Genomic DNA, 143,324 nt, shown 5'->3' on the forward strand with positions numbered 1-143,324 from the left:
ACAATGTGTATGTGTGTGTGTGTATGTGTGTATTGGAGTTTGGGATCATTAATCAAATCATCGGTAGCTAAGTTGCCGAAACGACTTCTATGCCGCGCGACCAGCGGTTTCGTCCGCCTTTAGCACAGGGTCCCCAGCTCATCTCATCTGCATCTGATGATTGCATGGCGATGGACTACGATGGGTACGGTTTGGTTTATGATCCCGAGCCAACGAACCCGACAAATTATGAGACGTCCCAACAAAAAAATCCCATTAAAAATGCCTAACCACAGAACCATCAAAACACCGGCCACCACACAGAAGCCAATAACGATTGCCCAGAAAGTGGAGGATTTTTTTTCTCCCTCCGTGTGTTTATATATTCCAAGACCTTTTCCAGCCAAGACACGGCAAATTACTAATAACAATAAATTTAGCGGCAACCCAATACCGAACACACGCCAGTGGCTGGACGGGTGAACTTTTCCACTTCATCACAAGCTCGTCAATAGTTTCGGATGATGCCAATTCACCAGGCAGCTCTCGCCACAGTCGGTGTTTTGAGAACACCGAAAAACACCGGCTACGGCGATATTAACGGTGAAAACATTTTAGTTTTACGATTTTTTTCGGATGGATTGAAACCTTATCTTGATATGCCGTGGTTTGAAGGGGTAGTATTCTCTATCTTTTTCCCCCTGACCATGTACAACCATGATCCGCGATTTAAAGACATCCGTCTAGGCTAGTGTTCGAATAGCTGCAGGATGAAAGGGAGGGATCCTCTCAGGTGGGGATTAGTATTAGATAGCAGGAATGAAAAGCACACACCCCGACACCCCAGCCGCCAGAGCTTCGTGCACAATAGAGATGTATAAACTCATTTTCTTCAGCTTCCGAATGCTCGTTATCGTGATAGCACCGTTTACAGTTTTGTTCGGCGGAACGTTTGTGTTGCTATCAAGGTCAGCATCGTAAATTTCCAAATCCCCGTGTTACGGCCTCGCCAGATTATGGCAGCGTGGAAAGCAAAATATGTTCTCAAAAAAAAACCAATGACGACACACAATGGAGCCGGTTGGTGGCCAATTTTTAAACCCCCATTTTTACACCTTATTAACATGAAATGTCAGTCAATCCTCATTAAACTCATTTAACCTATCCGATCAATTGCAAGCTACTTGAGTAGAAGTTTTTTTTTTAAATAAATTACAACCACTCGACACGATGCAAGCAGAAAAGAAAAATAAACTTAATTTAACATCGAATCGAATTTCACCACCTTTTAACCTCGCTAGTTTGCACCCATACCATTATTCGCATGTTCAATTATCAAAACGATACGTGCTAAAATCACATAAAGCATATTATGCTAATGCACCGCCATGTTTCGATGTTTCACCGCCCGCCGTCCATGAGTAACTGGCGCTTTCATTCTATAAATGTAACAAAATATTCATTTGCTTCATTAAGCTAATTTATATGTTTGCCTAACTACCAGTTTAGGCGTATGTGTGAGATAGTTGTTCACCCTCTCCCCAATTCAACCATTGTATACATATTTATCCTTCAACCACAACAACAAAACAACGCAACGAATACAACTAACGCCAACTGGTTTAGTACAGCTCCAGAACAGGGTACATAAACTCCCGAAACGGTTGCATTAGTTTAACCCAACAAAAAAAAAAACAAAAACGAGCCTATTATTATACGCTTCGTAGGCAGCCGTTGGTAGTCCGGAAGAAGTAGCACCGCGGCGCGCTAAGCAATCTTATTTTAATTTCCAACTAGAATGTACAATTCATTTGATTAAGAACATGCCATTAGCGCACCGGCAGTGATTCGTATCTCAATTTTTTCTTGCATTTTGGTTTTCTTTATTTTCAAACCAAAATAAAAGAAACCCCCGCCTCAACAGCAGGTCGGTTACTAATCTCGCACGACCCGAAAGCTCACGCATTTCTATGCAAAGTGTTCGAGGGCAAACTGGGGCAGCAAAAGGTTTTCTGTTTGCGCATCTCGTGCCACACTGCTTACTCACTTGCCTTGTTTTTTGTTTTTTTTTCTTCGTCCTGCTAGGTTCATTATGCTGTGGCGGAACGCGAAATTACCATCAAGTCGTATATTTTCTATTTTACTTACAATGTTTCATGTTTTCTATTTCCTATAAATTCAGCATTACTTGGACGGAGTGAAGTGTAGCAGAATCTTTCAAAAACTAATTTATGTTGCCACTAGTACTCATGCCGCTGAATATTATTGTAAATTTGATTCAAACTAGTTTCTGTACATTTTGGATTGTGTAAAAGTTTATTTTGAAATGATTGTAAAATAGCCTTCAAGTTAGTTAAATTGTCTCGTAATCATTTCACTATCGTTGCTTTAAGTGTCCAAACACGTTGGCTACCGATGTTAAACGATGTCTGCGACGAAACAGAAGAGGATTCCACGTTTACGCCATAAATCGTGTTACGCAAAACTATGATTCCCGTAAAAATAAACAAACAAGCACTGTTAAAGCGTTTCAAGCGTTTCTTCCATTGCACCTTTCAGTTTGCTTCTCCTCGTCTCCCGTACTCTCCTTCTCTTTTTTACCCATTACTCCAAACAGAAACGCTCCTCCCCTTTTTCGAGACGCTTTACCTACCTAGTAGCGCCATCTGTTGCTCGGGAACTAAACTGAAAGCCACTAACGGTGACGTCATTACAGTGCGAGGGAAAATGTTCAAAGCGTGATTATAGATGGGAAACTTTTGCTTTAGACCGTGATTAGTTATCATTACGGTTGGATGACTACTACCATGAAGTATTGATGTTGTATTATTTGAGATACCAAATGAAGATAAGTTATTGAACTGAAAGACTCAAATTATGGTATCCGAACAAATCTTCCCCAACTGTTATCCTTTAAATGTCATGGACAAAAACTACATCAATTGTCCAAATTGCCTTCCAATTATGATTGCTACTCACCCACACAGTCACACACACACCATCGTTAGCAAAAGTAGACGCGGCAGGGACGATTCTGATCGTTAAATCAAAACGGGAGGAAACACGGACGGGTTCTTAATTAACAGAGCTTGGGGTGAACCCCGCTTGGGCTCAACAATAACAACAGCAACAACACATACCGCCACATTTGTCATTTACGCGGAACGCAAAGGGTGTACTTTCGCGACTGCTCGCTACTAAACTCGCGGGCAGATTCTAAAACCTACCACATCCTAGAGAGAAAAACATATTTTCATAAGCACTTAGAGCTGTTAACATTATTTATGCTTGTGCTGTTCTCCCTTCTACACGACCCTGCTTGACTGCTGCTCTTACCGTTCTCACCCGAGCTAGAAGATAATTAAATTTTGCCATTCAATTTAGCCAAACCTCGACCCGAACATCAGCGTACGCGATTATCCGCCAACGACACTATCGACACTGGCTTCGATACAATCCCGCCAATCGCTGCGCTCCGTGGATAAAGTAGCCTACAGCCCTAGCAGTACGAGTAAATGTGCATGAAATTCGCGACCAAACCGCGAAAGGTCGCGCGAAATTATCGGAAACGCTCCTATCGTGAGCGTTTGGTGCGTGAAAAAGTCGTCATTTCGCTTGTGGTGGGTCGTTTTTCAAGTGATCTATTGTTCCATCTCGGACTGGACAGGGCTAGATCAGCAGGCCACAAACGACAACGACGGCAACGACCAAGCGTGTAGCAGTTTAATTAGTTCAATTGGTGTGGCGATTAAGACCGTCAGCCAGTATCGATTAAATGATTTACGACAACGGAAGGGTAGCAGAACGTATTATTATATGTTATAGAACATATTTTATATTAAAAGATAAATTATAAGATACGCTAATTGCAATTTCAAAACGAATACTGTTGCTCTCCAGCAAGAATCATTTAGCTCGATTAGCTTCCCGACAAATGCTCCTTTCCTACCAACATCAATCGCATGTTTACCGACCACAAAAATCAATTGCTTCTAGCGCAATGCCGATAGCCCGACCGTGTCCATGGCCCGATGACAAGGCATAAAACGTGTCAACTTCATCCAGCTACCAACTGCAACTAACATCCAACAAATAACAGTGTCGCGCTTGCATCATCAGTTGTCGTTAACGTGGAAAAATCGGCCAACTTCCCTGCACCACTTTTACCAACGCTCAACGATCCACCCTAATCTCGCTACCCAACGCAGCACCCCAAGATGACACGAATGTCAGCGCCACGTGACTGTAGGACGAATTGACGTATTTATAAACATGCTTTTGGGTTGCCCGCACCGTCCATTCCGATTCCATTTTAATTTCGATGCCCAATTTCGCATAACTTCGTGTCATCCTTTTTGACGGAATTATGAACGCGCCCGAGATGAGAAGTGACGTCGAGTGAATGCACTGTAAGGGTGGAGGGTGAGAATTAAGGAAAACAGCTCAACATCGGGAAGAAAAAACAATGCCAAACCCATCTATCACGTTGCTATCGGCAGGTTGGCATATTTGAGGCATTCCTTCCGTAGTTCCTAGCCATTGCATAATCCACCTTGCCGTGCGTTTGCTGCCGTACGCACAAGATTATCAAACCACCCTTCCCTTGCTCCAGAAAGACGATTGACCTCTTGAATGTGAACTGGGAGTCGGGTTTGATTTGCTCGACGTATTCATTAGTGTCATGATCTGCTTTTTATCGTAAAGTGACTCCTCGCCCAAGCATTAGCCCTCCGAAGCCAATGTGTACATATGTACGTGCGCTCGCACATCCGTACGCGACACGTGTAGCGACTTAACTATCGAGAAATTAGACATTGCTGCCCTTGCTAGTCCTTTCATTTCCCCTTGGCATTTCCTGCACCCGAATCCCGCAGTGATGATTGTGTGATTGTACGGTCACACGACAGCATTCTCAAATTGACTTCAACGCCTGCTTAAAATAACACTGGCGATGCCAGCGATGACTAGAACATGATCAAATAGTGACGTTCACAGATGTCAAAAGTTCGACCCTGTCATGAATACATGCAAAAATGTAATCATATAAGGTTGCAGATAACCCATCATATTGATTGATGAGAACTTGAGTAGTATATGTGTAGGTCACATCCAATTTCATTTGCCTTAAATCCTGCCGCAGGCTGATAAATATCGGACACCGCTTAACTTTAACCGACCAATTTTCCAATCAATTTTCAAGACCATTCAGTTTTTTTTATTATGAAATCACGCTTCAAAAAACTCCAACAAAATTGTTTCTGTGAGTGCCACCTGCAAAAATGCAACGTGCCAAAAGCTAGAATTGGGAAATTTAGGTTTAATATTTTGTAACTGACATCAAATTTGGATTAGTTGAATGATAAAATAATATTTTCTCAGCGAGGTCCATGGAAAATAATAAATGGAAATAACTGCAAAAAATCGCTACAATGATATAAATAGCTCACCGCAAACCTTCTATCGCTTTTGTTCGAAGGACATCCCGAGGAAATAGTCTTACAGAACTATTACCATAATTATGCTCACAGGCTGGACTTTGCCGATGCCTGGGTAATAAAACTATCTAACTAAGGCAGGGGTCGCCAAACTACGGCCCGCGGGCCGCATGCGGCCCTCAAGAGCTTATAATGCGGCCCACGATGACTTTGCCCGAATTAATATAAATATTACGTTATTATGACTTATTCAAATATAAATGTATTTTTTACTTTTCTTAGACAAAAATCAAGCTTTAGTAACACGAAACTGTATTAGTATCGTTAGTATTTTGTTGTAAAAACGAGATTTAAACGTTCACTCATCATTTAAAGGTAGCGTCAAATGGCCCTCAATATAGTTATTTTTGAAGCAATGCGGCCCGCGAGCTGAAAAGTTTAGAGGCCCCTGTACTAAGGCATTGGTCATTGTTACTGAATGTATGTATGAATGTATGAATTGGACAGCTAGTGCAACTTGATTGCTGACCAAATTCAAACCAATTTGGTTTTTTTTTCAACAACATTTTATATTTACATTGGTCGTGGTTGTGAAGCGTAAGAAACGACACATCAGTAGTGTGCGTATTGTTGACCTCTACTTAATTTCGAATTTAAATATTAGTAGTAAAATTCTTGTTTTTTTATTTTTTAAACGCTGTATTAAGCAAGTAGTTAAAAAAGTAAACTCGGTGCTGTTAATTTCCCTACTTTTTGACGCTATGCAATGTTAAATCTAAATGTTACCAGCAACATTCATAGACCACCCTCAGCGATATGTTTCCGAGCAACAATGTTGCGCGCAACAACATTAGACAAATAATGCTTAAGTATGCAGTTGTGTACTGTTTGCTCCCAAAATACGCGGATAATGAATTTGATATAATCTAAAGCTTCTTCTTCTTCTTCTTCTGCGGACATGCCGGCACATACAGGCTCTAGAGACTTAATCCATTACCACGTAGCCGGATAGTCAATTCTTGCTACGGGAGGACGGTTCATTCTAGGCTTGAACCCACGATGGACATGTTATTGAGTCGTTTGAACATCAGCATAACACCAATAACCCCATTAGTTATTAAAAGAATCTTATGTTTTAACTTATTAATGGGTCTCAAAAATAATAAATCCAAACAAACTAGTTTTGAAGCGTTTCAAAAAGAGTTTAAAAAGACGTGATTTTTAAGATATGGAGAATGAGTGCCACTCGTATGGGCACATAGGCAACATGCACTCATTCAAATAGAGGTGGCTCATTTGCTACAAAATATATTTATTTATTTATTTATTTATTTATTTATTTATTTATTTATATATTTAACCCAATCTAAAAGGGGTTTTAGTAACAAAAAATATTGTACAACATATCTCACTGTTTCTCAACTTTTTTTCAATAAAACTAGTATTTGCTCCTAAGTTATTTTGCTTAATTTTGATACATAACTTCAAATAGTTGAAAATAATGAGAAAAATCAGTTACTCTATATGAAATACGTCACAGTTTACCTAGTCATTAGAACCATCTGTACACTCAATTGATCGTTCAACTACAAAAATATTGTAAAAATACTTTTACCCCAAATTTAAATAATGAAATATCGCAGTTTAAGGCCAAAATACGTATGAAGCATGATTTTTTTTGGCCAATTTTAGTATTTATTTATTTTTTATTTTTATTGTTTCGGAAAGGTAGTGATTTTTTATACTAAATTAAATATTTAGTTATATTGCTCCTGAAAATGGGTCGTTTTTTTCAATTCTTCAATTATTTTATCACGTCAGTTATTATCAACCTAACAAAACCTAATATTTTTTCCCATCCAATCATTCACGTATCAAATCAAAAGAGCTATCATAAAAAGTTATCTAATATTGAAACAAAAAAGTATAATAAAAAAGTCTGGCACAGGCTGTAATTTCAGATTTCTACCATAAACATTCAAATGAGTCAATAATTGTAAGAAATGTAGAACGATTCCGCCCTAAAAAAGGTAAATTCCACATATATGACTAATATGAAAATATAATAGACCGATAACAGAAACGTGCTCATATAGTTTTTGTTTTAGTAAATTATATTAAAGAGATTTTTTAACATAAGCATTAGGTACTTTGTGTTGCTGCGCTTCGCTTATTCTTCGTATCATATAGAAATAAGGTAATAAATTGGTTAAGCAAACAAATAAACAAGTTTATAATATGAAAACAGCGAAAGCAAGACATTTTTGCACTTTCGATTTTCAATCGCTACGACCCTTTCTAAGCGAGTCGCCCAGTGAATTGCTTCTGAAAGGTAAAGCGGGGATCGCGAAAATTGCTACCGTTATCTGACAGTAACAAACGGAGCAACATCTTTATATTGTAAGCCGTCAACCTTTTCCGCTAAGAAGTGCCAACCGTTAAGTGGTGCGATACTTGCACCCGATTCACCGTCTCCGCCACGATAAAACCGAAAACCCTTCCAAGGTAGTTCCCCCGTCAACTCTGGAAATCTAGCACGCGCTCGCTCGCTTGCTTACTCGCTCGTTCGAACAGTCACACGGGACAGGCTGGGAAAAGTTTTAAGCACCATTTGAGTAGCTGCAGCATATGGTTAAATTTAAATTAAAATCACAATAATACCAACTGACACCCCACATAACAAATTAGCGAATCGAAAGACTCGCTTGTTTACAGAACAGCGCAACGAATACACGAACAGCGACAGCGACGACTAGACCCCGCTTTTTGCTTTCGCTAGGGACCGAGCCTGCGGCAGGCAGGAGAATCGACTTACTTAACGCGTCTAGGTGCCGCTAGGTGTTGATGCTTCCTTCCCGGCGGAAGTTGCTTGCGACCCCCTGCACACGCTGTTAGCGCTGTTTAGCGCGCGCGACAAGGTGGCGCAGTTTGCGTGCGAATCGCTGCCGTACCAAATTGGCTGCTCGTCCACGGTGCACACCCGCGACGGCGGAGTGGCAGTGGCTTGGGGTAATATTTATAAAATTTAATTCGATTTCGTTGTACACTTCAACCCTTTCGGTTTCCTTTTCGCTCGTTCCATTTCGTCTCTACCTTCTTTCCGCCGCACGCGACCACTGCCGATCGCTATTAAACAGGGCGCAAGCAAGAATCGCGCGGCAAGGAGCAATGTCGCGACGAAATTCACAGTTATAAAAGACACTTGTTTCCAGCGTTAAACAAGAAAACGATACAAGCACTAACACCTCCGCCACCCGGTGTCGGGCGCAAGATCTGTCCTATGTGTTTGTGCAAGAGCAGCGACTCCGAATCCTGCTTAGACTAGGGGCGAAGTGGTCGCGAATGTGTTACCACTGCCACCGTTCGACACTGGGGGCCGAGGGTGTAAAATTGAAAATTCTACCAACAGCATCCTCCTCCACACCGGGCACAACAACTCTTTCATCGTTACCCCTTTCCCCTAATCGATCATCCTCTCCATCTGCGCACCGCACCGTCGCGAATCTTAAGGACGCCTTGACTACAACTGAAACAAGTACACGATTTTTACAGCAGACAAAAATGGATCGAAATATCATGGAATACAATTCCCTTTGCAGCAAAAAAGAAATACTAAACACACTCCAACACGTCTTGGCCGACGACCAAATTCGGCGCATATTAGCTTTATTGTATGATGGCGAAGAAATTGAAAACCAGCAACCGGCTTGCTTGTAATATGTTTGCTGATGCTGTTTTGGCAAAGTGTTCAATATTGCGCCAGCCGGTGACAACGACAACGATGACAACGTGCCAATCGGCTGGCGGGTGGTGAATGATTTCTAGCCAAACATACTGGATGGTGCTGGCAAGCGATCGTAAAGGGTTTTGAAAATTCTATTACATATAACGACGGCTATCAAACGCATACATACACACAAACATTTGATTCAAATGCAGGTTTGCTTACAAGCGACTCATGTTGCTAAAGCGAATGCAATGAAATTGAAATTTTCACCGGTGAAAGTATGCCACAGAGCTATAAACATACTGGCTATAAAATTGACATCTGTTGATGTTGTTAGGTTTTGCATGGATGGAGCTTTCATTAATATTATTGATAGAAAAACAACACTTACTGGAACTGGTGAATTTAAAACAAGGCATTTCCACTTTTTTTAGCACGTTTTGCATGTTATTCTACTTTGAATATAAATCAGATTGTGTATTGAATTAACTAACCAACTCAACTCGCTCACTCAACTTTATGTACTATTAGGATCATTAAGATTTTATTCTATAACATTAATTTCTCTTTTTAATAAAAAAATAAATAGAGGAATATTCAACCCAAAGAGATAAAAAACTATTCCAAAAATGTTATTGCAAGGTTTCGTTTGTTCTTGTCTGGCGTAGTAACCGTAGATGGACAAGATTGGCCGTAGCTACTAATTTTTCTGGATATCAATAGGTCTATTGGTTTACCCATATCGCAGGATAAACAATCTTGAGTATCAGGGACTCGACCCATCCAAGATTTGAGCCTATGACAGGCATTCTTTTGATGAAATAATTCAAGATGTACCATATTTTAGCGTATATAACGACCTCCCCTGATGAAGTATTAATTTATTTTTTTTAGATTTTGTTTTTTTACATTCAATTTTACAAAATTCAAAACCATCTTTGTCCATGTCTCCAATTTTTTCCCTTACAGAGTTTTCCAGGGGTTTATATAGTTGTATGACACTTCCTTGGCTTTTCTTATGGGAAGCGAACTTGTTATGATGGAAATCGGACTCTATAGCACCTTTTTTGGGCAGGCTCTTTGGAAATTTTTATTGGATTTGTTGGATTTGGATTGGATTTGGATTTACACTAAGTTGATCACGAAAGAAAGAGTCGATAAAGTGTCCCACAGCTATGGGAACTCCTTGAAAACCCTGTAACGTGCCCATCTTTACATACCTTCCCCTACTAGAATAAGCAAGGTGTTGCTAAGGAAATGCGTAAGGTAAAAGAAAGAGATTTGGAAACTGAGAAGTTAATTGATCTCATTGGTTCTTTAAATAGATGATTCATAAAAAGTTCTTATAAAGCAACCACTTAAGCATGACGTCAAAAGCTAAAGCTAAAAAAATATCACAATAACCCTAAGGTGTTTGTACTAGAAGCTTAACAAAACAAATTTGGCATGAAGCAAATTGAAGACTTCTTTTGGCTCAACAAGGCCGTTATCGGTCAAGGCCTGCCTGTTCCATTTATGAGCTTGGCTTTCTGTCACTTATCGATTTCCCCATAGAAGGATCCATAGAAGGATAGTCTGTCCTACGTATGGCAGCACGGTCCATTCCGGGCTTGAACCCATGACGGGCATGTTGTTAAGTCGTACGAGTTGACGACTGTACCACGAGACCGGCTAATTTTAAAATTACTCTCCAATATACTACCTTAAATTCAACATGTGTTTGAAAACAAATTTTAATTCAAAACTGCTATAGGGGTTTAGAATATTATAAAAATCTTCGTGGTTATGATTAAAGACAAATATATTCATGAAAGCAGCTGTCCCAAGGACCGTACAATGAAGGTTACATCAGGGGTCCTACTCTACATTACCTTAAATTACAAATAAACGAGAGACAAAAGCCCCGTTTTTTGTCTTCATGTTAATGTGACATTAGGTAACAAAACTAAATGAAGCTAGCCTATGAGTTGAAAGAAATCAGAGTGTTAAACAAAAATGAAACTCAAATTTGTTTTCTGTAGTTGATAACCAGAACCCAATAGTTCAATAATTTGAAAGATAGGTTTATTTACCTATTGTTAGACAGAGGTGGCAATCTTTTGGATTGATATAAAATGACTAAATTCATTTGAAATTTAAAAGTATATCGAAGTTATCGTGTCGAGTCGCTTCTCTTCGGAGGTTGCTGTAGACTGAGTTTATTCTACGAAAATATTCATTACATATGTAGTTCACGCATACTTATAATTAAACCTAACACTATAGCCGGTCTCGTAGTACAGTCGTCAACTCGTACGACTTAACAACATGCCCGTCATGGGTTCAATCCCCAAATAGACCGCGCCGCCATACGTAGGACTGCCTATCCTGCTATGGGGGGGAATCAATTAGTCACTGAAAGCCAAGCCTACAAGTGGGTACAGGCAGGCCTTGACCGACATCGGTTGTTGAGCCAAAGAAGAAGAAGAAGAACACTAACGCAATACTACTTAACACTATATCTAATAAACTATACAAAAACTAATAAGATATTTACAGTGTGGTTACTTCGATATTAGTCTTTTTTTCTTCAACCTATTGCCTTCTGGCGGAATGATTACGGACATTAATATTAACCGAAGTACTAAAACTCAGAGTCCATAACAAAATAATAACGATGTAAAATTCATTTAAACGCAAGGCATGATGGAATATGCACGATTAGGCTAAAATTGAATAAATTAAAAATAATTCATTAATTATGTCACTACTGTGCTTTACTTTATGTTTAAATCTAAAAAAAAAAAGGTAGAACAATTTAAAACTAAGTTCAATGCTTCAATGCTCAAACAATTCAAACAATTCCATTCGCGAGTCGCATGCATCGCATATAACGGTGTTGAGGGCAATTTTTTTAATTGTTTTTAATTCTTTTCGCTAATGCAAACGTTTAAATCTTGTTTTTATAAGAAAGTACTAACAAAATGTCCATAATTTTTTTAGCTTGGTCTACGTCCCGAAAAAGCAATAATTACGTTTTTCTTGTATAGTCACCATAACTAACTGTTTATTTAAACCTTTACTAAGTCATTGAGGCTATTGATCATAATAGGCTATTGATGGCCCGTTATGTGGCCCACTATCATGACAACTTCACTTTGTAAGCAAAGAACAAATTTTCAAAGAATAAATTTTTTATACATACTATTTTGTAAATTAAACAAAATAATCATTTTCTTCTCGCTGTTGACCACCGGCTCTAGAGTAGAATAAATCATGCTCGTCACAAATTAGTCGTCCTACCCATTTTCATTGCATTACATGGCACGTTTGGATTAACATATAATCCAGGTGCAGCAACAATACTCACCAACATCGTTAAGAGCTATCCTCGAATAAGCGCACCAGCAATCCACCATCCCTTTCTGTCCCATCGACCCCAACAATCCTTATTTGAACACGGAAGTAAAATCCAACCCATCAGCAGACACAAAAAAAGGATCTCACAGCAACCGACAGTCCCGTGATCGTGAGGGTGGCCCTGAGCGGTAAGCGAACACAACGCAACAAAACAAAAGGCATAATATAAAAACGGCATTAATGAAGTGTAAAATGTGTTTATCTCTGAATCGCCATCAATCCAATTTAGAAAATATTTTAATTGAAAACCCTCTTGCGCGTTTTCCCTCTTTTGTCTTTTTTTTTTGTGTTGTTCCTGCTGTACCTTTGAATCATTTTGCTTCTACGTTGCTTCTACGTATTTTCGCAATACACATTTAACGATTCCCAAACAGCAACACCCATTAGTCAGACCTCAGTGTCGGTGTGCGTGTGTGTATGTGTGTGCCTCAAGGGACAACCGTCCGCAAGCTGACGACAATGTCGAAGAACATCTAACGAGAGGCACACAAACAAATACGGTGTGAGAGAGCAAAGGCTTTGTAACCGAAATCAGCAGCGGACGGCTTCGCTGCTACTTCCGCTAAAAGAGCAGCGCTGGAAGGCATTTACACACTGTCTGATAAGAGTGTCTGACCCCGAAACACTTGCTGGGGAAGCAGAATTCATGCTGCACTCTCAGTATGTAAAGGCAGAACGCGCACGGTGTACAATCTACTCACACAATCTCAAATACCCACACCGCGTAAAGATGGCATAATTACAAGTGCCATTTCACAAGCGCCATCAACTTCCGGTGACCAAAAGCGACCCGCGTTTTTAACCGCCACTGTGCCAGCGGGGATCCACCGTAAGTTGTAATAAAAATCACGCCACCACACACACACACCCTCATCATCTCCGGTGTTCCGGAGCGTCTCTCGCCCGTGGAAAGGTCGCCGATTTATCTGCAACACCCTCGCGGATGATAAATGGGCAAAACAGGCACATACCATGACAAATTTGCTCCAGGGTCCTACTGAACAACAACATCAGCTACTACAACAACAGCAACAACAACCACATCAACGATGACGACGGCAGCCGAACGAGAGCGTACATAAAAGAGGGAAACGGGGAAACCCTTCAATCTGGCGGTGGTTGTGCCCTAGCCAACCCTTCCCGTATCCATGCTTTTCACACTCAACCTTATCCGGATCGGCGCAAACACACAAAAACCTCGGGTGCCAAACGAGGAAATTGAGCTAATTTTAATTTTATTTATATAAATTAATCCAAAAATCATTCATTAAAAATCTCCCCGTATTCTTTTTTCCAACCTCCGGGGGACGTCGCGCACGACACACACCAACACAAAGGGTTCCGCTGCGGAAGGGGAACTCCTTTGGCATTGCCTTTTCCGGTTTCCCTGTCGCCTTGCATCGTCGTCATTCGTTCCTCTTCATGAGAGGAAGAGAGGGTGTTTTTGGTTTATACTCCTTCTTTCTCTCTCATTCGCGATATGGAAAACCTTTTGTTACCACTGCGCTACATGCGCTTATTGCGGGCGAAAACTCCGGAAATATATCCCTCATACAAACACGCACACACGCTGATACATACACCCACCCACACGTGCTCTCAAGATGGAAAACGACGTTCGACGGTTGGGATAATGTTTTTCCCTTTTATTTTTTGCCATGCTTCAGCTACTTGCTACAGAATTCATCATCCACTGGCTGGGCTGAGATGCACTTACAACCGTTCTTGGTAATGTGTGGGTGGAAGGTAAATAACATAAATCCAATGATAAAGTGTGAGAAACAAGCATATCATATACTTTTTAACAACAACATAATTTAATGTATTATTAACGAAAGAGTACTTGTGGGTTGAGTAAAAATTGATTTTGATATTGGATGGATGTATTTGGAAATGAATAGAATATTGCTAAGGTAAATGTTTAGAACCTGTTAAGCAATCAACGAACGCGTAGTCGACGACGATGTTTGTTTTTTAAACATTACATACCAAAAATGCCTTCAGTTTCCATATTTCGAAAGATTACATTTCATTTCATTTCATTTCATTTCATTTATTAATACAATATCCGCCATCAAGGCTAAATAAGGCAGACTTAAAACTAAATAAACCCTAACAAATAAACAAAATAATTCATGAAAAACTAAGCCTAACTAAACTAGTCTAGACCTAGCAAAAAAATTAAAGAAAAAAAACAAAGGTAGAGCGTAGAGACTATCAAAACTTAATGAAACTTAGAAGAATAATTAAAGAGAATTAGAAGAAAAAATACGGTTACGGAAAGAGTTGAGAGAGGAGTCGAAATCAAAGAGATAGTAAAAGTGGTTAAACAACCTGAAACAGGATAGAATAGGATCATTGAAAGTATAGAGAGTATGACGTGTTTCAATTGACAGAGGATCACGAGGACGAAGGGAACGAGAGGGAACATACAACGAGATGGACGAGAGTAAATCAGGAGCATCAGTATCAGAAAGTAATAAGCCACCAATAAAACATGCCTGCGACACTTGGCGGCGGAAGCTTAAAGAGTGAAGATTGAATAACTGCAATCGCGTTTCATAGGGAGGTAGTGAGGCAGCACCGAACAAACGACGAAAAGCAACCCTGGTAAAAAGGCGCTGAATGCTTTCAATTCTCGAACAGCCATCAATAGTAGGAGGATTCCAGATGATGCTAGCATATTCAAGAAGAGGCCTTACCAGAGCACAATAAAGGTTTCTTAAGAAGCTTTGATCTCTAAAAATAGAGGTAAAACGTAAAATAAACCCAAGAGTTCGATTAGCTTTTAGTAGAACCTCATCAAGCTGCAGTTTAAAGTTAAGACGACTGTCGAGTATAATACCAAGGTCACGGATGGACAAAACACGAGAGAGAGACGAGTTAGAGAGAGTATAGTTAAATGAAATAGGAGAAAGAGAGTGAGAGAAAGAAATAACAGAACATTTATCAGGGCACAAGCGAAGTAAGTTGGATGAACACCAATGAACAAATGCATTAAGGTAATGCTGAAGACTCATACAATCAGAAGAAGAGGACACAGGTAAAAAGATTTTGATATCATCCGCATAAAGGAGATGACCATCAGGAGGTAAAACATTACAGACATCATTGATGAACAAAGAAAACAGAAGTGGACTTAGCACACAACCCTGAGGGACACCTGACGTACAAAAAAACTCCTCAGATAAGTACGACCCGGTTTTAACCCTGCAAGATCGATTACTTAAGTATGAGGACAGCCAGCTAATAATGCCATCACCAAAACCAAGTTTAGATAGTTTAGCTAATAGTAAAGAGTGGGGCAAACTATCAAATGCAGCATGAAAGTCAGTGTATATTGCATCAAGTTGGGTACCTGCCTCAAAAGATCTGAAAATATTGGTAACAAAAGACATGAGATTAGTAGAAGTAGACCTACCAGGCATAAACCCATGCTGTTTAGGGCTAATAGCGGAACTACAACTATGAAGTATGGTTGGAAAGATACATAGCTCAAAAGTTTTGGCTGTGGCACATGTTTGAGTTATCCCACGATAATTAGAGACAATGCTACGGCATCCCTTTTTGTGTACCGGAAAAAGCCAACAGGATTTCCAAAGAGCAGGAAAGACCCCGAGAGAAAGTGAAAGGTTGAAAATTTTAGCAAGGTGTGGAGCAAGCACGTCCTTACAGTTTATTAAAACTGAGGCAGGAATGCCATCTGGACCAGGAGTAAAAGAACGTTTCAACCCAAATAACACCTGTACAACTGTTTCAGAGCTAACCGAAATATCGGAGAGATTAATTAAGTTCTCTGGCGTGTAGAGTAGCCCACCCTCAATAAGGTTAGGGTCACTAACCGGTGGCTCAAACATTTGGGAAAAATGTGCAGAGAATAGCTCACAGATCTCAACAGGCGTAGAGGCAGTTCGAGAATCAAGTACCATTTCATTAGGTAACGTATTGCACCCTCTTCGAATCCTAACAAATTGCCAGAAGGATGCTGGATCAGAACGGAAACGCGATTGCAGTCTACTCCAATAGGCCTCAAAACGAGCCCTGTTGTATAGTCGATGCGCAGAGGCAGCGTACTTAAATAAACGAAAGTTGAAAGCAGATCGGTTCAGACGATACCTCCTAAGATATTTCATTCTATCCTTTTTCAGGTTGCGAAGAGTACGATTGGACCAGGGAGGATTAGGAGGGGAACGAAAAATAGGTGTACATGAAAGGAGTGCAGAGGTTAACAAAGCATTAAACGATTGGACAGCCTCGTCGACCGATGTACATTGATAAAAAAAAGACCAGTCGGCACGAGATAGAATAGAATTAAGTTTACGATAGTCTGTAAGACGAAAATTATAACGAACACTCAATGAATTAGGAGCAGAAGGCAATTCATTCCTAACCCTACTAGCCCTAAATAAAGAAGACGGTAACGCAATTTCCAGAGCAGGATGATGGGCATCCTGGGGCAGGAGCAGTGACGAAGCAGGATACACAGAAGAACAAGCAGCAGCAGCAGAGTTAGAGAGCACCAGGTCCAGATAATGATTTGAATGGTTATGCACCCCGTTCAGCTGATAGAGTTCATGCAAATTTAACACATCCAAAAAGCAGGAACTGGATGAATTCAAAGAGATATGAGGCACATAATGTCTCATAGGTAAAGATGAATCTGACCTTACTGCGGCTGCAGGCGACCACCCTAACGCCGGTTGATTGAAGTCGCCAAGAAGGATAAGATGATCATTCGGTTTCATATGCATGTATGCATCGCTGATGAAAGCAGAAAGGGATTCGAAATAGTTGCGGTCGCTGCTCAAATACGGTGGCACATAAACAATCCCCACATAAAGACGAAACTTAGGAAAAGAAACACGAATACATAAAGCTTCAAGCGTAGGTTGATTCATGTTAAGTGCCACAGACGGATAACGACTGGAACATGCAAGCAGCACACCACCCCCACGCGATCGTTCATTGTTTAACCTGCTGCGATCGCAACGGTATATATTGTAAGAATCACTATCCAGGACCATATTGGATGGAATCGATTCATTTAACCAGGTTTCAGTAAGGGCAAGCATTTCAAACCCTGATTCATTCGCAGAAAGGCGCAATTCATTATATTTGGTGCGAAGGCCTCGAACATTTTGGTAATAGATCACGAAGGGGTCTATTAATTGTGAGCTATCCGTTTGGCAAACGGGCTGATCTGTGGTGAGCGATTCGTGTTGCTGAGATTGTTCTGTGATTGAAGCCCCACCCCCGGTGATAACTGAGGGGGTGTGGGAGGAAACTCCGGTTGGATAGCCTCTAGGATCTCGGTCATCTGGGATAGTGATTGATTCCCGCGCTGTGGGGATGGCGATCGATGATCCAAAAAATGATCCGGATGAGCGGTGCTTTTTGGCGCAGCAGAAGAGCAATTTGCACTGCTTGAACGATGCGAAGTAAGCGCAGAAGGGTCAAATCGGGCCCTTTCATGTATACGTTGCTTTGGTAGGCCACGATCAACAAACTCACGAACAGTAAGTGAAACTGGCCAAATAGTAGATTGAAGCGCCAGATCCTTGAGTGATTTGGGAATACTCACTTTAAACGATATAAAGGACATCAAATCAAGGTTTGCGCCCTTTTTCGTGAGACGGTAAACATCTATGTTGTCGGTTGGCAGCACAGCTTTAAGCCACACACGCATATCATCAGCGGAGACATGCGATTTGATGTTCGTGAAGTATAACCATACTTTTTCTGCTATGCCAGTGTTCGTGGTATCATGGTTCAAAACAGGATCAGAAGATGATTTTGTATTTGTACGGCAGTGCCCAGCACTAATATCACTAGTCACCTTAGTACGATGAGTGTAGTGGTTGCAGCTATCAGAAGCTTCCACAGTGTTGGTATCGTTCGCTGCTTGTTGGATATCTGCAGTGAGCTCCATTGAGTTGGTAAATGTACGGCGAGTGGATGCTGTTTTAGTCGTTCTGGTATTAGTGGCGTTGAGTGACGATGCATTAGTGGAAGTGTGCGTTCGCGATGCGTGAGAAACAGACGGCTTAGCTAATACGGGTGTTAGCTTATCAGCGAGAGCGAGGATCTCAGCAAGCAAATCGCTCTTGATAGCCGATCTAAGAGAAGAGAGAGATGAGTCAATCGTGGTGAGAATTTCTGCTTTCACCAACTCGAGTAGGGCTGCTATCTCACTTGTGAGAAGTGAGTTTGTGCCATTGCGAAACTCGTTACAATTTTTGCACAACCACAACAATTGATTATTCCGCCCAAGCTCACGAGTAGAATCGCGGGACAAACCCGTGCAATGGGTATGATGCTTGGAGCCACACACACCGGCGCAGGACACCGAATTTGCACTATCGGTGGGTGCATTGCAGGTTGAGCACTGCATAACGAATGACACAGCACAAACTGACGAGTGACAGGAGCAGGAACGAAGCCAAACAATATCTCGGCAAAACTGACGAAATAACAGGAGACTAGGTGCAAGAATTCAAGTGCAACTTGATAACAATCGAAGGCACGCACTAGCCAGTACAAGCAACTCAGCAGCACCAATGTTGCAAATGTTGAAAATCAGGCAGTAACACGGCAAAACAGCATCAAAAATCAGGAGCACAAGGAAGGCACAACCACTCGGTTTGACAGTCGATCTCTCTCTTGATCTACGGTATCTTCTGTATTCAATGTTAATCATCGGTATCAGCCGACATGTCTGCGTAGGACGTTACACCAAGCAGTAGAAAAAGTTCTTGATATGCAAAATACCGTCAGAGATATGCAATTGCGCTTGATAAAGCGACTAAATACAGGTTTTAAAACAAATTCTACATCAGGGGTCTCTAAACTACCGCATGCGCCTAGCCTATATTGTATCCCACGATTACTTTATAAAGATTAAAATAAATTGTTTATTAACTATTTCAACCAAATTCATAGTTTTTCCTTTCTCCAGAAAAATCAAGTGTTAATAATTGAAAGCTGTTGAAATTGTATAAATGTTATGAGTATTTTCATAAAAAAGGACAATTAAACGTTCATCTACTAGCTAAAGTAAACTTCAAAATGACCCTCAACAACGTTATTTGTGAAGCAATGAGACCCAAAAATTGAAACATTTGGAGACGCCTGGACTGGGGTTTAGATAACTGTTTAAATGTGCGAACCTCCCTTACTAGATTGTTTTCATTTATAAACACATACTACGTTCATTTCAAACCATAAACGTTCATAGCAAGATAATCTGTCTTCCGTTTGGAAGCCTCGTTACATACGAGGATTGAATCTACGAAACGACTGCTTAGGTCTTGAACGACTTTAGTTCGAACGAATATATTACTTTACTAACTTTTGCAGACCTGAGCGCTTTTGCATAAAAATAATTATTTTTACACAATTTTCGTACTGATTATAACAGCAGTCATGTATGCCATGTTAAAATTTTAGAAACAGCATAATTGATGAAAGATATTAAGCAATGCCATTGCTTATATTGTCGTTTTTTTGTGCTTATATCATCCAAGCATGATTCAAATTCTAAGATTCCTATTGTTTTATTACTATTACTAAAATTAATTGTTTGAATAAAGATTCCACAATTATAGATCGGCAACATGATGCTTGAAAATGTTTTAAATTTCAAAACAACAAAGAGAAATATCGTTTATTAATGAACCTCTCCCCTCATGGTGCAAAAATTATTGATGATATTCTGGGGATGGTACAAAAGTCTTAACGGTTGAAAAATTATCGAAATAAACGTATACTCTGTAACTATTTTAATGCTTTGCAAACAATGAATGGCATGTGAGACAAATTGATAACTGATAACTGATAACTTAAAAAACTCCTTGACAATCGTGTTACTTTTAAAAATAAATAGTGTGTAACCGTCTTCTTCTTCTTCTTCTTTGTGGGCTTGGCTTTCAGTGACTAATTGATTTCCCCCCATAGCAGGATAGTCAATCCTACGTATGGCGGCACGGTCTATTTGGGGATTGAACCCATGACGGGCATGTTGCTAAGTCGTACGAGTTGACGACTATACTACGAGACCGGCTCACGAGACCGGGTGTAACCGTCATGCTCATAAAAACTACAATCTCGTTTTTTAAATACTCGTTTTTAGGTTCCAGGTTTTCAAATCAAGATGAACATTGTCATGTAGAAGCAATGTTAGCGTTAAATAAGCGATATATAACCTCGAGCCCGACCATATTGATTATCCCATCAATCCATGTTACAATAATCAAATTTGGAATGGTTCGATGGTATGAAATGTCATACTAAACGATATTCAGTAATTTGTTTAAGAATATGTTCTTTCTTTCTTTGAAAATCGCGCAAATCTTTTCGCGGGAAGAATTTAATGTTATGGCACATTTTACCGCATTTAGCCTTCACACCGGACTTTACCGACCACTGGTTTAGAACGTTCTTTTGCACATAACGGCGTTGCAGATACTCAAACACAGACTTTAATACACTTTCTCTTTTGAAATTACGTATATTGTCATTTATTGAGAGCACTGTGAAACAGATATATTATACTAATAACAATAAAATAACGTATTATCACTTAAAAATTTGTTCGAATTTGTTTTAGTCAACCGGCTGGAATTCCTAAAAAGTGTATTCCCAAATAGGTAAGCAATATGCATACTTCATTTGATATATCTACAAGTTTTGGACATCAGTACAATCTTGTAATCTCTAGTCTCTAAACAGTGTTCACACACGCTCACAAAAGAATCAATTGCCGTCTTCAAATCAATTTGCCACAGCCAGCCAACGTCATCGGCAAATATACTTACGCTGCAATTATTCGATTCCTGCGCAAAGAACCGCAAATGACGCAACACTTCCGTACTGCCAATTTCCTTGCGCCATTAAACCACCACCAAAAAGCCGCCCATAGACAGTGTGGGACAATTTATGTATTTCCCGGTACACCCTCACAGCATTCAGTGTCCCTAGACGTTGTCAAACCATTTGAAATTAGACGTGCGGTCAAAATTTACAACAACAAACCATTATCGCCCGATAAATCATATCACACGCTGACAGGGCGGGAATGAACCACTCAGCCCGCGTGCCAGATTGGTCAGGGTGGCGGGATCAGGAAACCCTTCGAAACCCTTCGGTCAGCTACTTCTTTCCGGTGTCCATTTGTTGTCCGGCCTGTACAACCGCGCTAGCGATGACGATGTTGTGTTACTGTAAAAAGCATCCCGCCACACCACTCACGCTCGTGTACGCATTTAGCCAAAAGCTGTTCTCTGCACTGCAAAGTGATAGCGACCAAATTGGCACCCTCCCAGCGTGAAGGGGGTGCTACAGAAGCATTTGCTCGATTTGTTTCATGAAGATTACAACAAAGGGCGCTTATGAAATGTCTAACCCAGTCAAATCCCTCCCGGCCATAGACTGGCCTCACTTTTCGAAATAGGTGACATATGAATTGATTGTAAGCAATATTACTGCCATCGGTCTCGGCCACAGAACATTGCAAAACATTGTCACCAAAGCGTGACCATCTTTACAGCAACCCATTGGAGAGGAACCATTTTCCATGCAAACTGTTAATGCTTTCGTCCCTGGATGCGGTGGAATGGGTGCACAGGACGGAATTAGTACTCGCGCGGGATCAATTCCCACACCAGTCCGGGACAGCTTGTCAATCCCTTTTAACCCTCTTCTGCGTGCGATGTTCAAATTACGCGACAAGCGCATACAACATCTGTTCGCTTCTGGTATGATACTGTTTTTACAAATTCTTTTTTCCAACCCACGAATGAAACACAGTAGTCAGCAAACAGAAAATATTCACAACAGCGAGCGCTCGGGCCCTTCGCAAGATGATGCTATTATCCACCGAAGAAGAGAGCACAACGGTGTGCTAGGAGAAATATGACAGTTGACTGACGTGCCAAACCGTGTGCGCCGTTGCGCCAACGAGCTGTTTGGCACTGATTGTGCGAAGGATCCAAAAGTCCACTTGCTTCTGCCCATGTGATTCACAAACACATTCTGTACTGGATCGAATGGAGTCAATTAATACATTTTATCGAAGCTGTCTGCTGACGTAATTGACAACCGGTGCGATTTAGCTACTATGAGCTTACAACTGCTACCTAACACATGTCACTACGGCAATTCGATGGGTACGATTACCCAAGTCCAGCAGGTTCAAGTTGTTGGATAATGGTTTATCATGTCAAGTGTGATAAGAAACTGCATATAATACCGTAGCAGGGAAGCAAAAATGAGACCTTCTCATTTCAAATTACGTCTATTGTCATTTATTAAGCGCACTATGAAGCAGACAACTTATACTGTTAAGAATAAAATAGCGCCTTATCACCTAAAAAATATATGAAGCGTAAGAGAATCTATTTGTTTCACTCAGCATACTAAAAACACAATTTATAATTCTTTTCCAGATCATCAACTTCCTCCAATTTCCTGCCCCCATTGCGATTCCGAAGTTTCGCTCGGTCAATTTGAATGCAACTATTAATTTATAACAGCTTAAAAATACAAAACCTACGCAACCCATCCCAAAAACGCAGCCCCGAAAACGTGCTGCGTGTTTTATTTATTGTTAAAACAATCACACGTTATGCTCGCTGCTCGATGGCACGAGTCTCTGCTGGAGAAACAATTATTTACTACTGTTTCATATTTGGCAATAGTTTTGTTTTTCCTCAGCTCGCCTACCACACCACCTTGCGTCGAACGAGTCCAGCACGTTGGTTCGTTGCAAAGTTAGTTAGCAAAAGTGTATGAAACGCCAGTTTCCTGAGCATTGCGTGTCAGTTCGTTCAGTTCTACTTGTCTAACGACACACAAACGTGTGTGTGTGTGTTTGTGTGTGTGTGTGTGTGTGTTTTTTTTTTTTTTTTGTACGGCCATGAAATATGCCAAACCTTTGCGAAACATTTTGTTTGGCAGGACATACAATACCATTTTGGAATTGTTTTTATTCAACAAAATACAAACCCCTACGACTACCCACAATCATAGCGTTGTTTTTACTTCTTAGTTAATCGTGGCACATGCGAAAGAAAATAGAGCAACACAACGTAAAATAAAATTCTCTATATTTCGGGCATGAGCCAAATGAACATGAATAAAAATTCGAAAACAACACAAAAAAAACGGAGTAGCTGCTAATAGAAAATTGATCCACGCCGTATTTGCTTCAATCATGCGCTTGTATGTTTGTCTTTCACCCTTTTCGCTATTTATAATTTGGCACGAAAATAATAGATCACCCCAGAAAGGGGTACCCCGCATTTGGCCAACCGCCCTTAGCACAAACACTAAGCGGAACTGTGTGGCTTGTTGTGACTAATAAACGGTCACGAGCCTCCAGCATAAACACCTTGCACATGCAGGGAAAGAAAGCAAGCAACAAAAACCCCCAAGCACACACTCACACAAAATGCAAAAACAAGGCAGGGTTTAAACGCGTTTCTTCCACCCAATCGTTTCCATTTCCACCTGATAATCGTTGCACCACTTGTGCCTGTGCCTTGTGTAACACGATAATTGGCTCATATAAATCAATAAACAACATGCACCCAAAAACCCGTCGTGTTCGGCTGTCCGTCAACGGGTATGATTTTTATCAATAAAAATACATCTACCAAAACGTTCGCTGCACGCCCATTGCCACCTAAACCAGGAAGCTTCGCACAAGGATATTGGGATTATTAATTGAATGTTCCTAATCCATCAGTCAGGACGAAGGCTTGCAGATCGTCCCGTTCGCTTTACTCTCGTTTTATTCCACCAGCATTAACCTTAAACAACAAGCTGCCGTGTTTCGTTTCGTGTCGGGAGCTGGTGCAAAACCGACCAGGATGCCGCAGAACTATGTGCAAAACATTCAACATAAATCAAATTAAGATGGTTGGAGCGGCTGACCGAGGGTAATGCAACACTATCGGGCTGCACAACACCGCCTGGCAGTTGCAGGACAGTGGATCGCCACTACAGAACGGCCCCAATACGTTAGGTTAGGATCGTATTTCCATTCCCTGTGTGTGTGCGTAACGGAGAGCCTTTTCCGCCTGTTGTCTACACACCTTGAACGATCGCAAAAGTTGCGTGCGATCGTCGAATACAACCAACTGCACGCACGGGGCTTGTTCAATGTGCACCCGTTTCGAGCGGCTTTACGATGGCAGTGCGTGACGAAACGGGGTGAAACGAACTTTAATTCGGCTCTGGCCGGCCGAAGGGAATAAAATGTACCAAGACGACAACTTACATTTATTTAATCCTCACATTTTTTTTGCCCACGTTTCGGTCGTTTAATTTGAGAAAAGGTTCACGCGGCAACTAAACTCGTTCGCGAGATGGAAAAAACAACCGTTGGCCGTTTTTTTTCTTTCTTCGTTTTTGTTGACTTAAGGCTCACTTCTGCTCTAAATTCGCACATTTTAATTGTCACCCGTTTGCCAGCGGTCTTACCCGTACAAAACACAGGGCGATAAAACAAAACAAGCTACAGAAAACGGCTCGCAAAAAAAAACCCTTGATCACGATCGTCGAGAAAAATAACGAAACAATTATAAGCCGATGCTAATTTGCTACAACATGTGGGCCCTATAATTTCGCAAAACACCCCTAAGCTTTAGCCGAAACCGCACTTTGGCATCAACCGCGAGGGCTCAGGCGTTTAAGCGGAGAGCAAATTCTACGAGCGAGAGATCATCGCAAAAAAAGGTGCTTGATTATTGTAGATCTTTAAGTTGTTTATTCCAGCGCCTTCGCCGAGTGGTAGCGACGGATGCCGCAATCTTTCGAGTGCGTTCCTGTTTTTTATAAGAAAACACCTTGTTCTTGTTTGGCAATGTGCTATTTTTGCATTTGTCTTGCTGTTTGTTCGTTGCATTTCTTTTGCCACGGCGTTGCGGCAAGATCGGTGCTTACTCCTTTTCATTATCTGAGCGGGGTTCTGTTTTATTTCGTTTCGGAACGAGCACTGGATGAAAGGTGTACCCTGTTCACACAATGCTGTTACCATTTCGCTGCAGTTTGTCGACATTCACTCGCGAAAGCGGTTCGTTGAAGACACGGGAATGTGGAATAGCCATGGGTGTAGTGTTGTACTGTAACAGTGAACTAATAGAATGAGCCTGTTTGTGTAGTGTAGTGCAGTTTGTTTATCAATGAATATGTAATAGTGTACTTCATTTTATTATTGTAGCTGATTTTAAGAGAAATTTTGTAGCAAGTGTATTAAAAACCGCCATTATCCTTTCTTACTAATATGAAACGTGCGAAAGGTTATTATTTTAAATCAATAAAAGCCATAGGTGTAATAATACTATAAGAAATTGAATCGAAACACATGCAAAACTGTGGAAAGATAGCGTGCAATAGATCGCAAAGAGTAAAAAAGTATTTTAAGTGGAAGATGAAACATTCCACGGTAATGAAAGATAGACGCTGCAAGACAAATCGGAATAAAACGCGAGTTCATAATACCAATGGTATGAGTATGCACGAAACGTTTTAAGGTATGTTTTAGTTTAATTTAGAAACACGCTGAATGCTTCATTTTCTAATCCAAATCCAAATTTAGTTAGCAGATGGTCAAGAACTGCCTAAGCCACGTATGTGTTGACTGTGTTATGTAGCTAATTAATTGTGTCGATGTGACGCGTACTTAATGGTCTCTTTCAGCGGCATATAAATTCACATTCTCAAGTAGATATGGAATTCATTTTTTTTTACTCTTGAGGAACGGTCAAAAATGACATATTGCTTGAAATTAAAATTACTATATTTTTTTAATATACAGACGACTAGGAAATTTTGATTTTAGTCGTCATTAATAACACCATACATGTGTGATCTTTATAATTTCTCGGATCTATCAGAATATCTCCTTCTAACACCAATGCGGATACTCTTAGGCTATGCTAATGCATTGAGTATGGCAAATATAACATCATTGTCGCAAATTATTAGATGTCCATTGTTATTCATTGTAAAGATAATTAAACATTTATGTGTTTTTGTACTATAAGCAGAGGCGGATATATCCATCTCGGGGCCCTAAGCGGCAGATCAAAATGGAGTCCCTAGTTCCCTTTAAATTCCTTAAATTATTTCATTATCAACAACTATTAAACTGTTTGCATTTTTTATCAAAATCTTTTTACTAATCTTCTTCTTCTTCTTCTTTGGCACAACAATCGCTGTCGGCCAAGGACTGCCTGTACCACAAGTGGGCTTGGCTTTTAGTGACTAATATCGAAGAGAAAGTATGTCGAGATTGTGTAGGCCTTCAACAATTAATTTAGTAACAATTTTGATTGCCCACAATCAGCACACTTACTTGTAAGAATGTACTACTATGAAATTTATTTAGTTTTCCGTTGATATGTGCATTAATCACTTTTAAGTGTTCGGAATGCGTCCAACAATAACTATATATAAATGTTCTGTTCGATATCTAATGTCTATTGTAAACAAAATTTGACTCGAGAGGGCTTTATAGTCCATCGATTAATAAACACTAAACTAATAAGAAAATTAATCACATATAAAGCGAACTAACATATGGAAGTTTAGCTTGAGGCCCTTTTTAAGCCACCCCCCGGCCGATCGATCCGTTTTATATTGCTATTAAGACGAACAAAACGAAAACATAAATATAACGAATAAAATTCAATCGACATTGATTACTGATATTGTTCAAAAGAAGAAAGAAATCAAGAAGGTTCATCTTCAATTAATTTAACAGCTGATCTGATTAAAATACATAGCTCCATCCAGTAGTTTCTATAACTTAGAATAATTTTCCACAGGCCGATCTTGGTACCACATTTACCTGGATTAAACACGCACGAGGGAAGGAAAACTAGTTTAGCCTTAAACAAGATAGTTGCTCTAGATTGCACTGTATCAATCAATATTGTTGAATCAAACGCATAAAAATCTGCTACTCTTCTAACACTGCTACTGTTCTAACACAATCATCATGACGAATTGTAATGATTTTAATATAGAGTACAATTAATTCCAGCTCAGTTTTTTTAAAACAATTAAAAAATCTTGCCATTTCCAGAGATAAAATTCAGCAAACAGCAAACGAAATCGTATACAAATTCCCAGAACAATGAGTAAGTTCTGTTGCAACGATCGAATAAATCCCGCACTCTAACGATACCTTCGATCATTCGGTCAACCGACAAAACGCATCCCCAAAGGCAGTGCTGTGCTTTAATTGATTTAACAGTGTAACAATCAATAAAACAATTTTATTATATGTTCTCACTTTGCAACCCGTCAATTACCTTCCATCCAGCTCCGCCTACAACGTTTACCATCATGCCCGAATATGCACTTTGCTCCATCCGTTGCGGGTGTGAGTGTGAATGTGTACGTGAGTGCACAAGGGTTTTGTTTTTTTTTTAATTCCTTTATGTTATACGTTGTTAAATACTATGTTAATAAACCGGAAGTGGGTAGTAAAGTTTTTCCCCTGACCGTTTGCAGTTTCGCTTCCATTACGCTTCCGCGGTATGTGTGTGTGTGTGTGTGTGTGTGTGTGTGTGTGTGTGTATGTGTGTAAATTGAGTTTCCTCCTCCCTCAATTGCAAATCACCTTGCCTGCCCGTTCACCCACAGGTAAGGGCAGAGCACAAACCAGCATAACACTACCCAACACGTATGTTTTATGGTTGAAGCACCGGCATGCAAACCTTCACCCTCCACCACAACTGGTCTGTATCGCCCCATTGGTAGTCAGTCAACCAGCCATCAGCCATGTAAAATGTGTACCGTGCACGTTTAAAAGCTTGCCCCATTACACTCCGTGCAAAGCAGGAGACCTTCATCCCTTTATGGACACACTCTATCGTACCGCCCTCACCATGCGCTGTAGCCTATTGATTTCACAAATGGGGGAAAATTGAGCCCTTCAGCCATGTTGTTCTTCCATTGCACGCCACTGTTCGGCAAACATGGGGTCGGTTTTCTTTACCACGATTATACACCGCCCAAGATGCATTCCGACCATCGGACACTCTTTCAAGTATTTTCTTTTAGAATGCTCTACCTTTAGCAGTACACTCGTTCACCATTGCGTAGTTTATAGTGGCGCCAAACGTCGTGTAATTGAGGCGGCTTTTTCGATTCTCGTCCGCCTCGCATTGCGTCGTGCAGTAGCAAGAACACCACGGAAGAACATAATTTTTAACATGCTATTTTCAGGTAAACGTAGCTAAAGTACTGCCACAGTGCACCGGAAAGTGCAACGAAATAGAACGGGGTTGGTGCAATCGGTAGACCGATAAGAAGCCCTGCTGTAGGCTTTTAGCTCTGCCCCAACAGAACTGTGTGTTTTCGTGTCATCCAGCAATGAGTGCAATTTTAGAGAGTTTTTTTTTTGCTATCATAAAAATACATCCATGCAATTCTTGTTAGGCTGAGTTTATAATATGCAGCATGATTTATCGTATCACCAGCATTACTACCAACGGCCAACAGCAGCAGCGACTAATGTTTCAAAAACCTCCCCAAATACCTTATTTGTACCTTTGTCCGTCGGACGTTCTCATGAAAGACGGCAGTTATCCACAATGTAGAGCACATGCAAGCAGCCGTAAACGCTTTGCTAGAGAACACACGAGGAAACATATTTATTATCTGCAAACATGCAGGATCAAAGGGAGCCCGGTCAACAAATGGGACTCCGGTTGAATGAAATTAAACTATTAACTAGCAGCTAACGCCCTTTTCCGGAGAACGGTCGGGACAGCTTGTGTAAAACGGGAACCACTGCTGGTGACATCACTACCAATGCTAACCTGGTACAATCGTTCTGCTTGCTGGACTAGGACGTGAGCGAATTACCAGATTGTACCATAGCAACTTCGTCGCACAATCCCCCCAATACAATAATTTTAAGCTTCTTGAGTTGCAACATCTTCACCGAAGCCACCTCAAACATCCTTGGTCCATCATATTCCCGACCAATGTCATTGGAAACGATATCCGTGATGGGAGAAATCTTGTACAACATCTAATGCTTTCGCTACAGGTTGTGCTACGAACGATTCATCGACCAGGGAGTCCCTGCAAGGATGTTCTAAGTAATGTTAGCTTCCCAGTTACAAACGCCTTGCTGCTTCCGGACGACGTGTTTCAATTTGTGTAGTATAACTGATTTCACTCGCATGGCATAGTCATCCATGACGGCAAAGGATAACTGGAACCTATGGTCAACCATCCATAGGTGAGCCCCTGTTCTGAAAGTAACTAATAGGTGTAAAACATGTATGAGAAATTGTAGTTTAATTGAGACAAACATGTATAATTGAGGCTCTACACCTATCAGGACCGAATGGTCAACGGTGCATTGTATCATTTTTAATTTATGATGTCATATGCTAGTGTAACTGATAGGATATTTTCCTATTAGCATATTAGTTTGTTAATGTTTTCTATTATTTATGTTGTTAATAATGTTGACATTAATAAAGCTCAAAGAAAATAAATTCATGGATATGCACAAAATCAATGTAAATCATAAGTATGTTGGGGCGGTCTCGTTTTACAGTCGTCAACTCGGGTCGGGACTACAATGTACCATCCTCCCGTAGCGAGGACTGACTATCCGGCTGCGTGATACTGAATAAGTCTCGAAAGCCTATATTAGCTGGCATGTCCGTGTAGGATATTAAGCCAAATAGAAGAAGAATAAGCATGTTACATATGCAATTCCTCTTATTTTATGCATCATTATCATTATTGTGGCATAATGTAATTTTTATTGCTCTTTTATGAATAATCGAAGCTTGAATCGACCATTATTTTCGATAAAAAAAGGCTTGAACTCAAAAACAGATCACTAATGACGGATCGACTAAACAAATATATATACAAATAATATTTTATATTATAAGATTTTTGAGACAATATTTGATTTTGAGACAATATGGCATGAAGGCGTCCGATATTAAGGCCGGAAAAATCATATACGGAAGGAGCGAAGCCGCGAGTGGTTTTGAACACTAATGTAGCTGGCCAAGACTAAAAAGAGATTGTTACGTTGTATGAGTAAGTTAGTAAGTAATAGGAATACCATATTTTACCTGTAGAGCCTGTTCTCGAGTTATGCAGTTCTCGACGGATTCGGAGTTACGCGGATTTATATATTTGACAGTTTATATGTCAAATCAATACTATTTGCTCCAAGAATTATTAAAACAATTTTCCAAAACTGTTCAATCGCTTAAAAGTCGTAAAATTTCCTGATTTTCCACACAAATCTTGTTAAATAAATAATGAGGAATATAGAGTTTCTAAATTTGACTAAAAAGAAAAACTATACATCAAATGAGCCGGTCTCGTAGTACAGTCGTCAACTCGTACGACTTAACAACATGCCCGTCATGGGTTCAATCCCCAAATAGACCGCGCCGCCATACGTAGGACTGACTATCCTGCTATGGGGGGAATCAATTAGTCACTGAAAGCCAAGCCCACAAGTGGGTACAGACAGGCCTTGACCGACATCGGTTGTTGAGCCAAAGAAGAAGAAGAAGATACATCAAATGTATGTTGGCAGAAAAACGTGATATTCGACATAAGCCGATATTCGTGATACGCCGATGCCTCGGAAACGCACAAACCGCGGCATCGGTGTTTATCTCGGGAACAGTCTTGCGTATCTCGGGAACAGTCTGTGAGTATAACATTTGATAGCATTCCACCATGTACAGTTACATTCAAGCATTCCAATACTTTGAACACACCGATAGGAATCGGTTAGGACGTAGGTAACAGTTACATAGTGAATAGTTATTGCGAATAAATTTTATTACGGATTAATTACAATTTCTTCCTAAGGGTCCTAAAACATGTGTTTAATCACTCCATAGCTGGATGCAAAACTCCATAGCTGTTTTGCACACTTCTGCTAAGTGTTTGACAGATTCCCCTATAATCCTGCAAACCTCCATAGCAAACATCCCCTTACCATTTCAAACATTCCACCGAGTAGATCAAGTAGTAGTCCATTATATGATTCGAAACCCTGTAAAAGTCGATGTCAGCTTTTATGTTTGGAAACATTACAGAATAGGAAACTAGCGGCTCAGTGCATGTTTGTTTTTAAAATTCTGACTGGACACATAGATGCACGTAAATTATTGTCTTTTGTCAATATTTACGTCCCAATTTGAAATTTAAGAAACAGAGAATATTTATATGTTGACCAGCGTTCTCGTTTTTATTGTGCCAATGATACTATACTTTTGATTTTTAAAACTTGTAATGTCTATTCGAGTATAATTGACTTATCCTTCGGTGTTGCCAAATGTTTCCGACGTTGAAAAGAATATGTAGCACTAAATACAAGAACGATTAATTAAAGGTCCTTTAGATTTTAAGTGATAAATGTACGCCACGACAGCCAGCTACTTTATAAAGAAATAGATACAATATTGTACTTGTTTGTGATACCATATGATCTCATGTAACATTGTAAAATATAATATAATAAATAAAATATAAATTGTAAATATAAATATAATAAATAAAATTGTTACATCGATTGATCCTGAATTCAATCTGTATCTTTTTAGAGAGTATTTAAGATCTAAATAATCTTATACTAATTTTGATCGAATGGTAGGACACCTTGACAACAAAATTCATTTAAAAAAACAATACATTGAACTTTGTGTGATATCATTGTAAAAAACGAAAACCTTTCCCTTGCACGAAGTTCTTCGTTTGATAAAGCTAAATAAATCATACAGCTTTTACGAGCAACAAAAAATCATTTTGGAACAAGGTTAGTATCTTTATTTATCAATTAGGTGTGACCTTAGGAAACCTTGCATCCTAGTCATTTAAATGCTTTAGAATACAAAACAGCTGTGTTAAGGGTTTGGTTAAGCTTAATCCCTGCAGTTTTAACCACTGGGACAAAACTATTTGTGCGTGTAAAAAATACTTCACATTTCCTTCCAGCGTAATTTAAGGTGTTCTGCCTTCGCTTTTCCAACTAAATTTCTATATATTTTTCTTGCTCGCAAGATGAGTTCACTTATGCCATGTACAGGTACAAATTCTATCGATACTAAATCATCTTCATACGGTATTCTTTTCCTAGCGAAAGTATTTCGATATTGCTTTCAAAGCTATGCGTACATTGAGACGAGAAAGTCTAGTAACACTGGAGGATAGAACCAAAAAAAATCCCTTCGACAATACCACATTCTCTAAGTGTTGCCCGCTGTACGCCTTCCAGCCACAGAATGATCCTTCCTTTCCGCCAGTTTCAGCTCGTGCGCATCATTCACAACAAAACAATACCGTTCACGTGTGATATTTGGAATAGCATCGTTAACGTGGCTCAAGAAGCCAGCCAGCATATTATGGACCGCTCTTCCGCTTCTTTGGACCAAACAATTGGAGACAAAGCTAAAACGAAACCACTCTTTACACCCACATTGCGTACTCATTGCATCGACCATTGTTTTGAAAAACTTTGTTTGAAAAAGTTTTGCACTGCCATTTGTTTGCGGCTGCTATTGTGTGTACTGTTGATGATCATTACGAATCCTTTTGGTGCCATCCTGTTAGGTAATGTAGTCATTTCTATGAAGAAGTATTCTTTAATTGATTTTTTATTATCCTGTAATATATTTATTTTTGCAATATTTTTAATTTTACTAAACACTAATTACTATTTTAAAACATAAGAAAAAGCCAGTTCTTACCCTTCATTCATTCCAACGTCCATCTCTTACCCTTTATTCCTACTTAAATAAAAACAATAAAATAAAAATAATATTTATTTTATGTATTTATTAATAATAAATTTATGCATACGAGTTAAATTTAATTATTATTAGAACGAGCGTGAGAGAAAGAGAGAGAGAGAGGGAGAGAGGGAGAGAGAGAGAGAAGCTCAGTTGAATTGACTCATTTTTTGAAAAGAGAAAAAATGTATTTGGTTTAGACATTAAACCAATAAAGTAGCCAGAGGTTGATTTATCCATATCGGGACCCTAAGCGGGGGATCTATATGGGCCCTTGTTTCCTTACAAATTCCCAAAATCTATAGTCTGCGTGTAATCAGGCTTACATATTTTGCATATATTTAGGTTGTTCATCATCGTTGTTTCCGGTAGTGCATTTTTTTTTTTTCAAAATTGTATTCATATACTAGCCAGTGTTTGATGCAATAAAATTTTAATTTTCTACAGAAGCTAAGAGTTTTTTTATATGGAAATGAATCAAACAATGGAATGATAAGTTGTCATGAGAGGTTTTATTGCCAATATAAAAGAGTGCGAAAGTATGTCAAGTTTGTTTATTCTTCTTCTTATTCTTCTTCTTTGGCACCGTTGACAACCGTTGTCGGCCAAAGCCTGTCTATACCACTACTGGGCTTGGCTTTCAGTGACTTCTTGATTACCCATAGCAGGATAGTCAGTCCTACGTATGGGAGTCTCGGTCCATTCGGGACTTGAACCCATGACGGGCATGTTGTTAATTCGTACGAGTTGACGACTGTACCACCTGACCGGCCCAGTTAAGATTGTTAAGGCCTTCAAAAATGATTTCCAAAGTTCGTAACAATTTTTGATTGCTATACAGGTTATCAACACATTCCACACATTTACTTGTTAGAATGTACTACTTACAGAAAGATTTAGTTTTCCGTTATTATGTACTTGCTTACTCCATTCGTATGTGTATTAATAAAATATCAACCGTTTAGAAAAGCGAACTAACATGTGGAGGTTTAGCTTGAGGCCTCCTTTAGACAGGGGCCCCCGTGGCCGCTCAGTCCGCTTATAAGAAAATCCGCCTTATCCGCCGTAGCAGTATTTCGTGTATAAAAATGTATGATTGTTTTTTTTCCTTTTTTCCTCATTTTTTCAATGAAATATGCTAATTATTTATCATTTGACAATTAATGTTTCCAAGTTCATGTCCAATTTGGAAAACAGCGTAACTCGAGAACTGGCTTTATTTTTGTCAATCCCAACTCTGTAGAACGCTATTACGCGTTTCTTTACATGTCTTATAATAGATTATAAGTATATGACAGTATAGCAAGTATAGCAAAATTTGTTTTTAAGTGCAATTTTTTATGAAGTTCAACCGTCATCTGTACAACCGCCTACCCGGGTAAGTTTCGCATCTTTATTCCAAAATAACTTTGGATTAAAAAATCGTATCGACTTCAAATTTTAAAAATGCCTCAGAAAAGATGTTTTATACCCATGTGTAAAAAGTAAAAAATATGAAATATGTTTAAATATTTTTTAAAATTATTTAAGTTTATATACCCTTCACATTTACAACCGCCTACCCGGGTAGGCCATACATTTTGTATGGAAGAATTATGTTTTTCGTGGTTAAAAGCGTATATCTCTTGAATTATTTGTTAAATTTGTATTAAAATTTTCTTATAGGATCACAATAATGTTTTATAACATATCGTTGAACAATTAGAATTTTAAAACTCCTATCAATATTTTTTTCAAAAATCAAAAATGTGCTGTAACTCCAACACCCCAACCGGCCTTGCCGCATGTTTTGAGAGGATGCTTATGCCTTTTTCTTTTCTTTCAAATGTTGTATTACAGTGTAACCATATATTGAAATTAAAACTGAAATCACCTCTTTTAAATTGATACCAACCACTACAAGCAAACAAAATAGAATTGGCTGAAAGTTAACACACGCATTCATACTTTTGTCATAGTGTTACTGCCGAATAGGGATGGGTGTTTTGGAGCGCACTAATGGCTCCGAAGTCGGCTCTGCACCCACGGCTCCAGAGCCGGATCCACACCAACAGCTGCGGAGCCGGATCCGCACCAACAGCTCCAGATCCGGCTCCGTACCAACAGCCCCGGAGCCAGCGGTGAATCAACGGCTCCGGACCAACGGCTCTGGACTAACGTTTCAATATAGACGTCATTGTATGATAGCGAAAAAACGAATCTATCTTCTCACAAGTGTAGAAGCTAACACCCGTTGTGATTGTGTGATTGATGAACGATGTTCAAAACTTATAGCATTTTTTTTAATTCTTTTACAACATTATTTACTAAGCTTGAAACTTTATTGAAAAGGATTTTTTTTAGCAATCTGTTAAAACCGACTCCGGAGCCGTGGGCGCGGAGTCGTTGGTGCGGAGCCGGCTCCGGAGCCACTGGAGCGGAATCAGCTTCGTAGCCGTGGGTGCGGAGCCATGGGTGCGGAGCCGGCTCCGTTGGGTTGAAGTGGAGGAGGGTCCGAAATTGTCTTGAGCCGGTCGGAGCCGGATTTAAATAAAACATGATGAGCATATTTTATAGATTGTCAACATATATTTTTATATATGTCGCGGAAAGCGGTCGAACGTAAGTCGAATATTACGTTTTGAGTCAACATGGTACAAAATTACTGTTTTAGTAGGATCAGCAAAAATTGTGAAGATTCATCACCACAGAAGAGTATAATTGCAAACGAGAGAGAAAGAGAGTTTTTCATTAGGATTTTGAACTGGAAATGGAGATTTTATTACAGCAATAAATAGATATGAACAAAGGCAACGATCACCAGACGAATACGCGAAATCAAAGATGTCATTTGACGTGTGTGTGATGGTTGTTTGTATTGCCCTGTTATCTTACAGAATTTGGTGATACAATTGTTCGCTACAATACACGCAATATACGCTACAATAGTGTCTGAACTTACCGACTAGTATTGTCAAGAAGCTTCAGAAAGACTCGTATTGAATCGAAAATGTCTACTTCCTTTTCTTCCCAACCAGGAAATAGGTTTAATGCTAGTCTCATTTCATAATTACGGGCCTACAGCGATTTCCTTTCGTTCCCTACGCCATCATGCAAACGCACAACCATCATCCCATATGCTGGCTATCATTTGGATGTTTTTCGTATCGAATTAGCCACCGAATCAAGTCTGGGACCACCCAGACTTTATTGGGAGAAATATTGGGACGCAAACGCAAACGTTTGCGCAATTTGATGGGGATGCAATAAAATCAAAACATGCCAACATTTGCTTCATCTATTCACGCTGGAACATTAGAATAAAAGACACTGGAACCAGTATCTTCCAGAACTGATGCGCGCTACATGACGAATGTCCAATCAAGCTGGAAGCTACCTTCAGTGGGAATGAATGCTGAATGAAGGAATTATATTGGTACCATTCACAAAAAAACACGGCGAGGGAAGCTTAACAACGTTAAGAAACTAGTTGTAGCGGAACTGTCGGTCTCCTAGTTGTTTCCAACCATGATCGAGCCTTCCAGCGAGCGGTCCCATAAAACTTTACAGTGTTCAACGATCGGCTAATCGTTTCGAAGGTCGGTTAGGACGAATTAGTAGCTACTCCACTCACACAACTCGCCAAACGATAATTGGCACAACATTGATAAAGACGCGATAGTCATGCTCGGATCTCGCTCCATCAATGATACGCACCACCGGTTAGGTGCTACGTATCTTAACAATCTTCCATTTCCCGTCGTATAGTTGTTCGTTTTTGGATTTTGAAACCATTAGTCAACTTTCTTTTTTTCTACATACTTTATTATTGTATTCATTATGAATGAGGCAAAAAATTAAACCATAAAATACACATACACACACAAACTCAAGCTTATCAGGTCCATTTCCTAAAGAAATAAAATTGTTGTTAGCTTTGCGTATGTAGATAATGTAGGTGATTATGAAGAGCCCGTGGAAGTAATATTATCTAGTTAACAGTCGGGGAAGGTATGTAAATCATGACTCAATACGACATTTAACAAGCAAAAATATGTGAAAAGTAAAATTTATCGATTATTCCACTTTTTACATCAGCCATTTAAATAGACCGATTTAAATGGCTGATGTAAAAACCTATCAAAATGGTACTTTAAACTGACAAGTGACCAGCAATATCTTCGACAGTCGTCTGTTAAGTGCAAACCATTATCAAATTGCCATGCAATTTTTTAAATTACGTGCGATTTCTGTTGATAAGTTGTATCACAACCCAATAAAAATAACAACGCACAATCTCCCTGTGCTCATGCCACGCTTCAATTGTGCTCTAATTCTTTGGCTTGATCACTCCCTTCGCACACACACACCCATAATCGCGTACAGCTGGCAGGCATACCATATGATAACGCTCTCATAACTACGTGTCAGTTCAGCTTGCTTTGGCCGTACTCCAGAGCACAGTCGTACGCATCCGAGGCAGCAGCAAGGTACACCTCCTCCCGGAGCTCCCGAGCGTCGGTCATTGTGCGGGTAAACAAGCCGAGAAACAGCTGACGTGATACAGTGAGGTGCAGTGAGCCGCTTCCGCCGACGCAGCTTACATTTACGCCGGCCGGTACTTTACGCAAAACCCGTTTGCACTTGTCGCGCGTTTGCGGAAAGTGCGAGCATTGTTTTGTTTACATCTCGCAGCGCCCTCGATTGCTTGGCCCTGTGCGTGCGTGTTGAAGTGGTGTTAGTGAGCTCGAACAGCGCGCTGTGTGGTTGATTGCTTGGTGGTTCGTGCACGTGCTAGCGATGGCCAACGATCGGAGCGACCTCTGCGTGCAAGTACTCGAAGCGGCGCCCGACTGCAGGCGGCTGTCCCGGGTGTTGGAATGTTTTTCCACCGAATTTGCTCGCCGCCCTAGCTTCGTTGTGCGGTGCAGTGGAAGGTAGTGGAAACGGCCACAATTTCTCGATGTAGAATCTTAATTTTTTGCAGGATTCATTTGTGCAATAGGATAGTATTCATAAGAAATACTTTGATCTTTGTATTCACAGGGTGAATATTATCGGTGAGCATGTCGACTACTGTGGGTATCCCGTGTTTCCGATGGCGATTGAGCAGACGATCTTGCTGGCAGTTGCTCCATCGGACGACAACCTCCTGCATATCAAAAATGCTGACAACAGTTTCAAGTCGTACAAGTGCAATGTGCTCACCTTTAGGTAATCGCTAACCCACCCATCCAATAACAGACAAATTAAACGTCTACTTCCTTTCCCAGCATCGATGTGCCGAGCGTTGGCGGGCCTAACTGGTATCAGTACGTACTGTGTGGCGTGAAAGGCATACTAGACAACAGCACCATACAGCACGACCCAGCCCGTGGCATGATGATCATGCTTTCCGGCAACATTCCACCAGCCTCCGGTCTATCCAGCTCGAGTGCGATCGTGAGTGCAACAGTTCTAGCCACAGCATACATGCACAATGTAAGACAAAGCGCGGTATCAGTAACGAACTTTAACCAACTAAAAGCCACTTAACTTTTTGGCAGGCCACATTGAACAAGCAAACACTTGCCACCATTTCGGCCGAGTGTGAAAAGTTCATCGGTACGCAAGGAGGTGGCATGGACCAGGCCATTGCATACCTAGCGCAGGAAGGATGCGCCCAGTTGATCGAGTGGAATCCGCTGCGAGCCACACCGATTCAGCTGCCAGCGAATGCGGTGTTTGTAATTGCCAATAGTCTATCCGAGGCAAACAAGGCGGCCACGTCCGACTTTAACCAGCGGGTTGTGGAGTGTAGACTTGCCAGCAGGTACTGTGGAACCATTTCTGACCGCAAGGTATCGCTTTCTAACTAGTGCGGTCTTACAGATTGTTGGCGAAGCAGATGAAGCTGAACTGGCGTGAGCTGAATCGTTTCGCCGATCTGCAGAAGGCGCTTGGCTATTCGCTAGAGCAGATGGATGCGCTGGTGCAGGCCAACTTGAGCCTGAATGTGTACACCAGGACCGATCTGCTAAAGCTGCTGGAAGTAACCGAAGAGGACTTTACGGACAATCTGTTAACGCTAAACACGCGCAACTCGCAAACTTTCAAGCTAAAGCAGCGAGCGTTACATGTGTTCCAAGGTAATTACCAACCTCAGTACATTGCAATATTGCAAAAATAACATATGTATTGTGCTTACAGAGGCTCTACGCGTGCAGCAGTTTATAGAAACGGCAAAGTCCACGCCGGAGGATTGCATTTCGCGTATGAAAGCTCTGATGAAGCAGTCGCACGAATCGTTGCGCACGCTGTACGAATGCTCTCACGAAAATTTGGATCAGATCGTTACCATTTCCGATCGGCTGGGCGTCGGAACACGTCTCACTAGAGCTGGGTCAGTTTGCGCATTCATTCAGTATTGAGGAAATGTCATACTCTAACGCTATACTTTCCACTTTCATTTGTAGGTGGGGTGGATGCACTGTGGCACTGTGCGACGGTGTAGAGGAAAGCAAGCGATTTGTCGAAACGCTGAAAGCGGAGTTTTACGCCAACATTCCTAAGGCACAGGCAAGCGATATTGGCAGCCTGTGCTTCACCACCAGCCCGCAAAGAGGAGCGGAGATATATTTGATCGAAAAGCAACAAAACAACATTCTTCCTACGCCATAGTTGTTGTCCGCGGTTCTTGTAATATTCGATGCACTTTCCGATTTTGGGTTGGTTAGTGAACTGGTTTTGCATGGAGAACGTTTTTTAAGTGCTTTTAAAACAATTTAATTCAAAATTTTCATGATAAATTACTAACAAATTGTTAAATAAGAATAGTACGAATTACAAGATAGAAACATAGTAGATGTAATAGCTATTGCTGATAAGTGAAACAGTTACAAAACTATCATAGAGCTAAATGTTGAGGTAAATAATAAACAAATTACAAAAGGGTGAATTAAATATATTTATTTACATTTTTAACCACCTACAAGAAGTGAAAAATACGGAAGAATTTACCTGAACATACTTTTGTTATTTCTCTGTCAAATCTTGTTTGCAACATAATAACCTTGTTTGAAACATAATTCCTGTTTTTATTTACAATCAATGCTTTATATTTGTTGCCCCTCCTCTCCGTCGCGCCGACCAGCCGTGATGGTTGCTGGTGGCAGGATCCACAGTATAGACGAGCAGCAATTCGAACTAATCTCCGCTCCACTAACACTGTCAGGGACCTCGCGCTCTCCAGATCCCTTTAGCAAACATTTGCGCTTCACAGCGACAGCTAGTTTCCCTAGACCTTCGGGGGGCTATGCAGATAGCAGGGGAACCTTTTTGCTACAGAAACGCTCAAGAGGAGAAGACCAACGTGTAAAGTATGAGCGAGCAGAGATCGGATTTGACTATGCCTTTTTGCTTACTGGTGTCGGCTACTGGAGAGATCCATTGGCTGATCAGTGAACTTTCGAAGATTATATAATTTCGGTTAGGAAAGGGGTGATTTGGCAACGTGTACCTTTAGCCATGCATAACATCCTTTTTTTTATAAAAAAATATTCTTAAAATATTGGGTGAGTCAAAAAAATAATTTTACTTGGATCGAATGCGATCCTCTACTACCACGTTCAGGTCGGTCAACCTATCCCTGACACTAATTATCGTCTTAGTTTCTGTGTGGTGCATACTAAGTTTAATTACGTAATCCTAATCGAAACAAAAATTGAATTGAGGATCAAACAAGATCCTATACTACAGCGTTCCGCATGTCTGCCGTTTGCACTACTTAGTACGCTCTGGTACTAAGTTTTTAGAACCATGTAGGATGCACTACTGTACTTTGCGCAACTACCACCATCCCAAACTGATCTAGTTAGAATAGCTAGTCCGATAAGCTATCACTATAGCGTATCAGGGACACCAAGGTGCAATACGATCAGGGATTTAGGGACCCTGGACCGCAAACTAGATTCCCAGCAGCATTATTGTTGATATATTGATTTTTTAGACAAAGCAAACAAAACGCTAGGATTTATGCGTCGACAATCAAAAGAGTTCAATGACCCACATTGTTTATTAACTCTGGGTTACACAGGGTTTCCCGAGTTAATTTCCAAAGTCAAAAACATTTTTCATTGCTTGCGAGAAGTTTTTCAACAACTGTTAAATATTGCATTTGAATCACAATAATTTTTGAATTATTTCACATAATTTTCAACACGTCTCAAGCTGGATTGAGTTTGAATCATGTGTAAAAACTGAAATTTCATTATGAAACAAATACACCTTTTGACAGCTGTTGAAAAACATCTTGGAGACGGTGAACAATTGTGTGCACATTAGGAAGTGACTTGGAAAACCTTGACTTGGAAATTGAATAATTAAACAATTTAGTCAATATTTTATGTAATATTTTTGTTATATACATATAAAAAACAGTTGAACAACAATACAGCTGTCACTCTCATAATCTTTGAATGTTATTTGTATAATGAGCAAATCTAATAACTCCACAAATATTCCTTTCAAATACTTCAATTTACAACGACTAACTAAAAATGCTTTCTTGAGATATGTTTAATTGTTTAATGGATTTAGTAAGATTCCACTGCATTTTCAAATTGATAATAAAATCATCTTTTAGCTGTAAAAATAAATATTTAGTATGTCTTTCAAGTTGTATAGAAATTGGCTTTTCGCACAACAAGTTAGTCACTGAAACGGATTAAATCGGCTATGTGAGTTTCCACTGTATTGACTTGGACAGAAATCTGTATCTACTGGAAAGATATCTGATTTGTACACGTGCATTTCAGACCGACATCAGTTTGCCAAACGCTGCATGAAAGAAAGAGTGCCAGATAAAAATTGCAGCAAGTGATTTATCTATTATGCCTTTAATGATTCTTCATTAAAATACAGGAAATTGTTTTACTCGGTAAGAAAAGACATAATCGCCGTCAATGCGACTTTTCCCAAATGAAACGCTTACGATTGTACTTTTTCGTTAACACGAATAATAAACAAAAATAATTAGGTTGCAAACGTTAATTTTTATTGCATTCGTTTTTTGTAGCTGTTTATGAACAATAGCTATTACATCTACTATGTTTCTATCTTATAATTCGTACTATTCTTATTTAACAATTTGTTAGTAATTTATCATGAAAATTTTGAATTAAATTGTTTTAAAAGCACTTAAAAAACGTTCTCCATGCAAAACCAGTTCAATAACCAACCCAAAATCGGAAAGTGCATCGAATATTACAAGAACCGCGGACAACAACTATGGCGTAGGAAGAATGTTGTTTTGTTGCTTTTCGATCAAATATATTTCTGCTCCTCTTTGCGGGCTGGTGGTAAAGCACAGACTTCCAATATCGCTTGCCTGTGCCTTAGGAATGTTGGCGTAAAACTCCGCTTTTAGCGTTTCGACAAATCGCTTGCTTTCCTCCACACCGTCGCACAGTGCCACAGTGCATCCACCCCACCTACAAAACAAATAGGAAAGTATAGCGTTAGAGTATGACATTTCCTCAATACTGAATGCATGTGCAAACCGACCCAGCTCCAGTGAGACGTGTTCCGACGCCCAGCCGATCGGAAATGGTAACGATCTGATCCAAATTTTCGTGAGAGCATTCGTACAGCGTGCGCAACGATTCGTGCGACTGCTTCATCAGAGCTTTCATACGCGAAATGCAATCCTCCGGCGTGGACTTTGCCGTTTCTATAAACTGCTGCACGCGTAGAGCCTCTGTAAGCACAATACATATGTTATTTTTGCAATATTGCAATGTACTGAGGTTGGTAATTACCTTGGAACACATGTAACGCTCGCTGCTTTAGCTTGAAAGTTTGCGAGTTGCGCGTGTTTGGCGTTAACAGATTGTCCGTAAAGTCCTCTTCGGTTACTTCCAGCAGCTTTAGCAGATCGGTCCTGGTGTACACATTCAGGCTCAAGTTGGCCTGCACCAGCGCATCCATCTGCTCTAGCGAATAGCCAAGCGCCTTCTGCAGATCGGCGAAACGATTCAGCTCACGCCAGTTCAGCTTCATCTGCTTCGCCAACAATCTGTAAGACCGCACTAGTTAGAAAGCGATACCTTGCGGTCAGAAATGGTTCCACAGTACCTGCTGGCAAGTCTACACTCCACAACCCGCTGGTTAAAGTCGGACGTGGCCGCCTTGTTTGCCTCGGATAGACTATTGGCAATTACAAACACCGCATTCGCTGGCAGCTGAATCGGTGTGGCTCGCAGCGGATTCCACTCGATCAACTGGGCGCATCCTTCCTGCGCTAGGTATGCAATGGCCTGGTCCATGCCACCTCCTTGCGTACCGATGAACTTTTCACACTCGGCCGAAATGGTGGCAAGTGTTTGCTTGTTCAATGTGGCCTGCCAAAAAGTTAAGTGGATTTTAGTTGGTTAAAGTTCGTTACTGATACCGCGCTTTGTCTTACATTGTGCATGTATGCTGTGGCTAGAACTGTTGCACTCACGATCGCACTCGAGCTGGATAGACCGGAGGCTGGTGGAATGTTGCCGGAAAGCATGATCATCATGCCACGGGCTGGGTCGTGCTGTATGGTGCTGTTGTCTAGTATGCCTTTCACGCCACACAGTACGTACTGATACCAGTTAGGCCCGCCAACGCTCGGCACATCGATGCTGGGAAAGGAAGTAGACGTTTAATTTGTCTGTTATTGGATGGGTGGGTTAGCGATTACCTAAAGGTGAGCACATTGCACTTGTATGACTTGAAGCTGTTGTCAGCATTTTTGATATGCAGGAGGTTGTCGTCCGATGGAGCAACTGCCAGCAAGATCGTCTGCGCAATCGCCATCGGAAACACGGGATACCCACAGTAGTCAACATGCTCACCAATAATATTAACCCTGTGGATACAAAGATCAAAGTGTTTCTTATGAATACTATCCTATTGCACAAAAAGAATCCTGCAAAAAAACTAAAAGTTCATCGCGAAATTGTGGCGATTTCCACTACCTTCCACTGCACCGCACAACGAAGCTAGGGCGGCGAGCAAATTCGGTGGAAAAACATTCCAACACCCGGGACAGCCGCCTGCAGTCGGGCGCCGCTTCGAGTACTTGCACGCAGAGGTCGCTCCGATCGTTGGCCATCGCTAGCACGTGCACGAACCACCAAGCAATCAACCACACAGCGCGCTGTTCGAGCTCACTAACACCACTTCAACACGCACGCACAGGGCCAAGCAATCGAGGGCGCTGCGAGATGTAAACAAAACAATGCTCGCACTTTCCGCAAACGCGCGACAAGTGCAAACGGGTTTTGCGTAAAGTACCGGCCGGCGTAAATGTAAGCTGCGTCGGCGGAAGCGGCTCACTGCACCTCACTGTATCACGTCAGCTGTTTCTCGGCTTGTTTACCCGCACAATGACCGACGCTCGGGAGCTCCGGGAGGAGTTGTACCTTGCTGCTGCCTTGGATGCGTACGACTGTGCTCTGGAGTACGGCCAAAGCAAGCTGAACTGACACGTAGTAATGAGAGCGTTATCATATGGTATGCCTGCCAGCTGTACGCGATTATGGGTGTATTGGTGTATGCGAACTGTAGAATTGGGACCCCCTTTAGCATGTTATTTGCAGATTAGTTTAACGTTTGAATTGCAAGATAAAGTCAATCAAATTACGATAACAGCAAATGGAGTAATTTTGCACAAGCGCTTTATACAGTGGGCCCTCACTGGTTGAACTTCTATTGCCTGCCAACTATGGATTTTGTGCTTTGTAGTTAGCACGTCTTTCCATATAAAAAATCCGATATGTTCCTTAATTTTTCTTGAACCGGGTAATCCACACAAACGTATGCTTTTTAATTGAAGTGTCAGTCCACTATCGAACTTCCAATTAAAAAGCATGCCAATTTAAAATTGTTCAACTGTTGAATTCCGATATATTCCGGTATTTGGGGATATAATTCGATAAAATAGGAACTAAAAAAGTTATGTTGAGCATTTCACATAAATCATAAAAAATACGCATTCCCCAAGCGCCACAGATTAAGCTTAAACGACTGGAAAATTGAATATCCATAGAAAAAAATGAAAGCTCCACAGCTTCATTGCCCAAATAGCCAGCTCGTACTTTATAGCTGATTTAGGGCTGTTTAACGAAAAATCGTTCCGATGTCGTACTTTGTGGCTGATTAAGAGATAGACGGTACTTTGCGGAACTATGGAACTTTTTAACAGGCACATGGTACTCTTTGGAACTTTGCGGCTGATTAGCACTATGCGTAGGGTTCATGATGGAACTTGAAGGCTTGTTAAGAAAGGGTACTGAACTTGGTGGAACTTTATAGCTTTTTAATGCATGACATCGGTTCAAGGTGGCTCTTGTTAAAGTGTCAAAGACGGACGCCGGCAATAATCTCATTGCTGCTGCACAAGTTAGATTCGTTAATTGAAGAATGAATATTGAGTGAAGTGATTGTGAATTATCAGTAAATTGTGTAAAATTGTGTGCAATTCATCAATACAAAAGATTTAGAAATATACATATGTGTTTAAACGAAACAAATCTTGTTGTTTATTTCATCGATGACGCTTGCTTGAAAATAAAACACAAAGAAAAATAATCCCTGGCATCGTGGCATAAGGAAGCTGCTTAGGCGCTGTTTGAAAGACCCACATAGAACTTTGATGAAACAATCTACTGCAAAAGGCGAATTAGAGCAGCGATCTTTAGCGTGCCAAAATGAGCTGCTTAAGCAATTCTGGCTATTTGGGAGTTCTAGCGATGCATAACTTCAATGCGAAACCATACAACAGTACAGAGGAAATGAGAAAGCTCTCCAAGCGAGGAAGCTCCACTGGTGGTTGGGTATCCCGTCAACAAATGGCGCCACCAGCTTTTTGCTATTTTTAGAATGCATGAGTCGTTTGCCGTCTGCTAAACGAATTCTTGTTATATTCAGTTTAGGTTGAGAGCTTGAGTTGTTTAGAACCCGTTTAGTGGTCGTTTAGTGGATTTGTGGCACTTGGGAGTACCTTGCACTAAAGGTGGGAGCTCGGAATCGGACCTACCCGATTCCGATTCCGTGTTCGGAATCAATTCCGAAGCCGATTCCGATGCTAGAATTGATTCCGGAGTCGATTCCGGAGCCGATTCCGGAGCCGATTCCGGAGCCAATTCTGGAGACGAGTCCGGAGTTGACTCCGGAACCGATTCCAAAGTTGACTCCGGAGCCTATTCCGGAGTTGACTCCGGTGCCGATTCCCGAGTCGGCTCCAGAATCGATTCCGCGATCAGAATGGGCTGTAGAATCGGAATTGACATGGGAAGCGCTATTTGCCTCGATAACGGAATTATAATTGACTCCAGAATTAGAATTAGCTCTGGAATGTTAATTAGTTCTTGAATTGAAAAAATAAGTTTTAGAAGCGAAATCAGTCCGGCAATCTTAATGAGAATGGATTTTTTACAAGTAATTTCTGATTTTTTGCGTTTATCGATACGTATTATGATTGGATCCAAACGCCTATTTTTATAGCGATGCTGAAACAGACCGGAATCGATTCCGACAAAATCTTCATTTTTACCATCACTACTCTGCACAGCAAAGTTATTTTCGAGTAATTGTTACTCTGCCTGGTTTTCTGTTGAAAAATAACGACCAGTTCATAATTCAAAAGAATGCTGGCAAAATGTCATTCCCGTTTATACCAGCACGAATCGCTTGACAACCCAACCCGCCCGGACTCTACTGTGTTTGATGTCTCCATAAACAAAGATTGCAAAAGTGTACATCGTTTCCAGCAACCAGGCGCAGTGCGATTTTTGTGAAATTCTGCTGCTAAAATGGACACCATAGAATCCCAACTGGCGGTGCGAAACAAATGCGAACAGATGCAGAAATCTATTAAAGAGCTGTACGAATGGGAAGAGCAAATGAAAAGCGCCAACACCGCCAAAGTGCAGCCAGCTGATAATAGTGAGGTTAGTTAATGGAACTGCAGGCAGGTTTTTTTGTTGTTGTTAAATCATATTTATCAATTAAAATGTTAGTACACAGTTTGTCAGCGTCGCTTTAATGATTTTTCTGTTGTATTTCTTTCGCACAGAAGAAAGCTCTCCCTCCGGTGCGAAGCGACGTAAAGGCAATGAGCAAATTTTCCGAGGACGTTGCGTCGCTGGAAAAACAAGATGAAGCGGAGAGCGAATGTATGTAATTAGGGATGAATATGTAATTCATTTTAGGCGTGTGTTTTAAACCATCTCTTGAATGTGACTTTACAGCAGCGAAGAAAAAAATGATGGCCGATGCGGAAATTCTGAAGGAGAGGGGTAATAAGCAGTGCAAGCTTGGCAACTACCAGGAAGCCATTGAGCTCTACACGCAGGCCATCGACACGTACGGCGATAATGCGGGCTACTACAGCAACCGTGCGCTGTGTTATATGAATTTGGATCTTTTTGACGAGTGTCTGGCCGACTGTAGCACCTCGATCGAAAAGGATCCCAAATACGTCAAGGCGTACTATCGCCGGATGCAGGCTTACGAGCGGTTGGGTGAGAGCGAAAAGGCGGCTGCCGAATGCCGACAAATACTGCAATTGTCGCAGGATGAAAGTGAGCTGAACGCGACCAAGCGAGATTTAGCCCGAATAGAGAAGCGCCTCAGTGATGCCAACAGTCAGAAGGGAGCTTCCTCGCCGGGCAAGGAAAAGCCACCAAAGGGGGCGAAGATGGATCCAATGCTGGCATTGGTGAAGCAGGAAGCGGACAAGTACAAGGAGCTAGGCAACAAGCATCTCGCTCGCAAAGACTTTGAAAAGGCGGAACGAAGCTACAGCAAAGCAATCTCCCTGTTTGGCGACGAGGCCATTTACTACACGAATCGCAGTCTCTGCTACTGGAATCTGAAAGATTACGACAAATGTTTGGCAGACTGCAACAAAGCAATACAGCTGGACGAAAACTACTTCCGGCCGTACTACCGCCGTATGCAGGTGCGTGAACTTCGCGGCGCTTACCAGAGTGCGGTCGAGGACTGTCGTAAGTTTATCGAGCTCACCAAGGACGATAAACAGAAGCAGACGGCCGAGAAGGACCTGCAGCGGCTGGAGAGGCTGGTCAAGAGCGAGCAACCCGCCAAACAGGCGTTCGTTTGGAGTGAAATCAAGAAAAATGCCAAACTGATCAAGTTCATTCAGAAGCCACCGCACCTTCGATCGAAAAAGCCACTCACCCGGATACCCATCAAGGACGTCATTCCGTGTCCGATTGCGATCGACAGTCGGGTTCTTCCGCCACCTTCGCAGCGCAAAAGCATCCCGGATGCTGCGATCGATAAAATGTTCAACAACAACACGGGCGAACGGTTGGTCGAGCCAAAAGAGGAGATCAACCTCGAGCATCTGTTTCCGGCACATTCGAACAAACTGCGCAACCTGTTCTCTCCCCCAACCACACCGACCGAACAGAGAAAACCAATTACGGCACCAGCAGCACCGGCAGCAGCGGTCGTATCACCTCCAAACAAAATCACCCCTCCCGTGCCCGTAGCAACAGCGGTAACAAAGGAGGCTACAAATGCGAACTCGAAAGCAAAAGAGGGCAAATCGGCAAGCACAGCTCAACCGGCACAGTCAACGCAAAATAAAATAGAAAAGAATAAGATCAACCAAGGAAATCAGGTGAGTATTGAATTGAACTATCCTAATACCATTACAATCGCAACGTTTGACCTTCTAAATCTTTGCAGGATTCAAACGAAAAACGCCCCAAAAAGGTTGCTACTTCTGCTGATGCTGCACAACCATCACCGATGCGCCCCACAACCATTCCCGGAGCTCCCAAGTCAAGCGCACAATTTTACACCACATGGAGCGGGCTGGACGAGGATCTGCGATATCAGTACTTAAAGGTAATGGAATGCGACGTGTGAAATGTGTAGCGGTGAGGGAATGTCTTACCACGGTCCAATGTGTCCTTCCCCATTTCCCTCTTACAGTCACTAAGTGGCAAGCCGATGAACACACTGCTCGGTGCTAGCTTGTCCAACGAAATGCTTAGCGAACTGTTACACATCCTACATAAACGCTTCATTCCTGATCGCGCAGAGGTGAGCCACGTGTTGAAGGAGATCGTGCAAAATGATTCGATCGGCATACTGTCGCTGATGATGAACAAAACGGATCGAGACGGTAAGCGTGCGCCGCACTGGGCTTTGGGCATTCGAGCCTCTGTTGCTCTGGTGTATTCTAGTTTCTTTTTTTACTTTTATCATACAGCTGTGGCAGCATTGCTCAAGTATATGGAAGCAAATAATAGTGTAACGAAGGAGGACTTGGACCGCATCCGGCACAAACTGATCTCATGAAATAGAACGTAAACGATACCACAGTAAAGCTAATACCAGGTTCAACGAAGGATGTTTAATGGAATTATAATGGAAAATTGAATTAAATTCAACTGAATTGAGAAAAAAACACAATATCGTTGTCTAGTTTGCTATTATCCTACCCGCAAGCTGGTGGCCTGCGTGCGTGTTCACCAAAATCCATTTCAAATATGTAACCACATACATCATGTAATTAGTCGGCATTAAGGTTACTACTAAAGCAAATAAATTGATTTTAATGTTGAAGTATTAGCACACTCTTATCAGCGTAATAAAAAAGCACGGAAAAGAACTATAATCTGGATACGATTGTTGTTTGAGAAAAAAAATCTAGTGTTGTTAAGCACCAACGGAATACATGGGTTTTCAGATGCTCTGTACTATATGAATGGTCGGGTGGTCAGATACATGGGTATCAACACCATCAACCATTATTCAAATCTCACTTGCTTCTGTACATTCAAATGTTCTAATGTGACACTTTCCTGACTCGCACCCTTTTGAACAAGCAAATTTTAAATTCCAATTAGATTCCAAATGAGCCTGTACAAAAAGGGTGTTAAGATGAAAAAAGTTAAGAGAGTGTCCCAAAATTACGAGAAACCCTTTAAACTTCTGTTTAAGTTATTCTATTTAAAAATATACACACTTAATTAACTAACACACATTCACACTTCATCAAACAACATATCGTGTTTTATTCACTTCAGTTCCACTGTATTTCATTTACTAGAAAGTACTTTTCTAGCAGTTTGAAAGAACCTTTTCTATATTTGAGATTCAAATTTAGTCATTATTCTCACATTATCCTTTCAAATCATGCACCCATACAAGAAAACAGATAAAAAAGATTGAACAACAAGATGATCTCCTCTATTTATATATTTTTAATACTACACAATTCGTGTTTTTGCGTCCACACTTCTTAGTCTGTCGGTTTCAAAACAATGTTTCATGTATGTAGATGACTTGGCGCAATGTAAAGCGCGCGCACACACACACGCTCTCTTTTCGCGAGTTTGTGTCTTCTTCCTTTTCTCATGCTCTCATTTCTCATTTCAAACTTTTCAATAATACACCATTCTCCTGTGTCCAGAACCTCATAAAAGACCACGTTTGCTTCTTATTACCCCGTCTAATATATATATTTTCTTGCATTACGGTTTTGTTTTTGTTCTATCGCTAATAACAGCGCATAGAGTTTTAGAGCACTTTCAATACATTTGGTATGCTTGGTTGGGTGAGAGAGAGAGTGAGAGTTGTATGTATTCAACTACAATTGAATGTAACTGTGTAATGGCGCGATTTTTTATTTTATTTTATTTTCGCTGTATTGCCTATGCTTTCCTTATCTCACACACTGACTGACACGCGGCGACACATACACTCACACGCACACACAAAGACGTTGTTTTAAGAGATGAAATCGTACTGGTTATTATTAAAAGAACACACACACACATACTCTTCCCAAGCCCCCGAGAACGGAGCCTGGAAAATAGGTAAATGTGTGTAATATTTTGTGAGTAGTTAAGTGTGCATTTGTCGTGAGTGTGTGAGAGCCGCTGTTTTGGTTCATTGGATGGCTGGTTGGATGGTTGATTATACGGTTAAGTTCATCATCTCTTATCGTAAATGGAAGTAGAACATACTGTGGTCAAAAAATGCACTCGGGGATTGTGGTGGTAACTGCCCCCCTTCACTTCATCTCGTTACATCTATTCTACACACTGGACATATGATGCACGTACTATATTTGGGAGCAGAAAGAGGGAGCAAATCGGTAGAAAATGCGGTTTTGGCTTCCTACTAACTCTTGTTAGCGCGTTGTTGTTTAGATGTATTGAATAGGGTCGGAGGATTAGCGTAATCTAGCGAAGGCCTACACGACTTAATTGCAGCGATTGCGCTTTTTATTTCGATTTTATTTAATTCATGAGATTACTGGGAATTTCGCTGGTTCAAAAAAGACACTTGGCGTACCTGTGTGTATGTGTGTTTAGTTTTTGTATGTTTCAGAGGACAAAAATGTTTCCTTTTCATGGATTCACAAATATCCATCATCCAGCGCGCTCGCTGAGCATTACTGGGAGGAATAGTAAGTAACAGTAAAATTCTCTCCTTCTCTCTCATTCTCTCTATTCCATTCTGATTGCAAAAGACGACGCTGAAACTAAGGATGAACGTAAAGACTAAACTATATTACCCTGCCGGTTTTTAAACTGCCGATGCGATGCACTAATCTGTAAGAAAATGCCCGTATTATCAATAATGCGCGGAACCAGTGTAATGGTTCGCTAGTGATGCACTAGGTAAAATCATATTTCCTATGGTCGTCCCACTTCCCACACAACCTACAAGCACATCAGCATCCTAGCAAAAGCGCAACATATAATAGCATTGTCACGATAGGGACATGATTAAGAAATAGTGAAATAGTGAAACCGAATGGTAGCTGACTGTAGTTATTGAAAAGAACTGTTTTTTGCCATGATAACAGTGATCTTCTCTGCTTTCCGTTAAGTAAAAAGTGTAGCGGAAGGACATCAAAGGCAAATGAAATGCTTATACTACACCGTAGAATGACCGTACCGTACCGTACACAGTTATCAAATGTAAAAATGCTCTTATTTAGGGGATTTTCGCGCCTGTTTGCCGCTGCTACTGCTGCTATTGAGATAAAATCTATTGTAGTTAAACAGTAAAAGCATACACTTCTTGTAGTAGTTCTACCCTCCATGCTGTTTTCTTTCTGTTGCTGACAAAACACGCGCGCCCCGCTTAGGAGAAGAAGACTAGGCTTGCTTAATGTTCTTTTCCAACCTCTGTCCTAAACCATGTCTAAAAGTTCGCAATATTTCTTACGTACTTAAAACAATGTTCAATTCTTCAACATGCTGCCGGGAACGCGGACGAGTGCTCGGGCTGGATTACGCGCGCACATGCACACACTGTTCAGTTTGCACCACCATTTATTTAGTTGCGATTGAAACCACCTGATCCAGCGCCACTTAAGTTTTCGCGAACGCTACAAAAAGAGAAAAACAAAGAAAAAGGAAAGGGTTATTAAACTAAAATTCTCTCTTTCTGAACAAAGCATGCACATTAAGACAATTTGGTAATGATTTATATATGGCACAGCGCGTCACACAACACACATTCAGTCAAACAAGCACAACCCGTGCGAATGAGACCAATCCATGAGAGTGGTGTTAGTAATAAGAGTCAGATGAACGGTTATATTCGGTAGCGAGGGGCAAACTTTGTAGAAAGACGAGAGATTTATTGTTAGTATCATAAGCCAAACAACAAAATCACTAGTCTTCCATACAATGTTTTGCCATGGCAGCAGAGGATGTTCGAGATGCGGTCCCAGTTGACGAAGGCGCGATGGGGTTAAAACAAGCGATAACACACACCTAGGAGGCTAATGAAGATGATGTTTTTGGTTATAACTGATGTGTGATAGCTATCTCCGCTGTCTTGGGGTTTCATGTCTTAATCGTTTTTTTTTTTTTCATATTAAAAGCACCAACTTAACACTATTCGTGCAAAAACACCGATACACACCCTTAAAAATACATGTACGAATGAGCGCGTAGTAGAAGGCGATGTGTGTTCTCTATTTACCTTTGCTGTAGCATATATTGCGCCGCCTGAATTTCCTTCGGTGTGCCGGTAATCGTGATGATCCGATCGTTCGACCCGGGCAAGGCTTCGTCGATCTGGATGAAAGCGTTCGACTCATTCCGAATGCGACGTATTCGGCCACCTCCCTTGCCGATAATGGCACCAGCAAGCTGCGAATGTACACAGGAGATAATAATGACATTAAAACTTGCCCTAATACCAACCCCATCTCCCATCCTGCCTCACTTACATCTTTGGGTATTGTGACCTGCGTTGAGGTTTTGTTATCCATAGCACCGTTGTTGCCGCCGCCGAAGCTTCCCAGGCTGCCGTTGCCGAGGTTGCCGCCCGCGCCGCCCAGATTCAAGCTGCCGAGATTGCTGAGCGCTAGACTGTTGCCACCGCCAAAGCTGCCACCCATATTATTGCCGTTGATGGGATTAGCCCACGGGTTAATGTAATCCCTGTCCCTAGGGAAGGGAAAGAAAGGGCAGAGGGCAAAACATAAACCAGCTGCACTCTCACGCACACACCCCCACCGCACCGCGCGCCACTAGCAACACCCTACCTCATCCCGCCGCCGCCGCCTCCGCCCACACCGGCCCCGGCACCACGGTTCGCCCGATCGTTGCCGCGATCGTAGCCGCCACCGCGGTTGGCGCGGCCACGATCTTCGTACCGATCGCCCCCACCGCCGCCGCGCCGATCGTAACCGCTGCCGGGTGCCGCACCGCCAGCATTGCGGCCACCGTTGCGGAAGGCACCGCTGCCACCGCCGCCGCCCCCACCGACACCGTAGCCGCCGTACTCGTCCGCGTACATGTCGTCGTAGTTGTGCGGATCATAGTTATGCACCGGGCCCTTGATCGGTGTGCCCTTGATCAGTTTGATGATCTCGTTCAGCGTTTTCAGACACTGCTCCTCGCTGCCTATCACCTGGGCAATGCGGTCTGTGCTTTGCGGTGGTATGTTAGAGAAGATTTTCAACCGGCAGCCGATTTCCTGTAATGAAATGAAATAAAAGAAATAAACAAACATACAATTAGCGAGGAATTTTTAAACTGAAGATGGATGGAAATGGTTTGAATTATAAGAATGCAAAATAATGTTTAAACGATAATTCATTTAAATTGTTCAATAGAAAATTGGAAGAGAATTTCTTTTTTTTTACGTTCGCTACAAATTCATTTAGCTCAACGATGCGTTGTTCGTAAACGAACACACCAAACTTCTATTGCAAAAGCCAATTAACTGACCAAAGAAGATATTGAACATCTGTTTCTTCATGGAACAAAGAACATGCCCATTCTACCCTCATTTCCCCCTGACAGTTGTAAACTCCCCCCTTTTTTTGGTTGGTTTTCTTGTCTATTTGGTGTATTTGGCACAAGGATACGTAATAAGAAAACACCTTCAGGGCGAAGAAGCAGCAACGCGAAAAAGACGCAAACACACCACGATGAATAATTTCCAACTCGTTCCCCTGATCACACGACACGATCAGGATCCATTCCCTCTACCCATTTGCATTTCCCCTTCCAACGCACGCTGCCAGGCAGCATTGTGTTTTGGACTTTGGGCTTACAAAAGACGAATTGCGCGCGCAAATTGCCACGGTTTTCGCACATATGCCAAATGCGCTTCCTCCTCTCATGCAACCGGTCTGTTCATCAGCGCACCAGCTTCAACGAATGCAAATCCATTTTTATTTCCTTTTTCCCCCAATAATGAGAGAGCGATGGCACCATTACAGCCCGTCGTAGAGCACCATGCTTCTCCTTTCTACCGTTGTTTCGAACTATTTCCTGTGTGCGTATCGTGTCGACGTCTTCGTCGTCGTCGTGTGGTGAACGACATGATCGTCAGGAAACGCGTTTGCACCATCTGCGCGCCTATGTGGCGCGCAGCAGCAATTTAGCTCTCCGAATTAACAACTGAACACGAAGCAGAAGGAAGAATGATTAAAAAAAAAGAAATGGTTCGCTGCCGTTCCCGTACAGGAAGTGCAAGAATGCGATGAAGAAGAGAGTCAGACGTAAAACTAACGGATGTGGCATAGCAGAGACACGGAACAGAGAAGAAAGGGAAAGAAGCAAAAAGGATAACAGCAACAACAAAAAACCGAGCGCGCTCAGCAGCTGTACCGGGATGTAACGCTGAGAAAACAACATGCTAGCAAAAATGGAAAGAAAAGAACAAAATAATAATTATATCAGACACACACACACCTTGGTCGGCTATTCGAGCCACGAACCCTGGGGATCGAACCCTAGGCTTCTATTTGACTGACAGATCAAACACATTCATGAGCAACAAGCAAGGGAACGAAATGGCAGACATTAAATTCATTAGAATTTTCACCACTTTACACACCTTCGTTTCGGCATTTCTTGTGCCGTGTCGTAGTGCGAACTGAAGATTCTTACACATTCTTCGTACGAATCTGTTGTAGTTCCCTTGCATCATTCATAGAAGGAAAAAGATGCGGGCGAACTAAATATTAAATGATGTGTTGTACTACGTGGGAAAGGAAGGGAAGAAAAGAACGGAAAAAGGTGACATTACACGCAACAGGGGACAACCGAAACACACTAAAATTACGATCCCGCTGCTGAAACACCGTGACGATGACGAGGCAGATGTGAACCTGAGAAGGATGAACAAAATTTAATGCTCCACATAGCCACACAAACACACACACACACGCACAAAGGTGCTACCGAGTCCGTAAGAAAAAGGAGAAAGAACACACACATAAAAAACCCATGTTCATTGCTTACTCCTAAAAAGACAGCTGGTAACCAAAACCGACAGTATCCGCCGCTCGAAGAGAAAAAGGTTTCATCAGCCCTTCTTTTTTGTGGATGCCTTTTCTTTTCCAATACTCTATTTTTCCTGTATTATCTTTATCCTTCCATTTTGGCCTTTTTTCGCCTAATACAGGCACCAAAAGCCGCCCCAGCAGTATGAGAAAATGCCGATAGCATAAACCGTAGCAGAGCCTTTCGAAAGCCAGTTAAAATGATTTCAAAATTCTTCCCAAACGAGATCTCGATCGAACCCCCTCGCGGAGTGATTTAAATGTCATCAAACAATCGTTTTGTAATTTACCATTCTCGTCCCCACCGGAGAGCGGAGAAATAAATCGACCACCGAGAGCCTCCCCACCCCTCGGTTGTGAGCATCATTACAAGTGCCGCTCGTACACGTTTTGTGTTGTGAGTGTGATAGTGGACGATTTGAAACCTCATCGCCCCCTCCCCATCGCATTACGACCACCCAAATTTGGTGCACCGTGCACAGAGCCGGAAACACAACTAAGGATTCGGGCGGATTTAACACTTTTTATCGATCTAATGTCTCTTCTTCTGCTGCTTCCCATACACACACGCACACACCACATACACACCAGAGACCACGGCAACAATGTGGAGTAGAGTGTGTGTGTGTATGTAAATATATTTGTATGTGTTTGTATGCGTTGCAGAAGGGCCGGGGCCGTGAGGGTTTGCTAAAGGGGGGAATTAATACAAATCCTCTTCTAATCCCTCTTCGGACATGGATCGAGGTTTAAGCAGAAACATCCTGTCACGCCGTTCGCGTACCATACGTGGTAAGAAAGGGCGGTAAAGTGAAAAGCAGCTACTGTAGGTATTTCAATTGTTTGACCATTACCATTAGATAAGATTTGTATTGGAAAATCGGGCTTACCACCATCGTGTTGAGCGGTTACTTCTGGCGAACAGCAGTACAGGCCGAAGAAGTGAGTGTTTCCTGCTCGCCTTTTTCCTTCTGTGCGGCGCTTCGCTTCCCTTCGGCACAGTGAAACACGACGGTGCTGCTACTGCCGACTCTCCAACGGGGAACATCATTTGCTTGCTCTCCGGCGAGACAAATTGAAATATTTCTTTGTTCGATACACCGCAACAGGAAGTACCGAAAACAAAGCTCCACCTAGGTGACCCACAACCGAGGCAGTCACAGTCAGACAGGACGAATCCAGCGAAGGGAAAGCGCGCGCGCACTCACACATACACACGCACAACGCACTATAGGAACGCGCACCTTCCGCCGCAGTTTAGTGTGAACGGTCGCGAATTACTCTTCATCAAATTTAGTTAATAAACTTAAATTGGATAGAACAACCATCCTGTGCAGCTTGTCAAACCGTTCAGTTGCTTTCTTTGCGGCACAGTTTAATGCGGCGCTCGTGCGATTGCTACCGATTACTTGCCGAGCACCACGGGGACTTCTTTTCCACGAAATGTCAACTAAAATTTTCGCCCTATCGCTGGATAGCCACTGCACACACACAGTACGACTAAGGATATTTTGATGAAACAGAAAAAAGAACTTTACCACCATCAACGGAGGAGGAATAAGGCAGGAGCGGTTAGGCAGGACGAGAAATCAATCGGGAGAAGCCGGGCCAAACTCCGTAGTTCCTCGAACGGCAACTGTTCAGTGCCAACTGAATGACGAGAAACGTGTCCACTGAGCAGAAAGCTGTTGCGCATGCCTTAACACTCCTCTCGTTTGCGTCTCCCAATCATCCCTATCCGTGCGTAGTAGGCCACTCTCTCTCTCTCTCTAACACTCACACACTCTCTTTATCTACCTTTGCTTGTTCCTCGCGCGCATCTGGTTCCAAAAGCAAGGAATGCAGTGTCCTTTTCCAATCTACTTTTCGTCTTCACCCGTCAGAGCACTCCAGCTGCCACGCACCGTAGCGAATATGCACACACACACGCGCCTGCACACATACAAAGACTCTCTTTTTTTCTATCGATGTTGGTTGCGCTCTTCTCTGACTCTGATGTGCGCGCCGCTGTGTATCTTGCCAAAGATTGCCGCTCTCGCGCGCTCCCAAAAAACGTGGTTTTCCATCCACGTACACGTGCACGCATACAGAGGCAGGCACGTGACAGCGTACATCATCATCCTACCCGCCGCCGTCTTGGTAGATGCTTTCTGCCCCTTTCTCAGAAGATCCTTTTTGCCTTCTTCTTTGTGTAGAAATACTGCCTCACCCCGCAGCCCGGTCGTCTCTCCCCGTCATACCTTCCCAAAAACCTCGCCACTCTCGCTGACAATGAACCCATGGTGGTACAACGAACAACTGCCGCTGCGACGACCTCGGCCGTGTCCGCGTTCAAAAACCAACATACGCTTCTTCCCGCCGTTCTTCTCGGTGCGGTCTGTAACGCTTCCTTACAGTACGATTCCTCCCGGTGTACCTGGTGCGATGATGGTGCAGCTGGCACACCCGTAACTTCTTCCCGCTGCTGCTGTTGCTGTTGCTTTTGCCGGACTTTAGGGCTCATTTTCCACAATCAATCAATAGACGACCTCTCACTCTCCCTCTCCCTCTTTCACTTGCGTTCGCTCTCTTTCTCTCGCAGTTCAGGAGGATTGTATTTTTGTACACGTTTGTGGCTAGCACCTGCCTGCAGCGCATACCCTACTACAACTGTGCGCTTCCATATGGTAGCAAGAAATTAATACAAAAAGATCCTCTGCCAGCCGTCTTTGCATGCCTTGCCTGCTTGCTTTCCAGAGAACGGACCAACTGCTCAGATATTCAGGTCCAAAGTGTAAAAATTTCACAAATTTTGTTAAATCAAACAAAAAAAAAGAAATAAACCATTCTTCTAAATCATCATACCAAATAAAATGCACTCCATCGCCTTTGGAACGGTGCTTTAAACATATTTGACGATTTGCTACCACATACATACACGTGGATACTTCTCCGCACACGTTACAATTTACTCAAACGAATGTAATACAAGTTAAAATAGAAATTGTAAAACAGTTTGCCGCCACGCAGACCACATACAATCGTTCATTACTCCCCACATCAACTCCACATGACATCGGGAAAACCGCAAGACAAGGACATACGGACAAGCAGTGTGTGCGGCGAGTAGTATATGTCGCCTGAAAACGGTACAATAATTACCCTACATTTCAGATCTACAGGCCCCTTTTCCCATTTGGTTGCTCCCCCGATGTGGACACCAAAAGAACTTGAAACACACACAGCATGGGAGTGAAGCAAATGTGCACTGCTCTCATTATAACCAGTGGTTAGGAGTCATAATTATTTCCATGAAACGCTCAAAATAGTTTCCAGCATGCATGCGTGCGCGAGGAGCAAAGGGGTAAAGAAGGCAACGAACGAAGGTAATGGAGGAGTGACGCACAGCTAAAGCAGGTCATAGCCCAACCACTAGTAGGCGCCTTCTGGTAGCCGTGGTTAACCGAGTCTGCAACTTCCCTACGATCTCCAGTTGCGTGCCCGCGCGCAAGGATATGTCGGGCGCGGTTATGAGTACCACATACACAAACACACACACGCAAGGCCGGGAAAAGGGTCCCGGTACGTGAAGAGAGTGTGCGTGTGCGTGGCGGTGCAACGTTTACTACTACATGCAATCGCCGATTACGCCCCGCACAACACATCCCAACAATGCTGCCCGCCCACCTGCGTCACGGTTCCGTGCGTATCTTAATAACGATTTGCTTTTGTCATCTGTTCTGCCACAGGATTACACGTACCGACCCCGTCGCCTGGGCACGCTACGAAACGGCGAACCGACCGAACCCTCCCCTCCGGGCCACTGCTGCCGCCACTGCTGCTGCTGCTAGTTTGTGGCCAAAGCATTACGCAGCTAACCAACACATACTGCTGGCGCCATTAAATGCGCTCACTGCAGACAGAAATATCTCCCCGCTCCTTCACCACCGGTCGGCCCAACCGCTGCTCGCTGTCGATCATTTCGAGCGCTCTCGCCAGGCGAACGCTTTTCCGACCAGCGATTTCTTTTCCCCGGTGTAAAATCTTACCACCGTGGCACCTCGGTGGCGCGCATAACCCTGCATCGAACGCGCGACGTACGGTGGTGTGCCGACGATGACGCGGATGTGATGATGGCTACAATTTCCCAATTCCTAGAGATATATTTTCGCCAAACTGTGCGCATTGGAAGGACTTCTCTTTCCTTGTGTGCGTGTGTTTTTTTTTTCTTGCCCATGTGTGTTCAACGTTTTAGCGCAATGAATACGAGCACTGCGATGCACTGACGTCATATTGGTATGGAAATTGGCTTACACGCAACTATAGCGACACTCCATACATTTGCTTCCCAAAGCAAAAGATGCAGCGAAGTTAAACCTAGGTGTAGTGTACCAAAAGGATTCCGAGCTGAGTACACACACACACAAACAATTATGCAAACATGGAACGCATTTTAGCATCACCGAATAAACGGCAAGAAAAAAAAAGAAAAAGAAAAAAACAGATCACGGTTGGCAAACTACCGCAACTAAGACACTGGCGTAACAAAGGAATGATAACTGTCACCACTGTGGCACAGGGACACAGGAGAGCGGGAGGAGTTAACACAGCACACATTCGACGGTGCTTAAACTGTTGACTTAGAATTCATAATTTATCCTACGCTGGATGATAAATTATGCAGGCGGTTCGCGACATGCGCCACATTTTAAGAGGCGGTAAAGTGCGCCCAGGATGAGCGTACCGCACGAGCGGGCGCGTACGAGTTCGACATTTAATTTTGCTTTAATTTTTAATGTTGGTGTGCTGTACTTACATCCTTGATCTCCTTTATTTTGCTTCCACCGCGGCCGATGACGCATCCTGCCAGGCTGAGATGAATCAGTATTCTCAACTCGTACTCATTATCGCCGGCCTAGTTCGATCGGGTGCGATGATCGGGGACATGGTAAATGGGACACGAAAAGGATAATACGAGTTAGAAAAGTGTTAGGAAGAAATGTTAAAAATCATTTTTAGACTACATCGAGGAAAAAAAACCTATTCGTTGTGCTGTATTTGTAAAAAACAAGACTGATATGCTTTGGTGCATACACAATGTTAACCTATTATCAACGACTGGCGCCGATTAACCAGCCAATGTCCGGCACGAGTACTCTAAAAGGACTTCACAACTCGCCACATCGTGGTAAGAGAAACCAAAGGCTGAAAAACACACCAGCTCTTCTGCGCCAGCTTCTGGCGTGAAAAACGTAGACATCAGTATCAAAAGGGTACAGTCGAAACGTACAACAACAACAAAAAAACGCACTACTTGCCACAAACAAATCAACAACACGAACCAAATGAGTGTAAATACAGGGTACGGCTGGACCCGTCTACCACGTATAGACAATCCGACGCCATGCACTTTATGAAAATTTAAACTTGTAATTACGGACAACACGCGATACCAATTGGACGAACCGCACGTTGGTACATATACTCGGGGCGGCTGTGGTTTAGTTAAAACGATAAAGTTGAATTCGAAAAAAAGGTTATACATTTCCTTTCACTCTAGAATGTGACACGAATAGAAGGCGCATTATACAGTTACACTCTTCTCACAACTATACAATGCATTAACGACCAAACCCGTTTTCTCATGTACGCGGGCTTTCTAATAGGAATACATATATTTTATTCTGATAGGAGTTCTTATACAGGTAGGTTTACTCACCCGATCAAGATGCTTCATCACATCCTTCACTACTTTCGTCACCGTCTCCATATCGCCACCAATGGTAAGCACACTGTAAATACAACGACCGAGAAAGATAAAAAGCCACAATTCATTAAACATAAATGCATTCACATTGCAGCTGGTATGGATAGGAGAGTATACAAGTACAATAGGTTTGCGTTAGCAACATGTACAACAACAATAATCACGATCAGAATATGTCGCAAAGGTACATTAGTGTATAGTTGTATGGAAACAAACAAATTATGCTGCGTCTTCACCGGCAAGAAGATTCATGTGTAGCATCATTGCGCATTGTATAAGAAAACATGTAAACAAATTTTACGAAAAAAAAAACTATCCTGACATGATTTTAGGTATGCGAAAAAAAAGGAAAGATTTTATAATTGTGTGTATTTCATTTTTAAATTGTATCCCACCTTGCTAAGGCTACATTGTTTTCAATCATTTAAGGACGCTTACTTGGCTCAAACTTTACAACATGAGTGTGTGTGTGATAGGGAACACTTGCGGGAATATGCGTTCCTCGAACGGATTTCAAGGCAACAGAAAATGGTGGGGATAGTGATGAGGAGAGAATTTTTTTTTAATAAACGTCAGTTAATTTTAATACATAAAACACATATTGATATTACCTATACGCGCAACCAAACAATTATGATTGGTGGTTTTAGCAAGGAATTCGGACACGTGATGTCTGTTACTTTTTGTATGCAAATTTGGGAAGGTCTTTGGATAGTATAAGCTACAAATTTGTTAATATGAAGATGTTGGCATTGGGAATTAGTACATGGGGTGTGAAAGGATCCTTTATTTTAATGACTGACCAAGAAAAAAGAATCATTACGATTTAATGTATCCACAAAAACAAGCAATAATTATATTATTTTCCAAAACAACGTAAGCCGCTGTGGCAGAGGTGGTAACACAACAACGATGCACTCATACTAAGAGAGTCACAAATTAACAGGATATGGATTCGAAGGTTATTTTTCTTCCAGCAGCGATCGTGAGGATACATAAGATAAAAAGAAAGTAGCAAACACAGAAAGGGAAACAAAAAGAAAAACAAACGAACACTCACACACACACATAAGATATTGCAGGTACGATATATGTTCAACAAGGATGGGTGTGTTTAGAACGTATGATCAACAGAACGCTAGAAACAGGTGAAAGAATCGTGATCCAAGAATCGGTTTCTATAGTGGGAGGTAGTTTTAAGCTATTCGGCAAGATAATCGATTCGGGAAACCTTTTTGAGCGGGCGACACAATTCGAAACGGGTACGAAGAAGGATTGTGGAATAATAGTTGTTACTTCTTATTTTGAGAAGGATTTCTACCAGAGCGTTGATGGTGAATCTTCAAACACGTAGAACACAAACAGATTAAATTTTTGGGTATTAGATACTGGGCGGGGAGGAAGGGAAGAACACATACATTCTAGGGTCTCTTCTCTCTCTACCATCCACATTGCAACAGTCGATTAGAGGAGATACGTTTATCTTACAAAGAGGGACGGACACATATGCTGAGCAGAATAATATCTACAATTTTTCGTTATCAAATTCCGATTGCAAGCACTACCATTTGGAGGTCGGAGAAAGGAATCAAAATGTAGTCCAGTGATCGACAACATAAGCTCCCTTCCAAATCGTACTCGATCGTAGGCGACTGCACACCATGTCTTTGTGTACACAGCACTCTCATTCAATAAGACGGCAGATGCATGGTGTGGCAGGTGCATTTCTTCCTAATTATTGGTGACGGAGGAATACTTCCCCTCTATATGGAAAAAGAGTAACTAATGCTTTCATCTTTCCTTTTTACCGTTATCAACAGATGCAGAGTTGTTGTAGTTACTGTAACACGCAACACACCCGGTGCATCAATTAGGAATGGTCGGAGAACTGTTCATTTTTTTTTCTTTTGAAATTCTTGTCACCTTTCCAAATGGCAGTGCTTTTCTCGAAGGTGGCGTTTGAAAATTGTATTACATTTTATTACCATTTTAGTACAACAATTACAAACAGAACATATTATCTCGACAGATGTAAAAAAGGATGATGCTAATTTGTAAAACCAAAAGGTGGATGGTGGAGAGGCGGATGAGAGATTTACACATTTACAAACGATTGCAAAAGAAAAGGGTTACCAGATACTGATACAACAACAACACTCTTCGGCATGGGCGGGTGGTGGTATGGGGTATGGAAAAAAGATGTCTGTGGATCATGTTGTTGATTTTCTTGGATAGTTATTTGTAATAGTTCAGTGGTTCAGTTTGCTTAGAGAATATATAAAGAGAAAAATAAAAGAAAGAGGTCTTTACCGTTCGGGGCCAGTACAGTCGCCTACATTCACTTGGGCTTGATACTGCGCATTTGGGGGGATGATGTGCGCACAAAGGACACGCAGCCGCACAGAAGAAGATTGTGTATGTGTGTGCGTGTGTTTTTTTTTTGTTTAATTGGTTTGTTTGATTTAAGTGACACAGGCACATATACACACGACACACGACACACGAGACACGAGTTTGTAGAGTCGTAGAGTGTTTATGGTTGGGCACACATTAGTTTTGGCAATATGCACACACACACACACACACGATTGGTGTTTTTTTGTTTGTTTTTTGGTTTCGATTCGGTTTGTTTTGGGGGTTTGATCGATCAAACGATGTTGGGAATGCGGTGCGCCGTTCGTGAAACACACATGGCCAGCGATGCATGTGTGTAAAGAAACACAATTGGAAAAGAGAGAAAGAGAGAGAGAGAGAGAGAGAAAGAGAGAGAGAAGAGAGAGAGAGAGAGTAGAAATTTATATTATTTTCCAGAAGAGATGATCCGAGTCAGGTCAGGCACGAACGGATGAACGAGTAAGCGGGCGGGCAGGCGGGCAATCAGACGAGTAAGTCAGGCGCACATCGGGTGAGCGATCATCACGGGGGCAGGACATATGGAACAACAGGGTCGGTTTTATCGTGACGTTGTTTGGTGGTGGTAGCAGTAGCAGATGGTAATGGTAGTAGTGGTAGCAGAAATGGTAATAATAGCAATAACATTCGGTCGGTAGCGATGGTGCACATTTTCCGCAACAAAGCCAGAGTGTGAGGACGTTGATGATCCAACAGTGAAGTTGTCAAGACGGTGATGATCGTCACCATCATCGAAATCGTACGATCGGGGGTTATTATATTGGGGTTCCACATTTCACCAAACCGCGGGCAATGATCGTGAATTCGTTAACGTTGGCAGGGTTAGAATGGGAGATTCGATCGTTTTGGTTGGTGGTTGCCATATTGATTATGGAGTCACGATTTGAGTCCCATGCGTTTGACATGCCGGGCGATCGGGAATACCAAGAGGGCAGTTGGTGGTAGGCGAGGCAAGTAAGTGAGCATATCGAGTTCGATTTTGGGATCAGTTCGTTTAGTTGCCAGCATAGAGTTTTGTACAGACACACGCCAGAGACACCGGAGACACCCCGTGGTGAATGTGATTAGCAATGTTGGCACAAGGTAATCGGGCAGGCGCAGTCAGCAAGGGTTGAGCCATGACGGTACAGATGATATACGTAATATAGTGGTGGAACCGACGGGTTATAAACGAGTACATTGCCAAGTGTTATCCAGAAGCGAATTTATGTAGCACCACATTACACAAGCCGTCCACCATCGAGATAGGGTATATCATTGTTCACGCCATTAGACGGTGCGCGCGTGTTTGGTGTGAGAAACGTTATTGTCGATTGGTACCCGACAAAAAAGTAGTGTTCGTGTGTTTTTTTTGTGTGTAATGTGCACAACGGATATTTCACCAGGAGACAGAAGACACCACCGTAATCGCCATCGGTTGGGACATCAATTTCGGGTTTCCGGACATCGCAGGTTGGCAGGGGTATGGTTTTTAGAGCGTTTCGATTTGTTAATATCAGCGGGCGTTCAAATGTATTGATGTTTTTTTCCCCCAAGATATAGTAGTGGTGGTAGTAGTAGTAGGGCCAGTGTGTGGTATTTGGTTGGTGGCGATAATATAGCAGTAGATGAACATGGGTAGTCATTTTTTTAATTCAATTACACGGTACCAACGGTTTAACACACCCGAGAATCGATAGATTACGGAATACATATGAGAAGGGGGGAAAGGAGAAAGAAGAAAAAATCATATTTAGATACAGGCTTACGTTGCAAACCAACCATTCATTATTAACATCAATAAAGGACACGAAACGAATCAGAAGAATGTCGATCGAGGCAAACTAATAACGGTATAAAACACAATCGTCCAAACCAAAGTTGATGGATCGTTTACAGAAGACGATTGAACTAACCAAACGTTACTCGACACTAACACGAGAAGCGTCCTGCACCCAACTGAACTGCAGACTGACAATTTATCGAGGACTAGGACTATCAAAAACGACAAGAGACCAGAATGAAATAGTTACAGTTCTTATAATCCCTGGTGGTAGATATGCTGACAGAACCGGAAAATAGTATAATACTCGGTTAGTATGTAATGTGTACAATAGATCATCTACAGTGGGATTTACGCAGCTAATACAAAAGACCTGCAGAGAATTTTGCTATTCATATTCTGTTAACACTAGATTCGCTCATTCTGTGATGGAAATAGTGCATCATCATTTCGTTTGTCCCATACAAGAAATAACGAGTTAGTACCGAAAATTTTACGTAATTATTACATTCTGCAACAGACAATTGAGATGGGGAGTAAGATTTGGTTAACTAATAATCGCACCGTTGTCGAAAGCAGAGTAACAAGAGGAAAACAAAATGAAGTTCAACGAGTAAACAAAACTAAACAAATTAGATATACGCATTAGTTTTTAGAAAATATATAAAACAATCATAATCGTCAGTAACTATACCTCTGTCCGTAGCTTTTGGATGTTGTGGCCTCCTTTTCCTATGATAGCTCCAGCCATCTTGATTATCAGGACAACGGTTCGATGGCAAGGCACAGAGATGCAAGCGGACAAAACAAGAGAAATATAGAGGAGAGGTGAATTAATTTGCTTGTCAGTCTTAAAAACACAATTATTTGTTTGCAATACTTCAGATCACTTACCTTGCTCGGAATCAGCAACCGAACCTCCTGCTCCTCGGAGCGCATCCGCTTCACAGACGACTTGCTGCTCGAATCAGACGAATCTTCAGCGTGAGCATTGTTTTTCGAACTCTGTTCATCGTTAGATCCGTCCTGTTCTGTGGACACTTGCTCCTCATTTGCGCCGTCGCAGGCATCTTCGTTTCCACGCTTCATTTTATGGCTGCAATAAAATGGAATAAAACAAAACCACGCACACAGACGCAACTTTAGTTACACTCTTTGCTTTGATTATGGTAATTAGCGCTCTGCCGCCTTGTTTGTTGTTGCTCAAGACCTAGCAATCAAAACCTAGAGTACGCGTTAACAATCACAACTAGCTTCAGGGCTGTGAGTGGGATTGTAGAAAATTTAAATCTAAACCAGATTTCACTGCGACTCGCACCCTACACAGACACCAGAGGGGCTGTGGGGGTTTAGTTTGTGTGGGCCACGTGTGGATTACATCAGGACAATCAATGTTTAGAGGCATCAACTTATAAGGAAACGTGATCAACCCCAACAGCAGTCAGCTTCTGCGTTATACTTGTTACGAGCGAAATGGGGATTTATCACCAACACCTTTAAATAATTCTTGGTACAGTAGGTGACCGCTAACTGGATGTGTTTTAACTGGAGTGCTTTTTAACTGGAGGTTCGCTAACTGGAGTTACTCTCAGTTAACGAACACTTAAACGTCAAAACATGAAACATCCGGAATCTCATGAAGAGAAATTTGTCGCAAATGTGCATTTTTTCAAACAAATTTAGGGTCTCTTGCCTACGTTTGCTATTAATTTATGTTATTACACGAATTACTATGCTTTATATCAACATAAATGAAAAAAAAGTTTGGTATGTTTATTCCAGTCAACGCCAATCAAAACAATCAATCCATAGAAACGTCACTCCAGTTAGCGAACATTGTTCGTTAACTGGAGCATGTTTACCTCTCAGTTATCGGTCACCTACTGTAACTGCTAATAAATTTGTTCAACATGTTTGAAACTAAGATTGGTGAGATCAATATCCCCACCACCGGTAGACTTATAAGCAATCTAGCATCTTAGATCCTCTCTAATTCTTAAAAAACTACCAAACGTTACGGACAATACGTAACGTTTTCGAAGATCATATATAACTCATGGATTATAACTTTAAAGGTGGCAAAAACAATAACAATTCAATCAGACACACAGACGATAATTGTAAAGGACATGGATTTTCAGAATATATGTACCTCATTCGTATTTTCCATAACCGTGACCGATCAATAGAACTGATTCAGATGGATCATATGATCATCTGATACTAAAACAACATTTCCTCACAAACAACCTTACACAGTGCCATCACACTAGCAACACAGGAGTTCACTGCACTGATACGGTATCTGCTATTTGTGCTCACTGAGAGCTACACAAAAGGACAACTAACACAGAACCTTTCACATTGTGAGGATATCAGACCCCAGGAACCATTTAGATGCACCGGAAATGTAGGACTGACCATGCTGCTAGCGATGGACCCATATTTATTGATAAAAATTTCTAAGCCCGCGGAAGATATGCTGCAAACAGCTAATATCATCCCGTACACCCGCCACTTGTCACAGTGCTGTGGTCGACTTCCACGGAGGGGAAGTTCGTTCACCATTTACTAGGACTATCAAATCGAAGGGACATATTTACTAGGTAGACATCGCACTGGCCACATCATTGGTACACGTAAGTGTCTATCTATTTTCTCCGCCTCTCATTCATCCATCTCATCTCCATCCGTTCCACGCGGTTCTACCCCTTTTACATGGACAAATGAGAGGGGGGAGAGGACAGCCCTAGAATACTACGGCGATTTTCCCCCTTGCGGACAGAACTTAATCATTACACATGCCACGAAACTATTACCACATAGAGCCGCGCCACCACGATGTCCATCGTCGAACCGCCGCGCAGACACAACTTCGAAACTGGTAATTTATTTTTCTTTTTCTTTTTTCACTACACCATATCGCCGTACGTCGCCTAATAGCGTTGCGCGGGTGCTAGTGGTGGTGCTTGTGCATGGAATATTATTTTTCAATACCAATGCTCACGACATCGGCAATAAATAGGACACAATGCAAACACATGGCGCGCCTTCGGAGTGGGTTAATGTTTAAAATTTCTTTTAAACAACAGTTTTTCCGTTATACTTTTTTTTCTTCAAAGCAAACATCACACACCTCGGACAACAATTATGAAAATAAAATGAAGTGCTTAACGTTACATATATCCTATAAATCGTCACCCAATAATACCTTGTGTGCCGGGGCAACCTGCTCCAATTGTTGCTGGTGTGCGCTGTAGCGTAAAAGACGATACACGAACGAAATTCTAACTTCCGCACGATCGAGAGTGATCTTACGTACTACTTGACCCACTGAAACTGACTGAAAAATCCATCGTCGCCTTCAGAGACGTGTGTCTGCGTATTCCGGCGACAAACAAACAAAACAACCAAACAAGATCGTAAAACCGCTGCCCACGCCAATCTCGTTGAGATCAGCGTGCGTTTCACTGTACCACCACGTCCACCACGAGACGGTGGTCGGAGCGCTCAGCAGAGCGCAAGGGGTAACACAGTGGGAAGGCCGGAAGAGTGGGGCATTCGTTTACTTTCCACTTCTATACGGGATCACAAATTCCAACGGTACAGGTGTAGGTCGCAGCAGCCGCAAGATAGGTGTGCTTACGCAGCACTTTACGAACACGGCCGCGATTTGTCGACCCGCCACCGCAGCCGCCGCCGCCGCCGCCGACGACACAGCTGATGCGATGCTTTAATGGAATGGTGCTTCTGGTGGTGGTGTTGGTGGTAATGTTCGCCGACCACAAGGATCGTAGTAATACCCCTTAGTAAAGCGTGGTGACGATCATTCGACAAGCAAGCCGGTCGACTGTAAACCCCGCCATAGCGCGGAAGAAGAATGTAGATCTCCTTCAGTTAATAAGTTTGATGTTAAATTGTGACTGTGAGTGTGCATTCTGAATCTCGCATAACACGTTTCGTTGCATAACTCATGCGCAATGGATTTAAGCTTTAATTTAAATAAAATCATATACAGTCACTGATGTACAGTCCATGTGCGTTACAAAACCATGTGCAATACATTTCAGAGCCAATTCAGGCCGAATTCCATTGACCAGATAACAAATAACTTGCGTAATTCAACGAATTTGATATATTAAACTATATTCTATTTTATCTTCATCATTTAAATCCGTAATAGACTTCTATTTTTAGCTCATTACATACATTACAGGTATTTCCCGATACACCCCATGCTCGATAAACGCGATTTTCTAAATTTTACATTTCTTTGAGCAAATTGCACTAACTAGACACATCATATGTCTCATCATCAGATCAAATAACTAATTTAGTGGTTAAAACCTACAACCTACAAACAAAAATTACACAAAAAAGCTATAATTTGAGTGAAAACTTCGAAATTCGACATACGTATCAAAAGCGTATATCGGGGATACATGTATTACGTTTATTGGGGATACAGGTGCTATTTTGTAATAAACTTTCGCAGTAATATTTCATACATAATCCCTAGCATAGCTGATATTTCTATTTGTTTGTCTACTATTTTACTATTTCCTAGGAAAGTAGATGCACTGCAAAACACCATTACAACGAGCAAATCAATAACCAAACGGTATGTAGTTGTCTGTTTAGGTTTTGCAAAGTAGGAAGGTTTTAAAATATGCATTGCCAGCTGCAAAGTTTCATCGTTATTCTCAATGCAAATCGTGGGTGAATAATGTATGCTATAGGAGCAGCGGAAATTCGCAACGTTCTTCATTCAGCGCGTGCAAAGAAAAAGGGCTTTTAAAGAATCGACACAAAAGGCAAAGGAAATTTACACAAAAAAAGTAGAACATCACGCTATTAGACAATGTTCTAAAAAAAAGGTTTTTACATTAAATTTTCATAATTACTAGGATACTAACAGACATCGTAATGGCCAGATAATTTGGATCTTAGGCATTGGCACAGAACATTAGTTACTTCTAACAGTATAATGATAAGTATAATACGAGCATGATAAATTGTATTATTTTACTTTCTTGCTGATGATGATGATAATTGCACCAACAAAATTGGAAAGCAATCAAAATGCGTGATAAAGAAAGCATTCTATCTTGCTCTTGATACAAATCCAAGAAATTTGTACATTTGTGAAATTGTGTAATAATCATTATTTAATATCCGTCGATTGCCTGTTGTCCTACCGTACAGTTCCACCCTTCGGACGAACGCACAGCACACAATTAGCGTAATATGTGCCTCTTTCGGAATGATTTGCATCGATAAAGCAAAAGCAATACTATCTCCTCCTTCTCCGCAGGCCTATGTAGCCACGAACATCAATCGAAGACAAATGATAGAATACCCTCCCCCCTCACCCTGGTCTCCACCCCTCACTCCTTCCATCTTTCCCCTTTCCCTCTCACCATTCCATAATGATCTTCTCCAGTCTGGCTGACCCAACACTTTACTTCCTTCCCTGACATTATGTTCTAATACATAGAAAGAAAGTTACCATCCACGACCCTGCCGCCGTGATACCCGGTGTATCGAACCACCGAACCAGAGCATCTCACACGGTCTCCCCCCCACACACCGCCACCGAGGAGTGGTGCGCGTGTGGAGTGGGTGATGGTGGTGCTTTCATCAAACTATTGCAAGCGCCAACCCAACCCATTCACGCTGGTGTCTATTATGTATGTAATAGCCTAAATTGATGGGACATATGCCGCCAGCCTGTCCGAGCGCGCCGCAACAGTCTTTGGCAGCAAAAGCGCCGCACAACGCGCCACCAGGGGGTAGTTATCTTTTTTACACGCCGGCTAATGTTTGATATTTCTCCTCCGATGTCAAAACAAATCGGTTTCCATGGTGCCCAGCGACAATGCTTTCGCTGCAGCTTTTCGTCATTTTTCCGTTCACCCACCCCTCACCACCCCAGCAAGCTCAATTCCCATCCAAGCCCCGATTAAGGGGAATCGAAAACCGATGTTCTCCGCGTGTGGGTAGTGGGTCTTTTCAGTTTGGCCGCAAGCAGAACTCTACCCCCTCCAAGCCATGCTTGTAGCTAGTTATCTCTGTGTTTTTTTCCGGTAGTGGGCATATTAGCGGTGGTCTTGGCCGTAACAAAAAAAAAACACACAGTATGTACCATTGGTGGACACACTCATTGCCGTCAGTTTTTCTTTTCCTTTTTTCACACGCTTCATGTAACTGTCATGTAAAACGTCTACCCATACATTCTCGCTTTTTAATCGGTTATTGATTTGTATCTGGCCAAAGATTTTATTTTCGTCACCGTTAAGAACCGATCTCATGGGTTAGGAGGATCCATCATCTCAAGATATTTTGATGGCCGTTTTGAAGTCCAGATTTTTTAGCGACGACTGAGACGTTTGCTTTTGTAATACAGAAAACGCGAGCAATCATGAACATGTAAAGAAAACGTTAAGAAAGGTGTTAAAGAGGCCACTTAAAGACCCCATTCCGATAATTTAAAATCTTATTTTAAAAATTTATATTTTTTTATAGAAATAAATAAAAACTGTAATTCTATTAACGTCCTCAACAGCGCCGTTTTAATACACGTTCGTTACTACTTCCTGCAAAACAGACGCCACAATCCATTCTATCGATAACATTCACAAATGGCTTTCAGACGTACATAGAAAAAAGGCATCGCTACCCATTCGTAGAAGGCCGTGAGGGCATTTTCTTATCAGCCGTTCTTACACAAGCAACAACGAAATGGAATGACATCCTCCCAACAGGATTGGTTCGTCTCATTCGCTTGCAAACAAAAAAATCCCCAATAAAACCATAAACAAATCAAGTATTTCTATGTTCACAACGAACGATTTTCTTTGCATATCGTGCACTGGAGAAAAAATCGATTCGTAATAATTCCTTGCCTGTCGTGGTCTTTTCTACGAGTTACTGAAACACGGCTGGCCGCTCTCGCGCTCTTACCATCTCTGTTTGCCTACATACACGCACATATTTTTCCGGAAGTCGGCTCTATAAAACTCGCCAAAGTGTGTGAGTCATTGCCTCGACACGCATCTTTGCACATTTTGTGCCTTTTTTGGGTGAAGGGGCACCTCCAAAATTTTGACACTTATTTCTATTCGTCCGCACGCTGTTTCCTCAATTGACTCGGGATATTCGGGTGCCATTTCTCACCGTCGCACTCTTAAAGCGGCATAATGAACAAAGGAGCAGGAACTTGCCGCCCCATCCCCATAGGCAGCATTGTTGTTGTTCGACAAGAAACAGCGACGACACGCGTAAATATTTGATCGTCATTTACATATTCGCTCGGGACGGGGGCCAAGAGCGATGAGGGATCGTGACCAATTTTACCAAAAGGCGAAATTTGACCCACTAAAAAGCTGAAAAAATAAACAACGTACGCTCACACGCACGCACGGCAGTCTCTGGAAGAGAGTACGTACGCTCGGTACCGTTATAAGCCGGCAGATTCTGATGATCCGAGCGATTTTTAAGCAACGTACTACCCCATCATTATTGACCACATTCCCACTTGCTGTCAATCCCACAGTTCCTGTTTTTTTTTGTAATGCCTCTCTGCTCCCGAACCATCAGCACGCGCTTGGTCCAAATTCTAGCACGGAGCGTTACATAACCTTTTTTCGGGAGCATCGAAATCGAGAAGAGTCCGCATAATGGCCATTCACATCGTTCTCCCCGCAGACGAATTTTTTCATCGAGAAAATAGATGAATCGACTACAAGTTCTGCGTTCCGTCCGGATGGGCGTGCGTGGCTTGTAGAATAGTCGGGCACATTTCGCCATTTTCCTTCGGCCTGGGGCTGACCGTTTCGTCTCGAGATAGCACCGTGGTGTCCGGAAGAAAACTTTCTCCGTATTACCACGGAGCACGCCCGGTTTGAAGGAATAACAACAAGAGCATAATGTTCTCTTTCCACCCGGGAGGCACGTCGTTGCATAACGTGGACAAATTCGGCCGACAAACCCCGACCCCGACACTGCCTGTTTTCGATTCGTCCCGACAGACCTTGACGCCGTTCATGGACCACCCCATGGTGCCCGCTCCGGCTTAAGAAACCGGTTCCCAGTGACCTTCAAGTGCACGTTTTCCTTCACGATTGGGGAAAGGACATTGGTGCGGCGCCAGCAAAGAAACGGTCCGTGGAGCACCTCTTGCGCGTTATTCGCAGTGCCATTGCTACGGCGTGCACAACCCGGTAGACAACCACACACATATGCACACATGCACGAACACACACACACATACACACCCGCACACTTTCCCGGTCCCGGTTGGAACATTTTCCGCTTATCATTTAGTGGCATGGCGGCGGCAAGGCACACACCCTTTCTATTCGTGAATTGACACTTACCCTTGTTGAGAATCGAATCACACCAACGATTGCACGGCTATTTTGTTTATGGCTGTTACTTTTCTCCAAAAAATTACTTTCCCGCAAAGCTTGGCGTGGCTTGCAAACACAATGAACTGGCTGCCTATTTCGAGGAAGAAAATGGAGCAAGCACAGCAGCACAGTCGAACCCACAGCAGTGCTCTGTACCGCTTTATGACGTCATCGTATCAGCACCGTTCGGAGCCGCTAGCGAGAACGAGATGCCTAGAGTGGCAACCAATGAAGCTTCGCTTGACAGTGTGGGGTTGGACTATGCGCGCTGTACGGTTGCTAGAGAATGGTTTCATCTTCCTTTTATTTATATCATAAATCTCAGTAAAAATGAGGAAAATAAAATCTTTTGCAATGAAAAAACAAGATGAAAAATCTCTGATTTAGTAGTTGTATCTTAACAATTATTTATACACATATTTGAAACCAATTAGTTTTGTTTCAGCTTTGCTTGTAAGAACCTTGACACGCAGCTACTTTTTTGTCAACAATTACGATGTCAACAAATTTGTAAACTCAAACTGTGCTCGCAAGATCGGACTTCCGATTAGTTTTGTTTTATTTTTTATGTGTTTATCAACAATTGTGTTCAATGCACCGATAAATGCATTATATATATATATTTTTTTTTGGTAATTCGCAGTATACGAAAACTGTCCACTCAGTGCAATGAATGACGATCCGCAAGTTTGGACGGACGATCAGTCGAACGCATCGTCCGACTGTAGCGACAGTAGCTGTGATTCGCGATCGCACGAATGGGGTCAGTACATCGTAAACAACTCCCTGTTTTTCGTCAAATTTGATCTCGTTTGCCACGCGAAGCCCGCCGCCTTCGACGATGATCTGTTCTTCCGCAACGAGTATCGGCGCCTGTCGATCCGCAAGAAGGAGAGCATTCTGTCCCGTTTCGGGCAAAAGGACAAGGGCAAACACAAGCTCTTCCGGGTGAGCGTCATCGATACGTCGAAAAAGGAGCAAATCAATGGCATTCAGAAAGACGTCATCATCAGTATTGCGCCGAAGAAAAATGTCCCGCTGAAGGAAGTGTTGCCGCTGACCGAAACCATACTTGGGCTGACGACGAGCCTGTTCCCGGACGGCCGGAAGCTTATGGTGGATAAGATCAAAGACTATTCGGTGTTTGCCAAAGGCAAGCTGGTCAAGTCAAAGGACTGGATAAAGTCCATCGATGCCGAGCAGGTTACGGTGGACAACTTCGAATCGCTGCTGGAAGGTTCGACCAAGATACCGACGATTATTAAAATTAGCTTTTTCGAAATGATCGAGCCAGACATTAGCAACGCGATCGAGATCAAGATTACGAACTTTATGGATTTGATCCAGAGCCAGGAGACGCTGTTCGACAAGGAGGACATACAGTCGATGAGCAACAACGATCTGATCTTCAGCATGATCTTCATCTCGAAGGAGTACACGCAGAACGATGAGCTGGATGTGAAGTTTTGCTATCCCACGCGCGAGAACAACTACCTGTTCAACTCCCGGGGCAGCTTCGTGACGCTGCATTCGATTTTCAACCAATCGTTTAATCAACAGTCCATAATGACGAATTTGAAAATCAAAAACGTCCTCTACTACACGACGTACACCGTGCTCGAGGACGGGATTTTGCTGCTCGGCTTCAGCTCCAAGTACTCGTCGGTGTTTGCGGTGAAGCAGAAGAGTGAACAGATCTGTCGCTTCTTAAACGCACTGTATCGCTGCGGTACAGCCGTGTTTAATAGACCGATTGAGCAGCAAACCGAACTGATGCAGCTGTGCGAAATGATACGCCACTCGATCAAGGCTAATCGGAACTGGGACAAGTTCGAGAAAACGTTCCCCCAGGCCCACTTTGTCCCACTTCCCAAGGAGATACAGCTGCGCATCGACGATGCGCTAGGCGAGCTGGAAGCGATGGACTATCGCAACTGGAATGACGATTTTGTCGATCTGTTCTGTCTGCTGACCGTCATCGGCTGTGCGCTGTACTACAAGCAGCATCTGGTCTGTACGCATCTGAACGGCGAGTACATGATGGACATTGAGACGGTGTTGAAAAATTTGGGCGTGTTCGAAATTCTTACCACCACCGACGTGAAGAACATGGCCATCTGGCGCAAGTTTTACCCGAAGCAGTACTGTGCGGACGGGTTCCACGAGAAGAACGACGCCTACCTGATGCTCGTGTCGATCGGCAACCTGCTGATGGTGGTGGTGCTGGAAGTGCCGATCGACACGACGCACAGCAAATCGTTTTCCCGCTACGTCGACGAGATACAGGATATGCTGAGCTACTTCAAATCGACCGGAATCGAAAATCTCATCCGCATCTGGATCGACTCGAACCGGCGCCCGCAGTGCATACCGACGAGCGTGGGCAAACAGCAGGCGGGCGACCAAGCGCCGCACGAGGACCGTGCGCAGGTGCGCAGCCATGACGAGGAATCGAACGCTTCCAGCTCGATAAAAAATCAAGCGATTCGCGAGGAGCAAAATCCTGAACCGGACGATGACGACGATTCCGACTGGGGCCAAAGCATGGACAGCAGCCAGCGGAGCAGCAGTTTCGACATTACGGATCTGTCCGAGAACCGGTGCAAGGAATTTTCGGAACTCATCCCGACGCAGCTAACGACCGGGCTGGAAAATCTGCTGTTTTACTACGTCCAGCTCGAGGTGGGCGATGGATACTTCCTGGCACCGACGGTTAGCGGCGCCAACGTGAAAAATGATATCATCATGAATCTGTTCCGCAAAACGTGCACCTTGATACACGCGACGTTTGAAAACACGAAAAAGTTTCGCAACCTTCTGTCGCGTGAGTCGAGCAAATTGAACACGCAACGATCGCTGGTAGCCATCAAGGAACAGGGCATGCTGCTGTCCGTTCCGAAAGATCATGGATCGGGCGAACGGGTCGAGTTTTGGGTCGTCGGACGCCTGTTTCACAGCCCCGCCAAGGAGCTGTACGTTTGTCATCGAGCGGATGCGCCTCAAAATATGGTAGAGTTAGCGTTCCGTATCTGTCTAACTTGTGCTGGATAGACAAGAATTAGGTATTTATAGAGATACACACAGCAAAACACACAACAATCCGAGCCCTTCCATCTCATGCAACGAAAATGGAGACTGATTTTTGCATTTAAAAACTTTTACAAGACCTAGTTTGTAAGGCATAAAATGTCCAATGTTGTACTAATTTATTGTGTATGATCATGACAAAGCAAATAAAACGCAACAGGAAGTATTTGAACGGGTATCAGATTGGTTTGCCGGAGAAAATATCATTTTATTTAAAGAGCTAATCAACAGATGTAAAAGGCACTCTTTTTACAGATGTTTGACACCGCTCGCCGCTCACAATCCTTCAGTTAGTCGCCGTACCTCCACGAAAAACGTAATACAGAATACAGTTTACGGAAAAGGACACTAACATAACAAGTGTATGTAAATATATATATAATCGTTACGCAATGCCTTCCCCGTGGTCACAGTTTCGCGCTGTGGTTAACATTAAAACTATCGTGATGATATTTTTCTATGTGTTCCGCCACATACACTACATAAATAAGTGGAATTGCGAAGCAAAGCGCCAGGATAAAGACGAGCAAGCAAATCCAGGATATATCACAATCACTCCCATTGCATGAAAAGTCATTTGCCGGCAGCCGCAGTGGCCGCGGCTGCGGAAAGCTATCGTCATACTCGCCGCTCAGCAGCAGCGGCTCGCTTAATCCCGCATCCTCGTCGCCGTGCAGATCGTCGAGCGCGATTTCACTCGACCGGTCGGCACGGTCCCTGTGTTTTCCGGAAGACTTTCTAGGAAACTGTGTCGCAGCGCTGCTGCTCGGCTGAATCGAGGCGTTGCTTACGGCGGCAAGAATCAGCTTCTCGTCCAGGGTGGCTTTCGCTTCCACCGCAACATGGCTTACACTCGGCGGTGTGGTTGTGATGTTTTTGGGGCTGCTGTTCCCGCTCGTGTGCACGCGCGGTAGGGTTTCCAGCAGGATTGAGTGTGGGGTCACCGGAACGCGAATCACGTTTCGTGCATAGATTTCGTTGTCCTTGTCTATTTTGTTCAACTTCTTCAATTGAGGTATCTACAAAGGTTTGAAAGAAAAAAACATATCAATACATTTGCCCACCTCAGTAGAGACAAGGAAGCCTACCGAACAGTTGAATCTCAGCGCGATCGCTTGCAGCGTATCACCCGGAAGGATTTGCGCCTCCAGCCATCGCTCTATGGGTGCCGCTTTGTGTTGAGCCAGTGGGAATTCATATCCCTCACTCATGTACGGTTCCTCCACGTAAACATGACTGCTGCTCGGTCCAGCTTTGACCCTGAAATTGTTTGAGTTGAAACCGAATGAGCAACGAGGCAGCCGCACGATCACACACTGCGCCCTCCTTACCGCTGTCGTTTCATTTTGCGAATATTGGTGCGGCCAGATGCTGGGGCAGGACTTTCATTTTCGCCTTATTTCCGATTCCGGGAGGATCGCGGACGTGTTACAGCTGCGATAATACAAACAAACTTTCCAAAAGCAAATTTCTTTTTCTTTTCGTGCACAGGTATCAACAATACTCGTCAGCGCGCAAATGTCAACATGGGCTGCTCTGCCCAAGGTGTAGAAAGCCTATACCAAATTTTATTGCTCGAAGGTAGAACGTAAAATGATAGCTAAACGAATGATACGATAAAAATGAGGAAAGATATTGTAATACAAATTCCAATAAATGAAATTAGTTACATTTTTATAAAAATCAGAAAATGTTGTAACCGTTGTTTATATTACGCTTTTCAACCCGCGAGCGTAAACTATCGTTACTTTGACAGCACGGCTGGCCTTTGACAGCCGTTAAATGCGCGGATCGCATTCAAACGGTTTTGTGTAGAAATGGCTGAGGCAAACAAAACAACCGCCAGGCAACAATTTATCGATTCGTACACTGCTTTAGTAAATGGAATTAGGTAAGTTGTCGTTTGTTTCACACCTACAATACAATAAAATGAACTTAACATACTTTATTGCAGTACCGCACGGTTCGATGAGTTCAAGGATTTCTTTGCCAACGAAAATGATTTTGAGGTGGCGGTGCAGGAATTCCGCGACGGATTGCAGCAAGAACTGGTGGCGAAAGTGAACAGATTGTGGAATGAATGCGACATCGATACCAATGTGGAGATTTTGGAAAGCTTAAAGAGCAAAGCGCCAGGCAGCTCGAACAAAATGTGGCGCCCCACGGGCAAAAGTGTCAGCGAGCAGGTTCGCCCGCTGGTGGTGAACAAACTGAAGACGTCGCTGAAGTTTTACCAATTGCAGCTTGGATTTCAAAAGGAGCGTATCGAGGTAAGTGTTCCATGGTCAATGACGTATGCCGTTTGTGCTACGATGAACGACCGATGTGATGAAATCGTTGCAGGAACTAATCTACTCCATTGAAACAATGCGAGCGAAATATCGAGCAATGCAGGTCAGACGAAACCATTTGCTGCAACAGATCACCAACGAGCAGAAGACGTTTGACTCCATACGGGCCCATCACAAAGAGCTCGAACAGAAGGTGAACGTTGACCTGCTAAATGGCCCAAATCGAAAATAAATGTCCCACGGGCGGTTCTGTTTTGTTGAGAAAGCAACATGTGTGCAATGAACACATCATAGTAGTCTTTAGAAAATGTTTAATATTGTCAGTCTAGTTTAAAATACATTACATACAAGTTCATTGTTTAGTTTCTGCTCCTCTTTTATTCCACTGTGTTATAACTACGCTCAACAGGTTATGGGCCCAGAAGTACTGTCGAACAAGTGTTAAGTTTGTGTTATATTGAAGTAATAATCTATCGAAAATTTTAATCTTGAAGAAATACTGAAAACTTATCGAAAATTTTAATCTTGAAGAAACACTGAAAACTTAAATCTAGAAACATGTCTGAATCACACGTCACCATTGAAAAATTAAACGATCAAAATTACGCAATATGGAAATTCAAGATGGAACTTTTGTTAGCAAGGGAAAAGGTGCTGACTGTCGTGAAAGATTCGAAACCAGCAAGTCCCGACGCTGCATGGATTGCGAATGATGAACGTGCTAGGGCACTGATCGGTCTGTCGTTGGACGACAGCCAACTCATCCATGTCATGCAAACGAGTTCATCGAAAGATATGTGGGATGCCCTAAAAGGCTATCATGAGCGTTCATCTTTGTCCAGCAAAATACACGTCATGCGAAAAATGTTTGCCACAAAAATGACTGAAGGTGGAGACATTTCTAACCATCTCAAAGAACTATGTTCTCTGCGACTTCGTTTAATTGCGCTGGGAGAAGAAATGAAAGATCCATCCTTTGTCGCGTTAATGTTGTCCAGTTTGCCAAAATCCTTTGATGGTTTGATCGTGGCTTTGGAAAGTAGGCCTGATGAAGATCTTACGGTGGATTATGTAAAAGGCAAATTGTTGGATGAAGGAAGACGTCGAGCAGATGGTGCAGATGAAGATAAAGCGTTACTATCTGGAGGAAAGAATATCACGAAATTTTGGAAGGACAGGAAACTAACAACCAACAAGGAAAAACAGTGCCATTATTGCAAGAAGAATGGGCACATAAGAAAAGACTGTAGAAAATGGGCTGCAGACAAAAGAAGTAAACTAGATGGTGAAAGCGTCAACGTTGCTAATGAAGACAATCGAGAGGAAGTATGTTTGTTCATTGGAGAAAGAAACGAAACTGGACCATGGTGTTTCGATTCTGGTGCAACTTCTCATATGACGAACGATACGTCTATTTTGAAATTAATAGATAAATCGAAGCAATCCTCGATTTCATTAGCGAACGGAGATTCCATCAAGTCAGCTGGTGTCGGAAGCTGCAAATTGTTTTCCATGGATGGAAACGGAAAACGCAAGAAAGTTTCCTTGGACAATGTGTGTCATGTACCATCTTTGACGACAAACCTATTATCTGTAAGTAAAATTACCGATAATGGATTCGAAATGCTTTTCGATAGGTATGGATGTCGTGTCCTGAAAGGAAAACAAGTATTGCTGATTGGTGAACGTAAAGGTGGTCTGTATTATCTAAAACAGACTGAACAAGCCATGTTGGTAGATAAAAACCATGAAGCTTCCTGTATACACCTATGGCATCGTCGATTTGGCCATCGTGACATAGAAGCCATAATGAAGATTGCGCGGAACAATTTGGGAAGCGGCTTGAACATCAACCGATGTCATGTGAAATCCATTTGTGGATCATGCTGTGAAGGGAAGATGAGCCGTGATCCTTTCCCAAATTCTTCATCTTCAAGGACATCTGGTGTTGGCGAACTGATACATACGGACTTGGGAGGACCGTTTGAAGTATCAACAGCCCGAGGAAGCCGATATTTTATGACTATGGTTGATGATTTTAGTCGGTATACAATTATCTACCTGGTGCAAAACAAGTGTGAGATAGAAAACCGGATCAGAGAATATTGCACCATGATGAAAACACAGTTTGGACACTATCCGAAAGTCATCAGATCGGATGGTGGTGGTGAATACAGGAGCAATTCTTTAAAGGAATTTTTTGTAGATCACGGGATCGTGCATCAACAAACTGCCCCATATTCTCCACAACAAAACGGCGTGGCTGAACGTAAGAACCGGTACCTCGTTGAAATGATGAGATGCATGTTGGCAGAATCGAACATGGACAAGGTGTTCTGGGGTGAAGCGATCACCACTGCCAATTATTTACAAAATCGCTTGCCATCCTCCTTACTGGAATCGACACCTTACGAAATGTGGCACGGAAAGAATCCTTCGTATGAACATCTTCGAGTATTTGGTTCAGAAGCTTTCGTACACATTCCTAAAGAAAAACGGCGTAAGTTGGATAAAAAGGCTGAAAAGTTGGTATTCGTCGGATACGCGGACAATCAGAAGGCCTATCGATTCGTAAACCTGGAGACGAAAACAATTACCATTAGTCGTGACGCAAAATTTTTAGAACAATGCGAGATTGAGAAAATTGGAACAAAACCGAAACCAACGACATCAGGAGGAGTAGTGGTACTGCCACTTGGATCAACTCCTTCATTATGTCGAGCAGAAGAAACTACCACGAGAGAAAACATCGTTCAAATGGAGGCTTCTGCTGAATCCTCCTGCATTAGGGAATCGAACATGAACGATACTGTAGATGAACTTGATGTTACACCATACAACAGTGCATCTGATGGCGAACTATCAGATGAACCAGGGGCTATTGAAATGCATCAAAGTGTACGTAGGTCCACGCGAACAACAAAAGGCATCGCACCTGTTCGATTCAGGGAGGAAAGTTATATGGCGGGATCTTCTGAACAAAACGAAGAACCCAGAAATTTGAAAGAAGTTTTTGTCTGTGCAGCGCGCGAAAAATGGATATCGGCAATGGAAAATGAATTGAAATCACACGAAGAAAACGGAACATGGGATGCATTGGTAGAGCTACCTGCTGGCAGAAAGGTTGTTGGTTGCCGCTGGATTTTTAAGTTGAAGAGAAATGCAGCTGGACAAGTAATCAAACACAAAGCTCGTCTAGTGGCGCAAGGCTATTCCCAGCAATTTGGCGAAGACTATGATCAAGTATTTGCTCCGGTCACAAGCCATACAACATTTCGTTTGATGCTCGCTATAGCTTCTAAAACACAGATGAAATTACGGCATTTAGATATTAAAACGGCCTATTTATATGGTGATCTAGATCAGGAGCTTTTTATGCGACAACCACCTGGATACGAGATAAAAGGCAAAGAGCATTTGGTTTGTCGATTGAAAAAGAGTATTTATGGTCTGAAACAATCAGCTCGATGTTGGAACCAGAAACTGCACGGTGTTCTGCTAGAGATTGGCTTCCAACAAAGTGCTGCTGATCAGTGTATGTACATTAAAACTGAAGATGGAAAAAGAGTCTACATTTTAGTGTACGTGGATGATATGATAGTCGGTTGTGTGGACGAGACTCTCATTGATTCTGTGTATCACGCTTTAACCGAACATTTCGAAATGACGGACCTGGGACCAGTTAGTTACTTTCTGGGAATGGAGGTTAAATATGAAAAAGGTAACTACAGCGTTAGCCTCGAAGGTTACATTGAAAAATTGATTCGTAAGTTCGGATTGAGCGAAGCAAAAACTGCGAAAACACCGATGGATGAAGGATTTTTGAAGCAGCAAGACTCAAGCTCTATTTTGAAAGACTCTACTCAATATAGAAGTCTAGTTGGTGCTCTTCTATACATATCGGTGTGTACGCGACCAGATATTGCTGTAAGTACGGGAATACTTGGTCGTAATGTTAGTAATCCTACTGAATCATGCTGGGTTGCGGCTAAGCGTGTTGTAAGATATTTAAAAGCAACTAAACATTTTAAGCTCACTTTCAACAAAGCTGGTAGCGATTTGATTGGTTATTCTGATGCTGACTGGGCAGGTGATACTATAACAAGAAAATCGACTTCCGGATATGTGTTTTTCTATGCTAGTGGAGCTGTGTCATGGGCCAGTCGCAAACAAACCAGCATTGCATTATCATCGATGGAATCAGAATATATTTCCTTAAGTGAAGCTACTCAAGAACAAATGTGGCTTACTCGATTGATGAAAGACTTAGGAGAACATATTGAAAACCCCGTTAAAATCTTTGAGGATAACCAGAGTTGCATTTGTTTCGTCAACTCTGATAGAACCAATCGTCGATCGAAACACATTGAAACAAAAGAACACTTTGTCAAACAACAGTGTGAATCTAGAAAAATGATGCTTGAATATTGTCCCACGGAAGAGATGGTTGCGGACATTCTAACGAAACCACTAGGAGCAACAAAACAAAGAAAATTTACGGAGATGTTAGGGCTTCATGGCACACGTTGAGGAGGAGTGTTGAGAAAGCAACATGTGTGCAATGAACACATCATAGTAGTCTTTAGAAAATGTTTAATATTGTCAGTCTAGTTTAAAATACATTACATACAAGTTCATTGTTTAGTTTCTGCTCCTCTTTTATTCCACTGTGTTATAACTACGCTCAACATGTTTCAGGTAGGATGAATTTGTAACAAGTTTATTATTTAAAAGAAAACACATTTTTTAAACTAAAAGTACACTTCTCGTTCATGTTACGGTAAACATACAACAGATTCTTCTTCGTTAGCACATTCGGATCATTTGCCCTTGTTGCTCGACTCCGGGAGGGGTTAGGGAGTGGAAGTTAATGGGAGAGGGGGGGGGGGGGGGGGGGGTCTGTGACTGATGTTGTCCATATGTACAGCGTGTTTAGAGGATAAAAAAGACCACTAGCATTAAACGGTGCACATTTTTTTTCGAAGCTGCTTGTTAGTGTCGCGGTTGCGTTGTTTCTCCGTATCGTAAAAACCTTTAGTTCCGCTTGGATGAATTGATCAGATATTTGCAGCAGTGTGTGAGTAGGTGCTTTTCGGTTGAGGAATTATTGTTGTGCGAAACTGATCCCACCTCGCGGGTGTAAATGTCTAGCCCGTACTGTCCTTCCTCTGGAAAGCTGCGAACAAAGATGGAAGGGAAATTAATTTCCCCAAGCTCATGCCACGCTGCATTTCGGGCCGGGCGCAATTGCCTAGCCGCAACCTACCTTATGTTGAATGTGATCATATCGTCAAGGATCGCCTGCTGCACATACTTCGAGAGTTTCTTCTCCTCGATGCCATTCTTGTGCAGTGTGGCCATAAAGTCCGTCAGCGGTCTTGACATACGGAATTGCAGTTCGATCGCTCGTCCGGCAAAGATGAGTGGTTCCTGAAACAATATGCACCGCGAAACCGGAAAAAGATGGTCAGATCGGTGTACCGTGGATGAGAAGAAACGCTTTTTACCGGATGTGTAATTGGTATGAGTCCGAACAGACGCGTCGCTTTTGTGGGACCCCATTCGCCGCTGGCACAATCCGGCAAAGGCACCATCACGGTCTGTAACTCTTCACAGCAAATCTGAAAACCGGAAGGAAAGCATGGTGATACATTCTGGACCACCCAGACCATCCCAGTGTGTTGAAGGAAAGCTACGCACCTTAAATTTGCATACACTTTTGAACTTCATCGGTTCCCCCGTAAGGTACTCCTGCGGTGTGACGGCGTTGGCAAAGATATCGAGCAAGAACGCACCGGAACAGGGTGCGTGTACCCGGAAGGCGACCACGTTGCTGATGACCGACTGCATGACGAACCGCTTGAGCGAGACACCATCGAACGAATCTTCATCGCTGTCGTAGAACTTGAGGTTGTAGTGGAAGATCAAACAACCCTGCATGTCGGACGGCATCGCTATCCGCACCGTGGCAGCGCCTGCGTCGAAACAAAAGGTTCGTAAAATTTAAATATTTTCCCACACTAACGTCCCATCCTCTAACGGCTTTACCTGTGTCGTCCGTGTAGACAACGGCCCCGTAACCATCGTCGGCAAAGTGCAGTCCGTAGCGGAAGAACAGCGATCGCACGAAGGGCAAGTTTTCAAACTCCGTCAGCGTAATCGGTCGCTTCAGCAGCTGCCACTCCTCTTGCAGCGGGAAGAACTCGTAGATAAACTCGCGCGGATCGGTCAGGAAGTAGTGATCGTCGTACTCGTATCGCAAGCTGTCGTTCTTACCCTTGCCCGTCTTGGGCGCCTCCTTCGCGTTGACCAAGTGTCGGGCACCCCAATTGCACTGCACGAATCGCCACGCACCCGCCACGTAGACCGCGTTCCACGAGTTGCGGAATCTGGAATTTTTCGGATGACTGAAGAGCGCAAAAACGAAAAGGGTAACGAGTTAAAACCGAAGAGTGTCATATCAACTCCGTTTTTGTGTGAGGGCACCCGGCTTCATCACCACATCATCCATCACCGCCACCACCACAAGAGCACAAGGTCGACATATCTGGTGCATATCTTACCTTGAGTCCTGGAACTTCACGCCCGGCTGGTAACCAGCGCTCTTGGAGTAACCCTTAATCACCACGCAGTGCAGGCCGGCGTAGCTGCACAGCCGCTTGAACAGCACGTGGTAGCTCTCCGTGCCGTACTTGATTCCGCGCAGCAGTCCCATCGGTGTGTCGCCCCGCAGATTGTCGTCGAACGTCATCGTGTTCAAGTTCTTCACCGTTATCCACCGGAAGATGGTGCGCGCCTTCTCGATGTCCGAGGTGCAGCGGCCCACCAGCTGACGCACCAGGTCGGTGAACGTTTTCTGATCCTCCTGGGCGACGGTGATGGCGATCTGATCCACGTCCTGAAACTCGACCGGATCGTTGTACACCTGGAACTTGCTCAGGGCGGGCGGTGCCGGCTTCGGTGCGACCAGCGGGTACTCCATCGCCACCACCGTCTCGTTGATGTCATCGTCCAGGAATATGCTCTCGCTCTGCATGTACTCGCTTCGCCGTACACTGATCAGCTCCAGCATTTCGCTCGACTGCCGGTCGACCAGGGCGGCCGTCTCGGAGCGCTCGTGCTCGAGCAGCTTTCTCGTGAGGCTTTCCTTCTTCTTCGTCTTCCGGATGGTCATGTTCTTCTCCAGGTCTTCCTTCTGCTGCTCGTGCTTCAGCGTCAGGATGTTTTGATCCTCGCGCGATCGTCTGCTGGTGGTGAGCTCCTTCTCGAACTTGTGCGCTAACCGCTGCAGCTCGCGCTCCCATTCGTCCTGTGTCCAGAAAAGGAAAGGCAAGCATTGTTGGAGTGTTTTTTTTATAGAACTGTCGAAGGAGGGCAACACAAACCTGAATTTCACTCTGCATCCGTCGATCTTCCTCTTCTCGTTTGCGGGCAAACTTTCTGTACAGATCATCTTCCTCCTTTCGATGTTTCATCTCCAGCTTGGCTTGTTCATCGCGCGCCTTTGAAAGAGTAAGAGGACGTTGTTAAATAAGCTAATAAAAATGAAAAAAAAAAACTATACTCAAATAGCCATCATAAATATCACTTACCAGATAGTAATCGATGGGCTTTTCGCGCGGCTTGTCGTATGCTTTTTGAATCTCTGTCTGCTTCAGGGCATGCGCTATGTGTAGGGCGCTTGCATCGAACCGGCCGTACTTGTAGTCCGGATCATTTTGAGGTGGCGTATTTCCTTCTCTGCCACCATTATTGTACCCATTCGGTGTTCCAAGTCGCTGTTGGCCTGGAGTAGAAGAGAGAGAGAGACAGACAGACAGAGAACACATAAACCATTGGACGGAACATATGCTCCATTCGGGGCTGTTGGCACGGGTACGAGCTTTTATTTAATTAGTGAATGTCCGGAACGAAACGATCGAACATTCGAGCAGCCAACGAATAACCGTGGTTCATCGTTTTGATGAGCTTTTGATGCATTGGCGAGAAAGTATGCATCAATGATCAGTGGTAAAAGCCGGCCGCTGATCTTTGGCCATCTACTAAACGAAGAGAATTGGAAGAGAAGATTGTACAAGCAGGCCTAAGATGAACCAAAGACGCGTATCAATGCATATACCCGATCAACTCGGACCGTTGTGCTTCCGTTTGAGTCTATTCGTTGGAGCATAGTTTAATGTTGCTGTCGTTAATAACAAGCCAACTGAATAACAAAAACACACACAAAAATGCTATTAAAGAGCAGCGAACGGAAGCGCACATTAACCGCGTTAAAATACACTCATCTCCTCGCACACAACAGGAAAAGAAAATCGGACATGAAAATCGCCGCCGTTGGGCGAAACACGATGTTGGAAAGCTTTCGTTTTCAGCCAATTTTCCGGCTCAATAGTTCTCCAGCGAACCAACCGAAACACCACACGGTGCGGAGTGCCAACGGGCAGGGCCGCGACTTGCCGGAATTGTTCCGTGGCGGTTCCGAAAGGCTTTGATCGGAGCTGCGTGAGTCCGTGTTTACATGTTTAAAGGGTGGAGAAAAAAAAACAACAACCTTGGACAGCTTCCCCACAACACCCAAGCGCCTTACCGTCGATGCTGTCGTTCCGATGACCCCGGATTTGTTCGTTCACATAGTTGGTACTCTTCGGTACGTTCAGCGCCTGCCGGATGCCCACCGAGGTTTGGTCGAAATGGCCGGGACCACTTTTTGGTACGTGTGAGCAGCAGTAGACCTGCAACGGGATGTAGAAAAGAGAGAACAGCGTGATGAAACCACTTTTATGCTGAGTGAGCTTTATGAATAAGCCTTGATTAGCATAGTCGATCGATCGTTGGTCGCACTAATCATGTCGGCTGTACGGTAACGATGAGTGTGTCGTAAGGCATTTATGACCCACTGCAAAGCAGCAATCCCGAGGACGACGGTGAAGCTTCCGTAAACGGCGCAGTGTTATGCTACCGGTCACGAAAAGCTCTCCCCATGCCCGACCCGCATGTAACCAAGTCGTTGCACCGTTGCAGCCAGGGGTAAATGCACTACCCTACGTTGGAGTTAGAGCTTCCTCAAGAGAATGTTTTCAAGTGAACGAACACAGGAAGCGATTATAAGCAATTAAACCCAATTGGGTGAGCTAATTAATTAGTGCAAGGGACAGAGCTGCATTACATAAGTTATGCAATATCACAGGGCGCCGGGTTGATTGATCGTGCGCCCACATTTTGTGTCACGGGTGTTCAGATTTTGTGTTCCTGATATAATAAGCCTAATCCATATGTCATAAGTTCATCCTAATCTCCCATACTTTTAAATTCAAATAACAATATTTCTACATTTCGGAATGTTTTGTTTTAACATGTATTACAGGACTAGCATTGTATAATTCTTGTTTGTTTAGTTATTTCTTTATTTGAGATAAGCAATATGTCCATTCGGGTGGCCCATGGGTGCGCAGGAGCAAATACAGTAGTTGTCACTTAAAAAGGTTGTTTGAATCAGTGTGAAAAGGGATGAACATAATGAAAAAAGCAGTTACTGTTACGGTCCATCACCGAGCATTTGATCGTACGTGTCTTCCCCTGCCCATACCCCATTCGCTTCACCGTTACTATCGCGCTTAACATCAACACTACGTTTAGTTCTTCGTTGGCTCCCGATAGCGAGCCATATAGTTCATCGGGATAAGCGTAGATTGGCCGTTGATCATGACAACCGCCTCGTTGCTGCCGGACATGTCGATAAACTCGCCCACCGTCTCACGGTCCTCGCCCACGATGACCTTAAACTTCTCGCCCGGTTCCGGCAGCACGGGCTGCAGGTTGGACAGTGGCACCGTTACGCAGTGGTCCTCCTCCGGCAGAAACACCACACAGTCCCCATTGTTCACCGTGCGGATGATGCCGGTCTGCCCGCTGAGGTCCGAATCGCCGTGGCTGCGAATCGTCACCTCGATGTCCGTCGTGAACCAGTCGCCCAGCTGCGGGTCAAGCCCGGCCCCGGGCGTCTGCGGATTGTAGGGAGAGGCCGGCGCACCGGGCGTGGCTGGCGAGTACGCACTCGGCGACGGCGTGCCAATGTAGCCACCGACCTGGTACGGCGACGGGCTCGGATTCGGGCTGGCCTGGTACGGGCTGTAGTTGTCCGCATTGAACATGTTGCCGGGCGTGTGCGGTGCGTACGGTGTGTTGATCTGATAGCCCGGCGTGCTCGGATTGTAGCCCGGCGAAGGGGACGGTTCCTCCATGAAGTCGAAATCGTTCGACCGGGCGGGCGTGTTCGATACCGTCGGATCCCAGGCGCCGTGGCGTGGCGTCATCGAGCCGTCGTGCGAAGGCGTCATCGAACCGTACGGCGTGCGGCTGCCCGGATCGTACTGCGGCGTCTGCGAGCCGTGCAGTGGCGTCTTCGAGCCAGAGTAGACCGGCGTCTGGGCGCCGTAGCTGCCGGCCGGTGTGCGGCTCGGCGTACGCATGTACGACGAGACGCTGCCCGCCTTGGTAGCGCCCCCATCGACGATCGCGATGTGGTTCCGATCGACCGAGATGGTCTGGCAGGACGAGTGCAGCTCCACGCGGGCCGTCGTCTCCGTCGCATCCTTCACAATACCAACCGCACCCTTGTACGGTCCGCCGGTGATGCGAATCGTTCGGCCCAAAATTTCCCGATCGCGAGAAACGCGTGCCCCACCACGCCCGCCGCCCCGTCCGCCGCGTGTCGGTCCGCCGCCACCGCCACCCCGCCCCCCAGACGGATGCATCGGCGAATGGATGCGGGGTGACATGATACCCCCGCCGAACGGTGACATCATGGGGTTGCTGTTTTGCATCGGATTTTTGTTGCCACCGGCGAGCTGCAAATGGCGCGTTTTCACCACAAAGATGCCCCCGTTCTCGGTGTACATGCGCGAGTGCAGGAAGGCAAGGTTGCGATACAGATGCTTGATTTCGCCGTCCCGACCCGTGTGCGGACCCTCCATCACCTTGACGATGTCCTTCCGGCGGATCTGGTTTTGATCCCAGTCCAGCGCGATTGTGTTGCGGTTTTCGCGCCGTTTTTGCAGCGCGGTCGGCTTGCACTCGATCACCTTGCCGTGCATGCCGAGCACGTGGAAATTCTCGCGCTCCAAGCGCACAATTACGCCGACCGTTTGCGCATCGAGCTGCACCAGATCGCCCCACTGGTAGATGCCGAGCGAATCCACACCCGTCGCCATATCCGTGCAGAGCTGCAGATCGCGCGGCAAAACCTCCAGCTCGTGCATGGTCAGATCGGACACCAGCACGATGCGCGACGGTTCCACGCGCACGATCAGACCCGTCTCGCCCTCGTACCGGCCGGCAAGCACCTTCACGTGGTCGCCGGTTTTGAAGTACTTGCGCAGTTCGGCCGCCTTGAAGATGAGCGGATCGCGTAGCTCCTCGTGCTTCGGCATCACGGTGATCAGCGATCCATCGATGGCAATGATCTTTGCCTGCAGGTTCATCAGATCACCCACGCACACCTCCACGTTGTCGCCCATCGAGAAGGAGTGGGCCGTCACCGGGTCCTCCTTGGACGAAACGGCCAGCTCAATGTTAATCTCCTCGGGCTGCTCCTCAAAGCGCTCCAGCTCGGCCAGCGTCGGCTTCACACCGTCCGCCAGCACGGCCGACATGGTGAACGCTTTGTACAGGAAGCCCTTGCGCGAGTACCGGTTGCCTTCGAAGATCAAGAAGTCCCCATCGGACGTCAGCTCGCCGCCGATGGCACGAATCGCTTCCGGATCGAACGATTTGGCCGCCGGCCGGCGCTTCTTGCGCTTCGCATCGCTGCTTTCCTCCGTCTGGGTGGCACGCAGCGCTCCGCGGAGACGCGTGTAGTCGATACGAGGCAGCAGCTTCAGGTGCACCTGGTTCTGGGCCAGATCGACGTAGTCCACCTGCGCGATGTCGTCCTTGTATATGCCGCGCTTCAGCCGGACCCACTGTTTCGGCTTCAGTCCCGTCTGCTCCTTCACCACCTTCAGGATGTCCGTCATGTCCTTGATCGGGACCATCTCCTGCTTCCAGATACCGACACGCAGATTGCCCACATTGTTGATGGCGGACTTGACGTGCGCCTGCTTGTACGCCTCGATGTAAATGTAGCCCTTGACGCTTTCCGGTGCAACGACCGACTTGATCTGCATCGGCTGGTCCGTGTTCTGATAGGTGAGGAACTTGCGCATCAACAGCAAGGCGGTGGCCTTCTCCTCACCAATGCGACATTTCACCATCCACAGATTCGGGTCCTTGATGCCGGGCAGCAGCGTCTGCTGTGTGATCTCGTCCGACATTTCCTCCCCACCGTCGCCAAACTGCCGCCGGGCCACGGAGGCATCCGCGTACTTGCGCTTCAGATACTCGGCCAGCTCATCCTCCTTGTGCGAGTCCCACAGGTTCGTTCCGCGGCGTCTGTTTTCGATTTCGCGCGCCGTTTGGCCCACCTCCTCGATCTCATTGCTCACGATGCCCATTTCCTGCGCCCCATCCTCCCACTCATCATCCTCGTCCACCTCGTCGTCTACTTCGGCTTCGTCGATGATGAAACCACCGAAGCGTTCCTGCTTCTTCTTCTTCTTGCGCCCTCCGCGCCGGTCGTCGTCTTCCTCCTCCTCGTCGTACTCCTCCGAATCGAGATCCTCACCCTCCGGCTCCTGCTCATCCTCCGCCTCCTCCTCGTCGTCATCGTCTTCGTCGTCCAGACGGCGGCGGTCCTTGCGCTGCTTCTTCCGCGGCCGCTCATTGTCCGACTGCGATGTCGAGGGCGAACGGGAGCGCTGGGGCGACCGGGACACCGACCGTGACACCGAGCGATTTGAGCCACCACTTTTGCGAGAACGATTCGATGCCACACTGTCAGCATCAGAGCCGCTGCCGCTGTCCGACATGTTTCCGCTGAACGATTGCGCACTACCAACGATGAACGATGTGTACTGGGTTGTGATCAGCGATTTGCTTACGTTTTACTTCACTATTTTCACTGTTTTCAGCTAAATTTTACATCATTTGTACCGTGTTGATGTTGCGTTGTTTTCTTCACTCCATTTTGGTGACGTACGCTCCGACTTTGAAGGAGAATGCGCACCATGACGGAATGATTCCCATCCGCTCTCTCGGATTACACGTTCCCAAGAAGCAAAGTTGTAGGGATGGGCTAGCAGCTTTTTAAATGTACAGTTGGAAGGCGAGAGCAAAACGTCGAATTGGACAGTTTTGAGAGAGACATTTTTATCTTTCATAATTTGGACTTATAACTGTTACGTATAATGAAGAGGTTTGTAGATTTGAAAAAAAATAAATTTTTGAAAAATAAAGATATTTAAATTATTCAATTACAAGTATTTACCGATATACGCCATACTCGATATACGCCATTTAGTTATACGCGATATTCTAAATTTTACAGTTCTTTGAACAAATTGTACTAATTTGACTCGGTGAATTTCAAATGCAAAATAAATTCCATTGTGGTTGAATTAAAAACATTAAAAGGTACAACATTGTAATTTTCAGTTAATTTTCAGATCAATTAATTAATTTAATTAATTTAACCTACGACTTAAAGCTGAATTCAACAAAAATTTGCCCAAATTTTCCTTTTTTATTTTACGCATATATAGCGTATATAGGGGAATACCCGTAGTTATTATCGAAATAAATTAAACTGGATTTGAATAGTTATCAGCATATCTCCATAATGGTTATCAATATATAAAATCTAATTGCTAAATATAACAGTGTCTGAAAAACGTAAATTAAACGTTGTTAATATACATTTGAGGGCAGTCCCGAACTACACTCGTCAACTCGAACGACTCAATAACATGCCCGTCATGGGTTCAAGCCCAGAATGAACTGTCCCTCCGTACCAAGGATTGACTATCCGGCTACGTGGTAATGAATTAAGTTTCGAAAGCCTGTATAGACCGGCATGTCCGCGTAGGACGTTACGCCAAGTAGACGAAGAAGTAATATACATTTGATTTAACTTTTCTAAAACAAACACAATTGAATAAAAATCATGTCAAATAACAAGTAAATTTCTTCTGTTGTTTCTACGTGACAAGCTCAAAAATTCAAAACATTCTAGTTCCATGCAAAAAAAAAGAAATAAATTTAGTGGGTTGTTTATATCTCTAGACCATCTCTACTTTTTAATTCACAAGGCACAAGGCCACGAGAGTGACAAAATGCTGAAAAATTTTCCAAAAAGTGAACTTTTGTCACTTTTTTAGCTTTTGTCAAATTTCGTAACCTGGAGCAACCAGGAAATAAAGTCGATAAAAGATGACAAAAAGTAACGTTCGCAAAAAAGCGGTTTTTTGGCGCAGTTGTGACCCATTGCTATGGTAATATTTCTAAAATACATTTTTCTAATTGATTTATATACCAATTTAGTACATCTTAAACAAAATATCGATGATATTCAGAGGTTTGAGCTTTTTGTCGTTCAGTTGTAGATTTTTGACGTTGCCACGAGAAAAGCTCTTTTTTGCAGTTGGCAAGCAGTTTTGACAATGTTGAAATTTTTTTCAATATTTTGTCACCTCCGACTCAGTTGACTGAGTCCAGACTCAGTCAGAAAAAGACTACACATCGCCTACAACAACTATATGGACAGTCGTTTTTCGCGATTTGCGGAAAATCCATAAGAGATAGATATTAACAGTGAATGTATGAGTTGTGCAGAATACTATTTCACATCTTTGTATATTTTTTTCAAATTTTTTCAACACATTTTTGCACGACTTATGACGAAAAAACAAATTTATGGTCGTACCATAACTATAAAGACACTTCAAAAAACAAGTTTCATGTGCTAACTAACGCATTTAAAAATTGTTCAACAATTTAAATAACATATTCTACGAAGGTTTTAAGGAAATAAATTTTTGAACGATTTTTAAAAAGTATTTTTATAACTTATTTTAATGTTTTATAACCCAAGCGCCACAGATTAAGCTTAAACGTCTGGAAAATTGAATATCCATAGAAAAAAATGAAAGCTCCACAGCTTCATTGGTTTGATCAATAGATGGCGTATTAAAACTGATTATTATATTGCTATCCTTTTCTTGCAATGTGTTTCGACAAGTTTCATCTTATCATGACCTATATATAGCCTTCTAACTTTCTGAGCAAAAATCTATAATGAATGGTCGTGTGGTCAGATACGTGGGTATCAACACCAACGACCATTACTCAAATCTCACTTGCTTCAGTGCTGGTGATTCCCGTTGGAGTTTAGTATTTAAACAAACGTATCGCCGTTCTAGTTCTAGCGATGCATAACTTCAATGTGAAACCATACAACAGTACAGAGGAAATGAGAATGCTCTCCTCCAAGCGATGAAGCTCAACTGGTTGGGGTATCCCACCAACATAGAGCGCCACCAGCTTTTTCGCTATTTTTAGAATGCATGAGTCGTTTGCCGTCTGCTAAACGAAGTCTTTCTATATTCCGTTTAGGTAGAGTGCTTGAGTCGTTTAGAAGCCGTTTAGTGGTCGTTTAGTGGATTTGTGGCACTTGGGAAGTTTTATAAGAGTAATTATCAAAATATATTTTTTTCGAAAATCAAAAAATTTCAAAAAAAAAATGTTTTCGCCTGTAATAATTGTTTTGAACATTCAAACCAAAGTACAGTGGAGCGCCGTTTATCCGGGTACCTTTTATCCGGCTTTCCGTTTATCCGTGCTGTTGAGAAATGACAGTTCAATACAAAGGTGACATTGCGTTATGAGGAGGATATTTAAAAAAGCGGTTATAAGAGCACATTATCAAAACAAAAAACACTATAATTCATGGCAAATTTCAAATATTCTCATGTGAAAAACATAAAGTTAGTAAAAACTGGGTTATTTTTATCAAAAAATAGGAATTTTTTAAAGAACCAATCAGAAATTGGTGATAAAATATATCATTTGACTCATTATCCGTGTTATTCGCTTATCCGGTTGAGGTCAAGTCCCGAGAAACCCGGATAAACGGCGCTCCACTGTATGTAAAATATTGGCACGATATCGACCTCGTGTGGATTAGCCAAGCGAGTGTTGATAACAACAACGAGCTGTCAAGGACAGCTCGAATAGATGTAGCAAAAAACACCAGATGGCGCTGTTAGACAGACAAGGACAGAAGGATAACCCTTAAGGCGAAACAGCTAGCTTATCAAAAATAGGGCCAATTAGGGTAAAGTTCGGCAGCGGTCGCGAAACGGGGTCAAATGCGGTCAAGACCGATCAGCCCCAAACAGCCAGCTCGTACTTTAAAGCTGATTTAGGGCTGTTTAACGAAAAATCGTTCCTATGTCGTACTTTGTGGCTGATTAAGAGATAGACGGTACTTTACGGAACTATGGAGCTTTTTAACAGGCATATGGTACTCTTCGGAACTTTGCGGCTGATTAGCACTATGCGTAGGGTTCATGATGGAACTTGAAGGCTTGTTAAGAAAGGGTACTAAACTTGGTGGAACTTTATAGCTTTTTAATGCATGACATTGGTACAAGGTGGCTCTTGTCAAAGTGTCAAAGACGGACGCCGGCAATAATCTCATTGCTGCTGCACAAGTTAGATTCGTTAATTGAAGAATGAATATTGAGTGAAGTGATTGTGAATTATCAGTAAATTGTGTAAAATTTTGTGTAATCATCAATACAAAGGATTTAAAAATATACATATGTGTTTAAACGAAACAAATCTTGTTGTTTATTTCATCGATGACGCTTGCTTGAAAATAAAACACAAAGAAAAATAATCCCTGGCATCGTGGCATAAGGAAGCTGCTAAGGCGCTGTTTGAAAGAAGCACATAGAACTTTAATGCTGTTTATCTACTGCAAAAGGCGAATTAGAGCAGCGATCTTTAGCGTGCCAAAATGAGCTGCTTATGCAATTCTGGCTGTTTGGGGCTGTTCGGGAAATAGGCGCCATCGTTAGGCCAAGTTAGGCCAGTAGCAAATATTAAGCTAGAAAGGACAGACAAATTTTTAAACTGCGCAAATATATATAAACACAAAGCCAGTTCTAAAAACGTCTACCAAGCTACTCATAATAAATAGATAGCTACATCCGTAGCAACAAAAACGTTTTTCAAAAACTATTTTGAAATTGACATGAGAACCTTATCAATTTTGTGAACAACGGTTCAAAACTGATCCTACTATAAAGTGTCTTTTTAGTTATGGTATGACCATAAATTTGTTTTTTCGTCATAAGTCGTGCAAAAATGTGTTGAAAAAATTTGAAAAAATATACAAAGATGTGAAATAATATTCTGCACAACTCATACATTCACTGTTAATATCTATCTCTTATGAATTTTCTTATAGTTGTGGTAGGCGCTGTAGTGAGCTAGCCCGGACATGTGATGTCAATGCGGCCCACGATGACTTTTTAAATGGTTTAAAATGGTTAAAAACAAATATTAGAATTAATTTGACTTTTTTAAATGAAATTTTATCTTTTACTTTTCTTAGACGAAAATCAAGATTAAGTAATACGAACCTGTGCGAGTCTCGTTAGAGTCTTGTTATAAAAACGAGCTTTAACGTTTACCTATTAGTTCAAAGTAACGTGAAATGGCCCTCAACATAGTTATTTTCGAAGCAATGTGGCCAGTGAGCTGAAAAGTTTGGAGACCCCTGTTTTAGAGGGTTACACAGACGTTCAGAACAAACCAGCTTTACTGAGCTTACATTTTGTAGTTCCACACATAGAGCTCGTATACCACATGTATGGTTCGAGCTTAATATGTACATCCGTGTGTATGATTGAACGTCTCGCTTAGGATATCGCTCTTATAAAAAAGTAAATAATCGGTTATAAAATTATTACACGAAGGAGAATATTGTTCAAGGATTGATAAACAGGATGGGCAATTACAATAATGTAAGTTGTGTTGAAGCCGGTCTCATGGTACAGTCGTCAACTCGTACGACTTAACAACATGCCCGTCATGGGTTCAAGCCCCAAATACACCGTGCCGCCATACGTAAGACTGACTAAAACCTGCTATGGGGGGTAATCCAAGTCACTGAAAGCCAATCCTTCAAGTGGTACAGGCAGGCCTTTACCGACAACGGTTGTAGGGGCCAAAAGAAGAAGAAGAAGTTGTGTTTTAAGAGTTCTTCAACACACTCTAAAATTTCGGGCAAGAAATTGACAGATAGGAATTAAAAACTAACATAAATACAAAATCATACATTTACTGTTTCCGATGCAGTGACTCTTGTATAGTTTCGTAAATATCCTGAGTGGCTGAAATTCTGAAAGTATCTTCAATTGAACTACCTTTGGAAAAGGTAAGTGTAAGAAACAGTGTCTATTTAAAATTTCGCTTTTTGATTGAAAATTTGAGCTTTATGCTCGTATGTTTTGACAGAAAAATCCGAGATTTCAGTTGACAATTTAATTGAAATGGAATTTGATTAGACTCTTTTGTTCCGCTTTAAAATTGTTCAGGAATCATGCTGAAACTATTTTTTCTATGCGTAAGGTTGCCCTGGGGGTTTTTTGGTAATTTACAACACCACAACGTGAATAAACTAAACGTATGTAAACCAAAGATCGTTCTTTTTTTAAACTGAAAATGCTTACCAAACTGAGACAAAAAAGCAAACAAAAATAAACTATACGTGCATAACTGATCATAATTTAGAAAATTCTTCTGTATATTTTTAAAATTGATAACAAGAAACTTAATTGAGGTCGAAATAAAGTAATTCTGTTGTATAACATAACTTATGTATGCCCCGGTTTAGGTTTTCATGTCGTCTTTAGTAAAATTATGTTTGTTTTGCTACGATTTAAAATGTTTTATCTATTCTAAATTAGACAACTGTCTACATAACAGAGCCTTTTACAAGATGGTAAAGTATAATTGAACTGAACTCCTGATCATTTCAGAATTTAATACCTCTGCAATTAAACATAATTTAAAAGAAAGCAATTCATGTTGAACAATATCCAAAAATGATTCTGCTATTGAAAAACATATAGAAATAAAAATCTATTTTATAGAAAACGAGCTATTAAAGACCCTGACTCTAATTCCCTTCACCTAGCCTCTAATTGAGGTGTCTGTGATTAAGCCTTTACAGGCGTCCCCCGAGTTACGACCCCCTCGAGTTACGACGATTCGCAGATACGACGATTTTGATTTTGACAGTTAAAAGTTGTCATTGACAAGAAATTGATGTATTTTTTGAAATTCTGGGCTAATAACCGTTATACACACATTTCCAAAGATTCCACAACTACTCTATCTTGAATATCTATATTGTGTGCGTCTTTTAAAATATAATTATTACATTATCGAACATTCTTTTAAATAAAATACACGATATCATAGATTCCAACTCTTCAACTTCGGTTATAAACTTTATATTCATAGATATTCGACTTACGACTTTTTCGACTTACGCCTTGCTTTGGGACATTTTTTCGGTCCCAAATACAGTCGTATCTCGGGGGACACCTGTACTTAAAATGTTCTACTTAGGATTTGTAACACTCCCAAGCGATTAAGCCATCTATTTAGTTAGTTTTTGCTGTGAGAGGATGTTCCAAATGGAATCCGAACTGGTTTTATCGAATGTTTGTATTAGCAAAGATCAGAATCATGAGCACTGCCAAATGTGCAACAAATATGGGTCGATTTAGATTGCAACAGTTGTGTAAAAAACTCCATATAACATTATAAGGCCAGACTCTTTTAGTCAATCTGTGCTCTAAAGCACTTAGTAATATGACTTCTTGTAATATGAGAATTCTTGTAATATGAATATCCAACCGATTTTACACAGGCAAATATATCTACTACTTATGTACCGATTTGGTTTGGTTGAATGTACTGTCAAACCAACGCCCAAGAGATGGGCGAAGCAAAATGGAATTTGTGTAGCGCTGCATTTGCAACGTGTATGAGGCATCGAAACGAAACGAATTTACCATATCGAACATCTTGCACGCGGTGGAAAAATGATGCATTCACTAGCGGCCCCGGAGCTATTAGCGAGTACATTTTATGCGGTAACTGCTCAAATAGGCCCATCATACCCGGTAGCCATTTAATTCATTTCCTTGTTTTAATCTTCCCCCGATCGGGGCACACCAATGCTACGATTGCCCCACCGGCCGCCCTGCGATCATCGCTTCCCCCCTTTTCGGCTGCCTGGTGCCGCTGCTTGGGCCGCTGCTGAGCGAAAAGCGGCCGATGACGCGAAAGTAAGATCGGTCCGATTGACTTACCTCTTTATCATCCTGATTGTGCTGGTTGTTGTAGTACGTCTTGAGCGTCAGCTTGGTTCCGCACCGTTTGCACTTGAAGCAGCCGGAGTGGAAGAAAGTAAAATCTTTCAGCGGGCCCACCCTATCCACCTGGTAAACGATTTCGCTGCACCGGAGGCACGTTGATTCGTAGAAATTCGGTCGGTACATGATGCTGCCGTCGTTGGTGCTCCCTTGATGGATGAATTAATCCACCAGCGAACGGTCGCCTCGGTTCGATGTGCTCGGGTCGCGGAATGGGGCTTGCCGAGACTGCACTTGTTGGTGGTTGTTTGTTTGGCCGGACTTTTCTTGCCTGCTACACTCACTGACACTTTACTGTCTTGGAAGGCACAAACATCACATGTACACACACTCAATCACACACACTCACAAAAAGCGGTCGTCGGTGCACCAAATTTGATCTCACTCCTGCACCGCGAGCGAGCGTCTTTCTGTTTTTCCTTAATTCTTTATGGTTTTTGTTTTGTTCACTCACACGATCGTTGATCCACTTCTTACTTTTCCGGTGCAACCAAATACAGGAAGAAAACCGTCACCAAAAAAAACAAGAGGGGAAATTAACTTAAATTAAACAACAAGAAATTATGATCTATTTTCTTCTTCCTCGTTCCTCTCCGTCACAAGTTTGGCCTGTCGGCTGCCACAACGAAAGTGGAGTCAAAGCCACTTGTTTCGTACCCACTTTCGCGAAGTGATGGGATTTTAATCGCAACGGTCACTGATCCAACCGTCACCGTTAAAATCCGCAATGTTTCTTCGTCTATGTCTTTCGCTTTTTATTTGTACATTTTCCACCTTGGCCACACCTTCGCGCTCGATTGTTCTTGGGCGCGGAGAAGGCCTAGTTTTCGCGTATCTTTTTTTTTTGTCGACTCGATCAATAATTGGAAACACTTTGAATACTTTCGATCGGCAAATACCGAATTGCTGCAAGCTACGATAATGTTTTTTTCCGGTTTTGTGATGCACTTCACAGGTGCTCCAAAACCGCAACACCACTACAAACAAGGCAATTGCACTGCTACAACCGTTAATGCTATGCACACCGTGGTACGGATGATGATGGACGTTCTATCCATCGCACCATCCTCACCACCGGTGCACGGTGTTGTGCAGCACTACATAAATTATCCAATCTGCAGCACCACGCTGAAGATATCTGCTCATGCACGGAGCCGGGGGCAAGAAAAAGACGGCAGAAGACGCATTTTTTTGTTAGCTAGTCGTTGTTTTGGTTGCTGCTGCTGTGCGGTGGTTATGGTTGTGCAGTGTGCCGATCGCGGCACAATAGGGGCACGCGCAAGCCGTACTACACAGTTCTCCTCTTCTTGGATTTTCACGCTCTGGAAAACTCTAGCGCATTGCCGCCACCGTCCCCATCATCATCATCATCGTACGCGTTGATTCGGGAACTGATCCCGCCCGGAGGATCGTACCGAATCGAATCAATCTGTACACCCAACCACGCCCCTCCCCTCTCCAACCATCCCGCTTGGGCAGAGAGTCGATCGTTAGCGACGAAGATCGGATGTACGCAATTGCCGGGCACCGGGGTTTTTGGGAAAGCGAATCGGCGTAGAAAATGGCCACCCTTGTAGAGGCGGAATTATAGTAATACTGGCGGTGCGATTGCTTTTCCACCGAACGAGTGGACACATAAAAACACAAAGCTCAACGTTCGACATTCGCTCGGATCGTTTGCAGTGCAGCGATCGTAGTTTTGTGAATGCGAGGAAAGGGAATGCGCGAGCCGAAAGGGTTTTGTTAGCTAAGCCACGGAACTGGCGTTAGGATGATGGACAGTGGAGGGCCAGTGGATTGCAATATGTCCCAGCACTGTGTGATCGGGAAAGAAAAAGCCTAAAATTGAGGTGGAGAAATAGGAAATAAACAACGATCGGAGAGGAGAACGATTGAGCGATTAGCAGCACTACTGCCGGCTACACTGTCCGTTGTTGCAAGGGGGATTAGAGGAATTTTATGGACCTTCTCCTTTATGCTGGACATTATTTTCAATATTTCCGCTCTTCTCATCACGCCATTCAATGCACTTACTCGATACAGGGTACCACATAAACAGCCTCATGTTTAATACGCGCGCCGTTGCTTCTTTCTGCACGCTGTTTTTTGGGGGCTATGATGAGCACTGGAATTCGCGAATCTCGAGATTTCGCGAACCGTACCCTCTCCCCCGCTGGGCGCACATACAAGCAGTGATCGCAACCGACCGGACGTGACGGACCTGCGCCAGGTTGTGGCCGGCGAAAGAGAGCGAGAAATTGGGGAGGAAGTTAATTTAAAGTTTCACTTTAAATCGTGTCACACAAGCGGCAGGGTATTGCTGTTTTTTTTTTTCATTAAAAAGCGGTTAGTTTTATGCTTTCGTACACTTTCTCACACACTGCACCCCAGGTACGGTCAACGCACTACCTCCTTCCCCGCACACGCTGTTCACACTCCACGGATTTGCTAGCAGCAGATCGCGGTTCGGGTGGCCAGTTACAGATTTTTTGGGCGCTGGCGCTAGATGATTCCACCACCGATTTCGGTCCGCCAGAGCGGACAGGTCCGAACTTCTCGAAGCTGCCGTTTTATTACACCCCGCCGTCTCACTTTTCTCGCTCTCTTTTTTTCACTTTCGCACGTACTTTCTTTCCCTTTCGCTCGCGCGATCGTGGCTCGGGTTTGGCTCGGCCGTTCGCGGCGGGTTTTGTTCGATACTACTTGTTGCTGCGGTACATAATGATTGAAAAACTCGTTTCACTCCATTCCATTTTTCCGCCGGAGCGCTGGAGCCGGAGCAACAGTTTCTTCGCGAAAAGCAACCCCTCCCAGCCCACCCCAACCCAACACGGTCGAACGGGACTGCTCGGGAGGGCTGCTCGCGGTGGCAGAGCGGCGTCCCACGGGCACTGGACACACTCTGTGGCAAGTGGGCACAAATAAGCGGCGTGTATGTGTGTGTGTGTAAGCGTAAGCGTGTTGTATGTGTGCGCACGTGCACAAGCAGTGCCAGAACATGTATGGCTATTCTGGGGCTTGTGTGGAGCTTCGAACGGTCGGAGCACCGAGCTGTGTGCTTGATTCGGATGACGCTACGCGACTACTACTGGCCGAGCTTTCTGCACACGCTGCTCCAACCCTTTGGGCGGATCACTCCCCGTTTAGCTTTTTCTTGTACTGCCGTTTGCTCGCTGGCACAGCTAGCTTCCATTGAACGCACTCTCGCACAGCTCCAGCGAACCGAATGCCGGGGTGGAATGCCTTTCTCTGTGCCTTTCGCTCCGTCCGGAGCTCTCCGCGCTTACGAGTTGGGATGTTCGCATTAATTTATCACTCCCTGTTTCGGGCGGCCCTTTTCTCTCGGCTGCCTGTGTGTGCCCGAATGGAGAAAGTTTAGCTGCACCGGTTGTCTCTCTTTCTTCGCATAGCTCGGGGTTTGCTTTTTTACCCCTTTCGATCTCCCCACTTGTGCAATACCCACTTGTCGGGCGAGCAAACCCTGGTGTTGCGTGAACTCTGACACCCTTTTTGCTTGAATGTGCCGTCTTTCTTTACCTTTGTTACATTTTTATTGCAATTAAAAGAATTCGCTGCAAATTTCATGCCCATATAGCTACATCCGCTCTATGTATTGTTCAATTAACAGCGGATGGCCGGCAAATCTGTCCATCATATCACCAGCGAATGAACGCATGGAAAGTAAGAGTTGTCTTCCGCAAATACCGAGGAAGGCCATCGCACCATTCCGGTGATCCTCATGCCCCCCTTCCCCAAGAAGCGACTGGTTCTGCGCCATTCCATTTTCGATGCGTCCACCAAGAAACCAAGAAACAGGAAGCATTGCCATGCAACTGTGACGTACTTTCCCAGGCCCAAACAACCGTTAGCTGCATACCGGCTGTGAGTGGTAGGTTCACATTTTGACCACTTGACACGTGTGGCAGCCCCCCCCCCCCCTTTGTGGCGGTAACGAGTTTGGTCAGTTCGGGTGTCGATCATTCGCTTGCGGGGAATGATGATTGTTAATAGATTTCGATTATCGTGTCTCGATAGGTGATCACGTAGACATATTTTTTTCAACCATTAACCGATTACAGCCATTCGACTGCAAGCCTTTTGTGCAATTTTGGGGTGTGAAATAGGAAATTCATTTGAATTATCGAAAGATTTATTTCAATTAACGTCTGTGAAGCAGCTTTGATTACATAAAGAAGGAGCCAAAAAGCATCCAACAAATCTGGCAATAATACCTGATTTGTACCTGACATAAATAAATAATTTATGCGTGATACAAACTATACTCTATATACTTTTAAAGAGTGCGAGCTCCAGGATAAAGTGTTTTGAGCCTCATGAACTGCAAAACTGATTTATGTTATAGGTCAGCGATCGGCACCCAAGCGAAATTTTTCGGGGATAATGAACACAAACTCATGCCATATCTTTCTATTCATTAGCCCTACTCTCTCACACGCATCGATGAACTTTTACACATCTCTTTGTTCATTTAAAGGGTTTAAAACTGATAGATAACGATTCATGTTCATGAAGTAGTTATGGTCAAATGGTAAGGGTGTAATATTTGCACCATGGTCGACCTGAGTTCAATTCCATTTTCATTGATGAGTTAAAGTTTTCTTTTATTTTTAAAACAGCTCCAATAACTTCAGATCCCTTTACCCATTGTTAGAAATGTGTGTTCAAAAGTTAATCTGTTATTTTTATTGTTTTATTTATTTCTTTTAATTCATTTAGTAACAGTACCCCTTCATACAAAACTAGCAAATAGCACGATACAGGGTTTTCAATGATATTATTGACATGTTCAGCGAGTTGTTGATTCGTTCGGGCATATAATTGACACTTTCAGCGAGATATTGAATTGTTTGTAAGCAGGCGTTGACAAGTTCAGCAATTCTGTAGTGTTGTCATTTGTTTTGTTTACACACTGTGCCACAGGGTTCAATTTTTCATTCTGAAAAGTTCTAAAAGTAGCTAATAATCAGTCCCCAAGCTGCTTAATACATGAATTAGTTAAAACAAACATATTTTTACGAAACCCGTTTGTTTACCTTCTGATGAGAATGATGCAAGCTGCATTCCAAAGGGTACGAGAGTGACAGCTCTATAGTATCGCCGAACTTTTCAACGCCTGCTTCCGAACAATTCAATATCTCGCTAAAAGTGTCAATTATATGCCCGAACGAATCAACAACTCGCTGAACACGTCAATAATATCATTGAAAACCCTGTAATGAATAATAATATGGTGGCGCAACTGGCAAAGTGATTCGAAGTAGAACTAGCGATGTGGTTGGTAGCATCAAGGATGAAGCATGAGCGTGAATTGGAACATAAGGGGAGGGAGTGAATTCAAATGTTAATTTCTATTTTAAGCTCTTTTTTGCATGGGTTCATCCTTCACGTTTGTTCACTATCCCCGAAAATGATCTGTATTTCGCTGGTCTTTTCGGGGATAATTCGTTAACGAATTATCCCCGAAAAGACCAGCGAAAACCAGCGTGGTCGGGAGCTTGGGCATAGTGCAGCTCGCGACTGGCATGAGGCTCTTTGATTTCGAGATGGCGGCACGTTTGTATATTTCATTGAAATTTCACACATTTTTATTCTTGGCTTATCTATTTGGCTCTTCACATGGAACTCTACGAACATTTGTATAGAATTTGGCTCTTTCGGTCGCATAGTTTCCCCATCCCTGTTATAGGTTGATCACATAAAAATGATTACTTGTTTAAACGTATCATCGACATTTCGTTCGATAAGTTTCAGCTGTCCGATTATTGTGTGTTTCCAAAACTTTTTGTATCTAAAGTTTTTGATTTACATTAAAAATAATATACAAATTAAAATAATATACAGTGACATGTGAAGTTAATGAGTGTACTAAAACACATGTCCTTTGAAGATGCGTAACAGTCTTAAATATGTAAAAGCTTTAAAACGTTATGAATACGTTTATAAGACTGTCTGTTAAAACTAAAATTGGAGTTTTGATGGCTGGCTTTAAACAACCTTCAAGCGTATTCTTAAGCACGTTTTGAAACTTATTATTTGAGATCATGGTATCAAAATCAATTGATTTTATTAAATGCAAACTAAGTCTTGTTTGAATGGAACATAGAACAGATTATACCAGGCAGTACCTTAGTACCGCTATTAACAAAAAGCTTGCTAAATCCTAGTATTTATAATTTTCGCGTAAGTTGTATTTCGTGGTATCCAGTCATAATATATAAAATTTTCTTTTCCTTTGCTTGCAGTGTGTAGATTTATCCTCTGCATAGATTATTTGATATGATTCCGAGATTCACAAAAAAAAAATCTGCACAAGTGCTTCCCAAAGCTATGTGCTGCTATACCTTAACCACACATATTGCACTACAAATCTTTTGAACATGTGATCAGGGAAGTCCTTTTGATCCGAAGCCAATGGAATCCATTTTTATTGATATAATTATTGATTTGTGTCAGCCATGATGATATTTTAATAAACAAATTCATAGTTTACATGAGAAATACATAAAAAAGGAAATTGTGGGTGTTTGAAACAAATCTATATTTTGTAAATAAAATGTTTCTTTAAAGTAAAAAATTGCATAATATTGACAAAACGTTATGCTTCAAATTACGGACAGCTTCAAATTTGGACATTCGAGATGTTTTTATTCAATTTCTTCATATCCAGTTCCTGTTCATGTCGATTTTTAATTTTTGATAATTGCCATGAAGATTATTAATGAAATTTTGAGGCTGTCCGGAATATGAATCAAAATGTCCGTAAACATGAGCTCGAAACTGCCCGGAATATGAATCCAAATATCGTTTCAGTTTCATGAGTTTTTGAAAAATGAGTTATGCTTGGGTATGACGAATTAAATATGAATTAGCTTCATACCCAAGCATAACTCATTTAATATTTAATATTAATATTTTACATTAAATTAAATTTGGATTAAATATTTCGCCAGTGAAATTTTCTCGGCATGTATTTCCACTCATACGCGAGCGATTTCATCAGAAAAAAATATCAAGACAACATTTGCCAAATAGTTCTCATCCATTATTATGACTTCATATTCATTACTTCATTGCTGTTTCAAGAACATATCTATAGCAATAAGCTGTAATTTTGATAATTCATTGGCGTTTCACATCTTAGAGGTCTAGAAATGGTTTTAACTAGTACGTTTAACAGAGTGCTGTAGATGGGCCCTTTCAGTCTTAAGAGTCATAACATAAGAAATAGTCTTTCCAACAATATTTCGCCGCTCGACACCACATTAAGTAATCCGTAATCTGAATTAGCAAAGAGTGTAGTGTAATTTGCGTTAAGTATAAAATATAATTGTAACAATATAGAGGTACCGAGTTTAGCAGAGCATGAGATAGCTATAGTTCGGTGCATTTGTATGCAGTAAGGTGGTATGTATTTCTATTTAATTTGTGCCAGGCTCGTTAGGTACAATTCCCACATCTTGAACCAATTGGCTTAAATATCAACAGTATTTCCATCGGCGTCAGTAATCAATGCATGAGCTAAAACAAAATGCGATCGTCACCCAGTTGTAGCAGTTATTGGGGTGGCGGGTGTGATGAATGAACCCCTCCACCAAACCCAAAGTTTACCAACATCTCAGGTTGCACAATAGATAGAGATAGAGAAGAAGAAAAACAAACAAGTTGTGCCACGCAAACAATGCAAGCGCAACGCCGAAATGGAAAGAGTCAAAGAAAGGGACGGCGAGAAAATCAGTGCAGCAGTGAAGTTTTAGTTTTAGTGGGCATCGCGGTTTTATCTTCACTAATCATTTTACGCGCAGATGATTTTTATTGACCAGTGGCCATCATCCCACTAACGTGGGTACACGCCGGCCGTGGTTGCTGTAAATTTCCAAACGCCGCTATCAGATCTGTGCAGCCGAGCAGCCCGCAATCGTAATTGCTTTGCAAAACGTTGCAATATTACGGCAGCCGGCTGCTGATGATGATGAGCCTGATGGTGGCAATAATCGGGTTGTTATTGGGCCTGGTGATAATAGGCGTGCGCCGATAACAGCGTGTCAATAAAACCATTTTAGAGCGTTTGAAGCGGTGCGTAATTTGACCGCAAGTTTGCACAATCGAACCACATCGAGCCCATCAGAGCTCGGTGGCCGGGAAAACGAACCCACCAATCAACGAGCGACCGATGGTCAATTCGTTTGCGTCGGAGGACGGTGCGGGATGGTGCGGGATTACATTACAAATACCGCGAAAAGAAAAAGAAATCACATCGTACATCGCTGCAAAATAGTTTCGATCATTCTCACTTTCGTTTGCATTGGTGGCCGCGGGGTTCGTTGGCCAGTGGTGGTCGCGCCCGCTAATCGAGCGTTGGAAAATGTTAATCAACTCGCGCGAACGACCACCAGTTCGGCCGATCGCCAAGCGAGAGTGGAAAGAAACGGCTTTTCAACCGGGCTGAAAGGGGATGTATTTTTGTAAGGTGAATAAAATCGAATCTTGCATGATGGGTTTGCCAAAAAAAATACAGCGCATACACATACCCATTCGCTGCGTACACAAAAACCAGACGCGCAAATAACAGGAATCATCGCTTTCACCTACGCCGTCGATTTGGCTTGAAATTGAATCCGCCAATCGATAGCGACCGTAAGAAACGCGCGTGTCATAGTGTTTTACCTCCCCTTCCCTCCCGCATTCCCTCCTCACCCCTGCCAAGGTATCCTAGGGGTGGGTATGTAAACGAAGCATTATCAGGCGCAATTTCGTGGGCTTCACAGTACGGTACCGGTACGGTTTTTGCTATGCCAATAACCATGTCCGTTTCCATTCGAATGGTTGGAATGGCGCGCGGTGAAGGTGCTGTCTATTTGGTGAAGTTCAAAAACAAGCTTTGCACCGAAGTGAACGTGATGCACCTTGAAACGCACGGAAGTTGATGGGCGCATTACGAAACCGTGATCGATAAGGTACGATGGTGTATGGTGCGTCGATCGGATTGCTTTTTCTTGCATTTGTGTTTGCACGAGCAAATGGGTGTGTTGATCAAGGCCACGCTTTATCGTGGCAATGAATTTGAAAATTAGCTGAATGCACACTGTACGGGGAAATTTAATTTAAATTAGAAATCCTGAAGGTTGATCTAATTTCCAAAGCATTTTTGTAATTATCTCATTTGTTTCACTTTTAGTAGCATTTTTAAAAAAGTACTAGGACCAGGAAGAAGATTTAGGTCAAAATGAAATTAATAACAAACAGAGGCTAAATCCATCAATGATGATGATGATGATGATGATGTTGCACCCGTTCTCCTGCATAGGGTCGAGATGGACGAGATTTTCGTGGGATTATATAGATATTTGGAGTATTATCATTGAAAGATTAAATGTCTGGGGACTTAATTCTGACTAGTGCCTCAAGCTATCGATAAGCTCACAGTACACCAATAATGGAATAACATTCAAATTTAGCTACATTTAAGTACATTATCCTTATCTTTTTTTGAAAATGTTATAATGTGTTTGCCAGTTAGTTTAAATATTAACGCAACCAAACAAAATTTTCGAAATATGGTATGAGTCTAAGATATTCTGGTGTGTATCTAAGTTTTCGCATTAAATTTTGTGTGTTATTTGTTTATTGTAAGGCAGTGATTAGTTCTCTCTAACCTTTTAAGTGGACCCACATTTATTGAGGGGACTTATATTTTTATCCCCTCATTACTGCAGCTCATAGAAAATACATTGTTTGTTTATCCTACAAATTCATTTAAATTGAGAAAAAAACAAGAATCTTTCAATTTCACATCAACATTTCCAAAACATGCAATCAAACAGTTGACATACATATTCATTCTCATCCTATTTTTTATTTTTCTTGAAAAACTGAACACTTTCAAAATTTTCGACTAAAATTATTTGTACTGGTTTTTAGACTTCGTCTAAAGCTTCTTTATCAAATTTGTTTGAATATTTTGCTATACGTGTCTGTTGTATGTATTTTTCTTACTGTGGACAACACAATCAGTACAATATGTCCATGTAATGTAATATAAATAGCTTTTCTTTAAAAAAAATCAATTATTTAGCGGATCACGTCTAATTTAACCACTGTTACAAAGAACTATTTTGCGATGTGAGCCATCTTCTATGGTCCTGCGTGGAGTACGAAACTGCGAAACCCAATAAGCTCCCTAGTACACCTATACGTGACATGTTTGCCTGCAGGGATCTGATCTTTATGAGGCTTATTTACGGTTTCGCTAAAACAACGATCTTATCCTATGACTCCCATCCTTACTTCACTTTTTCCCCATCCTCCCATTCCCAACGTTAACAACATTAATTTTGTAAATGTTTAGTTGATATGCCCAAAAACAGTCCAACGCAGACTTGGTCGGTAAAATGCATCCAGAGCATCAACATCGCCGCAAAAGGAAGACAGAATGCCTTATTGAAGTGGAATACTTTGTGTATTGTATAGAATACAATACAGTATGTGTTGTTTCAGGTACAGCCAGTTCAGGAAGTTCAGGAAGTCTTCTAATAAGTCTAGTAAGTCTAATTCAGGAAGTAATGCGTCAAAATGAGCAAAAGGCAAGGTGATGACGCTAAATTTATTCGACGTGATGCTGTCGTCAAAACACCTCCCATTTAACATAACTCCATAGCATTCGAAGGAAGCCAACTCCATAGACCTGAACCTAATCCATCGCTACAAAAGACAAAATACACCAGAAACCAAACGATGTACATTCACGAAGATCACTGTATCAAGAACATCACCATCACCAAGCGAATAATATAACAATTATTATTATAATACAACCGAGTATGCCTGGTATGAGGTAAATCAAAAAGAGGGAAATATCTTGAGAAGAATATTAGCCATTAGCACAAGAAGTGTCAACAGTACGGCTAGTAAAACGCCGTTAGCGGAACTTGGGGCAAGTGTGCCACCTTAAGCATTTCAAGTTATAACTCACTAAAACGTGTTTTTCAAAAGCCGATTTAAATCTCATAACCATTTTACATCTATTTCCTCACTTATAAATGAGTTTCGCTTGAAAAAAGTGCAAATAAAACAGTTTTTGAAGCGTTTTAAAAAGGGTCCAAAAAGACGTTGTTTTTTGGGCTATGGGGCAAGAGTGCCACTCGTATGGGGCAAGACGGCCACCTGGTTAAAATAACCGTATTTCTTAGATAATAGGAAATAATTACGTTTGTACCACTAGTGTATGTATTCCTACATGTATTTAGTCACCAATGAACCCTTTTTGACCACCAACTGTACCACAATATGGTTTGTTACTGTTCTGTTTTTCTGGCGTGGAATCCGCTCACAATAGCGCACCATTCCGCAGCACGCTACAACAATGTTTACATTTTTGACAGCTCTCGCCTATGAAAGATGGTGGCACACTTGCCCCAAACAGAGATGGCACACTTGCCCCAAAAGTTGTAACTTTTTTGAAATTGAATTTTTCAGTTACAAAAAGAAAGTTTTTTTCAACTAACCCCACAAAAAATTTTACGTTTTCTCAGCTATACGGTGGTGTAAATATTTTCTCGGTTGATTGTTCGCATGATTTTTGAGAGCTTATTTGATTGGATTAAAAAATTATAATATTCTGCTCAATTTTGAAACTCAACATAAATCAGTTCAAAACAATTGGAAATATCGATTGATCTATATGAAATTTGGCTCAGTATACCCAGTCATTGGAAAGCAACCAACTGTATACAAAATTGATCATTAAACTAAAGTTTTCAAGGAAAAATGCTTGGTGGCACTCTTGCCCCGTATGGCACACTTGCCCCAAATTCCGCTACAATCAATTCATACTGTAATCCTCAATTCACCATGAAAGTTAACTTTAGATGATCAAGCAAATAAGCGCATATCTTTCCAAGTAATCATGGTTGATTAGTAAAGGTTTTTTCCAAACATGTGTTAATAAATATAAGGAACTGCCTTACGATGGATACTTATGTCAATTATCTATGAAAAGGACATTACAACATTAAAAACATACTGTGCAAAGTAAATTTTGAGCGAGAAAACAGACGGCATCCAATGCAGCAGCGCTATCCCCACCGCTTGCGATACCGTATTTAACATGTCTTCATTCACGAACCAGCACCCAAGGTAGAGTTCACCACCGGCGGACCGGAATTAAGAACCATTGCCATCCTGGTGTTACGGATGCTTTTTTAGCCACCCCCTCAGTGGCGTCTATGTTTGGAGTGGATGTCCGGATTCCAATGAATTATACGATCGCACCGTCACCGTAATCGTCATCGCCACCGCACAAGAAAGCAGAGGCGTATGTGGTTAGAACACCGTCAATAAACATCACCGACGGAGTACGATGCTAACCAACAAAAAAAATGCGACCAGCAGAACAGATGTGGAGCCTGAGTGCGCAAAGGGTGAATGAAAGCTGAGTGGAAAAAGGAAACACATACACACCGCCCATGCCTGAACGCAAATCTTGTGCCGCCAAAGAAACGCCAGCACACGGAGGTCCACGGCCATTGCCATGGTTGAGAGAACGGCTCGCCAATGGCAAAGACATACGGCGGATCATGTGTGACAGAACCGCCGCCATCGTCGATGTCGTCGACGTCATCGTCGTCACCGAGTCGATAGAGGTTGTTTCTATTCATTCATCTTTTCTCGCAACAATGCAACGCAGCTTATTGGTTCCGAAAGTGGACAGGAAACACAACCGAGGCCTTTAGTGTCGCACGAGAATATAAACACACACACGCACACACCCACTAATCAGTGAATGCAATTAAAAATGTATTATATTCCGGTACCGGGTGGACGGAATAGCTCGAAGGAATTTGCTGTCACGAGCTAGGTGCAAGGCAAAGTGAACCTTTTTCCATTCCTTCGTTGCCTTAATTTAGAGGTCACTGTACACAGGAATGCAATCGATAGAAAGGCGTTTCGCAATTTCGATGTTGCAGATACCGAAGATGTTTATCACTCATTCGCCCCTGCGTTCCAGTGTGTAATGATCGGTGGCATTGAAACCAAACCGCGTGCATGGGCAACAATCGGAAGGAAACATATGTTTTTGAGTGTGTGTGTGTGTGTGTGTGTGTGTGTGTGTGTGTGTGTGTGGTTGCTTTCCGCACGAGCAAATTCGCGCAACACCCGGCAATGGCAATATATTTCGCTGATCACTGAACTAAATCGATTAAGCTACGGGTGGTTTGTTACTCCCTTTTTACGCTCCTCTCAAATCGATTCAATTTGTGCGTGCGTTTTCGGCGAACAAAAGCAACAATAACAAAAAAAACTGTTAAAACACAGGCACAAGGCTGATGGCCCTGCGAGAAATGCGTGAGTGAGATCGTTTTGTACGATTTTTACATTGCTGTGCCTGGGCTGGCCCCGATTCCCCGATACGACAAACTTGTGTGACGATCGTTAAGAGGTGTTTGATGAAGCACAGCATATTTTTGGATCAATATTTGTCCACGCACACGCACGTAAGGCACGGTACGCGGTGGTACGCGGGGGTGTATGAATTTTGAAATGATTTCTTATTTCCTTTTATGCTATAGGCGTGCTCATGCGATACACGGTGGGCTGTGTTTTATTTCACAGCTTAACGGTGCGCTGTAAAAGCATCGATCGTGTGACAATCTTGTGGGTAATTTATTCATTTTTTGTCGTTAGACGGCATTATGGAAAGGTATCGGCAGTGATCCAGATGGTTTCCTGTCAAAACTTTCAATTTAACCGCTGCACAGCACTGTGTGATGAGGCTTCCCATACAATACTTTTTATCATTTTGCTAAATATTAATGTCGTACGAGCTGCGTTCACACATTGCCGAATTGGTTAAAATGCTAACAATGCGTACGAAGGGGTTTGTCTAACAACCTTAAAACTCGTTTTCTTAACAGCGTGTAAAGCGGTGCATAACCATTTCTTTACTTTTGTTTTGCCTTCGCTTCCCAAAATTACGCACCATAATAAGCGGTATGTCTCAATCGCATGCACCGGCCGAGCGTGTGCCCTTATTACCACATAACCATAATTTCCCTCCAACAGGCAACATCAGCAAACGTCCAACAACAGTCTTGCCATCGACCATCGGAGAGCAAAGCGGCCTAGCAACACACCATAGATGCTAGAGAAATGAAGGAGAAGCCGAAGAAGAAACCACACATTGCAGTGCACCGTATCTACCAGCATCGAAGTCGCTCTTGAACCTTGCGGCAGCGCTACGACAGCATTCCCGGGCTCTTTTGCGGGGTTCGTCGCCTGCTGCCGTCTTGCAGTCTTTCGTTCGTAGCCGTTCCAGGGGTCATCATGAGCGAAACCGGTGCACAAACACCGGGATTGCGCAGAACGAAATAGTTTTCAAACGCCACCACCGTCATCATCATCATCGTGCTTCCCAAAAGAGGTACGGATTTTTCATTTTCACAACAAACCCAAAGTTTCCATTGTGCGGTACTATTGTGGCGATTGTTGCCGCTCACTCACTCACGCTCATTTTGCGCTCATACCGCGCCTGCTCGTTCCCTGTCCCTGTTCAACCTGTGAGCATTAGCATTTTTCTCACCTGCTTGCAGAGGCTTTTGTCTGCGGTAACCTCAAAATAAAAGCTAAACAGCGGGAAAACTCGTAGAGGAAAAACAAGTCAACAACCATTCAGCGTGGAGAGAAGAGTAGAGGCTCAGCGGCACATGGGCCAAAAGGCGATCGATGGATTTTTCATTCCTTCTCTCTCTCCCTTTCTCTCTCTCTCTTTTTACTCTCTCTCTCTCTCTTTCATTCCTATTCGTCAGCACTACACAGATAAACAGACACACAGTTACATCTCCCGTGCCAGGCAAAACGCAAAACTCACACACACACAGATACACGAAAACACGGCGCAGCTCACAATTACACTCAACCTGGTGTTGATTCACAGTCGCAATAAGCGATCTCGTCCGCAAGGGAATGTGTGATGATGACGACGATGATGATCATGATGATGATGTTGTTCTGTGTATTATATTGCTTTCTCTGTGAAGATTTTCTACTCCATGAGAGCAATTTCTACCACTGTCACGCAGATGAGCTCCTCTGGATGATTGATTTTCGCTTTGCAGATGATCTCATCCTCCCGATCTACCCCCTGTGTGGCAGATCATCTTCCGAGTGTTTCTGAGGTACGTTCGAGATTCGAGCATGCATTTGCACCATTTGAGCCTGACTGTTTGTTGAGCTAGTGGAGGGGAACAAATGCGCCCAGCTCCACCGGTACGATTTCCTTAACATACACTGTTTGCGCATACAAACACCATGACAAAGTCTGATGAAGAATGCTGTACAATAATTTTGTGTGTTCGTTTTGTATTGTTTTCAGCGACGAGGTAAAAATATCAAATACAGTATTTCATTCCTTTCACAGTCACACTCCTTTCCTACCACCCAGCTATGGGTAGCAAACACATTGAAAGCTTTTCTCGATCACGCACGTACGATGATGTAACGAAGATGTTCAAAGATCAAGTACAAAAGGGGACTGAACGCGTTGTATCGCAGTCTTTTAATCATCTTTTTCTTTCTTTTACACCAACTGTCACCGTCCCCCCAAAACGAATACCTTCATTATCCACCGTTATTGTTTCGGGTTGGTGCGAAAAAAAGCGATGCGATTCACTGATGAAGAACTAGGCCGAAAACAAAACGACGTTTGAACTTTGCTGGATCGTGTGGTGGTAGCAAATAAAAAAAAAATACACACACAAAACCTACCCCAAGACACTGCCTCTTTCATTTGCTGACACTTGGATAGAGTGTCTAATTAGCTTTTCTCCTATATCTGCTGCTGCTGCTGCTGCTGCTGCTGCTATTACTGCTGCTGTTCCGGTCCTATAATCGGTGGCACCGCCAACCAGCTTTTGGTTCCGCTTTGGCGTTTATTTGTTGCACTGCTGCACGAACACGGCTAAACGAAGGCACGGAACGAACAGAACCAATTTCCGCAAACAGCCATAGCACCCCTTTCTCGGTAAAAGAACTCTTCCTTCCGAACATGCAGCGACGAAACAGAGGGTTCGAAGTAATGGCGAAACAACATTTTTGCACAAACAACAACAACAACAAGAACAATAACAACTACTACAACAAAATAAAGCACATCTTCATGTAACACCACACACCCAGCACACACTCACAGCCAATCTTGCTACACTCTGTTCATTCACATACAGACAGTCTGCTTTCTCACCAGGGCAGAACGTACATTCGAATCTCTCATCCACAGCAACTTCCATCCGACGCGTGTACTCGCTGGAAACTGATCTACGACTGAGTTAAAGCTTCACCTCAACTATAAACAGTTCACTGTACGCAATCCGACGACGACCGCCGGCGTTACTCTTGTTTTCGTGGTACTGCTCCGCGATCTATCTCGCGGGAGTCAAGCACCATGAAAGCTCATTTTAGACCCGTCACGATCAAAAGAGAATCGCGGAAGCGCGCACGGTCAGAGATAAACGGGAGAGAAGAGATCGGGAGCGTGAGGCTGGTTTCGGCCGATCAATGTGATCATCCCCGCCTCGAGCACTATGCACGGTGGAATGTCACTGGGTAATGGAACAGGTTAGTTGAGTACCCGTGAAGAAGATTTTTTGGCGAATTGAAATTGATAACCCTAAATTTTAAGCAACAATTGCAGTAAACATGCCGATGGCATCAGAAGCATCGTAAGCCACACATCGGCAAATTGGCATAAGGGAATAGTCTATATACTTTTAGGTGAAAATGTATGGACCACATCAAAGGATACGAAATACAAAATAACTTGAAACAACTTAACATATTCAATGCCCGAGCAGATGCTCCACGCTCACTGCAATGTTTCGTCTCTACGCCATACTAACGTTCCCGGTCTCTAATTTCCGGTCGATACGGATAGCATCAAATGTACAGCCGGCTCGCTTAAGTTTCTGACGCATATGTTATCTGTATTTGTATGTGTGGAAAATAAATCTATTTAATTGTTGATTTTCTGTTTAATAACTCGTGTATATATGTTTCTGAAATTAAATAATGTTAATGTGTTTCCAATCTCCAATATTGCTTAATTCAGCGGTGCACAAACTTTGCGACCAAAAGATACAAACTTGCCAATTTCTATAAAAATGTTCGAGAAGTTCCACGTGAAGAGCCAATTAGATAAACTAAAAGTAAAAACGTGTGAAAGTTCTATAAAACAAATTAAAGATTAGGAGACACCACCTCCAAATCAAAGAGCCGTATGCGGCTCGCGAGCCGTACTTTGCCAATCGCTGACTTAAACAATCCTGGAACATTTCCATGTAAAATGTAAGGTTACAGCATTTCTGGCTTTGAAAGTGAGAGGCAAAATAATTATTTTCTTAAATAATCGTGTAAATCATTTGGTAGCCCTGTAATGTTTAGAGTTACTTTAGAAAAGGCACATAAAGAGTGAAATCTTCAAGTCTTTCAAGTCTACAATAAAATATAAACACACTGCACGACGAAGTAAATCATTACGGCTGATATTTTTTTTTTTTTTTCTAAATCATTATAGGTTTGATTCAATCATCTATAACCATTTTATATGAAAATTATTATGAATCATATGATAAATCATGCTATCATCAATCAAATAATGAACAAAATGCTATAATAAATTAAAAATTAACACCCTCCAGCAATTTTTTTTTATTATCCATGGTTAAGTATCTGTTATTTATGTGTTATTAGATGTGTTATTTATTATTCAGTAGGTAGTCAATAAATATGCATTATCTATTTGAATACATAATAACCCTTTGAATGATAGCAATACGGCCGAAGCTGTTCTTTCTGAATAAAAAAACCCTTTGAATGTTTTCCTCAAACATAATAGTAGTTACAATCATGATCTATACTGTTTGTTATAGCGCCAAACTCAACAAACTGACAGCAAACCAAAAGAAAACGTATTGTAACGTATAAACTTTAATACAGTTTTGAAATTAGAACACTTTGCTGACACCACCCTACCCTCAAATTTCCGTTAAATGCCTTCTAATCGCCTTGTTTGAAAGCGATTAGCAGTGCATGTAGCAGTAATTAAATGCCTTTGAAATATTTCAATGAAAATTTCGCTTCGAATTTGAAATTTGAATTTAAAATAGCCAATAGAAAACCTTACACAAGCGTCTTCAACAGTTCAGTTGTAGTGTTCCCAGATGTGAGCGTGAGGTACGATAGCACGATTTACGTGTTATAAGTGCCGATTATGTGACTCAACTGCTTGAGAAAAAGTATCAAAAATGCTAATTTTCTATTATGATCCGTGTTAGAGCACTCGATTTGTCTCTGGTTTGACATATCGAACTGAACGAAGGCCATTTGCATTACCTGACTCAAACGGAGACCGTTTTTTGTCCAACAGCTTTCCGTCAGGTTAAAGCTACGGAAATCGTTTTGTTTTACGGTTTAACTACTAGTAGTAGTAGTAGAGATGTTTATTGTGGATATAAAGAAAAGAAAAAAAAAATACATATAGAATCGAACGTTCTTTAACATTGGGTACGCAATGTGCTCTCCTCAATAATCGGGAATTTTTATAGCATAGCTGAGTAGAATATATGTTGTTTGCTGATTTTAACTCTAAGTATATGGGAAAAGTGCAAAAAAAAACCCATGCAATTTTAGACTTAACCTAAAAACATATATATCTAACCTATATCTTAACCTACATTTGCTAGACCTAATCCTTAACTAGATAGAGAAGAGGAGAGCTTTGTACAGAAAATTATAAACTCATATTTTATGCTTAGATACGATGTTCAACTAGTTGATTAATTATGCTAATTGAGCTCTGGCGACATTTGTTTGCGTAATTTACATTTAAATTTCCTATAAATTCTTCCATTTTTACTAAATTACTTCTTTTGTGTAAATCGTTTGTGTTATGCCAAGGTGGTAAGTTCATGATCATTTTTAATATTTTGTTTTGTCTAACTTGAAGTTTTTTTCTATGAGAGTACGCACAACTAATCCATGCCGGCGCTGCGTACGTCAGAATCGGGCGTATATAAGCCGTGTAAACTAATTTTTTGTTTTGCAAATTTAGTTTTGATTTCCTATTTAGGAAAGGATATAAAATTTTTAGTAATTTGTCTACTTTTTCTAATTGATTTTCTATGTGGGTTTTAAATGTCATGCGTTTTTCTAAATGTACTCCAAGGTATTTAACTTGATCTTTCCATGTAATGTTTCCTTGCATAAAGCTAACTTCATTACTAGGTAATTTGCGTAAACTAGTGTTTCTCGTGAAGAAGATTGCCTCAGATTTATTTGCGTTTGTTTTAAGCTTCCATCTATTGCAGAACTTGGCGTATGCTTTTAATGTGCCATTTAAGGCTTTGATTATTGAGCTCGGACTTCTGGCCGTAGCCGCGATTGCTAGGTCGTCTGCATATAGATAATTTGTACAGTTGTTTGTAGAGGGAATGTCAGAAATAAATATATTAAATAGTATTGGCGATAATATACTACCTTGTGGTACTCCCGCTATGGGTTTAAAGAAATTTGATTTAGTGTGCCCAATATGAACTGAACTTTTTCGATTGCTGAGAAAGGACTGAATTATTTTTATAATATACGTAGGAAAATTATATTGAATTAATTTATATAACAGGCCGTCATGCCAAATGGAATCGAAAGCTTTTTCAGTATCTAACAAAACTAAACCAGTAGATCTTTTTCTATTCCGATTTTCTATAATATAATTTTTGAGTCTATGTATCTGATGAGTTGTTGATTTTTCGGGTTGAAAACCAAATTGTGACTGTGGGATGATATTGTTAATGTCTGTATGAGAACGTATATTGCGTGCAATAATTTTCTCAAAAAGTTTACCTATGCAACTCAGAAGGGATATTGGTCTGTAGTTTCCAGGATTAGAATGATCTTTTCCGGGTTTTGGAATAGCCACTATTTTTGCTTTTTTCCATTGTGAAGGAAAGTATCCTAGTTTAAGACAACTATCAAATATTATTTTGAGGTAGAGTACTGCCTTTTTAGGAAGCATTTTAATCTCTGTGTTGTTAATTTCGTCACAGCCTGCTGATTTTTTATTTTTAAGATTTTTGATTATGTTCATGAGTAATTTTGGTTTAACCAAGTAACCTGGATCCAAGGAGTGATTTTGGTTTCTCGCAAAGAAAATTCTATTGTTTTTTTGTAACTTTCCTTTCCATTGGACTATTTGTGTTGTAAGTTAAGTAATGAGAGTTTTCAAAATGAGGGCATGTTGTGTGTGTTTGAGGGCGTTACATTTTTCAGTGGCTGTTAGGAAGATGTTGTTTCCTAGCTTTAGCGTTTGAATAGTATGTTGCTTGTTTTTAACTATTTTTACAAATTTGAATAGGTTATTTGTATTATTTTGTTGTGTATTTATACTTTTTAATGTATCAGACCAAGCTCTGTTACGGGCTAGCGACATTTGCTGCTCTATCTCTGTTTTAAGTGCATGATAATAATTCCGAAAGGTAATATTACGTCTGTGTCTTTGCCATTTCTTCCTGTATTTATTTCTTAGTTTAATTAGAGCAATAATGTAATCTGGAATGATAATGTTATATTTTCCAGGAATTGCTTTCGGAATGGCACTTTGTTTAGCTGTTGTAATAAGTGAGGTTAAGTTATGTAGCATATCATCGATTTGTGTAGCGTTAATTATGTCATTTGGGTGTATTGTGGTCAAGTCGATACTATTATTTATAATATTTTTGAAAATATTCCAGTCTGCTTTTTTGTAATTATAAATTCCTTTGTTGGAAACAAAATTAGCTGATGAATGTTTTATACTGAATGTAACTGGCAAATGATCCGAAGTGAGAGCAGTGATAGTTCGTAATTTCGATATTGTATACAGATTTTTTGTTAGCATTAAGTCCAACGTTGAAGTATTTCTTGTGGGGTCGATAGGAATGTATGTTGGTTTATCTGGGAAATGTATAGAAAATTTACCTTTTTGTGCTTCAGCAAAAAGGAGTTTTCCGGCTGCATTTGTAGAGACACAATTCCATGATTTATGTCGCGCATTAAAATCGCCACAGATGAAATAGTTGTCGTTTCGCGCTGAAAGTTTCTTGATATCTTGTTGAAAGGTAACTAAGTTGGTATTTTTACCTGGGTGATATGCTGCTATTAAAGTAAATTCTCCTAGTCTAGTGAGCACTTTAACACTTAATGTTTCAATTATCCCTAGTTTATTATGTTTTAGCAATTGGTGTCTAAAATTGCATTTGATCGCTATTAGAACACCACCTTTTGGTCCCGATAATCTATCAACTCTATATACTATATAATTCGGAATAGAAAAAGCGTGCACTGGTTTCAGAAATGTCTCAACAATCAATACAGCATCAATATCATATCGGCTTAAATAGTAGATTAAATCCATCTTTTTGTTGGCAATGCCATTAGCATTCCAGTAGGAAATATTAAAATTGTCTGGGCAATCCATCACGGGAAACAAAATTTAGCAACTACCTCAAAGATCACTGTTATTTGATCCTGCTTTGTTTTGCACTTTTGTAGCTTCTGAAAAACTTCGCCTACAATTGGAATTATTTCCGAAGAATTAAAAAGTTCGCCTGACGCGGTTTCATTTTGTCTGAAATTTACAAATTTGACTGGGTTTTGTTCAAGTTGTTTCCATCCCTGAATTGTTTTTGTCTGTGGTAGAGCAGGAAAGCTATTTTTTTCCATGTTGAAAGAAGTTGTACGTTTCGGTTCTTTAGGTAGATTGGCAGCGGGACGTTTAGGACATCCGCTGAAAGTAGCTGTATGGTTACCGCCGCAATTCGCGCATTTCAGTTTGTGCTCTGGCACTTTGCCATCACTTGAAGATGACCCAGCTGTGAGTGGGCACACTGACGAATTATGATCGTCAGCACATTTGTTGCATCTAGCGACGCGATTACAATTATTCGCACCGTGCCCGTACAGTTGGCAACGTTTACACTGCATCGGTCCGGCTCTTTTCGAAAAATAGCTCCATTTCACTACACAGTGATCTAGAGCAGGGATGGTTCTGAGAAGATTCATGGATATTGTACCCGCCGGAAAGTGCAGTAGGTATACTGCTTGATCATCGTATCGTTTTTGCCTGATCTGTAACTTTTTTATACTGGTTGGTTGCAAATTCTCTTCTTTTAAGATCTCCATCACTTCATCGGTTGGGAGATCGTGTAGGCCATACAAAACGATTTTTGTAGATTTTTCTTCATCTAGTTGATAAGTATGATATGCAACATTGCTGTTTTGTAGGTGTTTTATCACGCTTCGGTAATCGCTTGTGTTAGTGACCTGAACATTGGTCCCGTTGTTTGTCTGTTTGGTGCTGTACCTCACTACACCTGCTTCTATTACACGCTTATGCACAAAATGTACGGACGAACTTTTAACGACAATAGGTGGCACTTTGTTCGTTACCGTCGCACTGGTGGAGTTTTTTGTAGTAGTGGTTTTCGGGACAGCGTCCTGAAGCTTTGCTGGTGTATCTTCACACTCGCTTAGTAGCGCGTAGCTGTTTTCGGAACGATCCGATCTAACGCGTGAATCGTCGTATGAACGATTTCTGTTTCTTGGTATTGGTCTTAACCTTTTACCTTTGTGTCTTCCTCTCCCCCTCATCTTGTTGGTAGGAACGGGACACCTGCTGCTTGTTAGTATTTTTTTGTGATTCTATCGCTATCGATCGCTTATCAGATTAGAGATCAGCAAATTTACGTCTGCTCTCGATCGGAGCTGGATTGCGACTGAGTTTAACTACTAAATACATGCAATACGTTTGGTTTAAAAATATGTAATTACATTCAGAAGAGATTTTTTGTAATTATTTACTTAAAAAGGGTGGAAATAACAAAATGCACAGAAATTTGAGAAACGCATCAAAAACGCTACTTTGCATGGCATTGCCAAAAATATTTTAAGAACAATGATACGCCACACGTATAAATAATTATAAATTGGTACGATACTTCCTGCGTTCCGCGATGCAGTTTGTTTCAACTAACAAAGCCATTTGAGATCAATTTGGCAGCAATGTCTCGAGTCAACGAAAGAAGTCTCTAACAAGCTTGTATAATATCGATTTTATTTCAGTTCGTGTAGCGCGGTTTTGTTTGATACTTTTCCGTTTGAATTAGATAATTGACACTATAATCTCTTGCTTTAAGTCCTGAGCTATTTCACTTTATTGAAAATGGTCTGCATTATTCAGTTCTTAAATACCAACCCGTTGAAAGGTGTTAATATATCATACTCATTTCGATAACTCTAATAAAAGGAGAAATGAGATACATATTTCTCCCATCCTGATTGCTTCTCAATAAATTTTGTTTATACTATTTATAGAAAGAAACTATTAATTTGAATAGAAATAAACACACACAAAATTAAAAAATCACACAGGGTTTGAACACATGCTTTCTCGGTTCGGAACTACAGTGGAGCGCCGTTTATCCGGGCTTCTCGGGACTTGACCTCGCACGGATAAGCGAATAACACGGATAATGAGTCAAATGATATATTTTATCACCAATTTCTGATCAGTTTAAAAAAAAAAATCCTATATGTTCATAAAAATAACCCAGTTTTTATTAACTTCATGCTTTTTCCACAAGAATATTTGAAATTTGCCTTGAATTATAGGGCAAATGTCTTTTGTTATGACAATATGCTCTTTTAACCGCTTTTTCAAATATCCTCCTCATAACAAAATGTCACCATTGTATTGAACTGTCATTTCTCAACAGCACGGATAAACGGACAGCCGGATAAAAGGTACCGGGATAAACGGCGCTCCACTGTATAAGCGTTGTCACTGCTCTATTAGACAGTTACATCGGTGAGGGTGCAAAACCTGTAGACAAGCTAAGATGGTGGCAAGCTATCTGTTCTCATTGAATCAAAAAGTTGAAAGATTTTGAAGAGAACTGAACTTTGAACTTCGGTTCAAATCTTTATTCGCCTTCTAAAGCGACTAATGCCTAAAATGCCCTCTAAATGCCTTCAAAGCCGTTTAATGCTGGGTATCCTAGATAAAGGATGCATATTCTCTTGAGAACTTTTGTTTTGCTCATTAGCAATTATAATTATAATGATGAATCGGGCTTGTAAATGCAAGAAATTTGTTAAAACTTTCATAAATTTTACAGGAATAGTATGTATGCCTTTAATAAATCTATATGTTCGTAGGTTTGATTAATTTTCAAGGGCTTTCTGCTGTCAAATGACATCCAAGATGGCCAAACCAATTTTGGCTAATATTTGACCTCGTTCCTACACAGTCCTAGGGGTAGAACCAAGGTGGATTAAAAATATCAGGTGGTGGATAAGGGCCTTTGGGGGTCGCCATAGTTGAGGGACTTTACGTCATTTTAAAACCGTTAAACATTGATTTCCGCACACAAAGATTAGCAAATAGAACAGATTTCTTTGTTATTATGTGCATTGTTGTGTGTCTATTGATTTTATCGTAAAAAATGAGATATATTAACAAAAGATTTGATGATTTGTTTATGCATGAAATTTAAAATCATGTGAGTATGAGTTCTAATCTCACGTAAATTGTCCATGCGGCTCGTAGATAATAAGGAATCTATGTGAAAATTGAAAAAAATAATGTTTTCTTAATTTTTATCTCCAAAAATGTCGAAAACACAATGAATTATAGAATAAATTCACGGAATAAAACAAAATAACACACTTTAATCCATGTTCTAATGTTTAATAAGAACTCGCAAAGTGCAAAATTTATTTTTAAAGAATATTTAATCGAAAAAATGGGGTAGATAAATTATATGAACAAATTTAATAAATGTAAACAAAGTTTGAATCCTGGGGACCTTACGTCAAGTGACGAATTGTCAAAATGCACAAGAGTCCACCACCTGATATCTTTAAATCCACCTTGGGTAGAACGAAAAAGCATGTCGATTTTGTTAGTTGGGTACAGATAAAATTTTGACGCTCCTACCGAAATCTGCCAAAATAATCTGGCCACACTGTTGTCAAGGCGGCAAAACATAGAAACATTATTTACAAAACACACCAAATAAATTCCTTCGTTTTTCTCGGTTTCATGGTGCTTATTTTGCCTTTTGCAATAACTAATTAAGAATATTGTTCCGATTTCAATGCTTCGTAACACTGTGAAAGACTATATTCTTGAGAGCTGTCGTTTGATTCCATGAATATCCTTCGTATGACGGTATGTACATCGCTGCAGGTATGGTTGTATTGCATGAATTTGTCTAAAGTTTGTATTTTTATTCAATATATTTGTCGGCCAATTCTGGTTGAACAAACATTAAGACCAACTTAAAAAAAACGAGTTAGTCTTAAGGAAGGGAATAGAGAGGATAAGACTATACAGCTATACTAAATATATGAATGTTACAGGACTATCGAAACTAGTGGCACTACGGCAACCGCAAGTAGAGCATCCTCTTTGCAGTCCTGATTTCTACCACAACAAGGAAGTCCCAGTCCACACCAGTTGGAATCAGTTTGAAGTGTGGTGAAGAAGTAGGTAAAGCTCAAGTTAGGATGTATCTAACTCATTTAACACTCTTGCTCAACCACTCTAACCTAACCTTTGCATCTTCCAGCCATCATGGACACTAGTTCGAGATCTGAGCAAAAGATAACTTTGGTAACACCCCGCCGAGTGTTGAAAACTACCAGTGACAAGGATCGAAGGCGCATAATATCGGCCTTTGAAAAGGGTGTCTCGGCATCAGCCATCAGTAAAATTCTAAACATAAAGCAAGGCACGGTGTATGGAATCATAAAAAATTATAAAGAACGTTTGCAGATTGATTCTAAGAAGCGCGGGGGACAAAACCCCAAATTGTTGACACCAGAAGCAATAGATAGTATACATCGCTGGGTAGACGAAAATGAGTCCGTCACGCTAAGGGTACTGACGGAACGAGTGTTTAAGGATCACGGTCTGCGCGTAAGCTCTACCACGGTAGCGCGGGAAGTCAGAGCGTACAAAAATCCGACAAAGATGCCAAAAATTCAGTACCGATGCGATCGATGCACCTTAAACCACCAAACCGAGGAATGTCCGTTTGACGATGAAGTAATTGAAGGCTTGAAATGTTCCACCTGCAATGAACCACATGGTGCAAATGATTCGCAGTGTCCTACGCGCAAAGACCCGTTCGCGACGAGTCCACTCCCAAGCGAGGAAATTGAGCATGAGGAAAGTTCGACACAATCTTCGCTGGACGCATTGTCACCGCTGAAAGCTGAACCGTCCTGGCCATCGTCCGCAACTCAAAGCCCTGCACGGGAAACTAGCATCGTGACTGCAACACCGTTAAGTTGTCAAAACGACGTTTCTCACATTATCATCGAAGAAGCGGACGCACTGTCTACTTCCACCGATGCAAATTCCCTGCACGATCCTGAAACCCTGTTGACCATTTTCAAAGAGATGAGCGCCAAACTCAGGGCCTGCCGTACGAAGGCGGATCAAATCCAAGTACTGGGAGAGATCATTATTCGTTACGGATAGGTTGAGTTATAATGACCGGTTTGCAACGCTAAGCATGGGCAGTGCCAGGGCAATGAAATACCAACGTTAGTAAAGCGTTGGACATTAGGACCACTTGCAACAGTGAACGTTTTCAGTTGACTTCGGTTTGTCAACGGCATGGGATATCATCATCATCATCATTGGAGAACCGAAATATTGAAAGTACAGTCTGTTACCGAGTTACACGGTTCTCGACTTACGCGAATTCGGAGATACGCGGTTCTCTAAATTTGACAGATTAAATGTCAAATCAGTACAATTTGCTTCAAGTTTGGACAGACAGACTGTGTAATCCTATCACTAAAATATAAGCTGGGCTAATAATCCTTGGGGCTATCAAATCGATGGGGAACAAAGAACAAAAAAAAGATTCGACAACAGAGAAAACAAAACACAAGCAAAGTGTTGCAAACCTTCTAGCATAAATCTAGAAGTTTATATAATTTTCGACTAAACCACAGCGTATCTAGTTGATGTATTAAACTAAGTGAGGCGACTGTACATATTAATATCTTATTCTTAGAATTATTATTGTTTCCGTGATTCTTCCCAATCTCTTGTAATGCAAATGCAAATAAAAGTATTTAGTTTTTAAATAACACATGGGTTTTTTTCTTCTAAGGGCACCTTTATCCTTTTCAAACAATATTTCTAGCAGCTGTGTTACCAGCATTAGCTAATATTTTATCGTTATTTAACTTACCTTCAGGTATTGGGAAAGTGTTCGAATGATGCAATTTTTGTTAGTTAATTATTCCAAAAATTCATGTAAAATTTACTCATTGTTTTCTCTCTTATTTGAATGCGGCTCATTATTAATTGTTGATTATTATTAACAAGAATAAGACAATCTTCAACGTGGTACACTGTTTTTGGAGTTTGTTTAAGGCTTTCCAACACAGTTTAACGTTGCTCAAACACTTATAGGCGATTTGCATCTCGTCAACATTAATCTTATTCATATAATTTAAATACTATGGACTAGTGAATTGATGCGAAGTTGCAAAGCACTAAGGCAACCCGTACAGATAAGTTTGCACTCCGCAGGAGGATCCTTGTCTAAGTCTTACTTTTCCCTTACATCCATTAGTGAAAAGGAAATATACATATTTTAAACGCAATTACTCGTAAATTTATGAAACTGTAAGAACAAAATCGTCACAGTACCATTGCTATCGTCTGCAGATCTGCAACATGTCGTAATTATAAGCGATTATTTTTACATTTTGTATAGGATAACTGTTCCAGTATTCGGCAGTGTAAATGTTTGCAGCAGGGTAACTAAAAACGTGTAATTACGAAAAAACGCGTGGTTTCCACACATATTTGTTTTAATAGCGGTATGCTTATTTGTTATTCATATCACGAAGTTTCACATCATTTCCTTGCATATTTTTCAAAATATCAAACAAAATGTGCGGAGTTCACAATTTTTCGGCAGATTTGCTGTCAGCCAATAGTTAGGCAGGTTTCATTACTAAGAGAACCAGAGCACTAACACAATTAAAGTGTGGTTTTTATGAAAGATTTTATGGTTGCAGATTTTATACTAGCCCGCTTGGAATTTTAAAATCACAATAAACAAGTAATTATTCACTTTAAATGCTGCCGAAAATTGGTACACGGTAAATGTTGATTTTTACAGATCAATGCTGTTGGCTCCTGCCGAAACTTTAAACAATAACACACTTTTGATTTGGCTGAATAATCATTTAAAACCAGACCAGAACACTAAAAAGCGTATGTCGACACATAAAACGACATTTCTTGTATCAAATATCACTAATTTCACTGTAAATAATCCAATAACTTGAGAGAAAAATAATAATTTGTGAGCCAGTCGGAGCCGTACTCTATAGTCGTCAGGCAGTCTCATTTCTCCAATGCATACTTTGTTTGTAACTCTAATCAAAATGACTGTAAAAATTGCCAGCAAAATGCCCAAAATGGGCAACATAAAATTAATAATTTAGGTACTTGTCAACACCAATCTTAGGAAAGTGAGAGTGTTAAACTGTTTTAAACATTTTGTGTATCTATTGGCATTGATTAAAACATTTACCGACCCGTATTCGCGTTGCCGAAAATAGGAGCACAGCCTGCCGAAAATAGGAACAAAAACAGTGTTCGCATTTAAACGAATATCTCTAAAAAATACATTTAAATCGGCAAATAAAAAATAGCACAACATAATACGATAGTTTATCGTACAAACTAATGTCACTTTCATGAAAAGTAATACAAAATGTAAGTGTATGAGCAGTTTTTATGAAACTGCTGCACTAACCTGCCCAATACTGGCACATTTACCCTATTGTTGAAAAACCCCAATATTGTAAAATTGTTTCAGATCACAAAATTATTCCCTACGATGCTACAATAGTTTTAACAATTAGCCCATAACATTTACAAAGGAATACCTCCACATAGCGTCATGTGAAAGTTCGTTATTTTCATTCCTTTCTTCCCCTCTTCGCTGATATGACTGTTACCAGCATAGAGGTAGGCAAAAAGGGACTGGCTTGGGTACAGGGAACTAGAACTGCAGCCTTTACACATTACCCTGATGCGCCTTTCAACGCACTTTTACCTCGCCAAACCAGTTTAGGGATTGGCGAAACATCTGCCGTTTTTGGGATTCCAACAGCTGCGAGAAGTCCGCCAAACGGAAGCGCTTTGTAATTTACGCTCGTTCTGGTGTGTTCAATTGAGAATGGAAACATGGTTACTGGATGTAAAACCAAATAATATAGGGAACGAGACATTGAGAACATGAGAGCAACCTTATGAAATAAAAATATGAACAAATTTGTCATGGAATTCAAGCATTAATCTGGATTGATAGGCCTAAAATTGTTAAAACTGTTGCATAGAAAATACGATTCTCTTAACTACATCTACAGCTATATCGTATCAAAGCAAGCGTCATGAATTTACGCGCTCAAACGTGGCGTTGATTTGCAATCGATGGTGCCTACACCATGGCTGACGCAACACCCCTGAAATATGAGCATTACTTTCAGCGAACCAACACCGACCCCTAGCTGGAAATGGCTAAAAATCGTAGAATGTAGCCAAGATAACAATTTCACAAAATTACGCATCATCTGTAAAAGCGTATCAACGACCCCTGCCACCCCTGCAGCTACTTCATTCTTTTCAGAAAATATTGCGCATCGCAAGCGGCTTGAAGAGACGCGCTTTCTCTGACAACGAATTCATAACCTCAAACACCCGAATGAAACGACCCAAGATAGCTCTTTTTCGCATTGAAAATTGATGGTGGCCCTGAAAAGGGCCGTTTTGTATCGATGGCGGTGCTACAGCACGTTTATCAGCCGGAAGAAAATTTAACCTCCGAAACCGTACAGAGTGCGGCCCTGGCGCTTCAGCGCGTAGACAACGTCCATAGCGGTGACGGTCTTGCGCTTGGCGTGCTCAGTGTACGTCACAGCATCACGGATCACGTTCTCCAGGAACACCTTCAGTACGCCACGCGTCTCCTCGTAGATCAGGCCAGAGATTCGCTTCACTCCACCACGGCGAGCCAAACGGCGGATGGCCGGCTTGGTGATGCCCTGGATGTTATCACGAAGAACCTTACGATGACGCTTCGCTCCGCCTTTGCCCAGTCCTTTTCCTCCCTTGCCGCGGCCGGTCATGATGTATTACGAAATTGATGAGGTATACGGTCAAAGAAAGACTGAAATTATAAACGAACGGCCGAAAACCCGCTGATTATATACTGTTCGTCTCAATCACCCGTACAGTGTATACACACACGTTCAAGTGTATGTGTGAGACGATGGATTTGCTCAAATTTGCTCAATTGTGGTCGACAAGGGAATTAGGTACAGCCTTGACAAATCTTCGCCGCCATATTGGAAACGGTGCTGTGTACCAGGGGTAGGCAACCTACTAGCATTAGGTATGAGAGCGTTGAAGTCTACATTTTCGAGCAGTTTTTGGTACACTTGATAACAAAACGGTAAATAAGTAAGGATAATGTTTTGAAATATTTGCTGTCTGATATTCGCTTTTGAATGCCTGCAGTGAGTCGTGCAAGTTCGTGCAATATCCTTCAATATTTATTTTATTGTGGTTATTTAAAACAAAATCGTCATGCTTATATGCACTATGGTAACTTCTACTTGAGCTGATATTGTAGCTAAAATACATAAGGTTTTTGGAGCGAATATTAAAAATACATTTTTTTAGACTACAAACAAGCCGACTATGGTTCTTTCACATTCAGAGAGCGGTACAAACAATTCTATTTCAAAGTGTGAAAGACTGGTGCCGTCAAACATCTTATTACTGTTCCACAAGTTAGATAAGTTAAATGAAGAGGGAATATTGAGTGAAGTGCTTGTGATTTTTTTAGTAAACTATGTGAAATTATGTGGAATTCAATAGCTTTTAGAGGTTTTCAATAAACATGCACAAAAAAAACACAAATCGTGTTGTTTATTTCATTGATGACGCCTTGCTTGAAAATAAAACGCAACGAAAAATAATCCCTGGCACCGTGGAATAAGGAAGCTGCGTCTTTGAAGTGATTGAAAACTTTTGGAAGAATGGCAAATTATTTTTCATTTGAGAATTGATGGAGATAATTTGTACTGATTTAACATATGAACTGTCAAAAATACAAATTCGCGTAACTCGAGTGTCGCGTAACTCGAAGAAAGATTGTTTGTTGGTAGATCCCAGTAAAATTTTATGAACTTTATATTTGTTCAATTAAAATATTTGAATTCTGCCTTCAATTTTAATGTTTGTTTGTTGGTACAATGTGCTCTGATAACAGATTTTTCGAATATCCTCCTCATAACGCAATATCACCTTTGTGTTGAATTGTCATTTCTCAACAACACGAATGTACTGACAGCCGGATAAAACGCACCCAGATAAACGTTGTCCCACCCCAATTGACATTTTCGAATAACCGGGAATTGGAGCAAACTTCCCTAAACAGGATTATTAAACTTCCCTTAAACTGCACCAGTTTAAGGGAATTTAGAAAAAATCCTTTAAAATAAACTGTGATAAGGATTTTCGTTTTTTTCTCCTATATTTTCTCGAAAATTATGTTTCCTATCTTTATAGTTGGTCATGTAGTCGTTTTGTATTTAAATAATACCGATTTTTTATAAAATAATGTCACAAAAAAATTAGCTTTTGATTTTAATCAAAACCCATATTTTATGAAATTCCATATCATATTTTTATAAAATGAGCTCCACGGCATCGTCCATCTATAGAATACAGTCTAATTTACGAACTCACTTAATCTTAGCGCTTTCAACACACTTGATCACACACAAGTCCACAATTTCAGGGGTATCGAGTACTAATCGAACAGTTATGGAAAAACAATTTCGTGCAAATGTCATATGGAACTGTAAGTCTCATCCGTAATGACAGAACGCCCATGGTTATAATAGAAATGTCGTAGGAGGTAAATTTAGTTATATAACAGAAGACGATGAAAAATATATGGCCGAAGTAAGAATGCAAAAAACAAATTTTACAGTTAACAATTGTTTACAGTCTTTCCACAAGTTACGCGAATAATGCGTTCCGGAAACATTCGTGTAACTCGAATTTTCGCATAAGTCGAAATCATGCTTAACAGCCTTGTACTACAGTAGAGCGTCGATTATCCGGGCAGCTCGGGACCGGATGGTTGCCGGTTAATCGATTTGCACGGATAATGGTCCAAGAAATGTCAAACGCATACAAAACATATCAAATTCACTAGTTTTATTATTAATTCACCTAGAATCAATCGATTAATCGTTAGTAGAATATTATTTTAATCAATAACTGTAGGTTTCACAACTGTTCATGAACAAAAATGAATTTCGAAAATACCCCTAGACACTACAGAGCTGCACAAGAAACTGGTTTCCCAATTGATTATCGCTGCAAACTTTCGTACGTACGAACAGCTGTCAGATTTATGCGCACGGTTAAGCCGCCCGCCGGTTAATCCGTCCCCGGAAAATCGACGTTCTACTGTATATACTTGATTTATTACTTGAAAATATACTTGATTTATTATGATTTATTATTGATTTTAGTTAATTTATGTAATTTATTATTTATTTATTGCAAATTATGTAGAACAATCGGTTATTTCTGTATGTTTAGAATTTTTGAAAACATTACAATTTATTTTTCACTTGAAAATTCGTGAATAAAATTGTACGAGTTTTACATCTCAACTGTCAAAAAAAAAAATTTATTTAGCTCGAATTCACGGAACTCAAGAGTCGCGTAACTCGGGGAAAGACTGTAGCAGTAAAAAGTAAGAAATAATTTGTTATTTTACATACCTCGAGCATAATCCTAAAAAGGAATGTTGTGAATGCAATCATAATTGGTGTGGTAGCTTTTGAACATCTTGTAAGCCCGTCAAAAATGCTCACGTTTGAAATTGCACTAAAATTGTATGGTAAAATAAACTTGAAAAGCGAAAAAAACCACAAATGCATTTTGGACGGAACGGACAGGAGAAAATTCTGTTACAATTCATTCGGGGGGTTGACTTGAATGCTAGCTCGAAAACTGCTCGAATTTATATCGCTAGAATTAAAATGCTATGGAGCTGTGACCGTACCTTTTCTTTACCTTTCACATGATCCTATCTCTTCGTCAGCAATAGCAACAATTTATTCAGTGTGTTTTTCATTCCACCACGAAATACAACCATCACGAAACAGCAGAAATGTATAGTGATGAAAGGTATTTCGTTTAATTTGTTGTTATATTGTGTTATTTAAGACAATTTAGCTGTTTTTGCTATCTCACGTCTGGGAATTTGCCGCAAGTCCGCCAAAATTTTAGTTCAGTGGCATACCTCCACGGGTTGAGAGTGTGTTGCGCTTGTAGCTCAATTTGTGGTGAAGTGTGCGCAGCTTACGTTAGTGTGCGTGTGTTGGAAAGGTATAAAAAGAGCGACTTTTTTAGCCTACCACCTTCAAAAATTTTCTGCTTCAAGGCGTGCAGACGTGTGTTACTTTCAACGCGAAAAACTAAGTTTCTCATCAAAGATGGCCCGTACCAAGCAAACCGCTCGTAAGTCAACTGGTGGCAAGGCACCACGTAAGCAGCTGGCCACCAAGGCCGCCCGCAAGAGCGCTCCGGCAACCGGTGGTGTGAAGAAGCCGCATCGTTATCGTCCGGGAACGGTCGCCCTGCGTGAGATCCGTCGTTACCAGAAGTCGACTGAGCTGTTGATCCGCAAGCTGCCCTTCCAGCGGCTGGTGCGTGAAATCGCTCAGGACTTCAAGACGGACCTCCGCTTCCAGAGCTCGGCCGTGATGGCTTTGCAGGAAGCGAGCGAGGCGTACCTGGTCGGACTGTTCGAGGACACGAACCTGTGCGCCATCCACGCCAAGCGTGTGACGATCATGCCGAAGGACATCCAGCTGGCTCGTCGCATCCGTGGCGAGCGTGCCTAAGCGGGCTACGTCTGCTACCCCCTTCTACAAACGGCCCTTTTCAGGGCCACCAATTGTGTTGAAAAGAACTTATTCTATCGATGATTCATCCGAATGCGTTTCCCTGGGCCGATAAGTGAGGTTATGGTGCTAAAGAAGGGTAATATATTGGTCCGCTTGCTGTGATGCGCCTTGAGCTAATTGCTGTGCATTTTTCGGCTTGGTGCAGGGTTTCTGCGTCTCACTTTTTTCAATTGTACAGATATTGTCCTCAGAGCAAGCCATGAATTCCAAGCGAAAAAGTAATAGGGCCAGCGAAATTGCACGAATGAAATCGGTCAGTTAAATTCTTGTCTTATTTCACATTTTGTCATTTATTTGGCTTCGGTGGTGTGAAGCGCATTGTCGGTATCCGTCTATTGTGAAGAGACAGCCAGAAGTCTACCCTAGCTACTTTTTGGCGCGTTTTGTGCGTGTGCTTTTAATGTGTCGCACCCAAGCAGTTTTGTTAGAACTGTTCCCCAGCGTCTAGTAAGTGTGTGTATAATCTTTCTATTGTATGCGCTTCAGTTTGGAAATTTCCATGCTCCAAACTACGCTTTGCCATTAGTGAAAATCGATAATATTCTGCGAATTTGATAAGTGCAGAACTACCTAATGCTCGTGGTATTTAAAATACTCATTTATGGATGTTACCCTTAATTTTTATAGCTTGCACGGAAAATGGTAGGTACGAATAATTAGTTAAAAGCTTAATTTGTGTAAAAAATATGGATGAATCAATTTGATGATTTTTTTCTGGCTGGTAGCCCAGTGCGTTACAATCCACAATAATTCGCCATTTTCTGATCATTCCTGTTCGAACAATCGAAGTGTGAACCTCGCGCAAGGCTCGTGCTCATCGTTCAACGACGGTTCCTTTGTGTGCGTGTGGCAAACAGCAGGGCGGGCAGGTACGTTTCCTCGAACCAAGCGAAACAAAAGAAATCCACCGGACGCGCAACGCAGTGCTGCTTAGTTGTGTATTTTTCTACAGTGAGTGTTTCATTGATTCATACTGTACTCCGCTTTTCTGCTAACCCATTTACATTTAATTTTCTATACTTATTTATAAGTAATATTGGTTGTTTTCATGGTAAAAAAAATCATTTTATTACTTTTATTGCCTTTACATATACATTTAGTATGTTGTATAGTGTGTGTTGGTTGTGATTTTTAGCTCGAAGTTAGTCATCTTTTTTTAAAGAAAAATTATCAACTTCTTTTTATTTCATACAAAAGATTGAATACATATGGTGTCGCATAGAACAAATTTTAAATTATTTTGATTTCCTGCTGCTTTCATTTTTAAAACAATAACTGGATGTAAGAAATCCAATTTAAATGGAACCTAATTACGAATTTGTCTTTCTTCTGAACGCATGGATTATATACAGTCAGTCCAAAAAGTATTCGTCTAGCTGAACATTTTGCAGAAAAAGGCGAATTATGGCCGCAATAGGCATGGCGTGGTAAAAGTACCCATGGGGTTTGATAAAGGGACTATCAATACACACGTACTGCTAAAAATAAGCATTAAAATAGTGCAATAACAACTAAATTATTTAAAAAAACTAAAAAAAGTCGTTTAATGGGCGAGCAAAACGTATTCGTCCATGAGACTTTTGGCATAATATGCGTATGAAAACAAAGGTTATGGAATCAAAAAATGTCCTGATCTTGTTTCTTATTGCATTTATAACTATTGGTGACTACTTGCACAACGCAAGAACTCATTTGAACCTTTAAAAAGGCGTATTTTTGATCCACTCATCCTAAAAGACTTGTTCCAATTATTCTCTGGTAGAAATATTGCATTTCCGGACAACATGGCCAAGTTCCATTGAAAAAATGGCAACTGATATCAAATCGAGAGTCTACTAAATCATTTTCATCCGTTTGGTTTCAGCTGGTTTGGCGTTTTGGCCAAATGACAATGCTCTGTATGTTCTCTAGCTCGACTGTTTTTGAAACTTGTGATACATTTTAAGTACATTTTCTCAGAACCTGGACTCAAAGTACTTAAAAACTGCATTATTATGTTTCCCCATCTCGTCTCCTATCATTTTGAATCATTTTTCTAGCTCTCCTTATCGCACTGAGCCCTAGTATCATGACTCCATGATGCTACCGTTACCCGGGATTTTGATGCTGCATCTTAGTAGACTGTTTTCGCTATACTAGACGGCGACCGTTTGACCTTGGCGAGTTAAACATGTTTCAATATGTTAGTAGAGCCTAATTTGAAATGATTTTTTGAATCAATTGATGTTGCTTACCAGATTTGGCCACTTTCTGCGAGTGGGATTATTCAAAAAAACATGTTTGTAACAACTCACTCATTCAAGCTATTGCATGACCAGATACGATGAAATGCAGCATGACCCATCAATCAAATGTGACCCATTTCTTTTCCTGATCTTATTGGCCATCACAAAATGCACTGATTCCTTGGAAAAATTTGATTTTTTGGACATTAAACCGCTTCTTTTGTTAGATTAACCGTCAAGAATGGCAGTTTGTCACACAATTAGTGTAAGAAAAATGGCCAAACTCTGATCAAATGAAGGAACGAGGCCTCCCACACATTTTGTAACCTTCAAAAATGGGTAGGATAGGTTATGCATAAGTTAAAGATACGATTTTTGCCATCATGCTCCAATCATTTAACTCCCCCGCCTTTAGTGCCTCTCTGACCGCTTGAAGTGCAATTGAAACAACAGAAATGCATTAATATAGAAGGAAGTCACCAGTAGATTGATAATAAAAATTTAATTCATGTCTACGTAGTGTTTGTCCAGCGTAAATAATTAAAAAGCTAGATGGACGAATACTTTTTGCGCGCCCATCAAACGACTTTTTTTAGTTTTTTATGTATTTTGGTTGCTATTGCACTATTTAAATGCTTATTTTTTAGCAAAACGTGTGTATTGGTGGTCCCTTTATCAAACCTCATCATTACTTTAATCGCCCCATACGTATTGCGGCCATAATTCGCCTTTTTCCGTAAAATATTCAGTTAGACGAAACCCTTTTGGACTGACTGTAACTGCAGAGCTTAGATCTCATTGTTCAGGAAATTATAGTCCCATATCATACGCGTACTACCAATTAAAACCTAATTTGAACTTCATTGTGAACCTAGATCTAACCTTAACTTTATGTTTTATGCACTAAACTTGCTGTTGCCCTGAATCGGCGGGGCCCCAGGCGACCGCCTAGTCCGCCTACCGTTAGATCCGCCACTGATTGGAATATGTGGTAGAAACAATATTGCCAATAACTACTTTGGAAGTTCTTTGACAAAGGTAGCTGGCAATCAACTTAACTAGATAGGATGGAAATTGTAGTCGAAGCAGTTTAAAAACGAGGCCATCATGCCAAACGTTGTCAAACGCTTTTTCTATGTCAAGCAGTGCCATCGCTGTGGACATTCGTCTGGTATTGGCGTTGTTAACAATATTAACTACACGTTGCAGGTGATGAGCCACCTCTCCTGAATCCAAATTGCACGTCAGCTAAAGCGTTTGATTCCTCACAATACTCTAGCATTCTGCAGTAAATTACTTTCTCGAATATTTTGCTCAACGCACTCAGTAGTGATAGCCCTCTGAAGCATGTAACCAAGCAAGGGTCTTTTCCCGGTTTGGGAATGGCAACAACTTTCGCTATCTTCCAGTCCTGTGGAAAGTAGCCAAGCTCTAAACATTTATTTAAAATGTTGGTGACCAGCAGCAGAGCACTTTCGCTTAAATGCTTATGCAAGATGTTGAATTGTTGGTCAAATCCTGGTGCTTTGAAATTTGGGCAGACGGAGATAAGTTCTTTAATTTCGTTACATGTTATTCTGGCCTCATCTGGCAAGGCGATGATTGGTTGTGCTAGATTTAGAATGGATGTTCTAACCATGCCTTCAAAGGGACTTTCCATGCTCTCAGATAACATGAGAGCTGCCGTGAATTGCTCTGCTAAGCCCGCTACTTTTTCTTCTGGGGTGAAAAGCACTATGTCATCGTCTTTAAGAGTAAGAATGGGTTTTGGCCTTGATCTTAATATTTTTGTCACCTTCCAGCAGGGGTACGACGCTTTAGGCATGGCTCGAAGCCTATCTCTGAATTGTTGGTTTCTAAAAACCTCTAACCGGGTTTAAACTAACTTGGCAAGATTTCGAAATTCCCTGTAAAGACTTCTATCTCTCGATCGTTGATATCGTTTTCTTACCAGATTTTTGTAGGAGATGAGCCGGATGGTGTCGGCATCTAGCTTCAGCAGATGATACCGAAGCTCAACAACTGGAACCGCACGGTGGACCGCTTCTTCGATGGTTGTGTTAAGCCCTCTCAACGCAGCATCGATATCGTCTGGAGAGTTCAGGGGTACATCCGGGTTTAGATTCTCGTTCAGAGAAGCGTCAAACAAACGCCAGTCAGTTCCGCGGAAGTTCTACGCCAAGTCTCTTGCATGTCAGAGCAGTTGTTACGTTCGGCATTTACAGTTAATTTTCTCTACTTATGTATAACTAATTTTGGTTATTTTCATGGTACAAAATTCATTTTATTATTTTTACTGCCTTTAAATAGAAATTTAGTGTGTCGTTTAGTGTTGCACAGCGTGTGTTAGTTGTGATTTTTAGCTCAAAGTTAGTTAACTCTTGCTGTTGCTACACGTATAGCCTGTTAATATTGTTGAATATTCGTAATTTATCTTTATTATTTGCTAATTTAACCTATTCTTAATACTATTATTTACAAAAGCAACAAATGGGTTAAGAATTTGTATTGTTGTTCCGGGTCCGACAACCAAGCCGACCGCGAAGGTTGCAGTGGTTCTGGAGCGCTTGGTAAACCGTCTGCTGCCACGGAACAGAACGTCCCGGGTAAAGGGGTTCGGGAGCGTCAACGGTCCAACTCTCCTGATGGTTTTTGCCATAGGTTTAAGCCATTCATTGAGATCTTTCAAATTAACTATTTGGTCGCCTTTCTCTTGGTTATATTCTGACCATTGGTACTGGAATATTATAGGCAGTTTTTCAACGATCTCGTTAACCAAACACGGATCGTTCAAATATTCGTAATGGTTTAAACTAGTCATGTTAATTACCAGATTTTCCACGGATTCTGAAAGTTCCGGAATCTGCGAATGCCTGTTCACTCGGACTTTCAAAATGTCCTTTAGCAAATCCTTGTATACAAGATCTGTATCGTATGCTTCGCTCGGCTTCTCCTTTCACATATTGTTGAATTCTTCGCAAATTCTCGAAATTTCGAAATTTTGCATCCTTAGTTGTCCCGTCTAATATTTTCTTGAATAGAGGCAAATCCTATAATTGGCCATCAAAATAGGGTAATGGAACCAGCGTATCACGCCGTATCGCAGAGTTCGTGGTCTCGTCCGTCATTTTTGGTTCTTCAGTCTTAATAGTCATTCCCTGCAGTATATTTATTAGCTCCTGAATCAGCGATTTTTCGGCTGTATCGGATGTTTTCGATGATGGTTCAGGAACATTTCTCGAGGAACACTTGATGTAGAGCCATCGTTGATCTGGTCCCGGTTCGCGATTCAGCTTTGCACAATTCAAATGGAACACCCTGTCACAGTCATCGCATTGAACCATATTATCCGCCAGATCTGGCTTAATGCACAATCTGCATGCACTATTCTTTTTTTCTACAAAAAAACGTCTTGCTTGTCGCCATGTTCGACAGAAAACAAATTCCTCCTCTCGTCGTTATTCGAAAAAATTACGAATGTTTGTTCTCTCCTCATTGCATTTTATTCTTAATGGCAATCTTGACCGGAAAGGCCTTAAGGAAGAAAGTAGATTTCTAATAATTGCTAAATTAACGAACAATTTAGTTAAGGGGAAAATACAATTGAAATTGAAAACCCCTTGGCTGAATACAAGACATAAATTAATTTTCACTGCTTATGCATGAGAAGAAAAAAGATTATTTTCCGCTTGTTTTAAGCATTTTAGCGAGGGACATAATTGTTTCATTATAAAGGACTTGGGCCTTAAGCTATGTTTATAACTAATGTCTAATGCAGCTGTTGTAACCCCAGGTTCAAGACCATCCATTCGCTTGCAAGGCTCGACGAGAAGTGCCGGGTTTTATTACTTTTATTATTACTTGGTAGCAAGGGCCGCAACATAGTTTTTATAAAAAATTATATGAAACATAAATCGGGTCGCTAACATATCCTTTCATTTCATATTGGGATAACAGTTAAGTAACATCACTAAAAAACTTAGTGCAAAATTTATTTTATTAAATCTAAGAAACGTTTTACTAAAGAATGTTTATGGGAGTTAATTTGCAGCTGGCCTCTCTCTTTCTCTTGTTGGCCTGCTCATGATAGAGCACGTCGATGTGACATGGCCCGGTCAGCAATAATTCTCCAGGATGCTCGGTCCCTGGCTGCAGTCTTCCATCCATGCAGACACCCGATTTTCGACAGGTCTCGCTTCACCTCCCCTGCGCCATATGCTGAACTGGGGATCGCTGTCGAACACCTTCTTGGTGGGGCATGAGTCTGGCATCCTCATGACATGATCCTCGTATCCCCAGACATCGATGACATCCCCAGCCATCGTATCCTGCATCCTTCGCTCGGATGGTCCAGGATCGTGTCCGTAGAGGACTACCGGGCAGCATACCTAGGAGCTGACTGCAAAGCACTTCTTTTTGCTAAACAAGCTGTATATCCTTGTTCATCTCCGATATAGCTTGAACAACCGCAACACAATGGCAGTGTTTAAACAGATTATTCTTCCTGCTACAACATATGGTCTTGTACTATATGATAAAGCAGCGCGATTAAAAACATAAAAAATGTACAAGTGGGGCTGAATAGATTCTTCTGGCTTATAGTGAATGCTCCTCAGCAAATGAGACCGGTACGAAATCCTTGTGGGAGAGCTTTTATATTTTTTTATTGCTTATTTTGTCAATCAGCCTTAAACTCTTCTATTGTCTCCTGACAGAACAATGTTACAACCCTGCCTCCTGGTAATATCATCTAAAAAACGCAGAAAAGTTAGATATCTAAAACCCACACTTAAAACTTATAAATCCCAAGCTAAAAAATATCCATAAATAAAGAATTTCTTCTTCAAAAAAAAATTGCATGAGCTACAGAACAAAAACCAAAAATGTGCATTTTTCCATTGAATAAATCTCGTTTCAATGAATAAAATGTATTATTAATTTAAAATTATTTTTAGGACAATTTTTAAAAGAAACAGCTAACGTTTTAGCTTCAAACACAACAAACATTGTAAATTTAAAAAAAACTAAAACAAACATTTTTCCTTCAATTTTAAGCAAGCAATCCGAAAACTTTTGGTGACCAAAAGAGCATATTCTGTTAGGCTTTGAAAAAATAACAAAAATGCTCAGGTCAGGTTGGAATCCAGAAGACTTCGAGCCCGCACAAAATGTGACATATATCGCACATTGATAATCAATGCTGATAATCAATGTGCGAGTAAGTGACCGCTAACTGGATGTGTTTTAACTGGAGTGCTTTTCAACTGGAGGTTCGCTAACTGGAGTGATTCTCAGTTAACGAACACTTAAACATAAACATAAAAAACTTAAAAATCATCAAAAAACATCACTTAAACGAACACTTAAAACATGATACATCCAGAATCTCTTGAAGAGAATGTACGGGCTCGAAGTCTGCTGAATTTCAAATGACCATAGACCTGAGCAATTTTGTTATTTTTTTTTAAAGTCTTACAGAATATTCTCTTTTGGTCACCAAGTATCCAGATTGCTTGCTTAAAATTGAAGGAAAAATATTTGTTTTAGTTTTTTTAAATTTACAATGTTTGATGTGTTTGAAGCTAAAACGTTAGCTGTTTCTTTTAAAAATTGTCCTAAAATAATTTTAAATTAATAATACATTTTATTCATAGAAACGAGATCTATTCAATGGAAAAATGCACATTTTTGGTTTTTGTTCTGTAGCTCATGCAATTTTTTTTTTGAAGAAGAAATTCTTTATTTATGGATATTTCTTAGCTTGGGATTTATAAGTTTTAAGTGCGGGTTTTACATATCTAGCTTTTTTGCGCTTTTTAGATGATATTACCAGGAGGCAGGGTTGTAACATTGTTCTGTCAGGAGTCAATAGAAGAGTTTAAGGCTGATCGACAGAATAAGCAATTAAAAAATATAAAAGCTCTCCCACAAGGATTTCGTACCGGTCTCATTTGCTGAGGAGCATTCACTATAAGCCAGAAGAATCTATTCAGTCCCACTTGTACATTTTTTATGTTTTTAATCGCGCTGCTTTATCATATAGTACAAGACCATATGTTATAAGGATAATCTGTTTAAAAACTGTGTTGTGTTCTGCATTTGACTATTGTATTAACACTTATACAACATATAAAATAAATAATAAAACACAATACACTTTAAATTATAAAAGTACGGTGGCCGCGCACCAGCCGCACCGAGCGCCCCTGCCGAAAGCTCCTGCTCGATCGCCTCGCTAACACACTCTAATCGTGCGCTCGGCACACACTAAGCCTTGCGCTGCTTAGTGTGTGCGACAGTGTGCGTGACGCACTGTCATCCTCCTGGACGTTGACCGGTGGCAGCGCAACTGCAACGGCAAGTCCAGGGGTCGGCACGGCTTCCCACAACATCTCCCCCTTTTAATACCGAAGGGCTCGAACCGACGCGGGGGTATTCCACTAAGGGAATACCGGCGTGGTGACACCATTCCGGCTGATGCTGCTGAGAATTGGGGACCTCGATGTTGTCGCGCTGAGCAGCGGTTGCTACTGCTCTTAGCCCTCGCCGCGATGGCGATAACGCAGCGGTGATGATGATGCTACTGTGCCGCTCCCTGGGACGGCGACGATGGTGTGACGACGATGATGATGGCGATGATGATGACGGCGATGATGATGACGATGATGATGATGCCGCGATGATGATGACCATGATGATGATGATGATGATGATGCCGCGATGATGCTTGCCCCAGGGCAGCAGCGATGTATTCCTGCGATGACGGGCAGCAGAGATG

General features: G+C 41.8%; 12 protein-coding genes across 27 annotated transcripts; 6 read left to right on the plus strand and 6 right to left on the minus strand.

Moving 5' to 3' along the window:
- The first annotated feature begins 37,741 nt into the window (after positions 1–37,741).
- LOC1275838 (N-acetylgalactosamine kinase) lies at positions 37,742–40,259 on the plus strand. Its single transcript, XM_315119.5, has 7 exons — positions 37,742–38,254; positions 38,364–38,531; positions 38,591–38,798; positions 38,864–39,129; positions 39,189–39,445; positions 39,507–39,699; positions 39,773–40,259. Exons 1-7 carry the CDS (start codon positions 38,118–38,120, stop codon positions 39,975–39,977), a joined length of 1,434 nt encoding a protein of 477 aa, XP_315119.5. The 5' UTR covers positions 37,742–38,117; the 3' UTR covers positions 39,978–40,259.
- Positions 40,260–42,329: 2,070 nt separating this feature from the next.
- On the minus strand, positions 42,330–44,818 carry LOC1275839 (N-acetylgalactosamine kinase). Its single transcript, XM_315120.5, has 7 exons — positions 44,306–44,818; positions 44,029–44,196; positions 43,762–43,969; positions 43,431–43,696; positions 43,115–43,371; positions 42,861–43,053; positions 42,330–42,787 (listed from the first exon to the last, which is right to left on the minus strand). Exons 1-7 carry the CDS (start codon positions 44,440–44,442, stop codon positions 42,583–42,585), a joined length of 1,434 nt encoding a protein of 477 aa, XP_315120.5. The 5' UTR covers positions 44,443–44,818; the 3' UTR covers positions 42,330–42,582.
- Positions 44,819–47,040: 2,222 nt separating this feature from the next.
- LOC1275840 (RNA polymerase II-associated protein 3) lies at positions 47,041–49,934 on the plus strand. 3 transcript variants are annotated; one of them, XM_315121.5, is made up of 6 exons: positions 47,041–47,281; positions 47,407–47,506; positions 47,582–48,981; positions 49,050–49,211; positions 49,299–49,491; positions 49,579–49,934. In XM_315121.5, exons 1-6 carry the CDS (start codon positions 47,144–47,146, stop codon positions 49,665–49,667), a joined length of 2,082 nt encoding a protein of 693 aa, XP_315121.5. In that variant the 5' UTR covers positions 47,041–47,143; the 3' UTR covers positions 49,668–49,934. The 3 variants fall into 3 exon arrangements, with proteins under 3 accessions (XP_315121.5, XP_061507661.1, XP_061507662.1); XM_061651677.1 differs by having other exon boundaries at positions 47,585–48,981; XM_061651678.1 differs by having other exon boundaries at positions 47,410–47,506.
- Positions 49,935–50,355: 421 nt separating this feature from the next.
- On the minus strand, positions 50,356–74,598 carry LOC1275841 (heterogeneous nuclear ribonucleoprotein K homolog). Of its 4 annotated transcripts, none has more exons than XM_315123.5 (10): positions 74,438–74,598; positions 66,954–67,155; positions 66,754–66,810; positions 64,196–64,239; positions 61,838–61,910; positions 60,935–61,033; positions 53,887–54,320; positions 53,569–53,788; positions 53,319–53,488; positions 50,356–52,716 (listed from the first exon to the last, which is right to left on the minus strand). In XM_315123.5, exons 2-10 carry the CDS (start codon positions 67,146–67,148, stop codon positions 52,665–52,667), a joined length of 1,344 nt encoding a protein of 447 aa, XP_315123.4. In that variant the 5' UTR covers positions 67,149–67,155; positions 74,438–74,598; the 3' UTR covers positions 50,356–52,664. The 4 variants fall into 4 exon arrangements, with proteins under 4 accessions (XP_315123.4, XP_061507665.1, XP_061507664.1 ...); XM_061651681.1 differs by lacking the exon at positions 74,438–74,598 and adding an exon at positions 68,212–68,347 and having other exon boundaries at positions 53,569–53,728; XM_061651680.1 differs by lacking the exon at positions 74,438–74,598 and adding an exon at positions 68,212–68,347.
- Positions 74,599–74,720: 122 nt separating this feature from the next.
- LOC5667308 (protein inturned) lies at positions 74,721–77,723 on the plus strand. The gene has a single exon (XM_001688566.2). It carries the CDS (start codon positions 75,140–75,142, stop codon positions 77,519–77,521), a length of 2,382 nt encoding a protein of 793 aa, XP_001688618.2. The 5' UTR covers positions 74,721–75,139; the 3' UTR covers positions 77,522–77,723.
- On the minus strand, positions 77,724–79,096 carry LOC1275843 (lysM and putative peptidoglycan-binding domain-containing protein 3). Its single transcript, XM_315125.5, has 3 exons — positions 78,889–79,096; positions 78,646–78,817; positions 77,724–78,576 (listed from the first exon to the last, which is right to left on the minus strand). The coding sequence occupies exons 1-3, from the start codon at positions 78,900–78,902 to the stop codon at positions 77,965–77,967; spliced, it is 798 nt and encodes a 265-aa protein (XP_315125.5). The 5' UTR covers positions 78,903–79,096; the 3' UTR covers positions 77,724–77,964.
- A 198-nt stretch (positions 79,097–79,294) lies between these two features.
- On the plus strand, positions 79,295–80,103 carry LOC1275844 (uncharacterized). Its single transcript, XM_061642595.1, has 3 exons — positions 79,295–79,448; positions 79,512–79,827; positions 79,901–80,103. The coding sequence occupies exons 1-3, from the start codon at positions 79,375–79,377 to the stop codon at positions 80,078–80,080; spliced, it is 570 nt and encodes a 189-aa protein (XP_061498579.1). The 5' UTR covers positions 79,295–79,374; the 3' UTR covers positions 80,081–80,103.
- A 4,435-nt stretch (positions 80,104–84,538) lies between these two features.
- On the minus strand, positions 84,539–116,566 carry LOC1275845 (hillarin). 8 transcript variants are annotated; one of them, XM_061642588.1, is made up of 11 exons: positions 116,449–116,566; positions 100,116–100,654; positions 88,436–88,580; positions 87,441–87,634; positions 87,234–87,350; positions 86,412–87,157; positions 85,897–86,255; positions 85,549–85,823; positions 85,356–85,469; positions 85,115–85,278; positions 84,539–85,024 (listed from the first exon to the last, which is right to left on the minus strand). In XM_061642588.1, the coding sequence occupies exons 2-11, from the start codon at positions 100,302–100,304 to the stop codon at positions 84,883–84,885; spliced, it is 2,445 nt and encodes an 814-aa protein (XP_061498572.1). In that variant the 5' UTR covers positions 100,305–100,654; positions 116,449–116,566; the 3' UTR covers positions 84,539–84,882. The 8 variants fall into 8 exon arrangements, with proteins under 8 accessions (XP_061498572.1, XP_061498571.1, XP_061498574.1 ...); XM_061642587.1 differs by having other exon boundaries at positions 116,381–116,514; XM_061642590.1 differs by having other exon boundaries at positions 116,419–116,498.
- Positions 89,229–92,948, minus strand: LOC4576284 (transcription elongation factor SPT5). The gene has a single exon (XM_001231044.3). The coding sequence runs from the start codon at positions 92,751–92,753 to the stop codon at positions 89,481–89,483; it is 3,273 nt and encodes a 1,090-aa protein (XP_001231045.2). The 5' UTR covers positions 92,754–92,948; the 3' UTR covers positions 89,229–89,480.
- An 8,667-nt stretch (positions 116,567–125,233) lies between the features above and the next one.
- LOC3289887 (uncharacterized) lies at positions 125,234–127,388 on the plus strand. Of its 4 annotated transcripts, none has more exons than XR_009764853.1 (3): positions 125,234–125,451; positions 125,643–125,768; positions 125,852–127,388. XR_009764853.1 is itself a non-coding variant. In XM_061644973.1 (3 exons), exon 3 carries the CDS (start codon positions 125,857–125,859, stop codon positions 126,766–126,768), a length of 912 nt encoding a protein of 303 aa, XP_061500957.1. In that variant the 5' UTR covers positions 125,239–125,469; positions 125,643–125,772; positions 125,852–125,856; the 3' UTR covers positions 126,769–127,388. The 4 variants fall into 4 exon arrangements, 3 of the variants coding, with proteins under 3 accessions (XP_061500957.1, XP_061500958.1, XP_557666.3); XM_061644973.1 differs by having other exon boundaries at positions 125,239–125,469; positions 125,643–125,772; XM_061644974.1 differs by having other exon boundaries at positions 125,239–125,469.
- Positions 127,389–130,071: 2,683 nt separating this feature from the next.
- LOC1269019 (histone H4) lies at positions 130,072–130,585 on the minus strand. Its single transcript, XM_307600.5, has one exon. The coding sequence runs from the start codon at positions 130,449–130,451 to the stop codon at positions 130,140–130,142; it is 312 nt and encodes a 103-aa protein (XP_307600.4). The 5' UTR covers positions 130,452–130,585; the 3' UTR covers positions 130,072–130,139.
- A 3,191-nt stretch (positions 130,586–133,776) lies between these two features.
- On the plus strand, positions 133,777–134,303 carry LOC1269020 (histone H3). Its single transcript, XM_307601.4, has one exon. The coding sequence runs from the start codon at positions 133,848–133,850 to the stop codon at positions 134,256–134,258; it is 411 nt and encodes a 136-aa protein (XP_307601.3). The 5' UTR covers positions 133,777–133,847; the 3' UTR covers positions 134,259–134,303.
- The last annotated feature ends 9,021 nt before the right edge of the window (positions 134,304–143,324 follow it).

This window comes from Anopheles gambiae, chromosome 2 (genome assembly GCF_943734735.2).
Source record: "Anopheles gambiae chromosome 2, idAnoGambNW_F1_1, whole genome shotgun sequence".
Lineage (NCBI taxonomy): Eukaryota > Metazoa > Arthropoda > Insecta > Diptera > Culicidae > Anopheles > Anopheles gambiae.

Bases quoted from the DNA above. Each gene is read 5' to 3' on its own strand.
- LOC1269020 (XM_307601.4), top strand. From the start codon at position 133,848: ATGGCCCGTACCAAGCAAACCGCTCGTAAGTCAACTGGTGGCAAGGCA.
- LOC1275843 (XM_315125.5), bottom strand. The intron at 78,577-78,645 runs GTAGGCTTCCTT...AAACCTTTGTAG, and splicing joins CGCTGAGATTCAACTGTTCG to ATACCTCAATTGAAGAAGTT.
- LOC1275844 (XM_061642595.1), top strand. From the start codon at position 79,375: ATGGCTGAGGCAAACAAAACAACCGCCAGGCAACAATTTATCGATTCG. The intron at 79,449-79,511 runs GTAAGTTGTCGT...ACTTTATTGCAG, and splicing joins GCTTTAGTAAATGGAATTAG to TACCGCACGGTTCGATGAGT. The intron at 79,828-79,900 runs GTAAGTGTTCCA...AAATCGTTGCAG, and splicing joins TTCAAAAGGAGCGTATCGAG to GAACTAATCTACTCCATTGA.
- LOC1275838 (XM_315119.5), top strand. From the start codon at position 38,118: ATGGCCAACGATCGGAGCGACCTCTGCGTGCAAGTACTCGAAGCGGCG. The intron at 38,532-38,590 runs GTAATCGCTAAC...TTCCTTTCCCAG, and splicing joins TGCAATGTGCTCACCTTTAG to CATCGATGTGCCGAGCGTTG. The intron at 39,700-39,772 runs GTCAGTTTGCGC...TTTCATTTGTAG, and splicing joins ACACGTCTCACTAGAGCTGG to GTGGGGTGGATGCACTGTGG.
- LOC3289887 (XM_061644973.1), top strand. From the start codon at position 125,857: ATGGACACTAGTTCGAGATCTGAGCAAAAGATAACTTTGGTAACACCC.
- LOC5667308 (XM_001688566.2), top strand. From the start codon at position 75,140: ATGAATGACGATCCGCAAGTTTGGACGGACGATCAGTCGAACGCATCG.
- LOC1269019 (XM_307600.5), bottom strand. From the start codon at position 130,451: ATGACCGGCCGCGGCAAGGGAGGAAAAGGACTGGGCAAAGGCGGAGCG.
- LOC4576284 (XM_001231044.3), bottom strand. From the start codon at position 92,753: ATGTCGGACAGCGGCAGCGGCTCTGATGCTGACAGTGTGGCATCGAAT.
- LOC1275839 (XM_315120.5), bottom strand. From the start codon at position 44,442: ATGGCCAACGATCGGAGCGACCTCTGCGTGCAAGTACTCGAAGCGGCG. The intron at 43,697-43,761 runs GTAAGACAAAGC...ACTTTTTGGCAG, and splicing joins CCACAGCATACATGCACAAT to GCCACATTGAACAAGCAAAC. The intron at 43,054-43,114 runs GTAATTACCAAC...TTGTGCTTACAG, and splicing joins AGCGTTACATGTGTTCCAAG to AGGCTCTACGCGTGCAGCAG.
- LOC1275845 (XM_061642588.1), bottom strand. From the start codon at position 100,304: ATGTACCGACCGAATTTCTACGAATCAACGTGCCTCCGGTGCAGCGAA. The intron at 85,824-85,896 runs GTAAAGCCGTTA...GTTTCGACGCAG, and splicing joins TGTCTACACGGACGACACAG to GCGCTGCCACGGTGCGGATA. The intron at 85,279-85,355 runs GTAAAAAGCGTT...ATATTGTTTCAG, and splicing joins TCATACCAATTACACATCCG to GAACCACTCATCTTTGCCGG.
- LOC1275840 (XM_315121.5), top strand. From the start codon at position 47,144: ATGGACACCATAGAATCCCAACTGGCGGTGCGAAACAAATGCGAACAG. The intron at 47,282-47,406 runs GTTAGTTAATGG...TCTTTCGCACAG, and splicing joins AGCCAGCTGATAATAGTGAG to AAGAAAGCTCTCCCTCCGGT. The intron at 48,982-49,049 runs GTGAGTATTGAA...AAATCTTTGCAG, and splicing joins AGATCAACCAAGGAAATCAG to GATTCAAACGAAAAACGCCC.
- LOC1275841 (XM_061651680.1), bottom strand. The intron at 54,321-60,934 runs GTAAGTACAGCA...ATTTCATTACAG, and splicing joins AAATAAAGGAGATCAAGGAT to GAAATCGGCTGCCGGTTGAA. The intron at 53,789-53,886 runs GTAGGGTGTTGC...TCCCTTCCCTAG, and splicing joins GGCGGCGGCGGCGGGATGAG to GGACAGGGATTACATTAACC.